Source organism: Pituophis catenifer, unplaced genomic scaffold (assembly GCF_029215685.1).
Source record: "Pituophis catenifer annectens isolate HBS135680 unplaced genomic scaffold, rPitCat1.0.hap2 SCAF_2, whole genome shotgun sequence".
NCBI classification, from domain to species: Eukaryota; Metazoa; Chordata; class Lepidosauria; order Squamata; family Colubridae; genus Pituophis; species Pituophis catenifer.
Window position 1 is genome coordinate 182,921,138 of NW_027256882.1, and position 131,435 is coordinate 183,052,572.

The following is a 131,435-nucleotide window of genomic DNA, read 5'->3' on the forward strand; positions in this document are numbered from 1 at the left end:
ATGAACAGATAAAGAATACCATAGGGAATGCCACAAAAGGTTATCCACAATGATTTCATCAGCCATATGTACCTCAAGGTTTTATGGAAGTAACTCAATTGTTTTGTAGCAAATTGATATTTGCACTACATTATTTCCATGCTATTTGACAATGCTGAATGCACTTTTTGCTTTGTTTTTTGTCTCCCAGGTCTCAGTTGAACCGTGGAGTAGGAAAAAGTAATCAATGCAACTGATGATGTGCAAGAAAGCCACGGGAGAGGGCTTAAGAAGGATACATTCGAGGAAGCAATTTCACTGGATATTCTGTCCCTGTCCCTATGCAATAGTAGAAATGCCAGCATCAAATAAAGATGTATTAAGCTTTACTGATAAAAAACTCTATGAAACAAATAACATGAAAAGAAAGCCTGTTGAAAGCAGACATTTTAAGTGCTTACATCATAGAAATGGTGTCAAGCTTTAAAAGGCACTTTTACTGTTGCAACTATTATCACTTCTCAGCTTGTCAACAAACTATGGGGGGAGGAAAGGGGGTGATAGAATTTAAGCTCATCTTTGCTGATATGATGTACTCAATAAAATTTTGCATTAAGAGATTGGATCGTCTCAGCCATGTTTGCTTTGATTGGGTTCGTCAGTTGGAACATTGACATTAAACCAGATCTATTAAAATTAAAACTGACAAAGGAGTCCTGGGCTCCTGAAACCTGTTCTGTTCCTTCCAGAAGAACTGTGAAGATCCAGGAGAAGATGTCTGGAATGGAACGTAAAGGGGAGCAGATGGCCAAGCCTGGGACAGCCATGGTGAAAGAGGTCCTTGCTGCTGCAAAGGTGGATTTTGGCACCCAAATGGTGGTGACCCATTCAAATGGATGGCTGGAGAAATCTAAGTAGACAGCAGCGTGGGTAGAGATTGTGGCAATGAGGAGCTGTAGTGGAGTGTGGTGCCGAAGGCATCTGAAGCCAAGTTCCCTCTACTTCCCCATGGAGCGACATTTACCTGGTACCCGAGATGGAGAGAGAAAACAGCAGCAGAGTGGGAAGAACCAGTGGAGTGGAGGTACCTACCGTGTTTCCTCGAAAATAAGACCAGGTCTTATATGTTTTGGGCCACCAAAAAAGGCATCATGTCTTATTTTCCTGGAGGTCTTATTTTTTCCTCCCAATACTGGAAGGCAGGAAGGAGCTAGCTGCCCCTCACGCCTCCTTGCCTAATGGTCTTACCAGCAGTTTGGTCCGTGAAACAGCTGATCTGGTGAGCTGTTGCTGGCTCTAAGAAGTGCAGCCCCTTTTGCAGCCGATTGAGGCTGCAAAATCAGCAGGAGCCACCACGCGCCTCCATGAAACAGCTGATCTGCAGGTGCACTCCTGTCGCCAGCTCCAAGAAGTGCGGACAACTTCATGAGATTTTTTTTTCCTTGAAAAGTTGGTAGGTCTGAACTATTTTTTTTACCATAGTCCCATAGATTACTTTTTTGCCCTGCACGTGCAATGGAGAACAGAGCTGGAAAGCAGGTTAGTGAAGGCATGTGGCTTCCCGTGTGTGTGTGTGTGTGTCTTTTCACTTTTCACTAAGTGTAAGTGTGTGTGTGTGTGTGTGTGTGTGTGTGTGTGTGGTGGGTAGCGGAGCTCTTCCTGAGTTTTCTCGCAGCTCTGAAAATACGCCGTGATCGCCTTATCTTTCACTGGTTGTGTGTGTATTTGCTGACAACTTCAAATTGCACTCTTCTCCCTCGGAAAGAGCTTCACTACCCACCACATGCACACACACATGTTTACACTGAATGAAAAGTGAAAAGACATGGAAAAACACAGGAATCAAGAGGTTTTCTCTCTCTCTTCAGTATTAACGGTATTTGTGCTGTGCCAAGGGGTGGGCAGGCTGGGGATACAGCTAGACACCGTCAGCCCTGTGTATGCTTGCCATCTCTTGTGCTGGCCATGCCCATCTCCCTGGGTTTATTTTCAGGGTAGGACTTATATTAGGCCTATCCCCCAAAAAATCAGGCCAGGGCTTGTTTTTGGGTGGGTCTTATTTTCAGGGAAACATAGTAGCAGCCTGCCGCAGTCCATTGGTCAAGCAGCTGAGAGAGACTGTCATTGGAATGGAGTTGTGGGAAGCATGGCAGACAGCCCAAACTGCTGGAGCAAGATCCAGATTTGGTGACTCTCCTGCACCCGTTGCCTCAACCCTGGCCAAGGATGGGAAAAGCCTCAGCCCCCCTGGGCTTCTGTCCTCCAGCCAGGTTTGGCCCCAGGGTAAGGAGCCACGAGACCCCAATGAGTGGCAGCCCAACTCCATGGGATCACTGGCAGCCCCAAGCGCAGCTGGTGCACAGCCCTGGCCTTTTCTCTATGGGGTGGGATGGCCAGAGGGACACTGGAGTGCCCCAGGGCCTATCAAGCCCCCTTCAATCAAGGCCATGTTCAATGGGAGCCCAGGGAAGCTGGCATTCTTCCTGAACCAAGTATTGGTTCACCTGGATCTTTACAGCCTGGCCTATGTTGGCGATGTGACCTGCATGAATGCCATCATAGCAAACCTGGAAGGAGAGGTGGCAGAATGGGTGACAGGCTTCCACGATGAAGGAGCCCTCAAGCTGGAGGACCCTGATACATTCCTGTGGGAACTCAGAGGTCGATTTGGAGACATAACTCTATGTGCTTTTTTCAGGAGGCAACTGGACTTTCTTGTTTTTTTTCTTTTGAAGAGGTTTCACTTCTCATCCAAGAAGCTTCTTCAGCTCTTTGGGACAACCATGACCTGGATGACTGAGAATCTCTACAGACTTTTGGACAATGAAATCTCAAGCAGCCTTTGAGAAACTAAAGAGACTGCAGCCAAGCCGGTCCTAAAGCACCCCAGCCCAAGGAGCCATTTATGATCCAAGTGGATGCCAGTGATGTGGCAGTGGGAGCATTTCTCCTCCAAAACAACAAGGAAGGGAAATTGCAACCATCCACCTATACCTCCCAAAAGTTGAATGAGACAGAGAGACATTGGGCAATATAGGAAAAGGAAGCCTTCGTATGCAAAATCCCTTTCAAAGTATGGACTGACCACAAAAACCTAGAGGCATTAACACTCCCCCCCCCGGCAAATTTTCCCCAAAACAGATGCGGTGGGCTCAATACTTCAATCAGTTTGAATTCACATTGAAGTACATCCTGTTGGGGGTGGGGCGGGGGGAGAACTTTCTAGCCTATGTACTGTCCCGCATGCCCCACTATAAAAGTGCCCGAGAGGAAGTGCTGAACTCAATTATCCCTATGAACCACTTGGCCACACAAGTGACCACTTGGCAGCAAATGAGGAAGAAGACCCATAATCCCAGTGAGTCTTTAACTCAACAGATGAAAAGAGAGTTGCAAACAAATGCATGGTTCGGGGCCCATTGGGGAGAATTGACTTTGAGGGGGAACTTAGCCTGGAAAGGGAACAAAATGTACATTCCTGAAAAATTACAGCTGCAAGTTTTGCAACACACCCATGATGCTAAACCAGGTGGTCACTTTGGGTTCCTAGACTTTACATGTGACTAAATGGCAGTTCTAGTGGCTGTGCATGAAAAAAGACAGAGAGCTATGTAAAAAGCTGCACTATATGTGCTTCTATGAAATGGAGACTAGGGAACACCCCCATGGTTAAGTTCTGGCAGGAATTCATAAAACCAGGGGCTCAGTTCTCTGTTTCATCCAAGCACGAATGAAGCTGTGGAATGAGCTAATGCAATGGTGGAGCAGTACAGTACTTACATTGCTATGTCAACTATCAGCAATCGAACAGGGCAGAACTCCTGCTATTTGATGAAGTTGCATACAACAACATGGTGCATAGTAGCACTGGACTCATCCCGTTTAAAATAGCCACAGTTTGGAGTTTGTGTCCATGTCAGAATACCCAAGAGAGTGTCTGTCATCAGTGTCCCTAACTGAGTGTGTAGATTCCCTCCAAAATGCATGGGAAAATGTAAAGAAGCTCAGTGATGGCTAACCTTTTCGGGACTGAGTGCCCAAAGCATATGTGTGAATGCGCGCATATGCCTGAACCCCCAAAATGCAATGTGCACGCCCCCCCGCATGTGTGCACCCCCCTGCACGTGCATCCCCAGCATGCACGCATGGCCCCAGCACACGCCCCACCCAGTGCATGTGCACGCATGCCACGCCACCATGCATGCATGCACAGCTCCCCCATGCCCCCTGCCCTCATGCATGCGTGGCAGAGACCCGAAGACCAGCTGCCCGGTGGGAGGTGAGCATGCATGCATGACAGAGCTGAACTGAGGTGACGGCTCACGTGCCATTAGAGAGGGCACACTTCTGGCACACATGCCATAAGTTCGCCATCATGGCCCTAGCTAAAGCAATGGAGAGTCAGAAAAAACAAGCTGATAAAAGATGAACTCCCCAAGGCGAGTTCCACATAGGAGACAAGATGTATCTGTCCACTAAATACTTAAAGCTCAGGCTTTAAGTATTTAGGTTTAGGTTAGGTTTAGGTTTATTAAATTTGTATACCGCCCTTTTCCCGAAGGACTCAGGGTGGTGAACAGCCAAAATTAAAATACATACAGTATAAAAATTAAAATAAATTAAAACAGAATTAAATCAGTTTGGCTTCCCCAAATTTTAAAACCCTTTACCCATAAAATAGCCCATTAAAATTTTAAGCCAGCCTGGCTTGCTGAAATAAGAAGGTCTTCAACACTTGGCGGAAAGTACAGAGGTCCGGGATCAGTCGTATTCCTGGGGGTAGCTCGTTCCAGAGGGCGAGTGCCCCCACAGAGAAGGCTCTCCCCCTGGGGGTCGTCAGTCGACATTGCTTGACCGACGGCACCCTGAGGAGACCCTCTCTGTGTGAGTGGATTGTCCGGTGGGAGGTTATCGGTGGCAGAAGGTGGTCTTGTAAATACCCGGGCCCTAAGCTATGGAGTGCTTTAAAGATGAGAATCAATACCTTGAAGCGCACCCAGAAGACCACTTCCCTTCCCCCATTGTGAAAGTGATTAACCCAATCATGGTGGAATTAAAATTGCCCAAGATACTGGGTAAAGTGCACCCAGTATTTCATTGCAGTTTGTTGAAGCCAGTCCAGGGCTCAAACTTAAGGCCAGTTGGAAAAGATGCCCCAGGCCCAATCATAGTGGGGGGAGAAAAGCATTACGAGGTCAAATGAATTCTAGACCCTAAGCTCTACAAACAGAAACTGCAGTACTTGGTGCAATGGAAAGGTTACCCAATTTCGGAGGCATGTTGGATCAAAGCCTAAAACATCATCTAATAGGCAGATTCCATGCAAAGTACCCTCAGAAGCCAGGACCCCTCCAGGGGGCAGTGCAAAGTACATAATATTAATCATGTAACTATTGTTTTCCAGGTCTCTCCTATGTTTCAAGGGGGGGCACCTTTTTTTTTTTTAATTTGATTTATATGCCGCCCTTCTCCGGAGACTCAGGGCGGCTTACAATGCTTTAAGCAATAGCCTTCATTCTTTTGTATATTTTATACAAAGTCAGCTTATTGCCCCCACAAACTGGGTCCTCATTTCACCTACCTTAGAAAGGATGGAAGACTGAGTCAACCTTGAGCCTTGGAGAGATTCGAACCAGCAGAAATTGCAGGCAGCTGTGTTAATAACAGGGTGCACTAAACCCTTGTACTATCAAGGCTCTTTCAAGCTTCAAAAGGTGCTTTTGCTGTTGCAACTATTATCACTTCTCAGCATGCCAACAAACTATGGGGGGAGGGAAGGGGGAGATAGAACGTAAGGTGGAGGTGGAGTACTGGTATGGATTGGTATTATGAAAGATGAGCTAGTTGGACCTTTTCAAGTTGAAGATGGACTCAAAATCAGCTCCCAAACCTACTGCCAGTTTTTAGAAGACTCTTTCTTCAAAGCAGTGGTACAGGAAAAAGTCTGGATCTCTCAAGAAGACCATGATTTTTATGCAGGACAATGCTCCATTGCATGCATCAAAGTACTCCACTGCCTAGCTAGCCAGTAAAGGCCTTAAATATGAAAGAATATTGAGGGGATGGCCCCCTTCCTCACCTGACCTAAACCCTTTTGAGAACTTGTGGGGCCTTCTTAAATGGAAGATTTACAGTGAAGGAAAACAGTACATCTCTCTGAACAGAGTCTGGGAGGCTGTGGTTGCTGCTGCACAAAAAGTTGATCATCAACAGATCAAGAAACTGACAGACTGTTATTGAAAAGAAGCTATATTGGTCACTGATTTTTTTTTTGAACTGTCAGAAATGCTTATTTGTAAATTTTGAGTTGTTTATTATTCTCACTTTGACAGATGAAAATAAATGAGATGAGAAAAAAAATCATTTTTCACATAGTTGCATAATAATTCTGCACACTAATAGTTGTACAATGATTGTGCACACATACTCTCCTAAGAAAGCCATAACCTCACTTTTACTTTCTTAAATATTCAGGTTTGAGGTTTATTAACAGTTTGGATTGACCAAGAGCACTGTAGTTGTTCAATAGTAAAATTAATCCTCCTGTTGGAAGAAACATCCTTCTAGGTTCTGCTCCAAGTGGGGAAACAGACACTGGAAACATGGAGACTGCTTGGAAAGATGGTTTAATGGTGGACAGGATCACATGGCTTGAGTTCCTGAACAGAAAAGGGGGCAGATACAGTAAATCCTTGGGTTTTTATGCTCTCTTTGGCTCTGCATTTCTTGGGGCCCCAAAAGAGTATCCTGATTGGTTGTCAGACTCCCAGGGGGTGGGGGCCTTGCTGGCTGATGGTCACATGTGCCTCCCAGGTCACATGTGGTGAGTTTCTGCTGCTATTGCGTAGAGGGCTAATCCTATCTTTGTTGGATCTTTGGCAATTCCTACTATGGCTCTGCCTGAAGGAGGCAGATCTTTGTTCTGTAGAATAGACTGGCCCAGGCCTTAATGGTCCATTGACAAAGGGTGGGGGCAGGAAGATGGGAGCTGCTTCAAAATATGCTTATCCATTTCTCATCCAGGGAAATATAATATTCTGCCTTTTTCATATTTCCTAAACTATTTCACTCTTCCAGGAAAGGGGTGGGTGCTAACTTCCTACACTCCAAAATACAGCTTGCATAATAATTGTGCACACATGGGTTATGGGTGCACAATCATGGGTTTGCGCAGGAAATTGTTAGATCTGGTTTTGCCCTCATCTTTGCCAATATGATGTATTCAATAAAGTTTTGCATTAAGTTTTGCATTAAGAGATTGGATCATCTCAGCCATGTTTGCTTTGGTTGGGTTCATCAGTCAGAACGTTGACAAATGGATTTTTAAAAACTCCATGGCAAGGAAATATATCTATGAAAGTACAGAAAGGACAAAGATAAAAATCAAAGATCTAAGATCAAAAATTTTATAAAACAATAGTTATTACTGTAACTTCTAACCCCCTTAAATCAATAAGTGGCTGATAAAGTCTAACAATATACTGTATTTTCTGGCGTATAAGACGACTGGGCATATAAGACGACCACAGAATTTTTACCACAGAATTTTTCTGTTAAAATATAGGGTTTGGGCTATACTCGCCGTATAAGACTACCCCTCTTCCAACACACACCAAATAAAAATTAAAAAAACATCAACTGGCTCATCCACAATGTAAAAGCAGCTGTGCTAGACCCAAAATGGCCCCTGAAACAAGCAGGAACCTCACAAAACCACAAAAAGTCCAAAAAAACAACTTTCACACTTTACACACACCCATCACAACACAACACAACTGGCTCATCCACAATGTAAAAGCAGCTGTGCTAGACCTAAAATGGCCCCTGCAACAAGCAGGAACCTCACACAGCCACAAAAAGCCCAAAAACCCAACTCTCACACAAAATTCCACATACAACTTTGTGAGATTTTGTGCGTTTGTGTAGTTAGAGTGAAACACTACAGAAACACACTAAATCTCAGAAAGCTGCACAAATATTATTTTATTTTATTTTATTTTATTTTTATTTTTATATGAAAGCTAAATTTAAAACTTCCTAAACTTTAAATGGCTAGGTCTAAAAAAGAACAACTAAAAAACCCCCCAATTAACTATTTTTTTTTAAAGATCCCAAAGGGGAAAAAAACTTACCCAATAGAACAGGGGTCTCCAACCTTGGCAACTTGAAGACTTGTAGACTTCAACTCCCAGAATTTCTCAGCCAGCTTTGTTTTGCTGGCTGAGGAATTCTGGGAGTTGAAGTCCACAACTCCCTGCCTGCTTGATTGCAGGCAGGGAGTTGCTTGCTGATGGAATGGATTCAGGCAAGCGAAGCAAGGCAAGCAGCTAAGGCAGTGGTTCTCAACCTTCCTAATGCCGCGACCCTTTAATACAGTTCCTCATGTTGTGGTGACCCCCAACGATAAAGTTATTCCTAAAACCATCAAAAATATGTGTTTTCCGATGGACTTAGGCCAGGGGTCCCCAACCTTTTGGACCTCAGGGACCACCAACTTTATAATTTTAAATTTCGCGGACCACTAATACGAATCCAGTGCGCTGCTTGCTGAAGCACCTGGACTCCCAGTACGGGATGGGGTCCTTCAGGCACTCTCCCTCCTCTCTGTCTCTCTGTCTCTCTCTGTCTCCCACTCTTTCTCTCTCATTCTCTCTTTCTCTCTCTCTCATTTTCGCTTTCTCTCTCTCTCTCCCTCTCTTTCTTTCTCTCCCACTCTTTCTCATTCTCTCTTTCTCTCTCCCCCCTCTCTCCCCCACTCTCTCATTCTCTTTCTCTCTCCCCCTCTTTCTCATTCTTTCCCCCACTCTTTCTTTTTCTCTCCCCCCTCTCTCATTCTCTTTCTCCCCCTCTTTCTCATTCTCTCTTTCTCTCTCTCTCCCACTCTTTCTCTCTCATTCTCTTTCTCCCCCCTCTTTCTCTCTCTCTTTCTCCCACTCTTTCTCTCTTTCTCTCTCCCCCTTTCTCTCCCCCACTCTCTCTCATTCTCTCTTTCTCTCTGTCCCCCTTTCTCTCTCTCCCCACTCTTTCTCTCTCATTCTCTCTTTCTCTCTCCCCCTCTTTCTCTCTCTCTCCCCACTCTCTCTCTCTCATTCTGATTCTCTCATTCTGATTCTGTTTCATTTTCTCTCTCTCTCTCATTCTCTCTCTCATTCTTTGATTCTCTTTGATTCTCTGTCTCTTTCTCTGTCTCTCATTCTCTCTCTCTCTCTCTCTCTCTCTGATTCTCTCTGTCTCTTTCTCTCATTCTCTTTCATTCTTTGTCTCTTTCTCTCTCTGTCTCATTCTGATTCTCTCTCTTTCTCTCTCATTCTCTCTCTCTCTCTCATCTCATGGGCCAGCCAGTGTCTTGGAGCTGAGAGGAAGTCAAGCATCTCCCTGAGAGACTGAGGGCCAGAAGAAGTGTGGGAGCGAAGCACTACTTGAACTTGTGCGGCATGAGCATTCGCCTTGGTATATTTGTGCCAGCCGATGGCCAAGGCAACCCTCATCTCTCTGCTAAAAGTGCAGCATCAGGATTCTGCCTTGGTATATTTGTGGCGCAAGACAGCCTTCGTTTCCTGCTGCTTGGGACTCAGAGTGGTAAATGGTGACTGGTCCGGGGAGCAGCTGGATTTTGCTCTCCATCGCGGATGCCAGATCGGCCCCCTGCAAGATCTCATCTTTCGAGGAGCGCTCCCTGAAGTGGCACTGGAAACTTTGGTCGGGCTCCTCGAGAGGCGAGAGCTTGCAGGGGGCCGATCTGGCATCCGCAATGGAGAGCAAAATCCGACTGCTCCCCGGACCAGTCACCATTTACCACTCCAAGTCCCAAGCAGCAGGAAATGAAGGCTGCCTTGCGCCGCAAATATACCAAGGCAGAATCCTGATGCCGCTCTTACAGCGGAGAGAAGAAGCCGGATTTTGCTCTCCATTGCAGACACCAGATCGCCCCCCTGCAAGCTCTCCTCTCTCAAGGAGCCCAACCAAAGTTTCCAGCCCACTTCAGGGAGCGCTCCTCGAGAGACGAGAGCTTGCAGGGGGCCGATCTGGCATCCGGATTAGAGAGCAAAATCCAGCTGCTCTTCGGATCAGATGCCATTTACCCCTCTGAGTCCCAGGCAGTAGGAGAGGAGGGCTGCCTTGCGCCACTGGCTGGCACAAATATACCAAGGTGGAGTCCTGATGCCGCTCTTACAGCGGAGAGAAGAAGCCAGATTTTGCTCTCCATTGCAGACACCAGATCGCCCCCCTGCAAGCTCTCCTCTCTCAAGGAGCCCAACCAAAGTTTCCAGCCCCGCTTCAGGGAGCGCTCCTCGAGAAATGAGAGCTTGCAGGGGGCCGATCTGGCATCCGGATTAGAGAGCAAAATCCAGCTGCTCTCTGGATCAGACGCCATTTACCACTCTGAGTCCCAGGCAGCAGGAGAGGATGGCTGCCTTGCGCTACTGGCTGGCACAAATATACCAAGGCGGAATGCTGTTGTCGTACAAATGAAAGTAGTGCTTCACTCCCACAGCTTCCAGCCATCGCAAACGCCGCTTCTTCCCGCTTCTGCCGCCCCCTCCCCCACCGCCACAACAGCACCATTCATTCCGGATGGTGAGGGCTGCGCTCGTTTTTCTGTATTGCACCACCTGCAAAAATGCAAAAATACAAAAATTTCTCCGCGGACCACCAAAGGACCACCGGTTGGTGACCACTGTCTTAGGCGACCCCTGTGAAAGGGTTGTTTGACCCCCAACCACTGAGCTAAGGTAAGCAAGCTGGAGGGGGAAAAGTTTTTCCCTTCTCCATGGCTCTGGTGATCCCAGCTGAGTTGCCTGATTAGCAGATCGTCAGAGCTTGGATCGCCAGAGCCATTTAAGGCTCGTCAGAGCCTTTCGGGCTGGTCTCCCTGGTTACAGGAGAACGACACCCGGCGTATAAGATGACCCCCGACTTTTGAGAAGATTTTCATGTGTTAAAAAGTCGTCTTATACGCCGGAAAATACGGTAATAAAAATAAACTTATTTATTTATTCAATGTCTATAACCATCCATTTCCATCTATGATTCTCGGCAGCTTACAGTTGAAGACACAATTCAAGACCAACAAAATTAAAGTTGCAATTCCATATTAGTGACCATGCTCTGTTCTCATTGGTGAAGGTTCCTGAAGGATCATTGGGGGCCACAAGGGTCATCCTTGTCTTGTACCTTTTTTGATGCTAACCTTCTCCATCATATCTCCATTTACCATCACCGTTGCAGTTTGCTTGTAATATATCGGCTTAATCATATTAATAAATCTCTCCCCAAAGTCCATATCTTTTAATTGTGCTAACATAAATTGCCAGTTCACGTTGTCAAATGCTTTTTGTGCATCTAGGAAGATCAATGCCATTTCCTTCTCTGGATGCGCTTCATAATACTCCAGTGTGTTTAAGATTATTCTCATATTGTCTTTAATTTGTCTCTTAGGTAAAAATCCATTTTGGTCTGAATGTATAAATTGATTTAAGAATAATCTTTTTAGTCTTTCTGCAATTATTGAGGCGTATATTATAATCAGCATTCAATAAAGATATCGGTCTATAGTTTTTTATCTGTTGTAAATCTGAGTCTTCGTTCGGTATGAGAGTAATATATGCTTCCATCCATGAATTTGGTACTTTTCCTTCTAGCAATAGTTCATTGAATACTTCCAATGTATACTTGAAATATTTTGAAAGTCTTTGTAGAGTTCTGCTGGTAGACCATCCGGACCCAGTGTTTTACCATTCTTTTGTCTCTTAATTGCTTCTGTTAGTTCCATCATTGTTATGCGTTCACCTAACATAGCTTTCACTGTTTCAGGTATTTTGGGTAGATTCACTTTTTCTAAATATTGTTTTATTTTATCTTCTGAAATTGTCTCTTGATCATATAACTTTTCATAGTACTTTTGAATTACTTTAATTTTATCATCATTTTGATAGTGAAAAGTTCCTTCATCATCCATTAATTGGTCCATTAATTGGTGTATCAGTTTCTCCTTTTTCAATTAAATGCCAGCCATCGTCCTGGTTTGTTTGCATTTTCAAAGAAATTTTGTTTAGCGCTTTTAATTTTTGTGCTAATTCTTTATCTATTAGGTTCAGCTTATGTTTTTTAAAATTCCATTTGGGTTTTTAAATTCTTCTCTTGTAGATCTTTTTGTAGTTCTGTCCCTAGTCTCTTATATTCTTCTTCTAATATCTTTTGATTTTGTCTCTTCTTTTTGTTTTTCTTTCCCATATATGTTATGGTTAATCCTCTAATATATGCCTTAGTTGTATCCCACACATTTTGTAGTGAAGTCTCTTCTTTTCTATTGTCTTTTTTTTTTTTAAAGTCCAATTCTCTTTCTGTGGATTGAATAAATTTCTTTTAATATTGATTGATTCAATGTCCATCTTAATTTCCATTTTTGTCCCTTCCATATTGGATTGTGATCTGCCCAATTGCTTATTTCTATATTTGTTTCTTGTACATTAGATTTTAGCTTTGCTGACATCCATATCATATCTTTTTTAAAAAAATAGTTTTTATTAAGCTTTTTACTTTTAAAAACAGAAAAAAAAAGGACAAGGAAAAAAACAGAGTAAAAAACATGACAAACATAACAATGTATTATATGCTATTTTTACAGCCTTCTGTATCGACATACATATTGTCTATTTTTGTTCAATTCTTCTACTGAATACATACATTTACATTATATTTATTTATACAATCAGTACTATAAGGTTAACCATAATTTGTAACATATAGTTCTTTATTTCAGCAATATTAACTTAAATTTCCCAATTCTTAGATTTCTTTTTTCTAACCATTTGTACAATTTGTTCCACACTCTAAAATAGTCCGAATCTTCTCTCTCCTTAATTTCCATTGTTATTTTATCCATTTCTGCACATTGTAAAATTTTCCTAATCACTATTTCCTCTGGTGGTATATTATTTTGTTTCCACCCTTGTGCAATGGTAATCCTTGCTGCCGTTAGTATGTGTAGTATTAGGTATTGTGAAGATTTCTCTATTTTTGGATCTATCATTCCTAATAGAAAGAGCTCCGGTTTGAATTCTATCTTTTGTAATGTGATTTCCTCCAACCATCTCTTAATCTTATACCAAAATACATACATGTGGTACTATGTTCCTAATTTATGGCCACATCTCCAACATTTGGATGATAGTTTTGAAAACATTTTGGCCAATCTTGCTGGTGCCAAATGCCATTTATAGAACATTTTGTACGAATTTTCTTTATAAGGTACCACCACTGTAAATTTATAATTTCTTTCCCATAATTTGTCCCACTTTTCTAATTCTATATTATGTCAGAGATTTTTTGCCCAACTAATCATTTCTTCTTCCATTCTTTAGCTTAATAAAAGATTGTAAATTTTTGGTCCTAATAATACTTTGTCTATGTCCAACTGTTCCTTATATATGCCATATTGTTCCTGATCTTTTTTAAATCTAATTTTTGTTTGTAAGTAAGGCCACCATTCCAAATTTAATCCTTGCTTTTTCAAGTCTTGAACTTATTTTAATTCTCCTTTTTCGTCAAGTAGTTCTGCATATCTTTCCATTTTGCTCAAATCTGTGGTATTTGGGTGTAGTATTGCTTCCATTGTAGATAACCAAATTGGGACTTTTGTATAGTAGTTCTTTTTGATTTTTTCCCAGACTTTTAGGAGAGTATTTCTTAATATGTGTCTTTGAAAATATGTGTGATATTTATTTTTCCCATCCCAGAGGAAACTATGCCAGCCTATCTGAAGATCATGGCCTTCTATCATTAGTATGCATTTGTTTTGTAACTGGATCCAATCTTTGAGCCATGTTAAGGCTGCAGCCTGATAGTAGAGCTCCCAATTTGGGAGACCAAAGCTGTCCCTATTTCTACTATCTTGCAATAATTTAAATTTGATGCGTGGTTTTTCCCCTGACCAAATGAATTTCGATGTGATTTTATTTAATTGTTCGGAAAAAAATCTCTAATTTAATCGGTACAGTTTGGAAAAGATATAATAGTTTGGGTAATATATTCATCTCAGGGTGCCATCAGCCAAACAATGTAGGCTGGTGACCCCCAGGGGGAGAGCCTTCTCTGTGGGGGCACCTACCCTCTGGAATCAGTTGCCCCCAGAGATAAGGAGAATCCAAGACCTCAGTGCCTTCCGCCGTGCCCTTAAAACCCACTTTTTCCAGCAAGCCGGGCTGGTTTAAGAAGAAATTTTTAAATTTTTTAAATGTTTTAATTGGTTTATGATTTTTAAATTTTTGGGCCAAATTTATATATATTTTAATTGTTCTTAATATTTGTAGTTCATGTTCTTAATTCTGGCTGTGCACCGCCCTGAGTCCTTAGGGAGAAGGGCGGTATATAAATTGAAAAATAAAATAAAATCAATAAATAAAATCTTTATAGTTGAGATTCTGCCAATTAATGATATTTGTAATTTAGACCAATTTTCCAAATCTTTTTGAATTTGTTGTAAGAGTGTATCATAGTTGTCTTTTTTAATCATGGTACACTTTACCAATAGCCATATTCCTAAATATTTAATTTTTTTAACTCTCAAGATCCCCAGTTTCTCCTCTATTTTTTCATTCTGTCTATTCGTTAAATTTTTGGTCAACATTTTAGTTTTATCTTTGTTTATTTTGAGCCCCGCCACTTTACCAAATTGGGTTATATCTTGAAATAATAGTTGTCCAGATTCTAAACGTTGCTCAATAATAAATACCAAATCATCAGCAAATGCCTGGACTTTATATTTGTCACTGCGTTAAGTATTTGTCAGACGAGCATCCATCCTAAGACTTACGGAAGCTTGCCAGAGAACTTATCTGTAGCAACTGAGATAAGACTGTCTTGTGATTTCTGAGCTACTGCGCATGTCTACATTCTTTCTTTTCTAACTTCCTGATCTTTTTCCTTTGTCCGGTAAAGATGTAGTTATCTAGATTTGTTTGTTTTTATAATAAAATGTTTCTTAGAATATATTTCGGGTTTTCTTTCTTTAAAGTATACAGCATGGGAAACAAGATCCATTCACCTCTAATTAATTACAGTTTCCCAGGGGGGGAACGAGGCTGATTCACGCTTCAACAATATTCCTGTGATTTAATTTTTAATCCCTTTATTTCTGAATTACCTCTAATTTGTAACATTAATATTTCTGTTGAGAGAATGAATAATAGAGGAGATAGTGGGCATCCCTGTCGTACTCCTTTCTCTATATTAAAACTTTCTGTTTGTTCCCCATTTAAGATTATTTTCGCTCTCTGGATGGAATAGATTGTTCTAATCATTTCAGTAAAGTTTTTTCCAAAATTCATTACTGTTAGTTGATTAATCTTAAAGTCCCAATTTAGGTTATCGAAAGCTTTCTGTGCATCCAGAAATATCAAAGCTGCCTGTTTCTCCAGGTGAGCCTCATAATATTCAAGTACATTCATAATGGTTCTTATGTTATTTTTTATATGTTGTTTGGGCAAAAATAATAATTTCGTTTAATTTTACTTCTTTCTGCTGTAATAGCCATAAATATCTTATAGTCAGCATTTAATAGCGAGATTGGCCTATAAATTTGGATCTTCTGTTTTTCAGTATTACTTTTGGGAATGAGTGTTATTAAGGGAATGAGTGTTATCCAGGGTTTCTCCATTCCTCCCTGCGCTGCCTAGGATGAGGAGGGGGTGGGCCTTGGTCTTCATCTGAACCCCCTCTCCCTTGTTCTACCTCTCCCCTGCTCTGCCCAACCTGACTTTGCACTTCCCCAGTTTCTTCCACAGACAACAGATATATTCTCTCACTCTCTGTCAGCTGTTCCTCTTCCCCTTTGGTTTCAAACTCCGACAGGGGCATGACAATCCTTCTCTTCTATTTTTTCTTGACTATACAGTGTTTGGAAGTAATTTATTGCTATAGTTTTTATTTTCTGTTTCTGGAAGTGTACTGTCCCTTCTTCATCCTCTAGATTCTGTATTAATTTCTTTTTCTTTTTTTAATTTATAAGCTAGCCATTTTCCCGGTTTATTAGCATTTTCAAAATAATTTTGTCTAACTAATCTGATTTTTTGAGCTACTTCTTCCTGTGTAATTAGGTTTAATTTGTGTTTAGTTATTTCTTTCACTTCTTTGATTTCCTGGTTTAGAGATTCTTTCTGAAATTTTAATTCTAATTTTTCCAATTTCCTCTGGAGTTCTATATGTTGTTTCCTTTTGTCTCTATTTCTTCGTATGATATATGCAATAGATATACTCCTCATGTAAGCTTTCAGTGCATTCCATAAGTTTTGAGTAGTTGTTTGTTCATTCTAGTTTTCTTTTAGGAAAAACTCTAATTCTTTTTTTACATATGGATATAATTCTTTTCTTTCACCACCCTCTGGTTCATGGTCCATCTCCCTTTCTTTCTTATATCTCCTTTCCATTTAATTATTATCGGGTTGTGGTCAGGGGTGAAATGCTCCCGGTTCGGACTGGATCGCCTGATCCGGTAGCGATTGGCAGTGGGTGGTTCAGAGAACCAGTAGCAAAAATCCCTGCCCTCCCCCATTCCCAGCTGAGCCGCATGATCATCAGAGGCTTTTTTTTTCTTTTAAAAGTATTTTTTTTTTTGGCCGAAAAAATGCTTTTAAAAGTTAATAAAAAGCCTCTGATGATCGCGCGGCTCAGCTGGGATCATCAGAGTCTTTTAAAAGCATATAAAAATGCTTTTAAAAGGCTCTGACAATCCCAGCTGAGTTGCCTGATCATCAGAGTCTTTTAAAAGCATTTTTTAACAACCTCTTCAGCCAAAGAGGTTGTAGAAAAAATGTTTTTAAAAGTAAAAAAAAAAAAAGTTGGCCACACCTACCCAGTCACATTACCCCTCCACCAAGCCACGCCCACAGAACCGGTAGTAACAAATTTTACATTTCACACTGGTTGTGGACTGCCCAAGTATTCGTTGTAATTTCTTCTTTTTTAAAAAAAAATAATTTTTATAGAGTATTTTACATTTTTAAAACCAAACACACATTAGCAAAAGAAAACAAGAGAAAAAATACAAAAACACTTACATCAAATGTTAAAATACAATACTAACAACAGATATATATAATTTTACGACTTTCTGCATTGACTTTTGTCTTTATTCTTAACTTCCATGATGGCCATGGACCTGTCCCAGTTAGTTCAAGGCCCTACTCACATTGGGGGACACACTCTGCATCTGATTTTTGTCTCTGGTCAGTGGCTGAATGATCTAGAAACAGGGGATATAGTCATCAAGCCTTTGTTATGGTCAGATCATTCACTCCTTCAACTAGACTTTCGAGCCGCTACCCTCCGCCGCAGGGAGACGGAACTGATCAGTTGGTTCCGTCCCACGTGCCTGATGGATCCGGATAGGTTCCTGACGGAGCTTGGGCCATTTCCTGAGGCTCTGGCTCATGACTCGACTGAAGAACTGGTGGCCGCCTGGGATAGGGCAGCTGCTGGAGCTTTGGACCACGTTGTGCCTTTGCAGCCTCTGATCCGGTGCCGATCCCAATTGGCTCTCTGGTTTTCTGAGGAGCTGAGGGAGATGAAGCACTGGAAAAGACGCCTGGAGAGCGATTGGAGGGCCAGCTGTTCCAAATCTGACCGAACACTGGTGATGTCTCATATTAAGATCTACCTAGTGGCGATAAAAGTGGCAAAATTTAATTATTTTTCCGCTTTTATTGCATCTGCTCAGCCACCCTGTTTAGGGTGACCCACTCCCTACTTCATTTGGGAGCACGGGAAGATCCCTTGCAGGGTAAGGCTGAGGATTTTGTGCAATACCTGCACGACAAAATCGCTAAGATTCGGGAAGGCTTGGACTCCGACTGGGTAGGTTCAGGGGGGGTGATGGAGGTGGGTCTTGAGAGTGTTATCTGGGAGGAGTTTGACCTTGTGACTCCCGAGGACGTGGACAGGATTCTGGGTAGGCTTAGCGCTGCCACATGTTTACTGGACCTGTGTCCCTCCTGGTTGGTACTGGCCTCCCGGGTGGTCACACGAGGCTGGCTCCAGGTGATTATTAACACTTCTTTGAGTGAGGGCTGCTTCCCCTCCGCCTTGAAAGAGGTGGTGTTGAGGCCCCTCCTCAAGAAGCCTTCCCTGGACCCGGCTGTATTAGTGAACTACCGTCCAGTCTCCAATCTTCACTTTGTGGTGAAGGTTGTTGAGAATGTGGCTGCGCGACAACTTCCCCAGTACCTGGATGAAGCTGTCTATCTAGACCTGTACCAGTCGGGCTTCAGGACAGGGTACAGCACGGAAACGGCATTGGTCTCATTGGTGGATGATCACTGGAGAGCTCGCGACAGGGGTTGTTCCTCTGTCCTGGTCCTATTAGACCTTGCAGCGGCTTTTGATACCATCGACCACGGTGTCATGCTGTGCCGGTTAGAGGGGTTAGGAGTGGGGGGCACTGTGTTGCTGTGGTTCTCCTCCTTCCTCTCTGACCGCATGCAGTTTGTGTTGACAGGGGGACAGAGGTCGACCTCGAGGTGCCTTGTTTGTGGGGTGCCGCAAGGATCGGTCCTCTCGCCCCTCCTGTTCAACATTTATGTGAAGCCACTGGGTGAGATCATCCATGGTTTGGGATGAAGTTCCATCAGTACACTGATGATACTCAGCTGTACATCTCCACCCCGGACCACCCCAATGATGCCCTTGACGTGATGTCCCAGTGCCTGGAGGCCATGCGGATCTGGATGGGGAGAAACAAGCTCAGACTCAACCCCTCCAAGACTGAGTGGCTGTGGTTTCTGACGTCCCAGTATAGCCAGCTGGTTCCATTGCTGACTGTTGGGGGTGAGATTTTGGCCCCCTCAGAGAGGGCTCGCAACTGTGGACAGATAGTGCCTGGCCCCTGCCCCAATTCCACAACAATGACCAGCCACCGCTGCACAAGGCAGGAGGGCTCCAAGGAAAGCCCCAGACACCAGCCGATTTGCCACACAAGCCGTGGAGATTCCCCTCTCCACTGAAGAGAGCAAAGACCCTCTGGCAAAAGGAGCCCCTCCCAACGTGGCTAGCGGAGATGAAGACTCGATGGTGAGTGCACCCATCTCCCCCTTCTCAATTAAAGTAAAACTAGTGCTGCTGGAAACAGGGAAACAAGCAGAACTCCCAGCAATGGTAGAACAGCTGGGGATCAGAACAACACCCTTATTTCATTTTATATATAATATTTCATCACCATGCTTTATTATCTATCCATTGATAAAATGAAATTTGGATAAAATGTTTAAATATTTGTTTTTTGTTAGAGGAAAGAACATTTGTCATATAATGAGATTTTGAAAATTTTTGAGAGCACAAAATGATTCTAATCGATTGAAACACAGTCTGTAATTGTTTGGAAGGATGATGTTTTTATGTTGTTTTTATCTAAAAAATAAAAAAACTTTTTGCAAAAGAACAACACTCTTAAAGCACCCAATTAAATTTCACCAGGTGGATGGGACATTGATTGAGGGAGTCCTTGCCACCCATATTACTGAACTGATCAAATTAAAGATGGGGAAACATCATGAACTTATACGATTTATAGTAACCCCAAAAATGTCAGAATCTATCATACTGGGCCTGGCTTGGCTGGACAAATGGGGCCCCACCACCACACAGGAAGATGGATACCGAAAAATCAGAATAGGGGCTGGCCCAACACCCCCTGTCCCTCCCCCCAAACACCAACCTACCCAGAATGGCCAGCAGCCAGAAACAGCAGCAGCTTGTTCAGATGGTCCTCCAGGCGAACACCAAATCCTTAAAGTGTATGCAGACTTAGCCAAAGCCTTCAGTGAGGAGGAATGTAACCTCCTCCCCCCTCACCGGCCCACAGACTGTGCCATCGAATTACAACAGGGGGTTAAATTGCCAAAACCTAGAATGTACTCCACGACACCTGCTGAAATGACTGAATTGAGGAAGTACATTGACACCAACCTAGCCAGAGGGTTCATCGAGCCTGCGAAATCCAGCATGGCCACCCCAGTATTGTTTAAAGAGAAAAAGGATGGTACTTTAAGATTATGTATTGATTTTTGTTCTGTCATTTGCATACAAAATACCTACCCCCTCCCACTGATGAAGGACTTACTGAACCGCCTATCGAAAGGAAAAATTTTCACCAAGCTAGATCTAAGAGAAGCCTACTACCGAGTTCGCATAAAGGAGGGAGACGAATGGAAGACTGCTTTTAACTCCCCCTTGGGCAGCTTCCAATTCCGGGTCATGCTTTTTGGACTCCAGGGGGCCCCAGAGGTCTTAATGCAACTGATCAACGAAATTTTGCATGAGCATTTATATCAGGGGGTTCTTGTTTATCTCGATGACATTCTTATATTCTGCGAAAATATGGAAGACCATGTCAAATTGGTCAGACAAGTGCTGAAAAAACTCCTAGCAGCCAAACTTTATGCAAAATTGTCATTGGGCTCAATATTTCAAACACTTTAACTTTAACCTGAAATATATCCCGGGGGGTAAGAACCTTCTGGCTGATGCTCTCTCCCGCAAACCCCAATTTAACAGCCGACGGGAAGAGATAGTTCACGCCATGATCTCAGAGACTCAGTCAGCTGCCCAAGCCCGCACCAGAGCGCAAATGCGCTAGGGTTCTACTCTCCCTGAAGACAAGTTGACAGCGGAGCTAAAAGCGGCGCTCTCTAATAATAAATAAATAAATAATTTTATTTCTATACCGCCCTTCTCTCGAAGGACTCAGGGCAGTGTACAGCCAATTTAAAAACACAAGACACAACAATAATTAAAAATTAAAATAATTAAATAGATTTGGCCAATTTAAAACCCTAAAAATTAAAATACCCCAATTTAAAATTATTATATTGACAGCCCTGCCTGGCGGAACAACAGGGTCTTCAGTGCGCAGCGGAACACCCAGAGGTCGGAGATCTTACGTATTTCCGGGGGCAGTTCATTCCACAGGGCTGGGGCTCCCACAGAGAAGGCCCTCCCCCTGGGTGTCACCAGCCGACATAACTTGGCTGATGGCACCCTGAGGAGACCCTCTCTGTGGGAATGGACTGGTCGGTGGGAGGCTATTGGTGGCAGAAGACGGTCTCGAAGGTACCCGGGTCCTATGCCATGGAGTGCTTTAAAGGTGGTAACCAACACCTTGAATCGCACCCGGAAGACCACTGGGAGCCAGTGCAGCTCGCGCAGGAGGGGTGTCACGTGGGCACAATGAGTTGCGCCCATAACTACCCGCGCGGCCGCACTCTGGACCAGTTGGAGCCTCTGAGTGCTCTTCAAGGGGAGCCCCATGTAGAGAGCATTACAATAGTCCAGCCGGGAGGTGACAAGGGCATGAGTGAGCGTGCACAAGGCATCCCGGTCCAGAAAGGGCTGCAACTGGCGGATCAGGCGAACCTGATAAAAGGCCCCCCTGGCCACGGCCGTCATATGCTCTTCTAAAGACAGCCGTGCGTCCAGGAGGACACCCAGATTGCGAGCCCTCTCTGTGGGGGGCAAAGATTCACCCCCAATAGTCAGCGATGGCACCTGCTGACTATATCGGGACGCCAGCAACCACAGCCACTCTGTCTTGGATGGGTTGAGTCTGAGCCTGTTCCTCCCCATCCAGACCCGCACGGCCTCCAGGCAGCGAGACATCACATCAAGGGCATCGTTGGGATGGTCTGGGGTGGAGATGTACAGCTGAGTATCATCAGCGTACAGATGACACTTCACCCCAAAACCACGGATGATCTCACCCAGCGGCTTCACATAAATGTTGAACAGAAGAGGTGAGAGGACCGACCCTTGTGGCACTCCCCATGCGAGATGCCTCGAGGTCGACCTCTGCCCCCCTGCCAACACGAACTGCGAGCGGCCGGAGAGGAAGAAGAGAACCACCGCAAAACGGTGCCCCCTACTCCTAACCCTCTCAACCGCTGCAGCATGATACCATGGTCGATGGTATCAAAAGCCGCTGAGAGATCTAATAGGACTAGGACAGAGGAGCAACCCCTGTCCCGGGCCCTCCAGAGATCATCCACCAACGTGACCAATGCCGTTTCTGTGCTGTGCCCCTGCCTGAAGCCCGACTGGTACGGGTCTAGATAGATAGCTTCATCCAGGTGCCTGGGCAGTTGTCATGCCACCACACTCTCAACAACCTTCGCCACAAAACAAAGATTGGAGACCGGACGGTAGTTAACTAATTCAGCCAGGTCCAGGGAAGGCTTCTTGAGGAGGGGCCTCACCACCGCCTCTTTCAAGGCGGCGGGAAAGGCACCCTCACTCAGAGAAGCCTGGTTCAAAGAAAACCAGGCGGACCTAACCCTAAGGGACGGGTTGGCATGGAAGGGGAGTAAACTTTACATGTCCCGCAGCCTGCGGCTCCTGGTACTGAAGAGAAGTCATGATTCTCGACTAGGGGGCCACTTTGGGTTTTTAAAAACCCTCCATTTGAATAGGAGGCAATTCTGAAAGGAGGCCAAAGATGAAAACTGATATGGAAGACTATGTGAGGAGCTGTGCCACCTGCGCCACCATGAAATACCAACCAGGGAATTGAAAATTGAACTCAATGGTGGAACAGTACATTAGGTGTTATGTGAATTATCAACAGGAGAACTGGGCGGACTTGCTACCGTTTGCAGAAGTCGCTTATAATAATGCAGTACACAGCAAAACTGGGTTGACTCCTTTTCAAATAACTATGGGCATGGATTTTGTGCCGATGCCTGAGTTGCCTAGAGAGCCGCCCACTTCCATGTTCGAAACGGACTGGATGACCTTGTTGAAAAAGGGTTGGGAGAATACTAAAAAGGCTTTAGCGGAGTCAGTGGAAAAATATAAGGCCCAGGCCGACAAACACCGGGGTCTCCAACCACCTTTCCGAATAAGTGATCAGGTGCATTTGTCAACCAAGTACCTAAGATTGACGGTGCCCAGCAAGAAGTTTGGACCCAAATTCATAGGTCCCTTTCCTATAGTGAAAGTGATTAACCCAGTGACTGTCCAACTTAGACTCCCTCGCATATTAGGGAAAATACACTCCGTTTTCCACAGTAGCTTATTGAAACCGGTCAGAGAATCTACCCTCAGACCTTTGCCAGCTGCTCCGCCCCCTCCTTTAGTAATACAAGAGGAGACTCATTATGAGGTGAAAAAAATCCTGGACTCTAGACTCTACAGAAGTCGATTACAATATTTGGTGCACTGGAAAGGCTACCCTTTGGCTGAAGCTACTTGGGTAAAGAGTTGGGATGTTAAGGCTGATGCGCTCGTGAAACAGTTTCATGACAAATTTCCAGACAAACTGAAAGGTCCTCCTGGGAGGGGAGGGGGGGTTAAAGGGATTGGTGCTAAGCGAAAACCCCTTCTTTTGTATTTTGTCTGTTTTATTTTTCAGGATGTGGTTCTTTCTGCAGGGGGGGGGGAATGCCTGTCAGCCTTGGAAGCCATATTAGGCCGGAAGCTTCAATGCTGCCACCTCCTCATGTGTGGGAAAGTAGGAGGGGGATTTAGGAGAGGGGAATTAGTAGACATAATAGCATTCTTCCTATCGGTCAAGGTCAGGGCGATCCAGCATCTGGAGGAGAAGTGATCAGGGGCTTGGTCGAGGTGGAACGGACATTGATTGGAGCATATGATTGACTGGGGAGAAGGGGGGTGGTTTTGGGAGTTTTGAATTACTGAAGGAAAGCCCGGGCTTTTCAGATTCGGGATTTCCCAGATGTGCCAGTTTACCTATTCTAGTAAAGAGAACTTTGGAAAATGCCTGCTTCCGCATCTTTACTGGGAGTTGGGGGTTTTCTGGAACGCTGACATGTCCCTCTTTATGTAGTACACCTTTCTGATAGCCAAATTCCTAAATATTTAATTTTCTTTGTTCTTGAAATTCCCAGCTCCTCCTCTAGTTGTTCACTCTGTCTGTTGTTTAAATTCTTAGTCAATATTTTAGTTTTGTCTTTATTCATTTTAAATCCTGCTACCACGCCAATTTGGTTTATGTCTTGCAATAAAATAGGTCCAGATTCTAAAAGTTCCTCAATAATAAATGCCAGATCATCTGTGAATGCTTGGACCTTGTATTCTTGTGACTTAATTTTTAATCCCTTTATTTCCGAATTATCTCTAATTTGGGACATTAATGTCTCCACAGACAGAATGAATAACAGAGGAGACAGCGGGCAGCCCTGTCTTACACCTTTAGTTATTTCAAAACTTTGTTTGTTCCCCATTAATTATTATTTTTGTCCTCTGTGTAGTGTATATGACTCTAATAGTATCTATAAATTTTTCTCCAAAATTCATTCTTATTAATTGGTTTATCATAAAGTCCCAGTTTAAGTTGTCAAAAGCTTTTTGTACATCCAAAAAAACCATGGCTACCTGTTTTTTGGGATGAGCTTTGTAATATTCCAATGCATAAAATATAAATTATTTTTTATATATCTGTTGGGTAGGAATCCATTTTGGTCCAAATGTATAATTTCATTCAATATATTTTTAATTCTATCTGCTATTATGGCCATAAATATTTTATAGTCAGCATTTAGCAACAAGATTGGCTGGTAGTTCTGAATCTTCTGTTGTTCACTATTGTTTTTGGGGATGAGAGTTATTAATGATTCCCTCCAGGATTCTGGTATCCTGGCCTTTTTCAGTACTTCATTTAATGTTTCTAAAAGCAGTTGTTCTAACAACTCTTGAAATGTTTTATAAAATTCAGTGGGGATTCCATCTGGGCCTGGAGTCTTATTATTTTTTTGCTTTTGAATTGCTCTTTGTATCTCCTGTTTCATTATTTCCTCATTTAATACTTCTTTTGTTATATCTGGTCTTCTGGTAAGATTCCTTTTTTGGAGATATCTTTGAATATTCTCCTCTTCAATTTTTTTCTGAACTGTATAGTTTTTGAAAATAGTTTACTGCTATAGTTTTCTTTTTTTTCTTCCTGTAGATGCACCATTCCATCCTCATCCTCTAATCCTCTGGTGTGACTTACCTGTAGGCAGGAGGAGGCAGCTCAGTTGGCCCATAGGGCAGGCACTATGTGGGAAGGCAGTTTAGGCAGGCAAGGCTGCCCGGGTGGTGAAGAGGAAAAGGAAGTGACTGGGCGGAGTGTGGCCAGCCAGACATTACTACGGTTCTGTGACCCTCACCAATTTACCGCTACCGGTTCTCCCGAACCGGTGTGAACCGGTAGCAACCCACCACTGCTTATAAGGCCTTGGTAAGACCACACTTGGAATACTGCATCCAGTTTTGGTCACAATATAAAAAAGATGTTGAGACTCTGGAAAGCATGCAGAGAAGAGCAACAAAGATGATTAGGGAGCTAGAGGCTAAAACATATGAAGAATGGTTACAGGAATTGGGTATGTCTAGTCTAGTGAAAAGAAGGATTAGATCAGGCGTGAAATCCAGTAGGTTCTGGAGAACCAGTAGCAGAAATTTTGAGTAGTTCAGAGAACCAGCAAATACCATCTATGGCTGGCCCCAGAGTGGGGTGGGAATGGAGATTTGCACAATATCCTTTCCCCAGGAATGGGGAGGGAATGGGGATTTTGCAGTATTCTTCCCCTGGAGTGCGGTGGGAATGGAGATTTTGCAGTATCCTTCCCCTGCCACGCCCACCAAGCCACACCACGCCCACAGAACCGGTAGTAAAAAAAATTGGATTTCACCACTGGACTAGATGTGATAAATAGTGTTCCAATATTTGAGGGATTGTCACAAAGAAAGGGTGGGTTCATCCTATTTTTCAAAGCACCTGAAGGCAAGTCAGAAAACAATGGTTGGAAATTAACCAAGAAAGAAGCAACATAGAACTAAGGAGAAATTTCCTGACAGTAAGAACAATAAACCAGTGGAACAGCTTGCCTTCAGAAGTTGTGGGGGCTCCATTACTGGAGGGTTTTAAAAAGAGACTGGACAGCCATTTGTCTAAAATGATATAGGATCTCCTGCTTGAGCAGGGGTTGGACTAGAAGATTTCCAAGGTCCCTTCCAACTCATTTATTCTGTTCTGTAATATCCACATTTCTCTGATCAACTAATTTAGTTACTTTATCAAAGAAGACAATAAGTCTTGTCTGATCTGTTTTTAACAAACCCATGCTGACTTCTAGTAATTGCTTTGTTCATTTTTACTACTGACAAATCCACTGCTTAACTTTTCCAGAATTTTCCCAGGTATTGATATAAGATGATTGGTCTGTAGTTTCCTGGATCCACGTTTCACCCTTTTTGGAATTACATCAGCTCTTTTCCAGTCTTCTGGCAGTTCCCTCTTCCTTGGTAAACTTTGAAAGATTTTGTTCGGCACTTCCGAGATCACCTCTGCCAACCCCTTCATAATCCTGGTGCATGCAATCCATCTGTTCCTGGAGATTTGAACTCATCTAGAGTGGATAGGTATTCTCTTATACATTTCTTGCCTATTTGGCCTGTATTCCTGTTTTGTCTCCAACTGTGCTGCTTTTGATAGGCTGGACTATTTTTTTTTTTTTTTCATTTTATGTGAAGATAGATGCAAAGAAGGAATTAAATTGTTCCACTTTCTCCCTGCTGCCCAGCACTTTCTTGCCATCTTCTACTAGTGGACTGAACATTTCCTTGATCGGAAGGAAATGTTCTTGTTCCTTACATATTGAAATAAACTTTTTTGTTATTGTTGGCATTTATAAGTTTTCCTCATAGCATTCCACCAAATGTTATCTTCCATTCTAATTTTTTGTTGCCCTGATTGTTGAACCTCTACCCTGCCAGAGTACAGCAACGAGGCTGGTGAACAGTGCTGTCCCTACAGATTGAATGTGGGACAAATTAAGGAAAATGATTTGTAGATTTTTGTGACTTTGTTTCCCCTCCTACACATGGTAGGAGAAAATCTTTCACCAATACTTCTTTTTTTTTTGCTTTAATTTATATGCCGCCCTTCTCTGGAGACTCAGGGCGGCTTACAATGCGTTAAGCAATAGCCTTCATACTTTTGTATATTTATACAAAGTCAGCTTATTGCCCCCACAATCTGGGTCCTCATTTCACCTACCTTTGAAAGGATGGAAGGCTGAGTCAACCTTGAGCTGGTGAGATCTGAACTTGCAGTAACTGCAAGCAGCAGATGTTAATAACAGTGCTTTAGTCCACCGTACTACAGGCTCTTCTTAACTTTGGTGGGGTGAGTTTGGTGGGATGAAGGTACTGTAGCTGGCTACCTGGAATAGAGGAATTTGCCACCTTTCTTGTTGCTTAAAGGAGTTGGTCTATTTTTGGAAATAGATCTAGCAATTTTTAAAGAATACTAAATTTGTATTCAAAACAGCCTAGCTGACAGGTCACAGATGCAGAGGATGGCCACAGGATGAAATGAGAGGGGAAGATTTATAAGATAGCAGTGAATGGCAGTAGCTGGCAACATCTGAAAATACTCCACAAAGTAGGCAAAATGGTATTGCCCACTCCCCAAGGCAATCCAAACAGTCTGTAGTATGGACATGCAAAATCTCTTGTTGAAAAACTGTAATGCACTAATATGTGACAGAACCGGTTTCCGGCAAGTAGAACTCGGCTCTTGTGTTTCAAATCAGCAGCACAGGACTAGTAGGCCCTTCAGAGTGCTTATCTTGTTTCTTAAATATGGATCTAGCACTCTCTCCACACAGCACTAAACTTGCTTGAAATAAAAAAAGGGCTGGCAGTTTTTTTAAAAGAGTCTAGCCCAGGATATACAAAGATCCCATATAATGCCCAACAGATGCATCACTATTTAGCGAGCAATGTGATGATATAACACAGTGGTGTCAAACTCACGTCATGTCGGCATCATGTGATGTATAGGGACTTTTTCCCCCTTTGCTAAACTGGGCAGGGGCAGGGCCAGCACATAACGCATCCGGCCCATGGGCTGCGAGTTTGACACCTCTGATATAACAGTATCATGAGTCAGTCACACTATGAGCCAGTACCATGAGCCAGTCACGGATGACAATGTAATTTATAATAAAGAAGCCACTGCCTTGCCTAATTTTAAACTGCTGTGGGAAAGAAAGAGATATTATTCTTCTGATGACCAGCTAGAGAAATATCTATCCAAACACCTTGCCCAGAGCTATGTCCATTATTCCCTGCATAGAAAATCTGGAAAAGTTAGAAATTTGATAAAGGCTTGGCTTTTAATTTTTTGAAAGAGAACTGAGTGAGGAATCATCTCTGGCAGGATGATTCAGTTCTGAAGAGGTCTCCTGAACAATGCCGCTGTGGCCCCTTCAAGTGTGATGCCTACAGGTTGGCTAGTAGAGTAAAAGGTGGGAACACTAGAGCTACCACTGGGGAAGGGTGACTCAGAGATAGCTCAGCCAAAGGAGCAGGTTCGCCTCCTTCTTTTCCTGGCCAGACTTAGTTTCCAAATACCATCCAAATGCCAAATGCCTATTTCTTGGGAGTCTATTTTAAAAAAAAAAAAGTGAATGTACCGGTAGATAAAACTTTCCCCATCTTGATTGAAGGCGGAAGGGACCTTTTAAGCTGCTTTGAGAGGCGTGGTGGTCAGTGGCTTAATGACACTGAAGATGGTCTCTGATTCAAGTTCGAGTTCTGTGTGGCAGGATGACCTATCACTCGCCTCAGCTTCTGTCCACCTAACAGTTCAAAAGCATATTCTATGCAAGTAAATAGATAGGTACCATTTTTGTGGGGAGATGAGCTGGTGCTTTGTGCAAGCAGTCAGATTCCTGATGGCTCTGTATCTTTCTGGTTGCAATGTCTGTTGGTGAGGTAGCTTCAGAAAGGGAGAGGTGGGTGATGCTGCAGAAAGGGCACTTATCTTTTTCCTGTCACAAATTCGCCATCCTGTGGCCTACCTTGGGTCGTGCACAAGCGTGTGCTATAATAGGACTGGTAAGGCAAACTGCTACTCTGCAATTACATTGTGGTCTCCTAGCTACTGTAACAACACCATATGCTAATAATATTAAGTCACTTTTTCCCCCATCCTTTCTTTCCTTATTTTTAAAGCTTTTTAAAGTTTTTAAAATTGAAACTTTAACTTTTTTAAAAAATGCAATGACATAGCTATAAAAAAAAGAGCACTCCCAGCATTTAATGAAAAGCCAGGGAGGTAGGGGCTTGGATAAGCAGTGCCTTGCTTGAAGATGAAACTCTAATGTACCATGTGATCTTCTCTCCCCACATGAACAATTCTATTATAACAGGGAACATTGTGCAATTTTGAATATTTTGTGAAACCATTTATAATTTTAATTCCAATTGCAGCTCAGCACAGCAGAACAAAGACTCAGCTGAGAGCTAGTTGGGTCTAGTGGTTAAGGCACCAGGCTAGAAACTAGGAAAGTGTGAGTTCTAGTCCCACTTTAGCCATGAAGAATTAGCTGGGTACCTTTTGGCCAGTCACTTTCCCAACCAAACTCCTTCACCTCACACAATGGTTGTTGTGGGGAAAATAGAAGGAAAATAAAAAAGGTGTATTAAGTATGTTTACTGCCTTGAGTTATTTCTAAAAATAATAAAGATAGGATAAAACTAATAAATAAATAAAATAAAATGTAACAAAAGGATTATGGTTCAATAACAAGTTGAATCCTATTTCAGTTCATATTTTGCTGTAAACTTTCTGTCCCATCTCTCTGAAGCTATAAGAACCAAGTCAATTTTTTCATAATGTTCTATGCCTATACCATTTGTACAGTAGACAAACTCAGGGCTTTTCTGCACTGTATCCTTGAGCTGCTTGTTTCCCACGTGTAAGCCAGCTGGAACCAAAGGTGGCTTAGGAAATCCCTTTCTGGGGATTTCAGATACCTTCCTCCATTTTGGTCATGGCCATCTGATATTAGGGTGGGGACACATTTCCCACAGCCTGACTGGAGAAATCAAATGTGGGAAAATTTTTAAGGAAAAGAAAAAGCTGTTGGGCTTGGAGGGGAAAGGGCAGAAAGACGGTCAATTTCAGCTGATTAAAAACAAATAAACAAAAAAGCAGGCATTTTATTTTTTCATCAATGTAAAAAAAAAAAAAAGGAACCAAATTTTTCTCCATACCAATGACACAGTTATGACAGCACTGTCATGGAGGACAGTGACCAGGGGACGAGGTGTTCTTGCTCTGTGCCTGGGAGTTAAATGGGCAGGAGGCTTTGACAAGAATGAAATGAAGCACAGCAGGTAGCATCTCTTGAACTAGCACAAGTGAGAAAAGGCTACTTTGTGACACATAGCAGAAAAAGAACAGGTGGAGGTGGCCTTCCTAGGGGGAAGTGAGCAGATGGAAGACAACACTGCATTGTTGCTCTCAGAAATGGTTATACTTGCTCTGGGGCCAGCTGGCCATGTGCATCAGCCAAGTCAGCAGCCTCCTTGGGACAGGGATGAAGACCCTTTTTCTTCAGGGCATGGTGCAGCAGGATGGTGGCAGACTATAACGGCAGGTACTGGGTTAATGACATTTCATTAAGCCCCACCCCTCACATCACCTGGCTCAGATGAGCTTCAAAGGCAGAGTAAAGAAATTATCAAAATGTTCTGGTGGAAGAAAGCAGCTCTTGGCAGCTTTTATAGGTAAAGCAAGAAACAAATAGCTCACAGGACACTCTCATGTTTGCTTGAGATTTTTCTGGGCATAGAAGCAATTATTGCCCAAAATTTGCAAGACTGACCTTTGTTCTGCGGGCTATATATGCCCTTAGGCAACAGAAACAGGGATGCAACCTCAGAGCTCCTCTGCACAGCCACACTTGATGTGCTTCCTCCCCACTGGAGGAATGTATGTTGATAGAAGAGCCACTGCACCAGAGTCTGCCTTTCACCAAACCTCTGGATGGAGGCTGGTAGTGTTGCTTTTCAGACAGTTCTTTGGAATATTTGGAGAGGGGGAACCCATTAACAGCAGAACAGAGCTCTAGACTGCAAGCTGGTAATATATTTTGTCCAACTATCCATGCAAGAGAAAAGCATGTGAGGAGTGGGGCTTGGTAAAAGATGGTGAACTTGACAAGACCCAGGGAAGGTATCTCTTCATCCAATTATTGCTGAAGTCAGGAAAAATTGCACAGGCTACTACAGGTTTTCTGTTCTTACCCTCGTAGTGTGTCTCTTTTATCACCCCTGCTTGATACAGAGCACAACAATGGAAAGTGCATCCTTTACAGCACACACTTGCCTTCTCTTGCAGCACCCTGCATAGCAAGAGAAGTGGTGTAGCGGGATTGCATCTCTTTCTTTAGTTCCAAGCAGTTGAGAGGGAAGTAGCATGGAAAAGAACATAAGTCTATATCAGTGATGGCTAACCTTTTTGTTGTCATGTGCCAAAAGTGTGCGCGTGCACGCTCAACAGCGCACACACGTGCCGTCACCCATAATGCAATGTGTGCCCCCTGTGCATGCGTTCATTACATGACCCCCGCACATGTGCCCCTGTGCATGCGCCCCACCCCCATGCACTAGAAAGAGTTCAGAGAAGAGCAACCAAGATGATTAGAGGACTGGAGGCTAAAATATACGATGAATGGTTGCAAGTACTCGGCATGGATAGTCTAATGAAGAGAAGGACCAGGGGAGACATGATAGCAGTGTTCCAATATTTGAGGGGCTGCCACAGAGAGGAGGGGGTCAACCTGTTTTCCAAAGCACCTGAAGGCCAGACAAGGATTAATGGATGGAAACTGACCAAGGAGAGATTCAACCTGGAAATAAGGAAAAGTTTTCTGACAGTGAGAGCAATCAACCAATAGAACAGAAGTTGCCTTCGGAAGTTGTGGGAGCTTCATCACTTGAGACTTTCAAGAAGAGACTGGACTGCCATTTGTCAGAAATGGTGTAGATTCTCCTGCTTGGGCAGGGGGTTGGACTAGATGACTTACAAGGTCCCTTCAAACTCTGTTAATCTTTTGAGTCCCCCTCAGTGCCTGAAACCATCTGACTGTACAGAAAGGAAAGTCCTACTGCCCCACCTCACTCTCAACTGTAAATCACTCACACTTTGGGATTGGAGTATTCACTGTCACAAAAGAGCATGCTGGGGGAGAAGGAAGGGGGGAAAGAAAGGAAAGAGCAAAGTTACATTAAAGAAAACCTCCTGCTTAGCAACAGAATTATCAACTCACTGAAGGACCTCATTTGTCTATTAGAGGTAAGAGAAAACTATTTCCCTGACCAAGCCACAAGCACAGAAAAGAAGTGCAGAATAAAGTGTCTGGCCTTTTTGGCAGCCATAGTACCAACAACTATGGAGATATAGCCAACTGGAAGAGCCACGTATTTTCAAGCTCTGGAGACTCTTCGCCCATAGGTTGGAATGATCTGGAACTGAGATATTCTTCCATTTTCTCAGGGAAAACATTTTCAAGCCAAGGCAGCTCTGCAGTGTGGATATGTACCCAGAAAATGGTAAATGGGGTATCTTTAAACCGGAGGATGGAATGTGTGTGAATTCAGGAAGGGATGGATTGGAAACTGAAGCAATGGCTGAATACCTTTGAGAACTCTTAATATGATGCTGTACTTGTTAGTGGAAGGCACATTTTTCCATCCTCTTGACTTCTCTGGATTCCATACTAGAGCTGTGTGGGAAATATGGCTTTCCCATTCTCAGTCTTCTTATCCACACAAGCCTTGAGAGTTGTTGCCATAATGTGGTTGGTTATCTTGATACCCCAGCATCTGGCTAACAGCATGGAAAAGCTGGTCATGGTCCTTTTCCATTCTGGAGAACTGCAGATCCTACAAGACACATGCTGGAGAGAGTCAGTCATGCCACACCAATTCTTAATCTACAGCAAATTATTCTCCAGGAAATAGGGTTGCCACCTCTGTGAGCATAAGAGGCTTAGTAGTGCATGATATGAAGAAATCAAGTACAAACTCAGGCACAGAAGCTTGAGTTTGTCCTATTGAAATTCTCCCTGGATTGCATAATGACATCTGTCAGCGGAGGTTCAAATGAAGCAACATGGTGGATGCCACAGTGCAAACCCCACTCCTTTTGTATCTGCATTCAGTGTCAATGCACGTACAAAAGGGGTGGGGTTTGCATTGTTTGCCCTAACTGCCATCTTCTCTTTTTTTGACATCTCCGCTTCCACAACACTGCCACCTAGGTGGGATGTTAGCTAGCTCTGTGCTGGTTTTTCAGCCTATTGTTCATAATTCAGAACCGTCTTTCTGTTATTTATACAACACTTTCAACAGTCTTTGCATAGGTTAGATCCCATTTACTACACATTGCCTCTGGAGGGCTCTTACCAGCTGTTTGGCCTTCTCCTCACTCAGTTGTAGCTTTTCATGATCCTTTTTCCAGCTGGCCTCTATGCAGGACACCCTAGAGAAACATAGCAGTCAAGTCTCCTTCAGATATCACCTCAGATGGGTTGTGGTTCCAACCCTTCTCCACATTCCCTGCTAGTTAGTCACTGACCCTCAAGATTCCCCTGGCAACAGTTTGAGGGATGATAAAAGACAGAATTAAAAAAGGCAAACTGATAGCAAATCAAAGTTAGAATAACAAAGAGAAGTTCACATTAGCCTTTTCACTTTCTGTGTAAATGATTCCTTTTCCACAATCTGAAACCTTCCAGATGTTCAGTCTGGAGACTGAATTATAATAATAATTATGAGAATTATTCTCAGTGGCATAGCCAATGAGATACTTCATGAAACTGTGTTTTCCACTACAAGGATTGTACTGCCATGTTTGTTTGTTTTTCAGCCCAGCGTAAGACTTCAGCTACTGATTGTAGCTCAGACCTGCTGGTCTTGCTATGGGAAAGATCAGGCCATGGATGCTTACTTCACTATCAGCCCCAAGAGCTTTTTTACTTCCTGCTAGGCTCCTTGGTGTTGTAGGAAGTTAGCACCCACCCCTTTCCTAGAAGAATGAAATATTTTAGGAAATATTAAAAAGGCAGAATATTATATTTCCCTGGTTGAGAAATGGAGAAGCATGTTTTAAAGACAAAGCAGCTCCCACCTTCCTGCCTCCCCACCCTTTGTCAATGGACCATCATCTGCAACACAATAGGACCCATCTAGCAACAGAAACTCACCACATGGCACCTGGGAAGATTACATCAGCCAGCAAGGCTAGCTAAGACCCCCACCCCCTGGGAGTCTGACAACCAATCAGGATACTCTTTCGGGGCCCCAGGAAGTTCAAAGCCAGAGAGGGCATAAAACCCGGGGGACTCACAGCATCTCTACCCTTTTCTGTCTGGGAACTCAAACCATGTGATCCTGTCCACCATTAAACCATCTTTCCAAGCAGTCTCCATGTTTCCAGTGTCTTTTTCCCCACTTGGAGCTGAACCAAGAAGGATATTTCTTTGAACAATTTGGCCCCCACAGATGGGACTCCAAGCTAACCTAACCAATGGACCTGGCCCAGGTAAGCCTCCCTTGCTAGCAGCAGACCTATTGAGTCTGTGGGTAAGTTTTCCTGGACCTTGGCCATTTGGAACCAGGTTTTAAAGGGGTTTTGAGTATTGAGCTCAACAGCTTTCTAAGAAGCCGGTTAGAGGTGAGTACCTCTAAATTTTAATTTTAAAGCATGGAAAAGCATGGGAAATGTGTGTATGCCTGCGTGTGTGAGAGGGCCCTTCCCCCAATCACAGCTGGATCTTGCTTCCTTTGTGCATTTCCTAACCGCAGAAAGACCAACAGTCTGGAGAGCATGGGGGTTTTGCCAGAGCAGAGGACCTTCTGTTAGGGAAGGAGGAAGTGTGTGTGTGGGATTCCATCCAGACAACAGTCTGATTCCACCTCTTTGAGTGACTTCTAGCCGCACTTCTGCCTACCGCTAGCTCCACCGAGCCGTGACCGGTAGGATAGAGAAAGCAAGGAGTTTTTTTTGCCAAACGTGGAACTTTGTGTTTAAAAGGAACGGAAGCCGAGTGAATGCCAAGCGAAAGTGAAAGGGGTGGGTGCTAATTTCCTACAATCCCTCCTCTTGGATATTTCTTTGAACAGTGTAAATGGATTGGGTCCCAACTATGCCCTGCAGGATTCCCAGAACAGGAAACTTGGACTGTTCTCTTCCTTATCCCCTGCCATGGGATTTGCATTGTCTAATAAACTGGAACTTAGACATTGAATGGAATGAAAATTCCTATCAGGGCTAGCAGTCCCTCCCCCTCCCCCTCCCCCACCCCCCATTTGACATTGTGCCTCTGCCTCCTGTTGCTGGCTTCTCTTACCTGCTGCTGAGCTGTACCAGGCAAAGTTCCGTCTCCTCTAGCCTCTTGCTAAGAATTGCTTCTTGTTCTTGAAATCTGGCTTGCTCCTGCAGCAGTGCTTGATTCTGGCCAGACAGTGACTTCACCTGCTCCTCCAGGAGCTGCTGCTTGTCTCTGGCTGAACTCAGCTTCATTTGCAGCACTTCCATCTGTCTTGCATACTAGGGAGGGGGGCAGAGGGGGCAGTAATGAAGCTTAGAGCACCCCTGGGCTCAAGACCACCAAGGGCTCAAGATTAAGAGAATGAGGGAAAGCTATGCAGGAACAGAGAAAAGCTAGATGGGGATGTTTTAGTCTCTTCTCATCATAATTGGGGAAGACTCCAATTATGTCTTAAGAAATCTTAAGAAAGTTCTGGATTCAGTTGACAAGATAATTTCAGTAATACCCTTTGCTGGAGCTACATATTTAGACTGTGCTGACCCAGTATAAAATTGCAGCTTTGAGGATTTTCTTTCTTAGACTCATCTTCCTCCAATTAGGGGAAAGATTTGCAGGGTTACATTCTAGACATTGCTTTTGTGTGAAATTTTCCTAGTAAATTAGAATGGCTCTCTCTAGCTATGCTTTGAACATAAGTTTGTTATTGCTATGATTCCTAACAACAGAAAAATATGTGTTTCACTTCTTCCTCCATTACAAAACTACAGGGAAAGGACTGGGAAATGTAAACAGCTAAAAGTGTGATCCCCAAAGCAGGAGAAGTGTGTCTGAGGTTGTTTTTGGTATTGGCCAGTGCAACATGTCAACTGCCCATTGCACAGGGGTCTCAATTACTCTCCTATGAAAGCATAGTTCAGTTTCTGATGCAGTCTCTTTCAGGAAAATTAACATGCAACAGATTTCTATTTCGCCAACTTCTTTTCTAACATATGGCTATTGACCTATCAAATCTAAGGCTCATTGACCAAGCATCCCCAATTAAGATAAGTCACCCAGAGTAATTATAGGTGAGATGGGTGGCTATATCAACTGCATAAATAAAACAAACAAACAAACAAACAAACAAATAATAGTCATTCATTATATTTCTGGAATGATATCATCACTTTTTAAAAAGTTACTTTTGCTAGATGCATGTATGCAATTTTCAACGACACACATTTTTTTCCATCATTTTTTTGGGCGGCTCTTTAATTAGGAATAGATGAACAGAAAACTAATCCTCCTATACCTGTTCCAGGGGTTGCATGGAGTATAGGCAATTTTGCATTGCTGATGCATCCTCTGAATGTCGTAACCAAGGGACCGATGGTTTCTGGGGCAGCGATACAGATGGGTGGAGCTTTGAGCATCCCTAAAGCAGAAGAACATTATTTGGTGAGTTTGAAGAGAACAAGAATAAGAGAACAATTACAGAGACATGGAAATACTTTAATCCACTTGCAATACAAAATGTCCTTTAAATGGAGCCTCCACGCTGGAAAACGAGGAGGAAATATACCATATTTTTTGGACTATAAGACGCACCAGAGTATAAGATGCACCAAGATTTTAAAGAGGAAAACAAGAAAAAAAAATAGTTTGTGGCCTCTGCGCGTCCGGTTTTTGCCTTCCCCGCATTCTGCAGGCCTTCCAAACCCTCTGCGCATCCCGTTTTTGCGAAAAATGGGCTTGTTTTGGGCAAAAACAGGACATGCAGGGCAGGGCTTCGGGAGGCCAAAAATGGCTGCATTCGGTATATAAGACACACCAACATTTCCACCCACTTTTTTTGAGGGGGGAAAGTGCATCTTATATTCCAAAAAGTACATTAGTAGTTGAGCAAACCACTCTAAAACTCTGCTTACCTGGGATGCCTTGTGGCTGCCACCATTGCATAGAGAGGAGTCATAAGGCTGAGGGTTGCTGTCCTGACTGTCAACCACTCGCTCTATGCTACTTTGCTTGTGGATACGCCGAGATGCCTTGGTCTGGGTTGGGACACTCTGAGTACGCTGCACTTTGCTCCTGGTTTTGGTTTGATGTAAAGGAGTCAGGGCGTCTTCCTTGCCTCTGTTCTTTTGGATGCTGGTCATGGACTGGCTCTTGATCAGAGGACTATACTTGTCCAGATCCCGTGGGGGCACAAACCCTAGTTTCTTTTTATCAGTGTGTCTGAAACACAAAGAATGAGGAGTCAGCTGTGCAAAAGACATAGTAATTCAGAGCAATGCTGACAATCTCAATTCCAGATTAAGTCTTCAGACTTCAAACTTGGGCCACATCTACACAACCTAATCAGTGGTGGGTTCCTCCCGGTTCGGCCCGGTTCGGCTGAGCCGGTAGCGGTGACAATATGATGTCACCGAACCGGGTCTCTTTGTTCGGGAGCTGGGCCCTGCCGCCCCCCTGCCTTCCGCATTATTCTTACCTTTTATTTGGCCCCACCCCCAATCTATTGCTGCCTCCCGAGTCCCAGCTGATCGGCTAGAAGGAAAAAAACTGTTTAAACTCTTGCCGTGGGGGGTCAAAGGGCCACCTTACAGCTGATCAGTGTTAAAAGGCAGTGTGGTGATAGACCGATGCCTCCAAAAACGAATGAGTAGACCGGTGCCTCCAAAAACAAATGAGTAGACTGGTGCCTCCAAAAACAAATAGGTAGACCGGTGTCTCCAAAAACCAGTGAGTAGACCGATACAGTTCTGCAAGCAGTTAAAAGCCTGGTAGACCAGTACCTCTGCTAAATCCTAAAGAATTGTCACATGATCATCAAGCCATGCCCACAGAACGGGTAGTAAAAAATTTTAGAATCTACCCCTGAACCTAATGTTTTGATGCATAACTTTCTCACATTCTGCATGATGGCTTCTCCATCCCACTTTCTTAATCCAGAGAACTTTTAGGGCAATTTCTGTGTGCTATCAAATTAAGGACACAAGCAGCTGGCCACAGTAAAGTGCAACCCACTAGTCCTTTAGCTGGCAGAAAAATGTGAGAGCATAAAATCTATTATCCTGCCAGCAAAGCCCCATTATGCCATAGTAATCAGGTTCCAAGAGTGGTCTTATCTTTATACTTTCTTACAATTAAGGAAAGGAAATGATGGCTCCCCCAGCTTTGTTTGCCCTCTCTCCACATGTTTCCTGCCAGCAGGAGGAAGAACTAACCCATCAGTCTCCTTCATACGTGATGGGGTAGGAACAGATGTTGTCACATTCATCACCTTTGGCTTGGTGCCTTGCTAGTATTCTATCATCAATTGGGGAAGGGAGGAGGGAACAAATGGGCAATAAAGCTGTATACCTTTATGATGGAAAATTGGGAGAGGAGATTGACAGGGAAGAGCAGAGCAGTTTGGAATCTGGTTCATGCTGGTGGGCTGGCATCTTCAAGACCATTTATCCAGAGTGAAATTTCACCAGCCAAAACACCTCAGTGTTTCCTAAAACATCTTGGTGGTGCCAGATTGGCTACATACAAACAGACCATGGGGAGAGGGCTAGATGGGACCAAGGGGTAGTTCTGTATTGGTGTATGGAACCACCCTCCCCATCACCAACTTGATAAAGAGAAAAGGGGAGGAGAAAAACCAAACCTAGCCAGCCATTGAAGTGGACAATGGCTGCCAGACAGCATTTGAAAAACTCAGATGGTTGTTTCCTGCTGAACCAGTGTGAAAGCACCCAGATTCTAATGCCCCATTTATTATTCAGTGGACACTAGTGATGTGGCAGTGTGGGTGGTTCTTTTACAAAGGAACAGCCAGACTGCCCTATAACCTGCAGTAAATTATCTCACACTGAGCAGCAATGGGTGGTTTGGGAGGAGGCTTATGTGCACTGGGCTTTCTTAACATGGAAGCGTTTTCACTTTCTGCTGCCTCCCAGAGGAAAAAAATTATTAGCCGATGCACTATCTAGGATGCTCAATGCAACAGCTCCAAGCAGGAAATAGTCAGACCGATTATTCCATCCCACCAGCTTGCAACACCAGTCATCAACTGAGCGCTGGATAAAGCGAAGCCTCAGATTGGGGAAGGCATAGCAGGGACCTAAAGGCAGTATTAGAGGGGGATAAGTGGTTCCAAGCTCACATAAATGAATGTACAATGCAAGAGGGTTTAGCCTGGGTGGGGGCCAAGCCAGAGGTGAGCTGCTACTGGTTTGCATTGGTTCTCCCGAATCAGATGTTAATTTTCTGAGCAGTTCGGAGAACCGGTTGTTGCAAGAAATCTTTTCCCACTTTATGGGGCTAATCTTGCAAGGGCGGCAGGAAGGAAACATTCTGGTATGCCTGTATTTCTAGCCTAATCCTTATCTTAATTGTCCTGCTGCTTTAAGTGTTTTCAGAAACTGCCTCTGGGTTAAGCGTGTTACATTGTAAGCCTTACACCCAGACTTTCTGTCTGTAGACTGAGCTTCTCCGGAGTCCCGTTCCCCCCCCCCCCCCGCCAGTTTTTTGTGGTACTTTTATTCCTGGGGCTTGACTTTCTTAAAGATTGTTAAAGGGTTGTTTTAAGCTTTTTGAGTATACTTCCAACACAGCTGGAATAGCTATTTACAGAAGGGTTGGCATAGCCATAGAAGAAATGAGCCAAGGTGGCGCAGTGGTTAGAGTGCAGTACTGCAGCTATTTCAGCTGACTGCTAGTTCAGCAGATCAGTGGATCAAATCTCACCAGCTCAAGGTTGACTCAGCCTTCCATCCTTCCGAGGTGGGTAAAAAAAGAACATAGATTGTTTTTTTTTCATTTTTTCATTTTATTAGATTTATATACCACCCTACTCCAGAAGGACTCAGGGCGGTGAACAGCCAAAAAGATAAAACATACAGACTACAAAATTTAAAAGACAATATAAAAACCCAATTAAATAGTTTGGCCCGGAACAGATTAAAACACCCCTAAAGTTTTAAAACAGATTTAAAATTTACAATTAAAAAGGGAAGTTAGGCCAGGCCAGCCTGTTGAAATAAAAAGGTCTTGAGGGCACGGTGGAAGGTGCGTAAATCTGGGATCCTCCGTATCTCCGGGGGGAGCTCATTCCAGATAGCAGGTGCCCCCACAGAAAAGGCTCTCCCCCTGAGGGCCTCCAGTCGACACTGTTTGGCCGACGGCACCCTGAGGAGCCCCTCTCTATGAGAGCGTACTAGTCGGTGAGAGGCTACTGGTGGCAGCAGGCGGTCCCGTAAGTACCCGGGTCCTAAGCCATGGAGCACTCTAAAGGTGGTAACCAAGACCTTGAAGTGCACCCGGAAGACCATCGGGAGCCAGTGCAGCTCGCGCAGGAGAGGTGTAACATGGGAGCGCCACATCGCTCCCATAACCACCCACGCAGCCGCACTCTGCACCAGTTGGAGCCTCTGGGTGCTCCTCAAGGGGAGCCCCATGTAGAGAGCATTGCAGTAGTCCAGGCAATGGAGGCAATATGCTATTTAGTATACTGTCTTTAGGGCAAGCCGCCCAGAGTCCTCGGAGAGTGGGCGGCATAGAAATATGACAAACAAACAAACAAACAAACAAATAAATAAATGTCTGAGAGGCAGGATGCAAGCTTGGCATTCTGTCTGATTTTTTTACTGCCTTTCTGGGGCATGTGATCTTTCTTTAAATCTGGATGATTACCTAAGGATATCTTGTGAGGTGAGTGTTGAATAGTGGGCGCAGTAAGGACACAGGACACACACTGCAGTTACATGAGTTTATTCAGCTCCAGTACAGCAATGGATCGCCTAGCCGCGGCAGCCTCTTTTAAAAGGAGCTATCCACGGCTTCAGCCACTGACGTGCTTCTAAATCTCCTGCTCTATTTGCTCGCTTCTAATTGGTCCATTTGAATTGTCATTCAATACTTAACACCCCTCCCCTCTAGATCAGCATTGACCAATCCTGGAGTCTCTCAAGCCACGTAGTCGCACAAGTAGGTGGGTCTTTTCAGGGCACGACTTGACTTGCGCAGTTCAGTTGTTCCAGCAATCTTGGAGCGAGAGGTCGAGTTCTGTGTTTCTCCTGGAGGCACTTCCGGAACTCTCTCGAACTCCGCCAATGGTGTGGGCCTGTTTTGTTGGATGTTTATTTCTTCCTCCCCCAGCTGGAATGGTGGACTGTTGCTGCTATCGAGAACTCCCTCCTGGACCCCAGATAAGTGTTCGTTGTCTCTAGTCGGGTTTGAGTGTTGTCCCTGTTGTTCGTTGGTGGTGTTTAATGTACGGCCTGGTCTGTTTCTGTGTGAATTTCCTTTTCTCGCCCCTGGGTTCCCTCTTGTGATCTGTGTTCTCTTCTGACTAATCGGCCACTGAGCTGATCTATGTGTCTTTTCCAACTCCAGCCGTCCTCCATCTCTATCCTGTAGGATAGAGGGCCTGTGACTTGAATTATTTCTGCTGGGACCCATAAGGGGTTTCCACTAAAATTCTTTGCGTACACTTTATCCCCCACTTGGAACTGTCTAGTCTTGCTGGTGGAATTCTCTGTGCTGTAATGTGGTGTAGTCTGTCTAAAGTAGACCTTAGTTTCCTTCCCATTAACAGTTCAGCGGGACTTCTATGTGTGTTGGCACTGGGTGTGATGTGCTGTATGCTCAGTAGTTTATCTATTTTCGCCTGTATGTCCCCTGGGCCCAGTCTTGCTAAGGTTTCTTTTTTCGTCCTCACCATCCTTTCAGCCAATCCATTAGTGGACCGTTTTCCTGGCGTGGATAGTACGTGCCGGATCCCTTGGCTGGCTAGAGATATTTCGAATTGATTAGCTGTGAACTGGGGCCCGTTATCGGAGACTACCAGATCGGGTAAACCATGTGTTGCTAACAGTCTCCGGAGGACTCGGATGACTGCTTCTGTCATCGTTGATGGCATTAAATTTACCTCTAACCATTTAGAGTAGGCATCAACGATGATCAGAAATGTGTTTCCCAAACAACGAGGCAAAGTGTAGAAATGAAACCAGAATTCTTTCTATTTGGAATGACTACACCACAGTGTACCAAGGAGATAAAATATCTTACCATCCACATATTGACAGCGGCACGTATAGTGTACGCTCAGAATTGGAAATCCGAGATAATACCAACAGAAGAAAAAATAATAACAAAAATAAATGAATGCGCAGAGATGGATAGGCTCACAAAAGAGCTCCAAGATAAAGAGAACACTGACTTTTATTTACTTTGGCAAAAATGGTACACATGGTTAGAAAGAAGGATAGGGCCAACAACATAGGACATTAGGAGAACATAACTCAAGAATTGTAGAAATAGATACATGAGATGAGCCGTAGGATTGTATAAATAAATGGTTAATATGTTTATAGAAAGATACTGCTGAACTTCAATGAATATATTAAGGTATAAGCAAGTAAATTTGTAAATAGTATGATTAAGGAAAATTGGTTAAATGGACATTAATCACCGATGCGAAGGTTTTCTAGAAGTTAGTCGATTGACTCTTTGTTAATGTATAAGTGTTTACATGTATTTGTGTTTTACATTTGTTTATGTTAATAAAATTAAAAAAAAAAGAAAGAAAGAAATGTGTTTCCCTGGCACGGCCCTGCAAAATCTATGTGTATGCAGGACCAAGAGGCCCCGGGATTCTCCCAGTTGTGTATGGGTGCTGTGTGTGGTGCTGGGCGAGACTCCTGGCAAGGTGTGCAAGTCGTTACCCATGTCTCTATTTCTTTGTCCATCCCTGGCCACCATACGTAGCTTCTTGCCACCGCCTTCATTTTCATTATCCCCGGGTGTCTCTCGTTTAACAAATCTAATATGTTATTCCTTAACGATTTCGGAATTATTACTCTATCCCCCACAACAAACATCCCCTTCAATCCTGATAGTTCCGTTTGTCTTGTTTTGAATGGTTGGAATTCAGTGTCTATGCCCGTCTCAGGCCATCCTTTCCAAACCCAATTCAAAACCTGCGCCAAAGTCCCCTGTCTTGCTGTTGCTCTCGCGATGTCTGTAGCCAAGATTTGAGTGTTCTCCATGGTTTTTATTAGCAAGGTAGTTGTGGCTGGTGCTGGGTCTTCCACTGGATCCAGTAATGGGCATCTGCTGAGTGTGTCAGTGTGGTCGATGGTTTTTCCTGGTCTGTATTTTAGTTGGTAGTCGTAGGCTGTGAGGAATTCCGTCCACCTCAACATTCTTGGTGATAGGATGGGGAGCCTAGGTCTGTCTCCCGCAATGATTCCTAGGAGCAGCTTGTGGTCCATTATTAGCTCAAATCTTCTTCCATATAAGTACTCATGGAATCTTTTGATGCCAGCCACGGTGGCCAATGCTTCTTTATCCAATTGGCTGTAGTTTCTTTCTGGTTTGGATAGTGTTCGTGAGTAGAAGGCGATGGGGGCTTCTCTGCCGTTCGGCATGCAGTGGCTTAATATGGCTCCGATGCCAAATGGGGATGCATCGCATGTCAGTCTTAATGGTAACGTTCCACTGTACTGCACTAATATGCTGTCCAAGGTTAATAGTCTTTTTATCTGTTCAAACGCATGCTTCTCCTTCTTCCCCCACATCCATTCCATTCTCCTATCCAGTAACCGGTGTAGTGGCTCAGCAATTGTGGCTTTCTGTGGCAGGAAAATATTGTAAAAGTTCAATAACCCCAGAAATGCCTGCAGCTCTGTTTTATTTGTGGGGATTGGTGCCTCTCTGATCGCCTTTAGCTTGCCCAGGGTGGGGTGTATTCCTGAACCATCGATTAGGTATCCCAGGAATTCCACTTGTTTTTTGGCTAGCTGGCACTTGTCCCTTTTTACCTTTAACCCCACCTCTTGGAATCTGGTCAGCACTGCCCTTAAACGTTGTTGCAGTTGTTTCTGATTTATGGCTGAAATCAACAATCTTCAAAATAGGGAACGACTCCTTCTATTCCCTGTAACAGGCGTTCCATAAGACTTTGGAATAGTCCCAGGACTACGCTTACCCCAAACTGCAGACGTTTGCACTTGAATGCTCCCCTGTGCATGACTATTGTTTGCGCTTCACCTGTGGCATCATCTACAGGTAGCTGTTGGTATGCCTGGGTCAGATCGAGCTTCGCAAATATCTTCCCTTGCCCCAGGGAGTGTAAAAGGTGTTGCACGACGGGTACTGGGTAGGCGCTCTGTTGTAACGCTTTATTCAGGGTGCTCTTAATAGTCCCCACAGAGGCGCACTGACCCATCTGGCTTCGTGGGGGTTACTATCAGTGTCTCCCACATAGCATGGTCTGTCGGCTCCAATACCCCTTGGGCAACGAGTTTATCCAGTTGCTCATCTATTTTGGGCCGTAGAGCAAAAGGAACCCTCCTAGGTTTAATTCTGACAGGGGCAACTTGGGGATCTAGGTTAAATTATATTGGGAACCCCATGTACTTGCCCAATTTGCTGTCAAAAACGTCTGCGAAGTCCCTCATCAGTTCCTCTTCCCAGCCGTCGTCTTCAACTTGATTGATTCCAGTTACTGCCAGCCCCAAAGGTTCGAACCACTCCAGACCCAATAGGCTAGGTCTGTCCCCGTCCACTATGGTGAGGGGCAGTTTCCCCTGAAAGTCCTTGAATTTTACATTGAACTTTCCAATGCCTAATACCGGAATCCGGTTCCCTTGATAGTCTTTCAGAGTGAATCTTTGCTGCTTGAGTGCGCTGGTTGTGAGGCTGGGGATTATCTGCTTGATGGTCGTCCGGAAGACCATGGATAGGCATGACCCTGAGTCCACCTCCATTTTGCATGGTCTCCCCTCGATGTAAACGGTCACCGCCATCTTCTTTGTTCTTCCCATGCTCGCATGGCCCATGATAATTGTATGATGGGTTCCACCCCTATCTGACCCGTTGTCCTCATTTCTACAGCTTCTTCCAAACTGTTGCTTCCTGTTTGTTTGGAATTGTCTGGTTCTTGGTGGTGGTGGGCTCATTTGCCTGTTTCTATGGAATGCTGGTTGGGATGCCCTGCAGGCTCTTGCGATGTGTCTCTTCTGGTCGCACCACTGGCAGATAGCGTCTCGGAACCTGCACTCCATCCTTGGGTGGTTTCCCTCGCATCCTGCACACTAGAATTCTTTCTTCCCTTTGTCCTGGGGTCTTCCCTTCCATTCCGAACAGAGGTGATGTACTTTGTCCCCCTCTTCTTCTTCCGATTTGGTTTCCACATCCTCGTAGTGAATTGATGATTCTTCCTTCCCTTGTGGCCCCTTATTCATTTTCTTTATTGTGGCTGTGGATTTCTGGGACGCCTTGGTCACCGTTACCTCTTCCATAGCCTCTTGAAACGTTATTCTGGGCTTTGTGAGTAATCGGCTTTGTAAAGTGTGGTCCCTCAGCCCCAAAACCAAACAGTCTCTCATGGCCTCATCCAGATTTGAGAACTCGCAAGCGGTGGCTATTTTGTGCAGTGTTGCTACAAATTCACTTATCGATTCTCCTTCCCTCTGGTCCCTCTGGTAGAATTCGTGCCGTCTTACCAGGGGTGAGGCTTGGGGTGCGTAGTGCGCTTTCAGGATGCCTTGTAGTGTTGGCCAGGTCATTGTTCTCAATTCTGCCGGTGAGGCTAAGGCTTTTGCCATTTTGAAAACGGCGGCTCCGGAGTGTGTGAGGAAGAGTGCCCTCTTTCTTTGTTCCGATAGGCTTAGCAGATCATTTGGTTCCAGGAACATGTGGAATCTTTCTATGTATGATTTCCAGTCTTCTCCAGATGGGTTGAATGGTTCGGGTGGAATGATCGAAGACATCTTGCTTGGCTGTTGAGTTCGATGGCCACTGATTACCACGTGGAGGTTTAGTAACCTGGTGTCCGGTTGTCCTTCTGAGATCCCACCTTCGTCACCAGGACACAGGACACACGCTGCAGTTACATGAATTATTCAGTCCAGTACAGCAATGGATTGCCTAGCCGCGGCAGCCTCTTTTAAAAGGAGCTGTCCGTGGCTTCAGCCACTGAAATGCTTCTAAATCTCCCGCTCTATTTGCTTGCTTTGGTCCGTTTGAATTGTCATTCAATACTTAATAGTGAGTGAGACCAGATGGTATCTTTAAGTGGTGTAAATGGATCTGAGGATTGCTTCTCCTGGGTGCTTTGTCAGTTCACGGAGCACAGCAGTCTCTTGTCTATGGGGATTCTTCAGTCATCCAGGTCATGGTTGTTCCAAAGGTGCTTTTTTCAAGAGGCAACTGGACTTTCCTGGTTTCCAGAAAGTCCAGTTGTGTCAGAGTATATTCATCAACTGGAATAGGACATAGTAACAAAGTCAGCCAATTGGGAGTTGAGACAGACTAGAGCCAGGATGTGTCTTAGTCTGCAGCTTCTGAGACTGTGCAGAGCTAAAGTGAAATTAGTTGCTCTGCTGTACTCTGTGTGTAAACATGTCTGCTGATCTGAGCTGAAGAACCACTGTTGGTATTGTAAATATACTTTATGTGTTATTATGAATATAAAGAAGTTAATGATTCGGCTATCTGTGTGTTCTTCTGCATTTGTTTTTTGCAAGAAACTCTGACAAGTTGCCTCTTGAAAAAGCACCTTTGGGGCAGGAGTTTCTTGCATTGCTTTGGAGTGGGCAAGGCACATGATTGCTCAATGATAATAAGTGGATCCTCCTTCCAATTTGTTTTAGTTTTCTCTCATGATAATATGACATAGTAACATGGAACCAGTTGTAGAAAGTTAGCACCCACCCCTCTCCTAGAAGAATGAAATATTTTGAGAAATATTAAAAATGAAGAATATATTTCCCTGAATGAGAAATGGAGAAACATATTTTCTTAGAGGGAGAAAGCAGCCCCCATGTTCCTTAATAGCCCACCGAAGATGTCAGCACTTAAGAGATAAAGAGATAGTTATATTCATAGGCAAAAATTTCCTGCAGCAAGGTCTGAACAAAGGCAGAATGGGATTAGCCTTCACTCAAGAGGTTAATTTGTAATTTGTCTCTTTAGCTTGGCATTTGTAGCCCAAATATGCCCACCCACTTTCTGGAGAGCTTAAATGACCTCTCTGCTAAAGGGTTTCACTTTATGAGCAAGAGTAGTGCTGATAGTTATCCTTGTATTTTAACTATTTTAATTCCTCAATGTGCTCTGGCAACCTGTCTGATTTATAACTCCGGGTTGCAGGTATTGCTGAGAAAAAGGAATGTATTCAGACAGAATGGTTTAGGTTTCCATGACAGCCATGACTCATTGATCTTCAGTGTGTATTCCCCCATTTCTAGTCTAATGACTGGTATTTAGGGCAGCTTTTTGCAAGCAAATAAGCTTTTTATATTTTTGTACAGGTAATCCTTGATTTACAACAGTTCATGTAGTGACCATTCAAAGTTACAAAGGCACTGAAAAAAGTGACTTATGACCATTTTTCACACTTACGACTATTGAAGAATCCCTATGGTCATGAGAGGGCGGGTGAGGCGAAGCACCCCTCAGCATAAGTGACATCGAGTTGACCACAATCACCCAGCCAGTCATTAGGGCAGAGAATCAGTTGTTAAAAAATTTGCAGCCCACCACTGGGCCAAGCTGTACGTTCCTGAAAGCCAAAGATGACTAATCCTGGAGAAGAGCCATGACTTAAAAACTGCAGGACATTTTGGCTTTGTAAAAATGTTACACTTAATTAAGCGCCAGTTTTGGTGGCTGTCCCTTTAAAAAGACATTCAAAGTTATGTGGCCAGCTGCCCACTTTGCAATTCAGCTATACTATGGCAGGAGCAAACACCAGAACTCCTCCAGTAAGTGGCAGAGCCTAATAGCCCTGGAAGGAAATTTCTATAGTTTTCAAAATAGAACTACCAGAAAGCTAGAGAAATACTGTAATCTGGGTTAGGGTTAGGGTTTTCCTTAGAGAACACCGATTTGTTCTCTAAACAAGTGCAATTTGTGCCCTGCCAAAAAATTCCTTCCGCCCACACCTTAGCTAACTTCTTCATTCACCACATCAATAGGCTGCACGGCGCTCTTCAACAAATAATTTGTGACTGCGGAGTGCAATTAACTTCCAAATTCTGGCAAGAGTTTTTAAAACTTCTTGGGCCATCCCAAGGACTTAGTTCCAGTCATCATCTGGCAATGAATGGAGGGTATGAATGTACAAATTGGGTTCTAGAATAATACCTGAGTTGTTATATAAATTACTAGCAGGACAATCAGACAGACTTCATCCCATTCTCTGAAGTGACCTATAATAATTCTGTATATAGCAGCACCAGGTTTACCCCATTCAAGGTGGCTATGGGACAGGACTTTGTGCCAATGCCTGAGCTGCCCCGGTCACACACACACACACACACACACACACACACACACACACACACACACACACACCGCATTACTTTGTTAAAGGACTGGGCTGCCCAGCTGAAGAATTCCTGGCCAGTGCTCAGAAAACCATTGGAAGAGGCATGAGAAACTCATAAAAAATATGCCTAACCCTAACCCAAAGGCCAAAGACTTTAAAATAGGGAACCAGATCTACCTTGCCACAAAATACCTGCAGTCCAGGCAAACTTCCAAAAAACTGGGACCAGTTAAAATTACCACCCTTGCTCGGAAAAATCCATCCGGTATTCCATTCGAGTTTACTAAAACCAGTTAGCAAACCTCATGCTCCACAAGCAACCCCAGGGCCAGTAGTGGGATCATATTATGAAATCAGGGATATTATTGATTCTAGATATCGTAGAGGCCAATTACAATATCTGGTTAGGTGGACAGGGTATCCCGACACAGAAGCTTCTTGGGTTCCAGTAGATGATATAAGCGCTCTGCATTTCATTAGACCACCTGACGGGACCCCGCCTCTGTTGGATTTGGCTCACACCCCGGGGTCTGAATTCCCGTAGACCTACATCCAAAGCAGCGGCTGCCTTGTACCATTCCGACAGGCGGGGTCCTAAACCCCGATACACACAAGCCTGCCATATTTCTCTATCTAGTCCTGATTGAAACTGATGTATAAGGAGGCGTTCCGGCCATGACCGCAGTTTCCCGGCCAGGTTGCGGAATTCCTTGACATAATCCTTAGCTGGGCGGCCACGCTGTCTCAGGCCTACTAGTTCCCCCTTGATCACTTGGGTTCAGGTCTCATCTTCGAACCGGGCTCTTAACGCCTCCAGGAATAATCCGAGGTCTGTCAATTCATGGGCATGCTCACTGTGTAGGTCAGCGACCCAGTCTGCAACCTCGCCTGTGAGCACTGCTGTCACAGCAACCACCATGGACCATTGTGAGGGATATAACCTGCCATACAGGTCCATATGGCTGATTACTTGGCTAAGGAATAATGCCACCTTTTCTGATGTTCCATCAAACGTAGCCTGCACTGGGGGTAAGCCCCAAAGGTTTTGCAGGGTCCATACCCCGGGGCCCCATGGTGGTAACGGGTCCAATTGGCGGGGCTGCGGTGGCCTAACCCCCCCCCCCACACCCTGGGGTCGCTGGCCATCGGACCCGTGATCCACTCCTCTTTCCCTACTGGGTCGAGCAGCCACTCTTGTTGGTGTGCGAGCGCCATCCCCACCATATGACAGACTAGTACCGGTGTTCACTGGGAGATGCTCCCCGCTCACTCGGCTCGTTCATCGTTCGGGTTTAAACTTAGGGCTAGCGATACGTAGTCTGCCTTCAGAACATTCCCCATCAAAAAGATCATCAATCCAGTCACAGTTGAACTTGAACTGCTCAAATCCCTTAGGCACATTCACCCAATTTTTCATTGTAGTGTATTAAAATTGAAAAATCTGTTCCCTCTGTGCCCGACGCCGCCTCTGCCACCTGAGCCACTCATGATTGAGGTGGAACAACATTTTGAAATTAAGGACATTTTAGATTTTCATAAATACCGAGGAAAACTCCAGTATTTAGTTATGTGGAAAGATTTTCCTCCCTCTGAAACTGAATGGGTTAAACAAGTTAAAGCAGTCAAACTCCTCAAATGCTTCCATAATCAATATCCTAATAAACCAAAAGAGCTCACTTATCTAACCGTACACCTACCTTGTTTCTCTATCTATCTGTTGTGTCTTTTTGTTTGTTTTACAGGACTAATGTACTTGTCAAGGGGGGGGAGCATGTCAGATCCATCACTTCAGCTTGGTGCCTTGTTGGCATTCTGCCATCAATCGAGGAAGGGAGGTGGGAACAAATGGGCAAAAAAGCTGTATACCTTTATGATGGGAAATTGGGAGGGAGAATTGACAGTTGAGGAAGAACAGAGCATTTTGGAATCTGGTTCGTGCTGGCATTTTTAAGGCTGTTTACCCTGAGGGTGGAATTTCAGACACCCCAAACACCTCAGTGTTTCCCAAAACATCTTGGCAGTGCTAGATTGGTTATACATGGATGGACCATGGGGGGAGAGCTAGGGAGGAGCAAAGAATTAGTTCTATATTGGTGCGTGGGAACTTCAGATTCCACTTGACTCTACTACAATCAGCATCTCTTAATAATAGTGTCTTTTCATGTCAACCAAATGGAGTCAAAAGTTTTACTTCCCTAGGAGATCAGACTGGGGCAGGTCTGACAGATGTTAGACAAGTACTTTGAGCAGTGAATTTGCCTTCTTTCAAATTGCCAAACATGTCACAGATACTACATGGCTACACAACATTTCTGATTTAAAAAAAAACAGGCTACCTTCGAATACAACTCTAGTGAATTTTGTGTGTGTGTGTGTATGTGTGTGTGTGTATGTGTGTGAGGGTGTTTGAAAGGTTGGGCTAACAAGCACAGAGGAGTGCACAGGGGAACAGTTCAGAATAAGTGATAAGTGAGATCTATCCTCCATTAGTGCTACAAGGTGGCCATAACCATAGTACCAAAAAGTAAGCAGTTTAAGTAGGCTAAAGTGCACCCCTTCCTCAAAGGGATAAAAAGAGGCAATAAAACATTCCTTGTCAACCCCCAAGGACCACACATCACGATTGACGCTGCCATTCATTACCTTTCCTCCATGTGAGGCCCAAGAAGAATGGAGACAGGCACAGGGGTTCCCTCTTGGATAGCCTGGAGGATTGCTGGCAGGGGCTGCAGTTTCTCCTGGGTTTGCTTGTAAGTAGAAGAGCAGAAAGGGTCTACATAAAGAACTTGGCCAGACTGATGGTAGAAATTGCTTTCAGTCTGGCTAAAGTCTGATCTATTTTCTATCCGTTGCATTTATACATTTACATCTATTTCTTATACTGTATATTTAAATTCACACATACAAACTTGAGCATAGTTTAAAAAATATGTCATGTCTTGGACAATTTGCCTGCAGAATGGCTTCTCTCCCTCTCTCCCTTGCAAATCTTATTGCAGAGCCCCTCTTCTCACAGTTGATTTCAACAGCAAATGGATCCATTTCCTACTTAGATGAAGAAGAACCATATTTGGCAGTCTACCAGCTGCTATAAAGTGGCTGGAAGACTGTCAATTATTCATTTAAAAAAAATATTTGAAAAAAATCTTAGAGGGCCTAACAGAGTCAGCATCACTGAAGAGGGCAATTGAGGAGAGTTATCCACATCTACCCATTTTCCATTCTTCAAGAACCATATTCAGGTAGGAGAGAAATGGAATTCCTAGAACAGTCCCAAGGCTACGGAGAAGACTTCTTGTAGGGGCTCATTTTCAGTTTATTCTCAGTTTGCGTGACATGGCTGGCTGGCTGGAAAAGGTTAGTTTAGGTCCCAGGGCTGTTGTATGAATCCCCTGTAACCAGGGCTGGATTTAGATGAAAAGAGGCCCTAGGCTATTCCACTTATGAGGCCCTTTCACCTCCCATTTTTAAGTTTGTAAATTACATGAGAGATAATAAAATACATCATTACTGTGATATATATCAATATGTTAAATGAAACATGTTGTGATTGGTACTAACCTTTATAAAAAATGTGGCATGGATAATAAATAAAAAAAAGTCGAGAACACTTATTTGGACATTTATTCTCAGCATCATATATAGTACTTGTAACAATAACTAATCAAACATAACACACAACATTTACAAAGAAACAAAATTCAAATAATGAAAATCTTTGACAACAAAAATAAAATACGCAATAAAAATTATCATATTTTCTATCAAATTAAATTAAATATATTCAATACATTGAAGATTAAACCAAATTAAATTCAGATAAATTTATTTCATAATAATTCGCATTTAAAGTTTAAGTATGAATTATTATGAATTTTAAGTCTTAAACTAAACCAAAAGTGGAACTTTATTCAAACAAAATCCAGATCACAAAAAAGAAAATATCAAATTGTATATCATATTAAATTTTATGTTAATAGTTATTTTATTTAAGAACTGATTCAATCCAAGTATACATTTAAAACGAAATACTAGATTAGAAGAATTTCTCTCTAAACTTTTTCACACAGAATTCTTCTATAAATTCATATAAATTCTATAAGCTCTTTCTCTCCCTCCCTCCCTCCCTCCCTCCCCTTCCTCCTGAAATGCCAGCAAAACCCACCACTTTGCTCCTAAAATGGTCTAGGGCAGCGGTCACCAACCTTTGCAGCTTTTAGTCTTGTGGACTTCAACTCCCAGAGTTCCTCAGCCAGCCTTTAACGTGTCCCGCTTCCCTCCCCAAAGCCCTCGAGGTGGCTGCAGGAGGGGGGGGGGAAGAAAAGAAAAGGCTTTGAAGGGGTGTGTGTGTTTGGCAGCGCTGAAGTGAGCCATGCGATCCTGCCACCTCTGCCTCTTCCTTCTCTCTGCCTCCATAGAAGTCGGAGGGGAAAAAGCAGTTGCTTTGCTGAGCGCTTCTCCGTGTTTCCAGTGAGGGCGGCTGACTTGGGATGAAATGCGGAGAAACGCTCCTTTTTCCTCTCTGACTTCTGTTGGCAGAGAGAGGCAGAGGTGGAGGCAGCAGCGATCACAGCCGGCATTGTTACCCAGCGGGCTCCCTTCACGTGGCTCACTTCAGTGCAGTCAAAAACACACACACACACACACACACACACACACACCTTCGAAGGCTTCAGAAGCCAAGGGTTTTTTTTTTCTTTTCCCCTCCTGCAGCTGCTTGGAGGGCTTTGCGGCATGGAGGACGCCGCCTCCCAAGGTTTGGGGAGAGAAGCGGGGCGCGTTAAAGAAAGCTAAAAGGGAAGCAGGGTGGGGGTGGATGGCAAGCTGGGGACGCCTGGAAGGCAGCCTGGAAGGCAGGCAAGCATGGCAGAGCTTCGGGGAAGGAAGGAAGCTGCTAGCTCTCTTCCCCACAGCCGGGTGGCCCTGCCATGCTTGCCTGCCTTCCCGGTGGTCCCGGGAGCCAAGCCCGCTTCCCTGCCTTCGCAAGCTGGTCTCGGGGACACTGGGAAGGCCACATGGAAGGCAGGGAACCATGGCAGGGCTGCGGGGAAGGGAGTAGGGGAGGCAGGTTGGGATGGTGGGGGCAGAGGGGGGCCAGGGGCAGCTAGGTAGGCCGCGACTCACAGGCTTACCTGGCAGGCACAGTACTTCAGGCAGGCAAGCTGCAAGCGAGGACCCACACAGGATCAGTGAAGAGTGACTGGGTGGAGGGGGCGGGGCGAGCAAGCGTCGGGCGGCTGGGGTGAGCGAGTGGGACCGGTTCGGGGGCATGGCCAGCCAGCAGCAACCCACCACTGCTGCGAGGCCAATAAATTAAAAAAACACCGAACCGTTTGTTAAATTACTGGCTCGCCCCGCCCCGCCCCTGCTATTTATTGGCAAGGGGCGGGGCGAGCCAGCAATTTAAGAACTGGCAGAATCCCACCACTGTGTAGGCCCCTCTTGATCTTGAGGCCCTAGGCTGAAGCCTAGTTAGCCTATAGGAAAATCCGGCCCTGCCTGTAACGTGATGCTGACCTGGTGTATTCCCAATATACTGTTGGGCCTTCTGTTTTCCCTTCCTTTGATCTCATTTGCAATTGCAATTAGTGTATGGAGTAAAGTTCTTGGTGTGCAACATGCAGACAACAAGGGCTCAGACCAATCCCAGAAGACTTTGATTTGAGACAATAGTTGGTGGCTTGAGCCCTAAACTTTAACATCTGTTTCTGTCTTTTTATTTTATAGATTTTATTAACTTTCACTATGAGATAAAAAATACAGAAAAAAACCAAAAGTTAGAGAGCTGTGAAAAAAAGAGAAATGCAAAGAAAGAGAAAAATTGCTAGTGATTTCTGACTTTTCTCAATGCAGTAAAATACAAATAAATTGCAACCTCAACCCTTTGCTTTGCATTTCACAATATTTTAAACAATTTCTATAATAACAAAAATCATCAAAACTTAAAATCAAAGTTTCATTTTTTCAATTTCAAGTAAAAAGTCCACAAAAGTACCTGTTTCTGTGTTGTTTCCACATATGAACAGGTCCAACCATTGTGGATGTGATGCAAAAAAGCTTGTGTGGCCTTTTGCCACTAGAGGGCAGGTTTGTTTATAATAAAAATTCCCTCCCACCCACCCATCCACTCCTACCCCCCCCCCCCCCAAGAGTAGCTGATACCTGTTCCAGAGTGGAGAAGATGCTGCAGAGCAAGGAGTGAAGGATGGACAATTCCAGGGCCAGGTCAATTGAGTCATTATAGGCACTCAATGCTATGGTACTACCAGGGCTTGAAACGCTGCTGAGAAATGATTTCATGGTATGCCAGTTGTGCTCAAGAAACTCATTCATGAAACTCATATAGGCCTCCTTTTCCCCAAACCTATGGGAAATGAAATACCATATCACTGTAATGGAGAGAAGAATGTCTGAACCCTGTAGATCCATCCCTTTTGCCACTGGTACTGTTGCCCAGATGGAGGATTTATAATTCCTCCTGAGACAATCCATTTAATCTTATGAATTGGGGAAGTCAGTGGATTCCTCTGTCCCTCAGGCTGCCAATGCAGTGCAACTGGCTAATATAAAGCTGCTCAGCTCTTGCCTTCTGGTCCAATAATTGCACCATGAGATATTCCCTGCTCTTTCAGCTTGATTCCTGTCTTTTATTGAGCAGATAGTTCCTTACAGCATAGATGCCAATGGAAAATATCCTATATACTTAGGTTTGAGAGCCCAGAGCCAGCCTTAAATACAGAAAGGCTCATAGGCATCTAGATTTTCTGTCATTTTCCAAGGCATTATGATGGTCTTGGAACTGGGCTGAGTTTGGTTCCCAGCCCTGCCATAGAGTCATTGTCTAAACAACTTATCTCTGTGTACTTAATCAGCAAAGTAAGTTTAAACAATAACCCAGTTCAGGGTTTTTGAAGCTGTATTTTGCAGAATTCGGGTTCCATGGAGGTGGGGTGGGGAATTCCATTCAAACGCAGCCAGGGCATCCATAGAACATCTGTCTGATCATAATGAATATAAATCACCAGGACCTGATGGATTACATCCCAGAGTTCTGAAGGAGCTGGCAGATGTCATCTCAGAACCACTGTACCATATCTTTCAAATATCCTGTAGCACTGGGGAACTATCAGAGGACTGGAAAAGAGCTGATGTGGTTCTCATCTTCAAAAAAAAAAAAAAAAGGGGGGGGGGGGAGAAACCAGACCCAAGAAACTACAGACCAATCAGCCTAACATCAATACCTAGAAGGGGAATTTACCAAATTTGTGGATGATACTAAGCTGGCAGGAATAGTCAACACTCTAGATCAGTGACAGCTAACCTTTTTGCCATTGCGTGCCAGGAGGGGTGGAGTGGGGGAGGTTCGTGCATCCATAATTCTCTGCGCCCAGCCCTGCACATCCGTGCACAATCCCCCCTTCCCCCGCCCGCTCCTGGCACGCAATGGCCCGGTAGGACCGTTTTTCTTTCTCACCTGGCTCCAGATCCTCTGTATGCATCTGGGGAGGGCAAAAACAGCCTTTCCCACCCCCTCGGAGGCCCTCTGGAGGCCTCAAAACAGCCCATTTCCTAACACCTGATGGGACAGGAAGTGATATTTTTTGCTGTCCCCAGCCTCCAGAGCCTCTCTAGGACTGGACTGCCAGTTGTCAGAAATGGTATAGGGTCTCCTGCTTGAGCAGGGGATTGAACTAGATGACTTACAAGATTCATTCCAACTCTGTTCTGTTCTGTTCTGTTCTGTTCTGTTCTGTTCTGTACCGTCCCCTCCCCTCCCCTCCCCTCCCCTCCCCTCCCCTCCCCTTCCCTTCCCTTCCATTGGAAACACAGGACTCGTTCTCACTCTCTCTCTCACACACAAATACACACAAACCACAGGCACTATTTTCTGGATGAGGAGTTCTAGGATTTTTTTTTTTAAAAAAAGTTTCTGTGACTGAAAACATTTGAACCCCTCTCCCCGACCTAGTTCCCCATAAGGCCACTATAAGCCTAAGAAGAACACAGCTAGATTAAACAAATATCCCAGCTATTCAGCACATCCTTAATGTTGTCCTGTGCCAACCAGAGGTTGATGGGAAACACCCAAAGCAAGGCACAAATGTAATAGGTCTGTTTTCTACCCTACAATTGTAGATGTAACAGGTGCTGTACGACTGTATAGATTTAAAAGACAGCAGTGAAACTCATGGACAATGGAGACCAATAATGGCTATCTATTTGAATCACCTGGAAGAAAAAATATCATTATGACTGCAATTCCAACTCAGTCATATGGAGCTAGGTACACTTTAGCATACAGTTGTGTAGTTGTGCAAATATTCAGGTAATCAGATTTAGATTACTGTACATTATATCATTATTAACATGTCGGAGACCTCAAAATCCTGATTGCCAATTCATTGAAAGGAGAAAAAAAAATAGAGGAGTATAATTCTTGTAATTATTTTCCCTACATCCCCACTATAGCAATATAGCAATAGCACTTAGACTTATATACCGCTTCATAGTGCTTTTACAGCCGTCTCTAAGCGGTTTACAGAGTGAGCATATTGCCCCCAACAATCTGGGTCCTCATTTTACCCACCTCAGAAGGATGGAAGGCTGAGTCAACCTTGAGCCTGGTGAGATTTGAATTGCTGAACTGCTGAACTTCAGCAATCAGCTGAAGTAGCCTGCAGTACTGCACTCTAACCACTGCGCCACCTCAGCTCTTAAAAGTGTTTTTTTTTTTTTTGTGACATCTTGGACTGATATTAGTTATTAGGTTTTTTTAAAAAAAATACTTTGTTATGTTATGCATTAAGTTAAACAATAATTGTATATTTTGCTTTTGCATAGTTCCATAATTGGAAAGTCTGTTGCCTCCAGCTGCCTTTTCAAAATCTGTTCTGTCTTCTGCACCTTCTGCATGTGCTCACAGAAGCACATAATGTCATTGCTCTGATGATCAATGCTAGAATCATAGAATCAAAAAGCTGGAAGGGACTCGAAGATCTTTTAGTCCAATCCCATGCCCAGGGCAGAAGACATTTTTCCTATCCTGGACAAATGGCTGTCCAATCTTTTTTTGATGCTGTAGTTTGTACCTGAGGTCACGTTTCTAGAATTCTGAACCAGGGACGTGGTTACTTACGTGGTGAAATTTGCCAGGTTCTGAATAACCTTGGCCACCAGGGTGAGGGTGCGGGAGGTGGTGTCATCGGGGTATTTCTGGGTAAGGCCAAAAAGGCTGGGGGACATAATGGCTGGACAAAGGAAGCGTAAGAATAGAGAAGCAGAGACAAGCCGCTGGCCAATGTCCACCTTGCCCCGCAACTGGCATTCCTCCTGCCAGGCTGTGAAGATCTCACTAAGCTCAGCTGGAAAGGAGCTGCAGAGAGAAAGGAGATGACAGGCTGAAAGAAAGCCTAAAGGCATACTGATGACCACTGATCCAGACAGTTGTTACAGCCATGTCTTCTGGCTAAACAACCTTGCCTGGATATATTGAACTTTGTTTCAGAGTATACTTGGGTCTGGATGGAGTGATCAACCACAACAATTTGCCTATAGCCAGCCCAGGGACTTTGCTCAAAAACATCTGAGGATCTCACTTGTAGCCAATTCAACTTATTACTGCAAAGTCATTTTCGTATACTCTCACGTGAAGGTGAGCTGCTTACATTAAGATAAGGGTAAATTGCAAATGTATACTCATTATACTTAACTTTATATGCTAAACCTATTCTAGCAGAACAGCCATTTTTCTATTCATTTGGGCCTATAGGCTGTGTGCTAGATGAGCCACCAAAGGTCCTGTCAGCTTTGGAAGCCATATTAGCCCTAGAAGCTTCCACGCTGCCACTTTCTCCTGTGTGGGAAAGTAGGAGGGGGGATTTAGTAGAGAGAATGTATTTAGACAAAATAGCATTCTTCCTTTTGGTCAAGGTCAGGATAATCCTGCATCTGGAGAAGGAGTGGTTGGTGTGATGTCTCGAGATGGGACGGATGCTGTTTGGGGCATGTGATCGACTGATGAGTGAGGGGATGGTTTTGGCGGTTTTGATTTACTGAGGGAAAACCCGGAACTCTCAGATTTGGGTTTTCCCAGATGTGCCAGTATACCTACTTCAATAAATGGTACTTTGAGAAAATGCTTGCTTCTGAGTCTTTAATTGGAGTTGGAGTTTTCTGGAATGCTGACAGGTCCTAGATCAGGCCCTTTTGGTTCAGCCATTTGGGAAATCAGCAATCTAGAAATTCCTCTACAAAGCAGATCTGGCTTCCCCTCAGTGATGGCAAGAGAGAAAACTCCCTGGCCACCCTGGTTGATACTCAAGTACGCACTTGCTGGACATAGCAATCCTTAGGAAGACTTCTTCGCAGAGTTGCTGCAGATGGTTACGATTGTCAGCCAGGTCACGGGGAGGGCATTTGCTTGGGTCCACTTCACAGCAATCCTCCAAAAAGTTTGGCTGGGTTATAATATCACCTGTGAGACATTCCCCCATAGGTTACTGTTAGGTGACTGGGATGGCATAGATGCTTGCAGAGCCACTGTTCTGGGCCATAACCCACAATGGTATTTCTAACTTAGTTTCTTGCCTCCAATTAGAAACACTGACAGACTTTTTGATGAGCCTATCATTGCTTATTAAAGACATAATGATAGTCATATTCTAGCAATGCTAATGATGAATTTAGCTAGTTTTCAGGGTCCCTTTGAACTGTACAGAACCAAAGCAGTGGGAGACAGTTACTATCAGACATAGATTTCTCTTACCATGTTGACTCACAATTCACCTTATTACTATGTAATGATTATAGGCATTACCCCTCAGTGCATTTTTGTTAGTATTATAAAGCAGAGTTTCTAAGTTAACTTACTTAATGTGGCCAGCAGGTATGGGCTTCCCACCAGCTTCATGTATTCATCAATGGCCTTGGTGGCTAGTGTGTTTTCACGAAAGATCAAAGCTTCCCGGTCATCAAAACGGTCCAGCTCAGCTACGCCTAAGTCAATGAGAAAATCCTGCAATGAAGATGGGAAGGGAATCAATATAATAAATCCCATTCTGTTTTGCGTTCACATTTAAAACCCACTTTCATCCAAGCTCAGGATGTTAGGGAAAGGGTAAAATGATACCAGGTTTTTCTCCTGTGGACCTGAGAGCCACCTTGGCAGCTAAAAGAATAATCCTACTTCACCAGGTGATCTAGCAATAAAACAGCCCATGAGGGAAAAATCAGCATGACAGCATGAAGAAAATAATCATGATGAATCTAGATATCAGGTTGTTTCTCAGGATCTTAATACCAGTCTGCCTATTAGTAAAATAAATGATACCTTGGCTTTGCCTGTGCTTTGCAAGACTCGCACTAGGACACTCATCAGCTCTTCCTTGTCTCTGGCACTGAGGCTGGACTCCAATGAAGCACATAACTCCCGATAATGGAAAGTGAGATATTCAGCAAATTCTTTGTACTGTACAATGGGCAACACTTTGAAATTGCAGTATCGTCCTCGGAGTCGAAGGGTGGGCATGTTTGGCTTCTCTTTGCCCAGTGGGTACCATCTCTCCAAAGGCTGGTGCATAGCAGCCAACTCCTTTAGGGGAACAGACATACTGACAATGGGGCTTTCCTTTGGCCACAGCCCTTCTTCTTCCTGTACCAGGCAGACCTGTAGTTCCACAGCTGGTGGAAGAGTCTTGAGGTCAAAGTGCTCGCCCCAGAAGAGAGTTCCTATGGGGCTGGCTTGCTTGGCTGTTGTGCGGGCATACAGGACCCCATCCAATTGGATTTCACAGTGGTAGTGCTTCCTGGGAGACAAGTCTCGGGCTTCATATACCCAAAGACTTAACCTATGTTCCATCCGTTGGCAGTTGTCCTGGAAAATGGATGCATGAGACAATATTAAGAGGTGGGATTGGATGCAAAACAAGACGTGCTACAACTTGCATAATGTGGCACCTTTATTGATGTGTTGGACTGCAATTCCTATGAAAGCCACACTTCTTCTATAAGTACTGAAGACAACTGTTGTCAAGTGCAAGAAATTAGGAGTCCAGGCAGTTCAAATGAATATATATAAGCTTATTGAATACTAAAGCTCTCCAAGAATCTGAACTACTAACGGTCAAAATAAATTGGTGGTAGATCAGAGTCAATGGAATTCAAGATGCGATGGACTTTAACTCTCTTATGGGCATGAAGGGACTCGAGACTGATGATGTGTTTGACTCTCCCTTGAGCTCAACCAGCTACAACTATGTGGTAATACACAAAACTTTTAGATATGAAGGTGAAGTCACAAAGAGAAGGCAAGAAACAAACAGGATTAGGTCCAAGCAGATGAAAAATTAAGGATTTGCTTAATTGTGGGAGTAGTGGGTAGATCAGTAGTGGGTTTCAATTTCGTTCGCTACCGGTTTGCTTGTGGACGCGTGCGCACACATGCGTGATGCTTTTGTGCATGTGCAGAGACATCCGGGCGGGTGGGCGGAGCCTCCTGCAGCTGCTGCTACCAGTTCACCCTATCTGGGGTGAATCAGTAGCAACTCATCACTGGGGTAGACACACAAGTGGGAGAGGCTGGAGGGGCCTGTCAGTGCTTACAAGCACTGCCAGCTCTTTATGACTTCTTGGTCATAAAGACTAGAATTTCTGCTTTAGATGAAAGACTGAGACAAGAACAGAAACCATGGCAGAAGACAAGTAAGGAATATTTTTATAAGGAAAAGATACAGTGAGAAAGAAGGTGGTGTGGGTGAAAGGAGTTTCCTATGGAAAAGTATGTTCATTTTACGAACAGTACAAGTCAAAACTACTTTACCATACTGGGCTGGACAGCTTGACGCAAGTTCTCCATCCAATGGGTTCTCTCAGCAGCAGATGAACAGTTAAAGCAGTAGCGTTTCCCAGCCCTCAGGATCTAAGAGAGGAGAACTCTAGTTAAGACATGCCCTGGGCCAGGCTGGTCTCTTTTATCATTCAGGGGGTAACAGTCCCTTTGTCAGGATTAACAAAGTGAGGGAGCAGTAAGCAGCTGAAATACTGCTTACTGAATGATTCATGACCGCATGATTCATGATTGCCAAAAGAGCAGGGGTTCATATTTATCTTGAGATACCAGACTGAGCTGGTTTGCCATGACTATCAGAGAGCAGAGAACACTTATGTTTATGCAGCTTAGGCAGCAAGATGTTTTGGGCTGCAGCTGCCCTGTGACAAAGGGTATACTGTACAAGTTAAGCCTTTTATAGGCTTTTATAGATCCTGGCAGCCAAGAACTTCCTGAAGTTCTTCATTTAGCCAGAACAACTTTATGGATGAATGGAGTATTAACAGCAGATTAAGTTTCAATCTGAAGGTAGGTGAATTTCCAGAAGCACTTGCAGAATGTAGAAATATTTCATTACTGAATCAAGTGATGAAATAATATGTAATTATTCTATACCTCAAAGCAGTGCTGCTCTCCCACAAGGCTGCTATGAAGTGGTCGGATCAAGACATCTTTTTCATTGCTCAGGTCCAGGGTGAGAGCTGGGCCAGGCAAGGCCTCCCTGTAGGAAGCAACAGAAAGGCCAGGACAGAATAAGAAATAGAATGTGTCCATGAACTCCAGGGCATTTGCAAAGATCAATCATTATCTGGACCTGGACCTGTTGCTATTCAGAAATTATTTTCAGATCATCAGTTAACTGCCAAAGCCATTGTAGGCCTGCTCTTCCTGCTAGGATTAGACTAGAACTGAGTGAGACACCAGAAGAGGAGGAGTCCTGTCCAAAGACTCAAAAGATTCAACTATAGTCAACCTCCAACCTTCTCAAACCATATCTTGGAAAAGAGGCTTTGCTTCAGAATTCAGGGAGTCAGTGACTCATCTTGTAGACCTGACAAGATCATTTTTAGAAGCAGAGGTGTAGGCATACTTGAGCAAAGGCCAAAGATCACACTTTGAACCCAGAAGTCTATTTGGGATGAGGAAATGGGAAATGTATTCCAGAACAAGGCCCTGATGATAAGTCACAAATGAAGCAAACTGTGAAAATGATTGATTGGGCTCAAGCCAGAGCTGAAGTAACAGATAAACTTGCTGTACTCCATGTGTTCATCTTTTTAACAGTGCACCTGCTTTTCTGGACTCCCCTACGAGACAGTTCCTGAGTAAGTGGAGACATTTAACTAACTTCTTAGAACTAAGCAGGTTTGGCCCAAGTTAGAAATGACTTGGAAGACCATCTGGAATGTGAGAGCTATTATCTAGACTGGAAAGTTGAAAAAACATCCTGGAGGATTGGATGGTGAAGTGCTTCCGTAATGCTGCTCCAAAAACTGCACGGATGGAGTCAGCTTGATTCAAAGGCATCTTTACCTTTACCAGCTAGTTCTTCAGCCTTTTCATCTAGCTGAAATTTGGGCCAAATGTCAGGTAGGGATGAGAAACGCAGGCAAAAAAATCACGATAAAACGAGTTATACAATGTGTCCAGTCAATTAAATATGCTTTAGAAACCATGAGTTACTGCAGGATAATTTTTTTAAAAAAAAATTCAACCATTCAGGAATAGAGACAGCAGGAGTACCTGCAATTTATCAGTCTTTGAGAGGTAACACTGATTCTCAATGTTTCTCAATCATATTTTGAATCTTCCTAACAATCTTCTGACAGCAGCATTTTTATTATGTCTGGATAGTGCTCAGTTTGTTTGCTAGATATGAGAAGCCCTTTGTTCCACTGCTGGAATATTAGGAGTTCTGGGGACAGCTATGACTGCTACTGCCACATGCTGCCTTAAGGCAGCAGTAAATTAGTAATAATAAAAGAGTAAACATAGCATTCTTTCATGGATAAACTATCAGGAAGACACTGATCTAGCAACCTTTTATATGCCATAATAGTTACAGTACTTTATAAAGATGCTTTCAGTCTTAAAATTTTATTTTCTCTTGCACAATTCTCCAATATTTTTCTGTTATAAAACATTCAGATCTTTTGTTTTGGGTTGGACTATCAGTCTCCCCCATTTCACATGAACCCCTGCCCCCCACCAAGTATGGCCCATCTAGAAAGCACTGAATTGGGGAAATCTGGATTTAATGAATGGAAGCTCAGACAATAGACAAATAACATTCTGGGGCCATATCTCAAACTCATTGTCAGGATACCAGCTGAAACATAAAAAATAGGATGACGCTATCACACCTAAACCAATATGTTCAGTAAAACAAAGTGAATCAAGAAAGAGGCGCACAAGATAAGGCACAAGATGAGAATTCCTGTTGGAGCCTACCTATTGTCATTCACAACAGATTCACCTGAGGAATCAGTGTTAGGATGGACCCGTCCCTTCCGATCTCTGAACCGTCTCCAAAGCATCCCCTGGAAATAGGATGAGAAAAAGGAATAATTATGAGGATTTTCCTACCCTTGAAGTAAAGGAGCATAGCTGAAAGAAAGCTAGAATTTTTTTGGCCCAGTGTTCTTCCAGCCTTTCACAAGCCAATCCAGGCAATGTCTCTCACAGCAGAGAGCAAGAATAAATGGGCTATGCCTTAGCAAAATACTTGTGGAGCAGTTAAGACCAATTGATCCAAGCCACATATCATATCCAAAGACAGCACCTCCCAAATGAATGTCCCTCAAGGCCTCAAATGTTGATTTTTGACTTTAATGTGGGAAATTTGGAAATAATGCAGCTAGACACAAATGACTGAGCAATTGGTGGAGGAGAGATGAAGCAGAAGGGTACAATGATCTGCGTTGACTGAGGGAGGACAAGAATAATGTAGCAAGCTGCTATAACTGTGAAGTAATATTCCTAGAACAGGATTTTTATTCCAGATTCTGGAACACCTGGGGAACACTAAACTAGGGAAAGCAGGACCACAGAGAAACCCTGAGAAGCTAGAAGCTAAGAGAGTGTCTTTACTTGACTTTCTTGCCCTGCCTACCCCTCTCCCCCATGTCTCTTGTACCTTCACATTGCCAAGCTGTGTGCCCGAAGAAGCATCCTGGAAAGCCTTTTTCTCAGGAGCATGTCCTCCTATGAAAAACTCTGCTGGAACAAAGTAAGTTAAATAGAAGTCAAACACAGTGAAACAGCTGGGGGACGAAGGAGTTATAGAATCAAAGCATTGGAAGGAACTTTTGAAGCTTTTCTAATCCTGCTTAATTCTGGTATCATCTCAGAGAAGTTTTCTAAGCTTTTCTTGAAAACTTCATTGATAAAACACCTATAACTACAGGAAAGAGGCCTTTTCTTAATAGCTCTCATACTCAGGAAATTCTTCCTTATTTCAGATTTGAACTTCCCTCTTTAAAGGTTCTACCCATTGCCCTTTTTCTATCTTGGGTATTACAGAGAATAAATCCACATCTTATTTCTTGTAATAGTTCTTATATTATTGGAAGACTGCTGTCATGTCTTCCCTTAGCCTTCTCTTTCTTAGGCTGAAGAGTTCTTATAACCATTCTTCATAGGATTTAACTTCAAAGTCTTTGTCACTCTTCTCTGCATTCTTTCCAATTCCTCAGTATCCTTCTTGTACTGTAGAAATTCAAACTGGCCATAGTATTCCAGATATGCTATGCCCAGTACAGCACAGGGCAAAACTATCACATCCCATGATCCTAACAGTATATAAGAATGCAGTGGTTCTTTTCATAGCTGCAATACATTGCTATCTTGTGCTTAATCTGTGGTCTATTAGGGTACTCAAATCCTTCATGTAAGTACAACTGTTGAGGCAGATACAACCTGTTTTGCTACCCAAATGCAAAGACTTAATATTCTTGCCACTGAACTTCAATTACCAAAAGGCAAAAAGATATGATGCTGGAAGATGAGCCCCTCAGGTCAGAAGGTGTCCAATATGCTACTGGGGAAGAGCAGAGGGCTAGTACTAGTAGTGCCAGAAAGAGTGAAGTGACTGGGCCAAAGCCAAAAAGACACTCAGCTGTGGAAGCGGTAAGAGGCGCGCCGGCTGGGAAGCGGTCATGCTCCCTTGGAAGAAGTGGCTGGAGAGGGTTGCACCAACCTTTGCCAGCATGAATGGCCATGCTGGATGCTGGATGCTGCTTGAAGCTTGAGGCTGGTGGGAGGAGGAGGAGCAGTGGTGGCAGACTGTTCGTGCTGGCAAAGTTTGGTGCATGGCTGGGTGAGCGGAAGAAGGCGAAGCCAGTAGAAGTGGCTGCTGAGTGCAGGGTGTGCGTGTGTGTCCTTGGGACATGGAGAAGCCAGTTGGGTTTGGATTGCGGGATGGGGGGGTGCTGAAAAGTTAACCCTCGACTCTCTGCAGATCCCCCCTACCCACCTACCAGCGCCTGGATACGGTTGCTGAAAGTATAGGCGCTTGTAAATTAATGTCTGGCTGCAGTGTGGGTTCAGTTCATGTCTGAAACCACTGAAGAGAGATCGTTGGCTCAGCTGGCGGTGCAGCGGCAATGTGGTGCGTGTGGCTTTCTTGGGTTTGGGCTTGGTCTTGATCTTTGAACATTTACATACAGAGCACTCTAGATAGTTTTTACAGCTCTTTATTTTTAAACCGTTTAAACACTCAAGCATTTTTTGGATAACTGGGAAATTGGCGTGACCTAGCTTCCGGTGTAGTAAGTGGGCACAATCATCGTGCATGGGCTTGCCAATGCACAATTTCCCTTTGTGTGTTGCCTCATGCATTTGTTTACTCCCTGTATTGTCCTCTGCCTTATCCCCCTCTATTTCCTCGTTGTCATCTACTTCATCTTCGATGCTTTCTGTGTGTATGTTTTGGCATGACTGTGGTTCCCTTTCGGGTTGGAGGTATGTTAGCCCTCCCTCGATAATTATCTTACCTATGTCCTTATTGTCCCTAGTCATGTAGGCTCTTCCCCCTTCAAAAGTGGTTTTGATGCCTGTGTCCTTGCTCAGCCTGAGGGTCGCTAGTATGTTGCGTGGTATTCCGGGTACGAGTAATACCCCCTCTAATTTCCCTACTCCGTTTATGTAGGTGTTGCCCCTGCCCGTTACTAGGACCCTGTCCTGGTTTGCTACCTTTATGTAGTAATTCTCTTTTGTGAATGCTGTAAGTATTTCCCTATTGTTAGTCGTGTGATTGGTAGCCCCTGAATCTATAAGCCATGCATCTCTCAATTGGGTGTGTGTGTTTTCCTGGTCTCCAAGTCCATACATAGAACCTGTCTGGCTTTCCCTCTTCTGTCCCTCGGGTTGGGGGAGTCTCTACGCCTATACCTGTTGTCAGATGGGTGTCTGTCAGGGAAGCCTGGCCTCCGTCCTTGCCTTTCCCTATCCTTGGGGCAGTCCCTCTTATAGTGGTTCCTAGAACCACAAGTGTAGCACTCTGGAGTGTTGTGTTCCCTGACCTGAAAGTCGACCCTTTTGGTTGTCCTGCCTTCCCTGCGACTTGTGTAACGGTCTCTCCTTAGGCTGTCCTCCACTATTAATTTATTTGTGAGTGTCTCTAGTGTGAGGTGCTCTAGACTGAGGCTATCCAGTTGCGTTATGAACCCGTCCCAGCTAGAGTCAAGTGAATTAATTATAATACTTTTCATGCTCTCATCTGATATTGCCCTCCCCTCTCTGTATGAGCTCTAATCTAGTAACGTTTAGGTTCAGTATGTGTTCCCCCATTGGTGTGCCAGCCTTGTGTCTAGCAGAATAAAATTCCCTAGAGATCTTGGTTGTTGTGGCTACACTCCTGCTGTAAAATAGGTTGTGTATTTTTTGTAATATTTCTGGTACTGTTAGGTGGTGGTTAAGGCTAGGAGAAATACTTGTGATAAATATATAAAAAGCCCTATGGTGTAGGTAGTCCACCTCAAAGGTCCAGGGTTTTCTAGGGGGGGTCACTGATTAAAAATAACATATCCTCTCTTAGAAAAATAATTTGGAGCTGCTGATTCCAATCAAAAAGATTTGTCCCATCTGGTTTAAGTTTCTGGAAGTCAGCAGGCAATGTCACAGCACTATGTGTGGAGTTACTCACGTTCTGTCGCTGTCCATGGTTCTTTATGTGAGGGAACTCACAATATGGCACAGGGACGCTTGGTATTGCTCTGTATAGACTTGTATCTATGTTCCTTTCTTCTCTTATTGTAGGCGGCTCCTGTGCATGCTCTGGGATCATTCTCATCCAGCAGTCGCTGTAGAAGGTGCTTGTGTTCATGGCTCCTGGTAGAAGGCCCCAAACTGCAGGATGGCTCCATGGCTCAGCCCTGGGCAGTCTCAGTCGGTCGTGGTCCTGCCAGAAGGTCCGCTGGGTCGCTGGGTCATCCATCAGGTGCATCGTGGTGGTCGTCGGCCTCATGAAGCTCGGTCGGGCGTCTGGATGACTCGGCCCGGTGCGGAAGGCTTGAATCAGGTCCAGGTTGCAGCTCTCGCGGCTGGTGGTCCTGGGTGGCTCGGAGTAGGCCTTCGGATCGGTAAGTGGTGGGCGATTCCCCAGGGATCGGAGGGGTACCCCGGACGTAGCCTATAGGGGTCCCCGGTGGGTGGCGGTGGACGTTGTGCCCAGTTTGCGAGGGCGACGTGGTCTGGGTAGGTCTCCTCTGGGGCCCTTAGGTTGCCGGTTGTTCTTTCAGGGCCCACGGGTGTCCTTTGGTGCGGGCCCGGCAACTTGATTTTGTCGCCAAAGGCCGCGGTCAGCACCCGCATGGCCTTGTCAATTTCTAGCTTGGTAGGCAAGCTAGCTGGTTCCTCTCCCCACCACTTTTGATTGATCGTGGGGTTCTCTTTGGTGGCTCGAGGGTAGGCCTCGGTTCCCGCCAGAAAATTCAAATCTTGAGCCCCCATTGGTCGTTGGTCGGCCATCTTGGGTGATGTCATTTTCCAAGATGGCCGCCATGGGGAAAATGTCTTTTTGTCCCCTGTTTCTTCAGCGGGAAAATGTTTTGGGGGTTTTGTTTGCCTACCGTGTCCTCTTCTCCGTGGTCGGGTCCGGTCTCTTCCTCCCTCGTCGCTGCTCCACAGTCCTCGATCAGGGCCCGGAGTTTCGCGGTGAGTTTTGGGTTGTTTGGTGCCGCCTCGATGAGGTCTAGCAACTTGGATTTCAAATCGCTTTCCTCTTTTTCTTCGATTGCATCGTCGTCGTCTCTCTCGTATCTTGCTGGGGTGCTAGGGGTGGAGCTCTGCTCGTTCTCGTCTGCCATCTCCTTCTGCAAGGCCTCTGCAGTGGATGCTTGTGCTGCCATGCTCTTCAGGTATGCTCGGGTGTTCGGTCTCCTCTCCTTTTCAGTCAGTTTGGAGATTCCTTGCATACCTTGTTTCGATTGGGTTATAAACCATCCTCTGCTACCATATTTGTTACAGGTTTCCAAGGATCTAACCCAATGATTCCAACACGAGGTAAGCTTGATTCAAGGTATCTTTATTTATATCATGTTTCTATTACAGGTAATCGTCTGGAATGAACCTGGGACCCCTGGACTGTACCTTTTATACCTGGGAGGCGGAGCTAAGGTAAGGAGGGGTCAAGGGAAGGGTCCGGTAGGTAGATGTTAACCCCTGCTATGCCATAGACAAGGCGTGTTAGGCATTTATATCTAACAGGCAAACATGGTGGAGGTCGGGCAAGGGGCCCAACCGCCACCCAACCCCCACAATGCCGGAGAAGGACCAGAAGGGCGGCTGGAGTTTCTCCTTTTCCATGTCCTGAAATCTTTTGAGACTAAACTAAAACTGATACCTGAAGAATCTGAATCTGAATCTCTCTCTCTCTCCCCTCTCCCTCCCTCCCTCCCTCCCTTCCTCCCTCCCTTACCCCCTCCACCCCCCTTTCTCTTTTCCTTCCAAAAAATCGATTCGGCAAATAAGCCCCAGTCCTGATCTCTCCTGAGTAGCCTTCAGACATGAACGCATGTTAATTTACAGGCACCTCTACTTTCAGCAACCCTATCCAGGTACTGGGGGGGGGAATCTGCAGAGAGTCGAGGGTTACAGGTGACAGGCCCAACCACAGGCAGTGTAGTGGTGAGTGTCGGGTGGGGGTGCCACGCCAAGCCAGGGAACGGTGGTTCCCATGGGGAAGGAGCCCAGGCAAGCTGTGCATTCAGAGCTCACTGGCTGCTGCCAAAGCCCCACCAGCCACACTGCTCAGACTGCAGCTCCCAGTAGGGAGGAGCCCAGGCAAGACGAGGAGCTGATTGTGGCTCAGATCATGAGCTTCTCGTTGCAATATTTAGATATAATTGAAGAAAGTAGGGAAAAGCACTAGGCCACTCAGATATGAACTAAATCATATCCCTCATGAATATACAGTAGAGGTGACAAATACAGTAGATTTAAAGAATTAGATCTGATAGACAGAGTGTCTGAAGAACTATGGACGGAGGTTCATAACATTGTACAAGAGGTAGCAACTAAAACCATCCCAAAGAAAAAGAAAGGCAAGAAAGCAAAATGGTTGTCTGAGGAAGCTTTGCAAATAGCTGAGGAAAGAAGGGACACAAAAGGCAAGGGAGAAAGAGAAAGATACACCCAGTTGAATACAGAATTCCAGAGAATAGCTAGAAGAGATAAAAATGCATTCTTAAATGAACAGTGCAAAGAAATAGAAGAAAACAATAGAAGGACCAGACATCTCTTCAAGAAAATTGGAGATATGAAGGGAACATTTCATGCAAAGATGGACATGATAAAGGACCAAAATGGCAGGGACCTAACAGAGGCAGAAGAGATTAAGAAGAGGTGGCAAAATTACACAGAAGAACTATACAAGAGGGAGCTTAACATCCCTGATAACCTCAATGGGGTAGCCATTGACCTCAAGCCAGACATCTTGGAATGTGAAGTCAAATGGGCCTTAAGAAGTCTGAGCAACAACAAAGTTAGTGGAGGTGACAGTATTTCAGCTGAGCTATTCAAAATCTTAAAAGACGCTGCAGTAAAAGTGCTACACTCAATTTGCCAGCAAATTTGGAAAACTCAACAGTGGCCACAGGATTGGAAAAGGTCCGTTTACATTCCAATTCCAAAGAAAGGCAATGCCAAAGAATGTTCAAACTATTGCACCATTGCACTCATTTCACATGCTAGTAAGGTTATGCTTAAAATCCTATAAGCTAGGCTCCAGCAGTATGTGGATTGAGAACTACCAGAAGTACAGGCAGGATTTCAAAGAGGCAGAGGAACTAGAGATCAAATTGCCAACATACGCCTGGATCATGGAGAAAGCTAGGGAGTTCCAGAAAAACATCTACTTCTGCTTCATTGACTATGCTAAAGCATTTGATTGTGTGGATCACAACAAATTGTGGCAAGTTCTTAAAGAGATGGGAGTACCAGACCATCTTATTTGTCTCTTGAGAAACCTATATGGGGGTCAAAAGCAACAGTGAGAACTGGACACGGAACCATTGTTTGGTTCAAAATTGGGAAAGGAGTCCGGCAAGGCTGCATACTGTCACCCTGCCTATTTAACTTATATGCAGAGCACATCATGAGAAAAGCGGGGCTAGATGAACCAAAAGCTGGAATTAAGATTACCAGGAGAAATATCAACAACTTCAGATATGCAGATGATACCACTTTAATGGCAGAAAGTGAAGGGGAACTAAAGAGCCTCTTGATGCGGGTCAAGAAGGAGAGTGCAAAACGTGGCTTGAAACTCAACATTAAGAAAACTAAGATCATGGCATCTCGCCCTCTCAATTCCTGGCAAATAGATGGGGAAGAAATGAAGGTAGTGCCAGATTTTATTTTCCTGGGCTCCAAGATCACCACAGATGGGGACTGCAGCCAAGAAATTTAAAGATGTTTGCTCCTGGGGAGGAAAGCTATGGCAAATCTAGACAGCATACTAAAAAGCAGAGACAACATCCTGCCAACAAAAGTGCGTATAGTCAAGGCTATGATTTTCCCAGTTGCAATGTATGGCTATGAAAGTTGGGCCATAAGAAAGGCTGAGCGCCAAAGAATTGAGGCCTTTGAACTATGGTGCTGGAGAAGACTCCTGCGAGTCCCTTGGACTGCAAGGCGATCAAACCGGTCAGTCCTAGAGGAGATCAACCCTGACTGCTCTTTAGAAGGCAAGATCCTGAAGATGAAACTCAAATACTTTGGCCATCTAATGAGAAGGAAGGACTTACTGGAGTCCTTCCTTCTCATTAGAGAAAAATGGGATGACAGAGAATAGGGTGGCTGGATGGAGTCACTGAAGCAGTAGGTGTGAGCTTAAATGGACTCCAGAGGATGGTAGAGGACAGGAAGGCCTGGAGGAACATTGTCCATGGGGTCGCAATGGGTCAAACACAACTTTACAACTAACAACAACAACAGCAAATTTAAGCTCCATGAAACCCAAACTTAAGCACCTTAGGAGTAAGTATCCCATCAAACCCCATAGTGTTGGCTTCAATGCTACTGGGTGAGTGGTGAGAGATGTAAGAGAGGGATGGTCAAATATCAGGGTTTCTTACTTTCTAAAAGTTCAACCCAAGGGAATATCAATCTCTCAATCCTCTAAAACAGGGGTGTCAAACTCGCGGCCTGCGGACTGGATGCATCACGTGCTGGCCACGCCTACACCTGCTTTAGTGAAGGGGAAAAAGTTGTGATACATCACGTGACACCCCCATGACGACGCACGTTTGACACCCTGCTCTAGAAGATATGGAAATCCCCATGCATTAAACTCTTTTGCAATTTCTCGCCTCTTTGGGTTTTAACTGGTGCAAGTTCCTAACATCCAAGCCTTGAATGGAAATTTTGGCTTTTGCCATCCCAACCACAAGAAACCCCTGTCTGAAGAACCAGTAAACTATTTACATATGATGATCTACCAGAAGACCAATGGGTCTATCTCCTGGTAATATCTCAAAAGAAAGGGAAAAATGAGGCATTTACTAAGGGTCTAAAATGGCTAGCTGTGTAGATTAAAGTGCTAATCCCAGTTAAATGTCTGGTCATTCTTGCAGACAAGACAAAATGACAAGAGCATCACAGTGCCAAGCAGTCCTGCTGCTCACTATTCAACTCCAAGGAAACAGTTAATATGCTTAAGAAATACTTGATATCAATAATAGAGTGAATGAGAGAGAACAAGTTGAAATTAACACTCACTATTCTCCTTATCTGGTCGGAATATTGAGTTATTCTCTGAAACAGAACTGCTGGTTCGTTTCTGCTTTTCAAGCAGATTCTAAAACAGAAAAGAGAACTCTGTAGGTAGATTCACTATTTTGATATATTATTTTATCATACTGATTTGCATATAGGTGTAATAGATCAACTGATGATGCTATGTCTATTGTTGTCTATACTGTATTGAATCATTTGGAACAACAGGGAACATATGTAAGATTGTTATTTATGGATTATAGCTCTGCCTTTCACATCATTCTACCCAACAGGTTGTTTCTTAAAATGTCCAATTTGGGTATAAATCAGAGGATTTGTTTGTGGATAAAGGATTTTCTGACAGATAGGCCACAGTCAGTAAGGATGGGATCTCACCATTCTTATTCTCTGATACTAAACACAGGAGCCCCCCAGCTTTGTGTGCTAAGCCCCTTCCTTTATTCCTTGTATACACATGACTGCACCCCATTGTATAAACACCAACGCAATTAGTAAATTTGCGGATGACATGACAGTGGTGGGGCTCATTAATAAGAACAATGAGTCTGCTTATAGAAAGGAAGTACAAGGGCTGACATTGTGGTGTAAAGAAAATAACCTTATACTTAACACCAAAAAAACTAAAGAACTTATAATTGACTTCAGGAGGAAGAGAGATGTACATTTGCCATTGTACATAAATGGTGAGGAGGTGGGTAGTTTTAAATTTCTGGGCACTTATATCTTGGAGGACCTCTGATAGACTATGAATGCTAACATGCTTGTGAAGAAGGCACAGAAGAGGCTGTACTTCCTGAGAATGCTCAGGAAGATAAATCTATCTCAGCATCTACTTCTGTCCTACTATTGCAGCACCATTGAGATTGTCATGATATATGGCATTCTTGCATGATATGGGAGCAGCTCTGCAGCAGACATAAAAGCTCTACAAAGAATTATTAAAACTGCCCAGAATATCATCGGGCTCCAGCTACCAGCCCTGGATGACATCTTCGCATCTCGCTGTTTGAGGAAGTTGCACAACATTCTCAGAGACTCTTCCCATCCTGCTTACAATCTTTTTGGACTGTTGCCTTCTGGCAGAAGATACAGAACAATTAAAACTCGGACCATACGTCTTCTGAATAGTTTTTATCCCAGAGCTATAATTGCACTCAACAATGAACTAAAGGGCCACCATCAGTGAGCTGTTGGACAGCATTACTTGGTCTGCAGTATGGATGCTTGGGTGGTTGAGGGGTGGGGAATTTTTAGTGGGTGGGGATGTGTCTGGGGATTGTCATGTGTGTTGGGCTTGGTCTCTGGGTGTTATGTGAATTTTGTTGTATGGGTATACTGTGTATATACATACAATGACAATAAACTATTAAATTAAATTAAATTAAATTAAATTAAATTATTAATCTACCCTCAACCCCATAACCTCTGAGAATGCTTAGATTCTGCTCCTGCTCTTTCTTGAATTACAAAAGCCAAAGATGCTCCCACCTCCTCATCTCTGCCCCATAACATCAGCCGTCCGTCCTGCAGAGATACATTAGCCACATCCCAAGGAGGAACACCGATGCTTGGAATCAACTGGACAACTGAATCATCACCTGTAGGAAGGAATATGGATATAATGTGTGAATGAGCTGGAATTATGACTCTAAGCTTATCAGACCTCCAATATATGATACAGAAAAGTGAACACATCTCAAATTTTTCTTCCCACCATCATGGAGCCGTTTCCAAAGATACAAATACAGGTTAGATGAAGCCTGGCTCAAAAACAGAAACTGTGGGAAGGACCTTGGAGTCCTAGTGGATGACCACTTAAACATGAGCCAGCAGTGGGTGGAAGCAGCCAAAAAAGCTAATACAATCCTTGGTTGTATAAAAAAGGCCATAGAATCAAACTCACATGAAGGATTAGTATCACTTTATAAAGTAAGATCACACCTGGAATACTGCATCCAGTTTTGGTCACCACATCACAAAAAAGATGTTGAGCCTTTGAAAAAGTGCAAAGAAGAGCGACTAAAATGATTAAAGGCCTGGAGATTAAAACATATGAAGAATGGTTGCAGGATTTGGGTTTGTCTAGTCTAGAGAAAAGAAGGACTCTCAACTCCATGTGGTCGGATGCCCAGAATCGCACATGCTTGGTGATTCTGCTTCATCAATAAATGGACCCTCTTTCCAATCAGTCTCCAGCCTCCATTTTGTCTCCAGAGCCTTTCTCCCAGATTGGAACTGAACCAGATGGATATTTCTTCCAACAATTTGCCACCCCAGATTGGACTCCAAACTAACCTGACCAACAGACCTGGCCCAGGTAGGCCTCCACCTTGCCAGCAGTAGACCTCTTGTGTCTGTGGGTGAGCCCCCAGATCTTGGCCATTTGGCGCAAGGGTCTTAAAGGGAGTTTTGAATTTTGAGCTTAATGGCTGCTTGGGAAGAAGGTGAGTACCTCTAAATTTTAACTTTTAAAACTCAGAAAAGTGAGGGAAATGTGTCTATGCCTCTGTGTGACTGAGAGGATCCTTCTCCCAATCACTGCTGAATGCTGCTCCCTCTGTGCCTTTCCTAACCACAAAAAGATCTGTTCTACCAACAGAGCCTGGGAAGTATAGGGGGTCAGGCCAGAGCACAGGACCTTCTGTTAGGGAAAAGGGAGAGATTGTGTTAAAATGGAATGGAAAAGTGAATGAGAGAGTTGAACATGGGCAACTGACTAAACATCACTGAGCAGACCCCATTGTGGAAAGGAGATACCCAAACTCTGATTAATCTCGGCAGACAGAGTCCTCCCAGGCTATTTGCCTAAAAACTGAGGGGATTACCCTAGGCTAAAAGGTACCTTCACCATGTAGTACCATGGATTGTGAAAGACCCATGGAAAGAGAGAGGGCCTTGGAGTCTCAACGCAGATGGTGGGAAACGAGCATAGGGAGCTCAGGATTTGGATCTACTGAGGTCTCCTCTAGGGAGACCAATGGATGCCTGGGACGGGGATAAATTGCCCGTCCAGGCAAGAATGAGGAAGGAATGAGGAAGAAGTGTGTGTGCAAGCTATGTGAGAAATGGACTCTGCTCAGGGATAAAACAAGAAAAACCAATTTGGTTAAATAAAGGTACTTAAAAGAAAAGGGAAATATATATATATAGGAACATTGATTATTTTTTCTCCTCTGTCTTCTATGCAACCACATGGTATGTTTGTTAAGATTTGTGCCTTCCTTCATCTGAGCTAACTGAGATTTATGGTGGGGATGACCAGGGTGTGTGAACCTGAGAGTTCTGCTGTCTTTTTCTTTCTATTTCTATTCTCTCTCTGTGTGTGTCTTTGTGTGTTAGATAAATGTAACTGTTAAATGTCTCTGATCCAAAAAGACAAGAATTTTACATTGTTGGGGGGGGGGAGATTAAAGCAATAAAAAGAAAAATATATATTCACCCTAGGTTATCTGGCCAGCAAAACAGAGTGAAGAGTGTTCACTTTTTTCCTTCCCTCTTTGTACCTTTAAGAAGTGCCCAAGGTTATGAGGGAATGTTTTAAATTCATGTACATTCTTGCATTTACTGTATGTGTTTAAGTGGCTTTATCTCTCCATCCTTTTCCTGAAGCATGTGAATCCAGCTTCTTTTTTCTCATCTGTGGTGTCCCCATTTTGTTATGACTGGTTTATCTGTTTAATAACTGCGGTACTGATGTTCCCATATCCTCAAACTCTGCCTGCAAGCTATCTATCCACCCCCACACCACCTCTCTATCTTTTATCCTCCAACAATGCCTTTCCTGGGAGGATCACCCACAAAGGGGGGAGGGACCTGTTCTCATGTCTTTCAGCCCTGCACAGACAACTCTGCAATCTGTGGAAGCAGATCACACTGACCCAGATGCTGTCTCCAGAGGAGACCTTCCATTTGAGCCAAGGAATTGGGTTTGGATCCAGCCATCCACTAGAAAGTCGTCACCGCAACCAGAGTGGACTAGACCTTCCCAAGCCTGACTGACCAGCCTTAACACCACCCAGCAGACATGAAAGAAAGGACCCTGAGATGGACATGTAAAAGACTAAAGACTCTTTCAATCCCCAGAAGACAGCTGGAAAGACTATGGCAAAAGAGTGGAAATTCATTGTAAGATTTTCTTTCTTTGCTTCATTCACGTTGTAATTGATTAGTTAAATGGATTCATGGAGGGATGGCATTTGGGAGTCGTTGACACAGCAAGTTCTGAACACCTTAGATTTCTGTCTGGTGGGAGGGAAATTTGTCCAGGATATTTGTATTGGCTGTCTTGTAGAAGTAGCTACACACACACACACACACACACACACACACACACACACACCCTCCATTCAGAATCAGACTGAATGGAATCCCCTTCACCCACTTCCACACAAAGGTTCTCCTAGACTGGCTCTTGCTCTGTGGCACTAAGGCCCAAGCAGTCATACCTCTCTGTCAATTCCAGGGGGGGGACATGCCTCCTCAGGCAATTCCCTCACTGAAGATGTAGCAGAAAAGAGATCTCCAAACCCTAAGCTCTGATTGTGACTCACAAATGATGCTGCACAGTTGCCCAGTAAAGCAGGGTAGGTTGCACTGGTGGTCTCATGAGTAGGAGTCCCAGGGCTCATTGTGTGTAATTTCCAAAATATTAATAGCCTGGATTGCACACTGGCTAACCTCAATTTGGCCTCAAAAACCCTAGATGCACTAAACTAAGAGCTAAGGCTGGTTTAGGAAGCAACCCTTGGAAATGGGCAGTCTGTAGTTATTTAAAGCAAAATCATGGCTGTGAAAAATTTTGGGGCTTGTGCTTGCTTCAAATCTGACTGGAAGATCACAGAAAGTGACATCATTGGTTAGATTAGGAAATTAGTAAGAAAAGACTATTAACGAACTAGAAAATAGTAATAAGTATAACCCCTTCATGGGTGACTGCCTTGTCATGGTGAAGGGGCTTGCATAGCTCAATGAGGCTATGAGCTATGCCGTGCAGGGACACCCAAGATGGACAGGTCATAGCAGAGAGTTCTGACAAAACGTGATCCATTGGAGAAGGAAATGACAACCCACTCCAGCATCTTTGCCATGAAAACCCCATGGACAGTACCAAAAGGCAAAAAAATATGATGCTGGAAGATGAGCCCCTCAGGTCAGAAGGTGTCCAATATGCTACTGGGGAAGAGCAGAGGGCTAGTACTAGTAGCACCAGAAAGAGTGAAGCGACTGGGCCAAAGCTGAAAAGACGCTCAGCTGTGGATGCATCTGGTGGTGAAAGGAAAGTCCGATGCTGTAAAGATCTATTCTCTATAGGAACCTGGAATGTAAGATCCATGAATCAAGGCAAGCTGGACGTGGTCAAACAAGAGATGAAAAGACTGAACATTGAACATTCCAATTTCAAAGAAAGGCAATACCAAAGAATGTTCAAACTATCGCACCATTGCATTCATTTCACATGCTAGTAAAGTTATGCTTAAAATCCTATAAGCTAGGCTCCAGCAGTACGTGAATCAAGAACTACCAGAAGTACAGGCAGGATTTTGAAGAGGCAGAGGAACTAGAGATCAAATTGCCAACATACCCTGGAGAAAGGTAGGGAGTTCCAGAAAAACACCTACTTCTGCTTCATTGACTATGATTGTGTGGATCACAACAAATTGTGGCAAGTTCTTAAAGAGATTTTATTTTCCTGGGCTCCAAGATCACCGCAAATGGGGACTGCAGCCAAGAAATTTAAAGACACTTGCTCTTGGGGAGGAAAGCTATGGCAAATCTAGACAGCATACTAAAAACAGAGATAACAAAAGTGCGTATAGCGGACTTCCGGTTTGGCGCCGCGGCAATTCAGTCGGGGAAATGGCGGGGCTCTGATGAGCCCCGCGAAAACCCCGATTGTCAAACTGCCATCGACAGGTCTGTGGACCGAACCTGTCCTGTAGGGACAGGGAAAGAGAGGGACACCTTGGACAGCCAAGAGGAACAGGCAAATTCCTAGGAGGCCGGAGGAAACTCTCTGAGCCGGCAGCGGGGGTGCAGCAGTTATGGCGGCTGCCTCGAAGCTGGGGCAAACCGGAAAAGCACTGTGCAGGAGGAAGAAGGAAGAAAAGAGTGAAGTGTTCGGAAGCCGGGTGAGTGACATCGACCCAGGCGGGAACAATGGTAGAACATGGATTTTTACAAGGAACCCCCTAGCCTTAAACAACGGCTATGGATTTGTGGGGTAAGAAGATCTAGTAAAATTAATGTGCAGGAGGAAAAGACCCGTTAAGGAGTTCAATGTATTATGGACTGATTTGGAACAATCTGCTTATTGAAATAAATTAGAAAACTGAGGAACTTTATTTTTTAAATTGGAATAGATTACCCTTGGAGAAAGAAAAAAGACAAAAGCGACAAATAGGAACCTGACAACTTTAAAAGCTAAAAGCTAAAAGAACAAAGACAAATGGATGATCATATAATTGACAAAAGGGAGAATTGCCGCGACTAAGTGAAAGTGTGAATTCTAGATTGCTTTCGGCTTGAAAGAGATACAATGTGTTTTACAACTTAAATTGGATTACTTTGAAAATAACCAAGGTTTTTTTACTTTGGGGATGAGAAGCGTTACTTCAGGATTTAACATCTTTGGGAAGTTAAAGAAGAGAGAAATGTAGGGTTACATAATAGCTATAAAATGGCAATTGCTGTGACTAAGCGGAATGTGGATTGTAGAAGTCTTCCTTCTGTTTGGAAAAGAAACATTCTGAATTGCTATCTACTTTGGATTACTTTGAAACCAATTATAGACTTTTGGATTTTGGATTTTGGAGATTCCTATTCTGTCTTTGGGTGATTTTACAAAGAAAGAAGAAATACACTTGATTTATTAAAATCGAAACTAACTGGCTTAGCAACAAAAGGTGTGGCGCAGAAATAAAAGACAGGAAGCTGATGGATTTTACATGGAGCAGATGATACAAAAGAATTAAAGTGACATATGGAGTTTCTAATATGGAAATATGAATCTCGAAGTGGAACATTTATGGACAGATAGGGAAATGAAGAAATAAAGCAGATAAAGTTAAAGTGTAATGTTTAAAAGCTAAATGTATAAATGATTTTTAGATAAAAACAGGAGAGATCCTGAAGTAACAAAGATGAGAAATAAAAGAACATATTTAAAATAGAGGATTGATATTCAGGTGGTTAAAAATGACATTTTTGTAAAAACATAAGAGTATATACCAATATGAGATAAATTTAAGAAAACTTATTGTTTGATGTAACATGTTTTAATTCTAAATTTGTAAACAAATTTGAGAAGGGTAAATATAACTGATTAATATATTATTGGATGAAAATATAAGATACACAGACTTAAGTAATGAATTGTGACTGATCAATGTATGCTGGAAATGATTAATATTATGAAATGTGTTGAGAATTAATCCGGAAGAGTATATTGGGAAATAGCTAAATAATAGACAAATATTCTGTAAGGAAAAAGTTAAAATAAGAGATGCTGGATATCAGTGAAATAAGAGTTGGAGTTCTGGAGGAGAAGATGCTGGAAATCAGCCAAAAAAAATGCTGGAAATCAGCCAAACAATAGTTGGAAGCTTGGAGGAGATTATGCTGGAAATCAGCCAAAATAAAAGATGCTGGAAATCAGCCAAATAATAGTTGGAGGTATGGAGGAGAATATGCTGAAAATCAGCTAAAATAAAATAAAAAAATATGCTGGAAATCAGTCAAATAATATGGAGTTATGGAGGAGGATATGAATTTTGGGATAAATCTGTGTAAAATGAAATGTGTAATAGATGACAAGTGTGAGAAAATTAAAGTTAAAGTGATAAAGTCCAAGATTTAAAGATTTGATGAAATGGGTCTAGAGATTAAGAAATATGGATAGAATTTTGTTTTACAAATTGAAATAAAAATAGAGTTGTATTTAATTTGAGAATAAGATTTGTGGTGATAAAATTGTAAGGTAAATAATTAGATTAAGAGGTTAGAATATTTTTTTAAGATTAATGTTTTGGTATTGAGGTTAAAAGATAAAAATGAGAAGTTTATTTGGAAATTAAATTCGTGATGTTATAATAGAATGGTTTAGATTAAGATGTTAGAATTTATGTGAAAAAAATTTATGTTATTGATTTTTAATTTTAAAAGATGTAATGGGAAATTGTGAATGGAGCTGGTTAAAGAAATGTAAGCGATTGTTCCTATCTATAACCGGATCGAGACTTCGTTCTTGAAAGATATATTTTATGTTTATGTTTGAAAAAATAAAAATCTTTTTTTTTTAAAAAAAGTGCATATAGTCAAGGCTATGATTTTCCCAGTTGCAATGTATGGCTGTGAAAGTTGGACCATAAGAAAGGCTGAGCGCCAAAGAATTGAGGCCTTTGAACTATGGTGCTGGAGAAGACTCCTGCGAGTCCCTTGGACTGCAAGGCGATCAAACCGATCAGTCCTAGAGGAGATCAACCCTGACTGCTCTTTAGAAGGCCAGATCTTGAAGATGAAACTCAAATACTTTGGCCACCTAATGAGAAGGAAGGATTTACTGGAGAAGAGCTTAAAGCTGGGAAAGATTGAGGACAAAAGAAGAAGGGGACGACAGAGAACAAGGTGGCTGGATGGAGTCACTGAAGCAGTAGGCATGAGATTAAATGGACTCCAGAGGATGGTAGAGGACAGGAAGGCTTGGAGGAACGTTGTCCATGGATTGTGATGGGTCAACAATAATAAGTATAAAGATAAAGATAGATGAAGAATGTATAGTATTATAAAATGTAGAATGTTAAAAAAATATACATAATAATAACTATGTATTGTATTCATAATAATATATATAATATCAATGTATACCAGTACAGGAGTGTTGTAAAGATGGATATTGTGATATAAAGTGAAGAAAATGGTTAAATAAAAAAATATTTTTTTAAAAAAGAAAGTGACATCAAAGATCTGAAAATAATTGACATAGAAAATTGGATACTGTAAATTTCTTTCCAGAACCTTTGCCCTGGTTGCTAGACCTTCATGGTTGAAAGCTCTCCTGTTGAGAGCCCCTGAAGAGATACTTCTCTGCTGCCTTTATCAATGCCTTCCCCTTTGCCTCAGAAAAAATTAAAAGCACCCTTCAAATCTCCCTGATCAGATCAATTTTTAATCTTTTGCCAGTAAAGTATGTTTGTCACCCACATACACAGACACACATAGTTTGTCATCCACACACCCACACATATATGGCAAAAAAGCAGCCGGTTCTATTCAGTTTGGCTGAACTGGTAGCACCAGCTGTGGGTGGCTCTGCCTACCCACTGGGATGTAATCACGTCCTGTTTTTGACACTCTGCGCATGTGCCGAAGACCCTGCGTGTTCACATTTGTGAACCGGTAATGAAGGTAAATGAATACCACCCCTGCAAAATAGGGGAATTGTGGGAAGCCACCCCAACTTCCTATAAGAATGAAATATTTTGAGGAATATTTAAGAAAGACAGGATAAAAGAGAAATTTAAAAAATCTTAAGGGAGACAGAAACTCAGAGCCCCAGCTCCCTGCTCCAAGCAGATATTGTGTACCCATCAAGGAAGACTGGGCTAACCTATCTACAAAACAAAAGACATTCAGCTCCAGGGTGAAGGGATTAAGACATGACCCTTCAGGATATAATAGGATTAACCCACTAAGACACAGAGCTCACTACATTGCACAATCTCCTAAGGACATTGCATCACCCTCAGAAACTTCAACCAAACTTCTCAGACAACCTACAGATCCAGCTATGACCCCTACAAAACCCCTACATGGCTCCATGGGAGTCTGACAACAGCCAATAGAATATATGTTCTTGCACAGGAACAGGAAGCTCAAGTGCAAAATCCAAGAGAAGGTATAACACCCCCCTCACTTTCAACTCCATGTGGTTAGCTGCCCAGAATCACACATGCTTGGTGGTTCTGCTTCATCAATAAATGGACCCTCTTTCCAATCAGTTTCCAGCCTCCATTTTGGAGTGCCTTTCTTCCAGACTGGAACTGAACCAGATGGATATTTCTTCCAACACTAGTGAAGCAGGAGGAGCTAGACAAAAGGGACATCTAGCCAACAACAAGGCCTCTCAATGGACTGGGCTGAAAGGATAATGATAGGTAGAACACTTATGATTTGCCTTTATAAAGTTGCCATGCTGGTCAGACATTGAAGATGGAGGAGCTAATTGTGGGGTTTGGAAGAGAAAATAAAGTAGGCTGGAGTGTTTTTAGCCTTTGTTGTGTGCTGCAGCCCTTCTGTGGATGGCAATTTCTTTCAACTTGGCACACAAATGCATTGGAACACAACTCCCATCACCCTTGGAACAACATAATTGTCAGGTATGCTTCCTTCAGTATCCAGGAAAGAAAACCCCAAACTCAAGCATTTTGAAGAATTTAGTACTTTTACTGAATATGAAATGATAGCAACCCAGGTAAAGCTGGAAGTGAGCAAAATGCGCAAAATGCATCTACTAAGCTTCTCCCCCCCTCGTGTTCATAAATCATCAGCCAATCCAAAGGTCTTCCAAAGGTCAGGTGGCAACACGTCTGGCAGCGTCATTCATCAGGAATGTAGGGCAGTTGGTCAGCCCTCCCCTTTTGAAGATCCACTTTCGTTTCTCATGAAGACACATCCTACAAGGAAAAAAAAAAAACACCTCCTGCTTCTTCCCCCACTTTGCTCCATAACTAATCCCTCCCCCGTTTCTTATGGCAGCTGAAGCAGGCAAAGCTGAGGCTGACATTCGGCCCCCCTTGCAGAAGAGACTTTAGTCCTAAATAAAAGGAAATAAAAGAGAGAGAAACAGAATATATACAATAATTATGGTTTATCTGGGTATTTGGTATAAAATTGTTGTACTTTCTTAGGAGCTCGGACATCTCGTTTATTCACCCATTCAGCCTGAGATAAAAGAAAATGTTTCCAGGCAATCAGATATTGGACTTTACCATGGTGTTTTCTAGAGTCCAAGATTTCCTTAACTTCAAAATGTTGCTCCCCATCTATGAGAATGGGAATTGGAGGGGTGCTTTGATCAGCCCTTAGGGGAGATGAGTGTTCAGGTTTCAATAAACTAACATGAAATACAGGATGTATTCGTCTCAAGGTTTTTGGCAATTCCAATTCAACTGTTACTGGATTAATCAATCTAACCACACGAAATGGTCCCACATACTTAGGCCCTAGCTTTTTGGACTTCTGGGTAGTCTGTAAATATTTAGTAGATAAATAGACTTTATCACCCACTTTATAATTGTGAGCTGGGGACCTTTTCTTATCAGCTTGCGCCTTATGGGCCCGGTGTGCCTCATCTAATGCCTTCCGAGTCACTGCCCATGTGCTCTTTAATTGCTCAATCCAATCCATCAAGGAGGGATTTTGAGGATCATCTTGTGGTAGCTCGGGAATGGGTACGAAGTCCTGGTCCGATGCGACCTTAAAAGGAGTGAATCCGGTGCTACTGTGTACGGAATTATTATATGCCACTTCTGCAAATGGCAACAAGTCTACCCAATTGTCTTGTTGGTAATTTACGTAACACCTCAGGTATTGTTCTAATACGCCATTAGTTCTTTCACAGGCTCCATTTGTCTGGGGGTGGTGACTGGAGCTTAACCCCTGGGCGGAGCCTATTAACTTTAAAAATTCTTTCCAGAAACTGGAAGTAAATTGTACACTCCTGTCAGAAATTATTCTTTTTGGAGATCCATGTAGTCGGTAAATCTGTCGAATAAACAGTTTTGCGAGAGTTCTTGCTGAAGGGATCTTTGAGCAAGGGATGAAATGTACTTGTTTGGAAAACAGATCAGTTACTACCCAAATGACAGTGCAGCCCTCACTGTCTGGTAAGTCCACAATGAAGTCCATGGATATTTCTTTCCATGGGGCATTCGGTCTAGCCACACCTTGCAGTAATCCAGGGGGTTTTCCTGGAGGTCTTTTAGCTGAGGCACATACTGGACAGCTAGCCACATATGTCTCTATGTCCTTTTTAAGTGCCGGCCACCAAAATTGTCTCTTAACAAGATGTAGAGTTTTGACAAATGCAAAGTGTCCTGCGGCCTTGGCATCATGAGCATATTTCAATACGGTTGTTCTTAATGTGGCTGGAACATACAATTTCGATCCAACCCAAGCTAGTCCATCGCGAAGTGTGCATTCATTCGAGTGGGCCTTAAACCACTCGTCAGTTTTTAGCGTTTCTCGTAATTTTTTGAGCAAATCCCCTGAGAGTTCTGGTTCAGTTTTACTCTGCGCTCTGGTAGTGACAGGTGTTGCCAATTGCGTTAAAGGGATCATTGGTTGAACCACTTCCTTCTTTATGCTGTTGTACTGTGGCAATCTGGAAAGTGCGTCCGCCATGAAATTTTTTCCACCAGGAAGGTAACGTAAAGTGAAATTGAAACGCTTGAAATGTTGGGCCCAACGCGCCTGTTTTGGTGATAGTTTGCATGGTGTTTTTAATGCTTCTAGATTCTTATGATCAGTCCACACCTCGAAAGGGTGTTTCGTCCCTTCTAAAAATTGTCTCCATGTTAACAGCACCCATCTAACTGCAAACGCTTCTTTCTCCCATATGGCCCATCTCCTTTCCGTGTCTGATAGTTTACGGGATGTGTAAGCACAGGGTTGTAATATCCCATTCTCATTCTTTTGCAAGAGTATTGCTCCTACAGCGACGTCGCTAGCATCAGCTTGTACTACAAAAGAGTGTTCCATGTCGGGGTGTTTGAGCACAGGTTCAGCTGCAAACAGTCATTTCAGTTTTTTGAAAGCAGCTTGACAGTCCATAGTCCATTCTAGTGGTTTCGAGGGTTTGGGTTTTACTTCCCCTTTGGTTTTTAGCAAGTCTGTAATTGGCAGTGCGATTTTCGCAAAAGAGGGGATAAATTGTCTATAAAAATTAGCAAACCCTAGGAAACTCTGTAACTGTTTACGGGTGCGTGGTGCGGCCCATTCCATCACTGCCCGGACCTTTTCCGGGTCCATCTCTATTCCCTCATGCGATATACGATATCCAAGATAGTCAATTTTGTCTTGGTGGAATTCACATTTAGAAAGTTTGGCATAGAGTTCAGCTGCTCTGAGTTTATTCAAGACCGCTCGAACCAGTCTTACATGGTCGGCCATGTTGTCAGAATAAATTAGAATATCGTCCAAATAGACCAACACCCCCTTATATAGGTGCTCATGCAACACTTCGTTGATCAACTTCATGAACACAGCCGGGGCTCCCTGTAGTCCAAAAGGGAGTACTCTAAACTGGAAACATCCCAGTGGGCAATTAAATGCTGTCTTCCATTCATCTCCCTCTTTTATTCTTACTCGGTAGTATGCCTCTTTTAAATCAAGTTTAGTAAAAAATTTTCCCTTCCCTAAGGGAAGTTTTATAGACTGAAACACCCAGAAGGCAGCAGATTAGAAGACATTGCTTGATATTCAGGCTCAAGCTCAGGGAAGAGCAGAGGGGGAAAAGGGTATGTCTGTCACACTCCTGACCCTGAGAAGACTCTTGCCTTCACTTGTATTTGCTGTGTAACAGTAGGGATCAGGAGCAAAATGGGCTGATGGTGTCCTTGTCAGGTGAAGAAAGCAATAAGTGGATGGAGAAAGCTTCTGTTACCACCTCCAGATATCTCCAGCTGCAACCAATGTTAAAAGCAGCTGAGTAGGGGACTTCCGGTGGCACCGCAGGCGCTGACAGATGCTCCTCTCGGCCCGTCAGCCCCGCGATTTCGTTAAAACCACCAAGACAGCGCAAATCAGCTGTCTGGCGGCTTGGAAACCTCCCCCTTGGAAGAAGAGAGAAAGGCGAGCAGCCGAACAAAGGTAGAGCTCCCAAAAGCCCTAGGAGTAATTCTGGGGCTTGGAGGGTGAGAGCTCCCTGGTAGTTCGATTGAGCTCCAAATTGAAGGCTTTTCTGCTTCAAGCAGAACAAGACGCCACGACCACCCCTGCAATCAACATTCAGATTCAAAATAAGCTCAAAGCAGGCAGAACAAAAACAGGAGTCCTAGCAACTGCAAGTACTGAACTTTAACTCTGTGTCTATACTTCCTTCTAAGACTTTTAAAATAAAAGCAAAAATGGCACCTGAACTGTAACAGGGCATGAAAGTGAAAGTTATAGTGAAAGTGATAGTTAACATCATTAGCGCTTCTAAGGCTGTTTAAGATTGCTGGATTCTGCACCAAATAAAGAAAGATTTAAAGTGAAAAGGCTACAGTTTGGACTTTAAACAAACTATAATATTTAAAAAAGATTTAAAAACATTTGGATTTATTGATTTATTGATCTCAGGAAATGAGGAGAAGAAAAGAAGAGCTGGCGATACAGGGACAGAAGGAAAGTAAACAGCCACAAGCTGCAGGAGAGACCTCGCTTATTGAAGAAGATTTATTGCAATTTTTTGGTACTGATCAACCTTTGGAAGTAGTAGAAAAAAGAGAAGAACCAAAAGATCAAAGACAGACTCACGCTGCAGCAAAGCGAAAGGAAGAAGATTTAAAGTTACAGCAATCCCAAATGAAAGCTCAAGAAGCTACAAAAACAGAAGCAGTGGGAGGAGCAAGGCCGAAGAGACAGGTGAAGGAGGATCTTCAGCTGGCACTCGTAAAGCTTCAAGGTGCCAAGAATGGTAACTAAATTTTTGACCTGGAATGTCAATGGTTTGAATTCACCACAAAAGAGAAAGAAAATATTTCATTATTTGAAACAGTTTAAAAATGATGTAATTTGTCTACAAGAAACACATATTAGAGTGACAGATCAAAAATACTTGCTAAATTCAAGATTGGGGACACATTTTGTTGCATCTGCACCAGAGAAGAAAAATGGTATAGTTATATACCTAAGGACAGATTTAACAGCTAAATTAATTGAGGCAGATGCTCAAGGAAGATATATTGCAATTGAATTCCTAATAGAAGGGAAGAAAACACTTTTAATTGGAGTATATGCTCCTAACCAACAGCAAGAAAAATTTTATAAGCTTTTGCATACCAAAATAATACAATGGGATTATAAATCATGTATATTAATGGGTGATTGGAATGGAGTATTGGATACCCAAAAGGACAAAAAAGGATTATTTCAAAATACCCCAAATCGTGCAAGATTGCCTAAATCTTTTTTTGATATAATGGATGATATGGAGTTGAGAGATATCTGGTGAGAACGAAATGTTGAAGAAAAGGATTTTACTTTTTTTTCTGATAGACATCAATCCTTTTCTAGGATTGATTTTATATTAATTACCAATGATTTCTTTTCTAGGGTAAAGAAGATGAAGATATGTTCAAGAATTTTATCTGATCATAGTCTGGTGTGGATGGAATTAGAGCAGGAAAAGGGAGCTAGAAGGTCTTGGAAGCTAAATGAAAAATTGTTTAGATATGAGGAAAATGTGAAAGAATGTAAAAAACAGTTAAAAGAATTTTTTGTTATGAATATGCATAAGGGTACGCCTATGGAAATGGTTTGGGATGCAAGTAAAGCATATATGAGAGGAACCTTAATATATTTGAATAATAAATATAGACGTAGACAAGAAAAGAAATGGAGGGACTTAGAAGAGGAAATAAAAAAGAAAGAGCAGGCACTTATATTAAATCCAACAGATAAGAAAATAAAGGAAACAATAAATTTGTTGCGAGGGCAGTTTAATATGTTGGTGGCAGACCAAGTGGCAACTAACTTACAATATGCTAAACGTAACACTTTTTGTAATGCAAATAAACCAGGTAGATGGTTAGCCTACTTGTTAAGGAAAAAACAAAGCTACGTACTATAGAAAAAAAAGAATACAAAGGTAAAGAGGTATATCAACAAAATATGATTAAAAAAGCCTTTTTAGAATTCTATACAAAGTTATATGCTAGTGATACAATTCAAGGCAAAGATATAGACAGATATTTACAGGAAGAGAATATCCCTGTAATTACACCAGAGCAAAGGGAAGGACTGAACCAACCAATAACTTCGGAAGAAATTATCTTAGCAATTAAACAGTTAAAGGGGGGTAAAGCTCCAGGCACAGATGGGCTGACAGCTTTTTATTATAAAAATTTGCAGTTAGAAATGGTAGAACCGCTTAAGGAACTATTTTGCAAGATTCAAGCCGGAGGAGATGTACCCCCTTCATGGAGAACAGCTTTTATTTCATTGATTCCAAAGGAGGATCAAGACCGTAGTCAACCTAAGAATTATAGGCCAATATTGCTTTTAAATACTGATTACAAGATTTTTGCTAAAATATTAGCAAATAGGTTAATGGTAATCATGCAACAAATGATTCATAATGACCAATCTGGATTTATAAGTGGGAGACGAAAGGTAATGTAAGACAAATTGTAAACTTATTGGAATACTTGGAAAGGAACAACCAAGTCCCTGCAGCGCTTATCTTTTTGGATGCGGAGAAGGCATTTGATCAATTGAATTGGCAATTTTTATTGAAAATAATAGAAAAGATGCAGTTTGGAGAATACTTTACACAATCTATTAGAGCAATATATCAGAGACAAACAGCACAAATAATAATTAATGGTGGTTTAACAGAAACTTTTAAAATTGAAAAAGGAACAAGACAGGGATGCCCTTTATCACCGTTATTGTTTATTTTAACTTTCGAACCTTTATTGAATAAAATACGAGGGTCAAATAAAATAAAGGGAATTAAAATTAGACATCATGATTATAGATTAAGAGCATTTGCAGATGACTTGGTTGTTACTTTAACTCAACCAATACAATCAGCTACAGGTTTAATGGATATAATTAGCCAATATGGACAAATGTCTGGATTTAAAATAAATAAACAAAAAACAAAGATAATAACTAAAAACATGATGGCAAAGCAAAAAGAAGAACTAGAAAGACTAACAGGATTTGAAATAGTAAAAAAGGTTAAATATCTAGGGGTATATATCACAGCCTCAAATGTAAAATTATATAAAAATAATTATGAAGTGTTATGGCAAAAAATACAGAAAGAGATGGAGAATTGGGGGAAACTACAATTATCTCTGTTGGGAAGAATAGCAGCAATAAAAATGAATGTTCTACCTAGGTTTTTATTTTTGTTCCAAATGATACCAATACTAAGGTGACCAGATTTTAATATTGGTAAAGAGGGACATTGTGGGCGTGGCTTATTTTGTGGGCGTGGCTAGCTGATCATGTGACTGGGTGGGCGTGGCTAGCTGGTCATGTGACCGGGTGGCCATGGCTATGTGTATAGGGTAAGGTGAACAGATTTTAACATTGGTAAGAGGGACACCATTGTGGGCGTGGCTTATTGTGTGGGCGTGGCTTGGAGGCCATGTGACTGGGTGGGCGTGGCTAGCTGGTCATGTGACCGGGTGGCCATGGCTATGTGTATAGGGACTACTCAGAGGGCTGGAAAGTCATTTCTGACAGGTCCTCACACTTTTGACTGGTCCTCACACTTATGACCATCCTCACATTTATGCCCGGGCAGCATCCTTAACAACCATGTCACTCATTTCACAACTGCTTCTCTTCACCATGGTGATAAGATAGGGCAAAAATGTAAAATGTGAAGACAGTCGTAAGTTCGAGGCCTGGTCAAAAGTGTGAGGACCAGTCAAAAATAACTTTTTCAGCCCTCTGAGTAGTCCATATGCATAAAAGGATACAGTAATAGAGAGGGATGAAGGAAGGGAAGGGAAATTAGAGTAGGAGTGACGGTAAGAGAGGGAGGAAGAGAGGAGGAGAAGGAGAAAGGAAGAGGAAATAGGGAGGAGAAGAAGAGGGTGGGGGGAAGAGAAAGTAAGAAGGAAAGAAAAGAGAGGTGGTAGGTTTGAGGAGAAAGATTGCTGTACAATAAAAAAGATGAAAGGGAAGAAAGCCAACCCCAAACAAATATAAAGATATTAAGATAAAGAATGAATTGTTAAACTTTAAAGAATAAAAGAGAACAAATATGAATAAATAGCAATAATTAGAAACACACATACAAACATACAATGTATTTTCTTTGAACAGAATATTTGGCTGGTTCACAAATTTAAACAGTGTTTAGTCATTTCAATTAAATTTACAATTTCTATATTTCCTTTTTGCCATATTTATTCCTCATCTATTTTTTTAAAAAAAACAATATTACCCTTCATCCTCTTCTCTAATCTTAATCAAATTCAATTTTTCCCTTCTATTCTATATTATACCCCTTCCCATTGTCATCTATTTTTATATCCATCCTCACATTGGTTAATTATGTAATTATGTAATACAGTTGTTTAATACAAATTCAACATTTTAATATAAATCAATTAGTTATATAACTATCTTTTTTGTATATTAATCAATATGAACATGAATATTCCAATTATTTCCATGCAATCCAATTTCTTACAAATCAATTAATTATACTTACCAATAATAATAAACCAAATAATTTCCCCCATATATTCCTCCAAACCACAACTTAACCATTTCTGCTTTCAACACAGTATACAATTAATAGTATCTCAATTATTACAATTCCCTAGTTAAAAAGAGCTTTTTTTTCTTTTGTGTTTTAAAATCTTGAACTCTCCTCTTTTGCCCTAAATATTTTCCCATTGTTTGCACCTACCTTTTTTGGTGAGGAAAAGGAAAATAAATCTGCTGCCCAATTTTCCAACGTTGCAAGCAAACAGCAAAGCCAACAGCCTGTTTTACTTTCAGATTCGTTTTGAGCTTGGTTTGCACAAAGAGAAAAAAAAAACTGCTGAGCAATTTAGCAAGAGCAGAGCCCTGCGCAAATCAGCTGAGAGGGGGAAGCCGAGCTAATCAACGTAGGGCGGCCCTTTGAAGCCCCGCGGCAAGAGTTTAAACAGGTTTTTTCCCTCTAGCCATCAGCTGGGACTCAGGAGGCAGCCGGGACTCAGGAGGCAGAATGAAAAATCGGGACTTTTTTAAAACGCCGTGGGACGCGGGACAAATTGCTCAAAAGTGGGACTGTCCCGGCAAAAGCGGGACGTCTGGTCACCTTAACCAATACTCAAGAAAGATGAAAATCTGAGGGAATGGCAGAAGGGTATTAATAATTTTGTTTGGGCAGGGAAAAGACCGAGAATAAAGTTAAAAATAATGCAAGATATACGTGAAAGAGGAGGTCTTAAAATGCCTAATTTAAGATTATACTATGAAGCAGCTGTCCTAACAATAATTAGTGGTTGGATTAACTCAACAGAAGAAAGAATATTGAACAATGAAGGATATGATTTGTTATATGGCTGGCATGCTTATTTATTATATGATAAAAAGGTGGATAAGACCTTTAAAAGCCATATATTAAGGAATGCCTTGTTACGAGTTTGGAAAAAGTATCAATATAAGTTAAATTGTAAGATACCTATATGGGCAATACCCAGACATGCGATAGAGAATATAAATGTAGAACAAAAGCAAGAGGTGATTACTTATAAAGAGCTTCTTAAAATGGAAGGGGGGGGGGGTATTGCAGTTAAAATCTTTAAATGCATTAAAAGAAGAAAGAATAATTCAAACTTGGTTTCAGTATGGTCAGTTGCAAGCTAGATGGAAAGAAGATCAGAGAATTGGTATCATGCAGAACGAGGAAAATTTGGTAAAACAAATTAGAGACCAAGGTCAAATGCATATAAAAAGATTATACAATGTATTGTAGGAAGTTAGCACCCACCCCTTTCCTGGAAGAGTGAAATATTTTAGGAAATATGAAAAAGGCAGAATATTATATTTCCCTGGATGAGAAATGGAGAAGCATATTTTACAGACAAAGCAGCTCCCACCTTCCTGCCCCCCACCCTTTGTCAATGGGCATTTAAGGCCTGGGCCAGTCTATTCTACATAACAAAGATCTGCCTCCTTCAGGCAGAGCCATAGTAGGAATTGCCAAAGATCCAACAAAGATAGGATTAGCCCTCTACACAATAGCAGCAGAAACTCACCACATGTGACCTGGGAAGCACATGTGACCATCAGCCAGCAAGGCCCCCACCCCCTGGGAGTCTGACAACCAATCAGGATACTCTTTCGGGGCCCCAAGAAATGCAGAGCCAGAGAGAGCATAAAAACCCAAGGATTTACTGTATCTGCCCCTTTTCTGTTCAGGAACTCAAGCCATGTGATCCTGTCCACCATTAAACCATCTTTCCAAGCAGTCTCCATGTTTCCAGTGTCTGTTTCCCCACTTGGAGCAGAACCCAGAAGGAGATTTCTTCCAACAGTATTGATAGAAATAGATTCAGAAATGGAATTAGTTCAGGATTGTATGATAAAATGGGCACAAAATATTTAGGAACCAATAATGATTGAAACTTGGGAAAAAATATGGGTTAGAAATGTAAAATTTATGCAAGCACAAAATTTAAGAGAAAATTTTTATAAAATGTTCTATAGATGGCATTTAGATCCTAAAATGTTGGCTTGTATGTATCCGAAGTTACAATCTAAGTATTGGAGATGTGATTGTGATGATGCCACTGTTGCCATAATTCGAGGATCAGACTCAATAATATGCTCAGACTTATTTTATTCAATCAGAAGATATTTTATTTACAGATGTCATTCTTCATTCACAGAGTGATTGCAGGAAGAAGGCAGAAGGAGAGATTTACTCCACCTTTTATATCAAGGAGGCGGGACTAAAGGTAGGGAGTGGTTTGGGAATGATACATTCAGAAGAGGGGAAAGGATTAACCCTTGTCATCCCAAGACATACTTTCTCATTTGGTATGAGTGAGGCATTTATACATGACAAATCCCCCTCTAAATGCCAAGCTGATACACAACAATGATTACATTCAGAATTAGAATAGTATTGAACACATAATTTCGAAGCTAAATATTTATGTTGCTTAGATTGTAGAGGTTTGGTCAATATGTCAGCTATTTGTTCCGTAGTGTCACAGTGAATGGCTTTGATGAATCCCTCTTCAGATAATTGTCTTACGTGTTTGTATTTGATATCTATATGCCTAGATCGTTGACCAAGGGCATCTGCTCTAGAAATCTCTATTGCAGCTTTATTATCTTCATATATTATAATGGGATGTGATGGGTTCTTCCAAACATTAGTTAGTAAATCATTAAACCATATAAGATTGTTAGCTGCTTTAGATAGACAAATGTACTCTGCTTCAGTAGTTGAAGTGGCTACTAAATTCCAGTATGCCAGTAGACTGGGCAATTGTTAAGAAAAAATACATAGCCGGAAGTACTCTTCCTACTTTTAGTGTCACCTGCCCAATCAGCGTCAGCGTAACAAGTGAGAATAGGTTCTTTAGTGTTGTCTGGTTCCAATAATAAGCAGAAATCTAAACTGTGTTTCAAATATCTCAATACTCTTTTAACTGCCTCCCAATGATATATTAAGGGTTTGCTGACATACCTAGATAACAAGTTAAGGGGTAGAGCAATATCAGGTCTGGTCCAATTAGCAATATACAAAAGGGAACCGATAACTGATCTATAGAGCGTATTGTCATTAAATTCTGGAGATGATTCATTCATATTTTTTATAAAATCAATCTGCATGGGAGTGTCACAAGGCTTTGCATTAATCATATTACATTTGTTTAAGAGTTCAATTATTTTATCCTTTTGTGATAGGCTAAACCCCTTTTTAGTTTTATTGATGTGTACTCCAAGATATTTGTTTACTTTCCCCAGTGACTTCAATGAAAAATGTTCCCCTAGTTGTCACAAAAATGTCTCTTTTATCTTTATGTTTACCAATATACAGAATGTCGTCCACATATATTAATACAAATTCTAATGATTCACCTTCTCTTCTAAGAAAAAAACAGTTATCTGCTGTTGTTGCATTAAAGTTCATGGCTTTAAGTACGTTGACCAGACATTCGTACCAACGTTTGCCGGATTGTTTTAATCCATATAGACTTTTGTTCAATAACCATGTGTCATTTCTGTTTGTGTCTTTGCTGTGTGGAGCTCTTACATAAATTTCTTTATCAAGTTTGACATGTAGATATGCAGTTTGTATATCATACTGAAAAACTTCAAGATTAAGTGCTGAAGCTATCACTAAAGCTGTCTTAACGCTCTCTGTTCTCACTGTAGGAGAGTATGTGTCGATATAATCCTCAGGATATCTTTGGGCAAAACCCTGTGCTACTAATCGTGCTTTATATAGTGTGTTACCCTCTTCCAAATTTTTAATCTTAAATATCCATCTAGTGCCTATGATTGTTTTATCCTTTGGAACTGGGGCTGGAGTGAATACGTTAAGTTCCCGTAAGCTGTCCATTTCTTTAGTCATGGCTAGTTCCCATTTGTTTCTTTCTTCTAAAGGGAGTTTTAATACATCTTCATAAGTGTTTGGAGTTGTTGGTTCATTGTGTATGTGCATTATATAGTCTTTGAAACGTTCAGGTACTTGATTTCTGTTACATCTAATTGTCCTCTCTGGTCTATCATTATTATCATGTAAGTATCTTGCCTCTTTTTGTGTTAGAGAATCTATTTTGACTTTGGGACAATTTCCTATCCATATTTTAGTATTGTTTTCCTGTGTATTGTATGTTTGTTCCTTTTTCTTAGTTTTATTTTGTTGATTAACGTTGGGCCTTGTTATTGGAAGTATTTCATTGAGATGTATTTTGGACCAATTTGTTTGTTCGTGAAATACAGCAGTCCTAGAAACTATGAATTTGTTGTTACTGTCAATAAACCTATATCCTTTTGTACCCGTTTCATAACCCATGAATCTAAGCCTTCTGGATACCTTGTCTCCCTTACGTCGTAATTGTTTTGGTATATGTACATCTGCTGTAACTCCAAACACATGCAGATGAGCTATCTGAGGTTTTTTGTTATACATCAATTCGTATGGCGTTTTGTTTATGACGCTAGACCAAAGTCGGTTGAGTGTATAATTGGAATATACCAGGGCTTCTGACCAGAAATGCTTACCTAATTCTGCATCTTCTAATGTACATCTAATCATGGTTTGTAATGTCGAGTTCCGTTGTTCTACTACTCCATTTTGAAAAGCTGAGAAAGGACTAGAGCTGAAGTGCAGCATTTCCTTTGATTTAAGCCAATGAGAGAATTCTTTTGACATGAATTCAGACCCTCTGTCTGTCATGATTTGTTTGATTTGTATGTGATGTTGTGTCTCTACACGCTTATGAAATTCTTTAAATTTCTGGAATGCTTCATCTTTATGTCTTAGAGTGTAGACAAAACCATAACGACTGAAGTCATCTACAATAGTAAGAAAATATCGTTTTTTGTATGTAATTGATGGGGTTAAGGACCAACTAGATCCATATGTACTAGATTGAAAACATGATTGGTTGACCTTGCTGCCTTTTTGGGCCTGGGCTTGGTTTTCAATTTTGAACATTTACATACTGAACATTCCAAGTAATTTTTACAGTCTTTTATTTTAATACCTTCAGCATGTTCATTCATTTTTTGTATTACAGGAAAACTGGCATGTCCTAACTTTCTATGTAGTATGTGCGCACACTCATCATGAATTGGCTTTCCAATTATGGGTTTCCTGTATGTGTATGTGTTGTTATCTGGTACAGTTTCATCATCATGTTCTGTTTCACGTTCTTCACTGTCACTATCTATACCATCTTCTATTTCTGTGTTGGTGTTTGATTCTATGTTTGAATTTATGTTGTGTAGCCATTTTTCTTCTGTAATTAAATATGGTAGATTTCCCTTGATAATTATGTTACTTATGTTTATTTTGTTTCTTTCTAATGTTACTTTTCCCTTTGAAAATGTTATATCTATGTTAGACTCCCTGCTTAATTTTATTGCACTGAGAGTGTTATGGGGTATTTTAGGTACTAATAGTACCCCCTCTATTTTCCGTAGGCTGGGTAATTCTACATTTCCTTTTCCGACAACTTGAACTTCGTCTTGGTTTGCTACTTTAATTAAAAATTTATCTTCAATGAAAGAAGTTAATATTTTCTTATCATGTGTTGTATGATTTGTTGCTCCAGAATCAATGAGCCAAGCACTGTCTTTTGTGTCTTGATTTTTGATTTTAGTGTGTTTATCTATTCCATACAATGACCCAGACTTCCTGTCCCTTGAGCTGTCTCTGCCCCCTCTATGTTCTCTAAAGTTTGGTGAATTTCTGTGTCTATATCTGTCAATGGATGATTGTCTATCATGATATCTGTTTCTTGTGTCATGTCTTTGTCTCTCTCTAGGAGGTTTTGGGCAGTCTCTTCTGTAATGTTCTTTGGACCCACAGTTATAACACTCTATTGTGTCCTGGTGCCTGTCTTGGAATGCTACCCTTTTGACCTGTCTATGCTCTTTATGTATATTGTAGCGGCTTTTTCTCAAATTATCCTCAGCAATTAGTCTGTTTGATAAACTCTCTATAGATAGATAGCCTAAGTTAATTGTATCTAGATGTGATATGAAGTTGTCCCATGATGAGTCTAATGAATTAATAATGACGCTTTTCATTGTCTGGTCAGATATTATTTCTCCTCTTAAATGTAGTTCTGCTCTAGTGGTGTTTAGTGATAATAGATGTTCACTTATAGTAGTTCCAGGCTTTATCCTGGCTGAGAAAAAGTTTTTAGACATTCTAGTTGTGGTTGCCACACTCTCACTATGAAACAGTTTAAACATACAATGAATTATTTCTGAAATAGTTAAGTTATGCTTAATACTATGATAAATAGCAGGTGAGATACTGGAGATTAGTAAATAAAATGCTCTGTGATGTAGGCAGTCCAATTTTAGTGTCCATGGTTTTTTAGGAGGGTTAGTTATGAAAAATAATAAATTTTCTTTTAAAAAAACAACCTGGAGTTGCTGACTCGATTCCTGTAAATTAACACCGTCTATCCTCAATTTGGGAAAATCACTAGGCAAATTTCCAATGTTATTTGTTGCATTACTTACAGCTGGTGGCTGTCCATGGTCCTGTATATGCTGATAATTGCAGAATGGTGTAGGAATACTCGCGGCTAATCTGAACAGTTCTTTCTGCTCTTTACTGCTTCTGTGTTCGTCTGGATGTATTTGTGCATGCGCGTAGATCATTTTGTTTCTGAAGCTGTCGGGGAAGGGCCTCGCCACTGTAGCTCCCTCGTAGTGGTCTTCCTCTGAAGATTCGCTTTCTGGTTCGGCTTTGGGTGTCCAGATGTGAAGCGGGGCTTGTCCTTTTTCCTTGTAGTCATCCTGGCTGAGGTCTCTGGCTCCCGGAAGTGTCTGCGGTGTGGGTAAGTACTTGCAAGATCCCCTGGGTTCAGGTATTAGTGGCCTCGTCGGTCGGATCGGAGTTGATTTTAATCGACGCTGGGACGTTTGTTTGTTTGCTTCTGTATCTTCTTCTTTAGAGCGTACAGTTTGTCTTTTCTTTGTTATTTGATCGGCTGTCTTTGGTGTTTTCGGTGGTTCTTTTGAGATCTTTAAATTCGGACCGAAGGCTGCGAAAAGTGTTTTCATAGCTGTTTCGATTTGTAGTTCAGTTGGTGTCTCTTCGGTGTCTGTATCTGATTCTTCTGACCAGTAGAATTTTTCTTTTTTATTTTTCTTGCTGTGTAGAGTTTTTCGCGCCGGCCATTTTGAACTCTGCTTTCTGATTGGTTCTGGGTCAGTCATTTTGGCGGGCTGACAAATCAAAGTTGGCTGCCATTCGAAATTTTGCGCGGGATCACTAGCCTTTGCCTTAGTCATATTTTCGTCTATGTGTAAGTCGCTTACCAGTTCGTGGTCTTTTGGCTCTGATGTGTTGATGTAGTTTTCTCTCGCTGCTCTGCTATCCTTTATGATGTCTTGGAGGTTTGCGATGAGATTTTTGTCGTCTTTTTGGCTCTTTAGTAGTCTTAGTATTTCTAATCTAAGTGTGTTGCTTTCTGTCTCGTTTGCTTGTTGGTCCTGGATTCATCGATTACCTCTTCGTCATCTGTAGTGAGGTTTTCGGATTCTTTTGTCATTTTCATTGTAATTTCGCTGATCATTTCTTGATCTGTTTCCATTTCTTTGGTGTGTGTCCTGGTGTTGGGTCTTTCCTTTTTGTTTCTGGAGTTTTCTTTCTTTGGCATGTCTGCTTTTTATGGGGTAATCAAACCATCCTCTGCTACCATATTGTTGCCATAATTCGAGGATCAGACTCAATAATATGCTCAGACTTATTTTATTCAATCAGAAGATATTTTATTTACAGATGTCATTCTTCATTCACAGAGTGATTGCAGGAAGAAGGCAGAAGGAGAGATTTACTCCACCTTTTATATCAAGGAGGCGGGACTAAAGGTAGGGAGTGGTTTGGGAATGATACATTCAGAAGAGGGGAAAGGATTAACCCTTGTCATCCCAAGACATACTTTCTCATTTGGTATGAGTGAGACATTTATACATGACAGCCACTTATTATCATATATGGTGGACTTGTAAAAAAAGTTAAAGCATTTTGGATTAAAATATGGTGGATTATCCAAAATATTCTTAAAAAGAAGATAAAGTTTACTCCACAATTGTTTTTGTTGGGTATAATTACAGATTGTACAGTTATAGAGACTAAATTGATTTTAAATTTAATAACTGCAGCTAGACTTTTGGGTGGTGCAATATTGGAAGAAGGAAGATTTGCCTACTATTGAAGAATGGACATTAAAAGTAGCGAATCTGGCAGAAATGGCGAAGATTTCAGCATATTTGAAAGATCACTCTCAAGAAAGATATATATTGGAATGGAGAAGATGGATTGATTATATTCAAAACAAATATCGGACTAAAAAGTATCAAATAGCTTATGAATGAATAGAAAAATTAAGAGTATTTATGTTTAGTTAGTAAAAGGGGAGTTAAAGTGTGAAGGGGGGGATAGGAATCCTTAGTTTATTAGCTTAGTTTAGCATATGATTGTTAATAACCCTGTATTTTGTTCTGGGAAGTTCGGGGTGGGTGGGTGGGGGGATAAGGAAGGGAGGGGGGGATGGGCTAAATACTTGTAAAAGAATTTTTTTTTCTCTTTCTGTAAAACTCTTTAATAATAAAAAAAAAAGCAGCTGAGTAGGGCTGTATCCCACTTTATTTCTATGCACTTATACATACACACACAGAGGCACACCTTTCCAACCAATTAATGTTGATTCAAATATTGAGGGATTCAATTTTTGTAGGAAAAAGGGCTAGCAGCTAGTTACTGAATAAAGACACTGCATAATATCTTTAGTCACATCTGTGTTTGCTTTCCGTTTTAGTAAAGAGTTTGGGCTATTGTGATAGCAAGAGTTGACTCATTCATGCAAGTCTGAACCACTTCTTAAATTTTGACATAAATGAATATTTAGGATGTCTGTGTTTCAAGATCAAATTGAAGAAACCTAATCTTACTTTTTTTGCTATTTATATTGAAAATGTATATGCATAATTCATTAATCGGGGAATCCGTCTTTTATAATTTAAATCATTAAGATGAGTTTCGACAATAAAGTTTGGGGGTAGTGGTTAAGGCACCCAGCTAGAAATTGGGAGACTTTGAATTCTGCTCCTATTTTACGCGTAAGACCAGTAGGTGATCTTGGGTCAGATATTCTCTCAGCCCTAGAGACAACAGCAAACTGCTTCTGATAAACTTGCAAAGAAATGTAGACACACACAAAAATGCAAATTTTTTTTAAAAAATTCTAGCTAAATAATTGATATCAGAAATGGAGGATATGGCAACAGTCTTTATTAAAAGGTTGTAGTACAAACGTTTTCCCATGCAGGAGGAAATTGCCCATGGAAGTTTGGGTAATCTGGGAAAGAAATATAATCTATGGATTGAATATTACAAACTGCTGATTGGGGGATAAGTAATCTAGAGCAGTGGTCCCCAACCCCCGGTCCGCGGACCGGTGCCGGGCCGTGGAGTACCTGGCACCGGACCGCGCAGCGGCCGGGGGACATGAACGCTGCAGCGCAAAGGCTCCTGGGCCGTGCGCAAAAGCTCCTGGGCCGTGCGCAAAAGCTCCTGGGCCGTGCGCAAAGGCTCCAGGGAAGAGAGCCCCGCGCAGGTACGCACGTGTGGCCCAAAGCCCCCACCCCTGCGCGCGCTCAGCGGGCCACGGTAAAATTATCAAAGGCTGATTGGTCCGCGGCAATAAAAAGACTGGGGACCACTGATCTAGAGCATGTACATCAGGGGTGGGTTCTAAATTTTTTTACTACCGGTTCTGTGGGCGTGGCTTATTTTATGGGCATGGCTTGGAGGTCATGTGACTGGGTGAGTGTGGCTAGCTGGTCATGTGACCGGGTGGCCATGGCTATGTGTATAGGGACTACTCAGAGGGCTGAAAAAAGTCATTTCTGACAGGTCCTCGCACTTTTGACTGGTCCTCACACTTATGACCATCCTCACATTTATGCCCGGGCAGCATTCTTAACAACCATGTCACTCATTTCACAACTGCTTCTCTTCACCATGGTGACAAGATAGGGCAGAAACATAAAATGTGAGGACAGTCGTAAGTTCGAGGCCTGGTCAAAAGTGCGAGGACCAGTCAGAAATAACTTTTTCAGCCCTCTGAGTAGTCCATATGCATAAAAGGATACAGCAATAGAGAGGGATGAAGGAAGGGAAGGGAAATTAGAGTAGGAGTGAGGGTAAGAGAGGGAGGAAGAGAGGAGGAGAAGGAGAAAGGAAGAGGAAGTAGGGAGGAGAAGAAGAGGGGGAGGAAGAGAAAGTAAGAAGGAAAGAAAAGAGAGAGGCGGTAGGTTTGAGGAGAAAGATTGCTGTACAATAAAAAAAGATGAAAGGGAAGAAAGCCAACCCCAAACAAATATAAAGATATTAAGATAAAGAATGAATTGTTAAACTTTAAAGAATAAAAGAGAACAAATATGAATAAATAACAATAATTAGAAACACACATACAAACATACAATGTATTTTCTTTGAACAGAGTATTTGGCCGGTTCACAAATTTAAACAGTGTTTAGTCATTTCAATTAAATTTACAATTTCTATATTTCCTTTTTGCCATATTTATTCCTCATCTATTTTTATAAAAAACCAATATTACCCTTCATCCTCATCTCTAATCTTAATCAAATTCAATTTTTCCCTTCTATTCTATATTATACCCCTTCCCGTTGTCATCTATTTTTATATCCATCCTCACATTGGTTAATTATGTAATATTAGTTGTTTAATATAAATTCAACATTTTAATATAAATCAATTAGTTCTATAACTACCTTTTTTGTATATTAATCAATATAAACATGAATATTCCAATTATTTCCATGCAATCCAATTTCTTACAAATCAATTAATTATATTTACCAATAATAATAAACCAAATAATTTCCCCCATATATTCCTCCAAACCACAACTTAACCATTTCTGCTTTCAACACAATATACAATTAATAGTATCTCAATTATTACAATTCCCTAGTTAAATAGAGCTTTTTTTCTTTTGTGTTTTAAAATCTTGAACTCTCCTCTTTTTCCCTAAATTTCCCATTGTTTGCACCTACCTTTTTTGGTGAGGAAAAAGAAAAGAAATCTTCCTGCCTAATTTTCCAACGTTGCAGCAACAGCAAAGCCAACAGCCTGCTTTACTTTCAGTTTCGTTTTTCAGCATAGCTAGGGGGGAAAAAAATTGCTCCAGCACTCTTTGCAAGCAAGCAGCAGAGCCCTCCGCAAAACAGCTGAGAGCAAATCAGCTGAGAGTCGGGAGCCGGTCTAATCAAGGGCTAATTAGCCTATGCTGAAGCTCCGCAGGCCAATAAAATTACAAAAAAAACACCGAACCATTTGTTAAATTGCTGGCTCGCCCGCCCCTCATCCACCACTATTTATTGGCAATAAATAGTGGTGCAGAGGGGCGGGGCAAGCCAGCAATTTAACAAACGGTTGGGCTGAACCCCCTAGAACTGGCAGTACCCCACCACTGGCTATAGGGCGGCCCTTTGAAGCCCCGGCAAGAATTTAAACAGTTTTTTTTCCTCTAGCCATCAGCTGGGACTCAGGAGGCAGCAATAGATTGGGGGTGGGACCAAATAAAAGGTAAGAATAATGTGGGTGGGTGGGGGGATGGGAGGGCAGGGGGGAGAACCGGTTCGGTGACATCATATCGTCACCGCTACAGGCTCGGCCGAACCAGACTGAACCGGGAGGAACCCACCACTGATGTACATGTATGCATGTGTTTATTTTGTGGTACACCATGCAAATTAATCAGAATAAGGGGACTTCCAATGATTTCATCATAAAAACAGTAATATCTTTTTAGGGTAGTGTTAGAAAAAATATCCATCTGGTTCAGTTCCAAGCTGGGAGAAAGACATTGGAAACATGGAGGCTGATTGGAAAGATTGTTTATTGATGAAGCAGAACCACATGTGATTCTGGGCAGTTGAAAAAATGGAGTTGAGAGTGGGTGGGTTTTTATACCTTCTTTTCGGCTTTGTATTTGAGCTTCCTGTTCCTGTACAAGAACATGTCCTTTAATATTCTATTGGCTGTTGTCAGATTCCTATGGGGTCATGTAGGGTTATGTAGGGGTCATAGCTAACTCTATAGGCAAAAGAGGAAATGCAAATTCTAGTTGTTTGTCTGAGCTATTCTGGTCAACCTCTGGTTTATTGTTTATCTGAGCTCCCAGGTTTCTGTGACTTTGAAGTTTGGACTGCAGTGAAGGAGCTTGTGTTCTGAAAGGGTGTTGAGTAATTCTTTCAATAAACCCTTTATCTCTTAAGTGCTGACATCTGCTGTGGGCTATTAAGAAAAGTGGGGGCTGCTTTCTGCCTGTAAAAAAATATGTTTCTCCATTTCTCCCTTTGGGGACTTATAATACTCTGCCTTTTTAATATTCCTCAAAATATTTCATTCTTCTAGGAGGGGGGTTTCCCACAGTATTTGAAGAATCTTTGCAGCTGAATTTCTATTGCAATTTATTGGCTTGAGGGCTATACCACAGTTGGCAGGATATTTTTTTCTGTTTTTTAATTTATTTTTATGGGCATGTTTTTATAATAGCAAAATTGTGATCTCCCAAAAGCTGGTTTTTAAATCAGTAGTGAGCATATATCACTACTTTTTTTCAGTGTTATAATTCCAATATTAATAAACAAAAAATACTGCAGCCTTTTCTCTCTTTAACAAATAGAAGAACAAATAAAAGAATGAAATTATTGAAGTAGGTGAAGGCCAAAGCTCTCTTTTCTTTTCCATTTCTAGGCCTTTGCAGTGTTTTAAGAAGAAATAGAAATAGAATAACAGAGTTGGAAGAGACCTTGGAGGTCTTCTAGTCCAACCCCCTGCCTAGGCAGGAAAACCTACACCACTTCAGACAAATGGTTATCCAACATCTTCTTAAAAACTTCCAGTGTTGGAGCATTTACAACTTCTGGAGGCAAGTTGTTCCACTGATTAATTGTTCTAACAGTCAGGAAATTTATCCCTAGTTCTAAGTTGCTTCTCTCCTTGATTAGTTTCCACCCATTGCTTCTTGTCCTGCCCCCAGATGCTTGGGAAAATAAGTTGACCCCCTCTTCTTTGTGGCAGCCCCTGAGATATTGGAACACTGCTATCATGTCTCCCCTAATCCTTCTTTTCATTAAACTAGACATACCCAGTTCCTGCAACTGTTCTTCATATGTTTTAGCCTCTAAATCATCTTTGTTGCTCTTCTCTGCACTCTTTCTAGAGTCTCCACATCTTTTTTACATAGTGGCGACCAAAACTGAATGCAGTATTCCAAGTGTGGCCTTATCAAGGCATTATAAAGTGGTATTAATGTTTCACATGATCTTGATTCTATCCCTCTGTTTAGAACCTAGAACTGTGTTGGCTTTTTTGGCAGCTGCTACACATTGCTGGCTCATATTTAAATGGTTGTCCACTAGGACTCCAAGATCCCTCTCACAGTTACTACTATTGAGCAAGGTACCACATATATTGTACCTGTGTATTTTGTTTTTCTTGCCTAAATGTAGAACCTTACTTTTTTCACCATTGAATTTCATTTTGTTAGATAGCTCCCGATGTCCAAGAAATAAAGTACCTTGAGATTGTGCAAAGGTTAAATAATACACTTTGCTCTTTGAATTCCATTTTCTGACAAAAAAAAGGAACCAAAAAATTTTGGTTCTATCATTCTTGTTGATAGTTGCAAGCAGAGAACAATGGTAGGACACTTGTGACCTAACATACACCAAGGCAGGACATTTTCAAGTAAGTACCAGTTCAGTGGTTTTAATTCACTTGTTTAGAAATGACTTACTATATTTAAAACTTAAAATACATATGTAAATATGCACTGTTATCTCCAAATGATAGCTGTGGGCATTGACAACTCATAACACAAAAGCACATATTATCTACAAAATGGGGCCCAGGAGTGGGAAGTTGGAAGGACAATGCTGAGGCCCGATAAATTCCCCTGAGCAAAAAGAATACTTCTAGATGGACAAATCTTGAAACTTCCAGAATATAGGTTACCCCATTAATCTACTTAATGGATTTATTTTTAATTAGGGGGAAAATACAGAATTCATGGAAGCCAGCAATTAAAAGAATAGCATCCTCTCCATTCTATGTCTACTAGATACATTTAAATTAAGGTGACCAGACGTCCCGCTTTTGGCGGGACAGTCCCGATTTTTAGCAATTTGTCCCGTGTCCCGCAGCGTTTCAAAAAAGTCCCGATTTTTCATTCTGCCTCTTGAGCCCCAGCTGATGGCTAGAAGAAAAAAAAACTGTTTAAACTCTTGCCCGGGGCTTCAAAGGGCCGCCCTACAGGCAATCAGTGTAAAGAGTTCCTGAAGCAGTTTTTTTTCCCCCTAGCTAAGCTGCAAAACCGAAACCGAAACCAGGATCTTTGGTGCAACGTGACAAAATGAGGCAGAGAGAGATTTATTTTTATTTTTCCTCCCCAAAAAAGGTAGGTGAAAAACTGCAAACAATGGGAAATTTAGGAGGAGAGTTCAAGATTTTAAAACACAAAAGAAAAAAAAGCTGTATTTAACTAGGGAATTGTAATAATTGAGATACTATTAATTGTATATTGTGTTGAAAGCAGAAATGGTTAAGTTGTGGTTCAGAGGAATATATGGGGGAAATTATTTGGTTTATTATTATTGGTAAATATAATTAATTGATTTGTAAGAAATTGGATTGCATGGAAATAATTGGAATATTCATGTTCATATTGATTAATATACAAAAAAGATAGTTTTATAACTAATTGATTTATATTAAAATGTTGAATTTGTATTAAACAACTGTATTACATAATTACATAATTAACCAATGTGAGGATGGATATAAAAATAGATGACAATGGGAAGGGGTATAATATAGAATAGAAGGGAAAAATTGAATTTGATTAAGATTAGAGATGAGGATGAAGGGTAATATTGGTTTTTTTAAAAAAATAGATGAGGAATAAATATGGCAAAAAGGAAATATAGAAATTGTAAATTTAATTGAAGTGACTAAACACTGTTTAAATTTGTGAACCGGCCAAATACTCTGTTCAAAGAAAATAAATTGTATGTTTGTATGTGTGTTTCTAATTACTGCTATTTATTCTATTACTGCTATTTATTATTTATTTGTTCTCTTTTATTCTTTAAAGTTTAACCATTCATTCTTTATCTTAATATCTTTATATTTGTTTGGGGTTGGCTTTCTTCCCTTTCATCTTTTTTATTGTACAGCAATCTTTCTCCTCAAACCTACCACCTCTCTCTTTTCTTTCCTTCTTACTTTCTCTTCCCCCCCCTCTTCTTCTTCTCCCTACTTCCTCTTCCTTTCTCCTTCTCCTCCTTTCTTCCTCCCCCTCTTACCCTCACTCCTACTCTAATTTCTCTTCCCTTCCTTCATCCCTCTCTATTGCTGTATCCTTTTATGCATATGGACTACTCAGAGGGCTGAAAAAGTTATTTTTGACTGGTCCTCGCACTTTTGACCAGTCCTTGAACTTACGACTGTCTTCACATTTTACATTTTTTGCCCTATCTTATCACCATGGTGAAGAGAAGCAGTTGTGAAATGAGTGACATGGTTGTTAAGGATGCTGCATGGGCATAAATGTGAGGATGGTCATAAGTGTGAGGACCAGTCAAAAGTGCGAGGACCTGTCAGAAATGACTTTTTTCAGCCCTCTGGTTAGTCCTTTTGTGCATATGGACTACTCAGAGGGCTGAAAAAGTTATTTTTGATTGGTCCTCGCACTTTTGTCCAGTCCTCAAACTTACGACTGTCCTCACATTTTACATTTTTTGCCCAGTCTTATCACCATGGTGAAGAGAAGCAGTTGTGAAATGAGTGACATGGTTGTTAAGAATGCTGCATGGGCATAAATGTGAGGATGGTCATAAGTGAGGACCAGTCAAAAGTGCGAGGACCTGTCAGAAATGACTTTTTTCAGCCCTCTGAGTAGTCCCTATACACATAGCCATGGCCACCCGGTCACATGACCAGCTAGCCATGCCCACCCAGTCACATGGCCTCCAAGCCACGCCCACACAATAAGCCACGCCCACAATGGTGTCCTTCTTACTAATGTTAAAATCTGTTCACCTTACCCTATACACATAGCCATGGCCACCCGGTCACATGACCAGCTAGCCATGCCCACCCAGTCACATGACCAGCTAGCCACGCCCACAAAATAAGCCACGCCCACAATGTCCCTCTTTACCAATGTTAAAATCTGGTCACCTTAATTTAAATATAAATGCATTAGATACATTTTCAACATCTTTTATAATTGCAAAAAGTACAAAAGTATTTACAGTATTTTATCTTTCACAACAAAATACCTATCATCATTATCACCACCATGATTTCCATTTATTGCCCTTCTGAACATAGTATAATTTATTTTCTTATTAGGCTAGAAATGATCAAAGTAAAAAAAAATGTTTTTTTTTAAACCAGCACATTTACAGGACAGTCTTAAACATGTTTACTTTAAATACATCCTACTACTATGGAAAGTCATTTTGGTGTAGCGGTTAAGCCATCACGGTAGAAACTGGGGAGACTGTGAATTCCAATCCTGCCTTAGGCATTCTCTCTCAGCCCTAGGAAGGAAGCAAGAGCAAATCACTTCTGAAACAATAAACTGCAGGAACTATGTGAGGAGGTCACCACAACAGTTTTCTGTGGCCAACTTACTGCGGCCAACTCACCATGGCCAATTTGCCACAGCCGACTTGCTGCAGCCAACTCACTGTGGGACAACTTGCTACAGCCAGCTCGCTGCAGGACAACTCACTGTGGGACAAGAGTTACACTAATATCAAAGAAATGGTGGAATAGAATAATTAAAGAAAGGATGCAAAAGGAGGGACAGATGAAATGTGAATTGCAAAAATTAAAATATTTTTAATTTATTTTAAATAATTAAATAGAATTGTTAAATTGTCCCATAGTGAGTTGTCCCATAAAGAGTTGGCCGTGGCAAGTTGTTCCGTGGCTAGTTGGCCATGGTGAGTTGGTCGCTGAGTTGGCTGTGCTGAGTTGGCCGCGGCAATGTTGGCTACAGCAAGTTGGCTGTGGGATGTTGTCCCATTCTGTGTGTAAGTAGCCAGCACAGCAGAGGGACTGGGGAGATTGTGCAATTGGAGGAAGAACTGAACACAACAGAAAAGAAAAGAATAGAATAACTGAGTTGGAATGGACCTTGGAGGTCTTCTAGTCCAACTTCCTGCTCAAGCAAGAGACTCTATACCATTCTGAAAAAAATGGCTGTCCAATCTTTTCTTAAAAACCTCCAGGGATGGAGTACCTACAGCTTCTAAATGCAAGCTGTTCCACTGATTGATTGTTCTCATTGTCACGAAATTTCTTCTTAGTTCTAGGTTGGATCTCTCCTTGACTAGTTTTCATTCTGTGACCTTTCCTGCCAGCTTTTCCACTGACTTGTGAGAAGCTGTCAGGGGCTTTTGGAAATGAAAATCACATGATCACAGTTCACCGCAGCAGCGTAGCAGTGCTGAAGTAGCAGCAGTGTGGTAGCACTAAACCAGTCACAACTTTCCCAGATTTCATTCCTCTGGGAGTAGTAGGTCCTGCCATGAGGTAAACTAGCCCATTTGAGGAACCTTGGTATAATAATTGTTTCCCTATGATGCACCATTTCCTCTAATTGAAGGTTACAAATGAACAGACACAAAAATTTTGATACAATACAGATTCTTACAATCCTGGCTTATTGTGATGTGTGAATATTAGCTTCAAGTCTAAGACCCAACTATTATGTCTGGGGGAAAAACACAGAAATGATTATAGTTTTTTTCAAAATAGAGCCAATTAAAGTGTCTGTTAAATAATAATGCTCACTATTAGACTGCAAAAAGTTAAGAAAAACCAAATTAAGAAAAGCCTGTGGATGGGATATGATTAGGACAAACAAGTCCTTCCGTGTTCAGCTCAGCTGTTAAGTGGATTGCAAAGGGAGGGGGTGGCAGGCTGAGGCTTTGAAAAGAAATGGACAGGGAGAAAGTTTTAGGGAATGATTTCTAGACAGGTATTTTTTAAAAAAGAAAAGAAAAGAAAAGAAAAGAAAAGAAAAGAAAAGAAAAGAAAAGAAAAGAAAAGAAAAGAAAAGAAAAGAAAAGAAAAGAAAAGAAAAGAAAAGAAAAGAAAAGAAAGAAGCTTAGTTTTCTTAGAAATAGCTGCCAACCATTATTACCACTTTGTTCAATTTGTACCCACAATGTAACATAAGCACCCCAAGATTTAAAAAGAAAGTCCTAGAGATCAGCAATGTACTCTAAAGCACACTGTAATGAAACCTGGCTTCATCTTAACAATACACAGAGTCTGATCCATGTTCATACCCCATTGTCATACCCAGCTCTCATGCTTTCACAAAAAGGTTGCTGCCTTGGAAGCAGGCAAGCAAGGCAGCCCATCACAAGCAGGTTCACAGAAAAATGCCTTTTGAAAAGAGAGAGGGAGGGGGGGAGGGAGGGAGAGAGAGGGAGAGAGAGAGAAAGAAAGAAAGAAAGAAAGAAAGAAAGAAAGAAAGAAAGAAAGAAAGAAAGAAAGAAAGAAAGAAAGAAAGAAAGAAATGGCTCTTCTACTGATCATTTAACTAGGACACATTTTATCGTGGCTCTTGTTAAGCTCAAGCAGAAATCAAAACTGAGTCATATCAATGAGATCTCCTGACACTTGATTTTCATGAAACCCAAAAGGCAGTATGAACGGATGTGTAGACAAAGTACAAGTGTGGTTTCTCTCCACTTGCAGAGAACTTTGCTACGGTACCTACTTAGTAACAACACTTCCTTTTGCACAGAAGCTTGAAAAATAATTGGCTGTTTTGTTGCACAATATTTTCCAAATTGTGGCTAAAGGCAAGCATTATTATTCCCTAAAATGGTCAAGGAGAGGCAAATTCCTGGACAGAAGAGAAATAGTAGTAGTAGTAGTAATCATCATCATCATCATCATCATCATCATCATCTCCTAAGAATTGGATGGAGGATTATGAAAGAAGGAGATCTCGCATATAGGAACAAAGTCTTGAAATCTGTTGTATAATAACTAACTCAGGTTTTAACAGGCCAGGACTGTGCCAACTTAGCTCAAGCAATCCAAATCCTGTGGCATGAATGAAGCATACCAATTCAGGAGCACGAGCTCCTTGCTCTGTTTGTAACCCGCCATCACCACTACTTTTTTTCTGATGTAGAAATTGCATTAGGCATACCTGCATGAATTTTGGATAAAAACACAGAATGAGCCCTATTGATACAGATAAAGGGGCAGCGGCACCAGATATTATGGAACATATGTGGGGGAAATGTAGGGTAATTCCAAATGGCAGGTACTTGTACTCTGGGCTGCTTCAGGGGTTCTGCAATTGGCTGAACAAATTTCTGTCCAGATCACAGTATTGCTGTGCAGTCCAGACCATGGCTGCCACAACACCTGGCTGGGGAGTGGCGGGGCTGCTGCCGCTGGCAGAGCATGTTTGTAGTAGCTCTTCTTGGTTCTATTTTATTTTATCAATTTTTAGTATACCCATTGGAGCCTTTTTATTTAAATAATATTTTTCGGAGATGATAACAGAGTAGAACACAACGCAGACAAAGTTTTGGCTGATAAGGACTAATAAGGCATGGGGAAAAGAAAGAAGCACCATGGCACCAGCCCGGGATCTCTCTCACCAATGAAGAATGCAAAACAACCAAAAATTGACGAGCACTTTGCTGACAAGAGATTTGTAAGTAAAAATATCCCCCCCTTCATTTCCAACAATCTGGAGAGGTTAGAATGGGCAAAGAGATTTGACAAAACAGCAGATACTAGACTTTCCTGATCTGGGGGGAGGGGAGCAAAATGACAGCCAGCTGTTTTCACAAACGAGTCCAGCTACAGCCTATTTGGAGACCGAGATAAAATCTAAAAAGTTTAACAACAAACTAATCCAGAGTGTGGAGAGCTTACCGTGGGAGAATACAACAGAGTTCATGGCAAAGCAATGCCTTCTTACAGCACAAACGGTTGTTTCAATATTTGAGCAACTAATAACCATTCAACATGACACTGAAAAAAGATATAGCTGTTTTTCTGCAAGAACAACATCAAGCTACAGGCACCCCCACTAAAGTCCGTACAGCAGACTTGGGTAAATCCCATACTCAGGATAAGGAAGAGGAAAAAGAGCAAAGACCCAGGGAAACAATTAAAGAGCCTGCTAAAAAGTGTCAGCCTACTCGGAAAAGCAGTCCTTCTCCACATAAGGCATCAAGAGAAGGAGGCATTAATAGAGGAATTAATAGAGAAGTTTCATTGGAAGACAGTAAAGCATCTCCCCTACAATTACAGCAATCACATCGCTCACTACAAACACATCAGGTTGTGCTTAGAATCCATATGAACAGAATTAATCATGGACGCTGGATTACCAAGAGTGCTATACTAAATTCCCTAAGCCAGCTTCTTCACTCTCACTGGGGGCAGATTGTTCTCCGTGCTGTGGAGTGGCTTCCTGAGGACCTAAATTGGAAGAGGATACTTCTATCTTTCAAACAGCTGACTATACCATGATGCTATTCAAGATGAAGGCGCATCTAGCCTCCTTTCAAATCTTTCCCGTCAGAGTTTTCTGTGAGGAAAGGGTTAAACCCTTAATTGCTAACATGTGAGCTCCCAAAATTGCTGTCTCTTCTGCATTCTCAACCTTGGAAAAGAGAGAGGAAGAAAGCGGGAGTAAGCCAGCCTTGTCCAGCGAAGATATACTTAACAGCACAGAAACTGGTCTCATTAATGCTTTTGGCGCTCTCCCAGGGAAAGAACAAGATAACATTCTATTCAAACTAGAAAATTTAAAGAAATCCTTATTGGACATAATCGACACAGCTGAACCGCTTATTGATCTGGTTTCCCCTATAATTGAACCTCTTACTTTTCCCCCAGGGGGCAAGGATTTGCATGAATATGGGAGCATGGAAAACAGAAGCCAAGACACACAGGGGCCATTAGAGGCCCCAGTAGAGAAGGAGATGTTAGCATCCTTATGTGATTATCCTATGATATCTTTAGCACCACATCAAGAAATCGAGAGAGGACCTGCGTCAGTGTCATCAGCTCAAAGCCGAATGGAGCACAACTGAATAACCCCCTGCTCTACACCTAGAGAAGAAGCATAGGAATGGCAAGCCTTGTTAGTTGGTGCTAAATCCTCTTACCCTGAACAATTTTACCAGGAGTTGACACAGAATTTAGATGGGTCACCCCTTCTTTTAGAGAAGGCCAATTTCATGCATGATGACATCTCAAGCCATTGCAACAACCATACAGCTTCCCTTTGTATAAATCAAATTTCCTGATGAGCTGCAAAAGAGGATCCCCTCTCCATCATAACTTGGAATATAGCGGGTTGGACTGTTCCATCAAAAGGCCAACTTTTTTTTGACTATATATCACAATTTGACATTCTCTTCTTACAGGAAACCTGGGCCTCCACAGAGATACAATTAGATGGTTATTGGGTTAACTCTATCCCAGCTGTTCCAAGTAAGCTGAGGGGGAGAGCTAAAGGGGGTATTGTAACATTAGTGAATACATCCTTGCAATTTAAATGTGTATCACTGCCATCTTTGCAGCCATGGGTTTTGACTACCTTACTGTCAAGTGTCAGAAATTCCCTCGACACATGATCCTGGGGACTGTGACTTACTGTGACTTACCTGAACATGAGCACCTGTTTAAAGAACAACAAGCCAGTCAAGCCAGAAGAACAAAGACACGGTGAAGGGGGGTGTTGTAGCGTTTAGCAGGGCACGGTGATATCAGGTGGTGGACGGTATAGGGAACCGGGGAAGGGGGTCAATAAACATAACGCTGCTAGTTTAAGCAAAAACCACTCAATACGAGGAACGGCGAGATCCGGAAGTAGATGGCGATCCGCGGCAAACCCGAATGAATAGATAGCGCGGTTACTTTAAATTCATAATTGAGCAAGGGCGGGACGCTTGGAAGGCGTTCTATAAAACCGGATAAGCGGAGGAATCGGCCGTCTCCGACTTTGTTTTTCATCAAAGAACTTCAGCGCTTACTGTATGACCACCGTGTACGCTACGATTAAATCGGATAGCCTCACTTTTGATCATGTGTGTGTGGTGTTTGTCCGGCAAAGCACAGGTGGTTCCAGAGGAAGCTGACACTTACTCTTATTTAAATAGGTGGAGATTTTGCTTTTTAATATCTACATTCCCCACTCAATAAAAATAAGATTTGGGACGGCATAGAAGATTTTATCCTGGGCTGCTTAGATAAATACCCTACAGCAGCAATAATTATTGGGGGGGGGGGACTTAAATGCTAGGATGGGCCCAAACAATCAAGCATTATTTAATCAATTTAAGATTCATTATGATGAGAATGTACTAGGAGAACCCCTGCATCCCAGACAATTTAAAGACACTAAGGCAAATCAGGCAGGACTGTGTGTAAAACAGATGACTGAACGCTTGGACCTTTGTATCCTGAATGGTTCCACTTGGGGTGACTACCCAGAAAACTATACTTATCGGGGAGCAGGAAGAAAATCCACAGTTGATTACTGGATAATATCATACGACCTCCTGAAGTTCTTGCAGAAGATGGAGGTAGACTCGTGTCTGGAAAGCAATCACGATTCACTTATCCTTACTCTTACATTACACCAGAAATTACTAAGGGTTGACTCAATCTACCTACCCAGATTAGAGAGCCAAAATACCCAGATAAAAATTAAATGGACCGAGAAAAATGCAAAGGAAGTTACTAAATGGATGTTAGCTCCAGAAATCATAGAATTACATACATCTCTACTAAGAAATAAGTTTGAAGGACCATGCTTAGAGGAGTTTGAAACTTTAATTTCAAATTTGAAATTGGTTCTCACTAACAGAATACTAGCTCACTCCAAAAAGCCGGTTTTAAAGAACAAAAAATTGTTTGATAGAGATTGCATGCAATTAAAAAGGATATATAATAAGGAGTACAGAAGAAGTAAAAATGACCCTTCTGAGGATCACACTCACTTCTTAAAACAATTGAAGGCCCTCCTAAAAGAAAAGAAAAGTGCGGCTTTGAAAGAGTCTTGGCAGTGATTAATTACATCAGTCAGGACAAAAAATACATCCCTTTTTTGGTACATCACCAGAGGATTGGGGAAATCCCCCCTACCGCCAATTAATTAGGTACCGACTCAGGCCTGGGAAGAATATTTTAGAGAGTTATATACAGACCCCGACTATGTAACTAAGGAGAGCCAAATTAGTTTGGACCAAACTGCTTACTGGCCCCCTGTTACACCAGAAGAGATATCTCAGTTGATCGGAGCCCTCAAGGCTAATAAGGCACCTGGTGCTGAAAATGTCCTCCCAGACATCAGCCTGGCTGATCATTCCCCTGCTTCTTGTTCTTCAGTGCAGGAAAGATAAGCCTCAGGTTATCTTATAACCTTCTCACTAGTCCTTGTTCTTTTCCATTGCTTTCCCAGAAGTTTGCACACATGATGCCAGGCCAAAAATCTAAGAATGACATGTGGTGATGTTCCCAGGCTGAGTTATTTATTGTTTCCACACCTATACACAGAACCTTGTCAGGTTGAGCATTCTACTACTGCATCTACCACATATTATGAAGGGACTGCCTTCACCCTTTTTCTCTCACTCAACAGCTTCTTTACAGGCCATTGGAGGAGGCGGGGAAGGAAGTTCTGACGAGCTGAGAATATGGCAGCCCAGCAGATCAGCAAGAAATAACCATATAGAGGAGCAACCAGCCATTGCAGTAGGGAGATATGCCAGGCACTATAGCTAATTGGAGTTGGGGATGTCACTAGATTGCAATGAAGCATGGGGAACCAACTGTTTAAGATGCTTAGGACAAAACAGAACTTTCAAAGCTGAGCTTCAAAGAACAGATGAGGAGTGCATTTAAGAGGGTTGGCAATGAACAGAGGGTATTGCTGTCTTTTTCTGCAGTCAGAAAATGGTGGCTGGCAGGTATTGGTAATGAGGAAAGCAGAAAGTGTATACCTGGCCTTGGACCATGGCCTAATTTTATTAACTATTCCTCTACACTGGCTGGATCATAATTGGCAGGATAATGTCGCCTCCCTTACCTTTGCTTGTTTCCTTGGTCTCCCTCACTGTTTGGGAGGGGCCTTCTTGGTTCTTCCAATGAGACATGGAGCGCAAGTACTTCCTCACACTGAGCTTACTGCTCCTCTCTTGGGCCTTGTTCATCCTGCCTGGCAGAGAGAAAGCCCTCTGGAAGATAGATCTCTTGGTGGCCGCTCTGCTGTCTTGGGAAACCAATGATGGGAGATCGTTATGTCCAGGCTCAGGGACTTCACTCTCAGGCTGGCTTTGTACTCGCTTCCATTTCTGTATCTTGTGCTTGCACCTGCTGCTTTCTGATCCATAGTGAATAGGTCCCAATTCTGGCACTTTCTCCCCAATTGGCAATACTGTCTGCCATAGGTAGGCCTTAAGTAAAGTTGAACCCTCTTTTTCAGGCTGAGCTGCCATCTGTCAAATAGAAAAAAAAGAAGGAAAGAAGAGCCATTTCATAAAAGCAACAGCACTAGAGCCTCCATTGCCAAGCATACCATAGTCAAGGTAGCCCTACATTCATACTTCTAAACCAAAATTATCTCTTCTGTCTTGGCCATTTCTTCAAGGACACATAGTCTGGATCCCCCACCCCCACCCCAAGCAGTCAGAAGCAAACTGATACCAATCTGTGTAGACAATGGAAAGATTCAGTTACTTTCAACTTCAAGCCCTTAGAAGAATGGGATTTCTGTCAATGAATAATCCTCGCTAAGGGCATGTGAGCACAGTGCCACTCTACCCTTCTCACTCTGAGGTGCAGGTTTGCTACTGCTCACTTTTTGCAAAGAAGACTTTTGTGCTGCCATGGCAGGAAATAAAAATACACTGGCAGCTTCACCGCATCCTGCGTTGCTGTTTGCAGACTCAGACACTTCCTGTGATGAAAGAGCTTGCACTGAAGAACTGCCAATTATGCCTTGCAGGTCAGTCTTGCAGACCCTTGATGTGAGACAGCCTTGGAGTCCACCTACTTGTGATCATCCCAAGAAAACTCAGCCTGCCCGTGTTGGCAATCCTGTGGAGTCCATGAACTAACTCTAAAAATGATGGGCAAAGTATGGCACGCTTGCATCGTGATCAACTGGCTCTTCCCCAACCCATAGAACCTGTCTGAACATGTCCCTTGCACACATGGCCCAACCTCCTTAAAAAGTGCAAGCTGCTCAGAAAGGATGTTGCTGAGGGGAATGCTGAGGAGGGAGAAATTGTGGGTTGCAACATTTCATTTCCTGCTCTTCTGACTAAGGAAGTGATGGTTTTCTGCTATATAGCTCATTTCACATTTCTAGGGTGTGTGTGTGTGTGTGTGTGTGTGTGTGTGTGTGTGTGTGTGTGTGTGTGCGCGCGCGCGCGCTGCAGAGTAATCCAGCCTTGGTAGAGCTAAATTTTAGAGGAGAAAGAGAATGAAAGCATGTTTTCTCTGGAAGGGGTTCTTTTGAACAAAGAAAAAGATTGGGATTAAGTATGCCTGCAGAGCAGATTTATCTAGAGCATCTTTATGTAGGGATTCTTAGACTGATCTTGTGCTGCTTGATAAATCAGGGAGTCACTGGACCTTGCTAAATAGAGAGGAATGGAAAGTATCTTGCAGCCCCAGCAGTAGATTACGTGCAAAAATGAATATAGACTCTAATAACAAAAGATAGACAAGAGGCATGACAGCAATGAAGCTAAGAATTTCCCCCTTGGGCTCATGCTTAACCCCACCACTCCCTTTGTACCCACATGCTCTTATTTCCCAACTCCACCATCACCGCCACCACTACCACCATTGCCATGCCCTGTGTAATTATCAGAAGGAGTATGGAAATATTCTTTGTTTTTAGTATTTCAGTGCTTAGCTTTTACCCAGGACCCAGATTCATCTCCACAACCCCCTTTCCCTAATTACCTTGGCTTCTAGCTGCCCTTCGTCTTCAACCTAGCCTTCCTTCATCATCTGTCTGACTGACTGGCTTCCTCTCCTGCTCCCTCAGCTCTGCAAATCCCCATGTGATCTTCTGTGACATGATAACAATCTCACTTCATCCTGTTTGAATTACCCTGAGGCTGCCTTGTGCTGTGTGGGTGGCTGAAGCTTGGTTGCACTTAATCCAGACCGCTCACCTAGTTGAGCTCTGCTACCACCCAAAAGCAGATGACACATTTCCCATCCATCCTCCCTTCCATGACAATTCCCTTAATAGCCCCATTCAGAGTAGATTTACTGTGCCAAAATTAGTTGGGCCAATCTTGCCATATTGCACTTAAGAATTCCACACAAGGGTTTGGCCTGGTCCTGGATCAGCTCTATAGCTGGGTCCCATCCTGTCTTCTTTAGGGCAGTTCAGCAGTTGTGCAAGAAGAACTCCCTGAGGCTGGTTTTCAAAGGGAATTGGGGGTGGTGTCATTTCTCCATCAAAAGGAATTGTAACCTCACCCTCCTTGCAAGTTTTCAGCTTCAGCTACTTTGACAGAGAATGGAAGGGGAAGACTGGTTTGACAGCCTCACATAATTTCATCTGTCATTCAAACAACCCAGAAAGACCAAAATCTTCTCTTCTACAGAGGGCCAGGACAACATGGCAATCCATTCAGATGTCTTATTTCTTTTCTTTTATTTCTCTTTTGTATATGATTATTGAAGGGGAGAATTTTTGTGTTTGTGAAATCAATTACCTCTTTTATTCTCAGCATTTTGAAGGTAGCAGAAGTGAAGATGATAGCAGGTCACTTTCAAATCATGTATGAGTACCTTGGGGGCAAAAGGTATCAAGAGCAGGAGATTCATAAACTGGCCTCAGTCAGTAATCCTATCAGTGGTGTTGCTAGGAAGGGCTTCTGGGATAATGCCTAAGGTCCCACAATCCTGAAGCCCAGAGAACCATGGGAGATGTCAGCAATAGAAAACAGCCTTGCAAGAGGTGGATGCCATAGTATCCTTTCTTATTTCCAAATAACATTTTATGTGTTCTATGGCGAGGAAGCAACCAACTGGGATTTTATTATTTTGACTTTAAAACTCTTCAACAACAACTACAACAACAAAAATATGCTCATTCCTAAAATCAAAGGTCCCAAGCATCCTGGTAACAGAAGCAACTTCCTTTTAATTGCTGAACTGGTATACTTGAAATAAGCTTAAAATTTAAAAAAATCTGAGCAAAGAGTTAATAAGACATGTTGTGCTGGTTGCTCTACATGAGGGAGCGAGGAGGGAAAAATATAAAATAGAATAGAATCAGCTGGAAGGGACCTTGGAAATATTCTAGTCCAACCCACTGCTCAAACAGGAGAACCTATACCATTTCAGATAAGCGACTGTCTAGATCAGAGCAGTCAAACTCGCGGCCCACAGGCTGGATGCATCACGCGTTGGCCCCGCCCATGCCTGGTTTAGCAAAGGGGAAAAAAGTCCCAATATGTTATGTGACGTCACTGTGACAATGCGAGTTTGACACCCCTGGTCTAGACTCTTCTTAAAAACATCCAGTAATGGAGTGCCCACGATTTCTGCAGGCAAGCCGTTCCACTGGTAAATTGTCCTCACCAGTGGTGAGATTCAAATAATTTAACAACTGGTTCTCTGCTCTAATGACCAGCTGGGTAGGCGTGGCTGGGTGGTCATGTGACTGGGTGGGCGTGACTGGGGTGAAATGCTACCGGTTTGGGCCAGTTCGTCTGAACCGGTAGTAAAAAATTGCTACTGGTTCACTGAACCGGTAGTAAAAAATGTAAAAAACAATTTCCGACGATCACCTGAGCGATGCGTGATCATTGGAACTTTTTTAAAAAAAAAAAATTTTAGGCATTTTTTTACTACCTATTCACCCATGCCAGTAGTAAAAATATGCTTTTAAAAAGTAAAAAAAAGATTCCGATGATCGTACAGTACATCTGTGATCATCGGAGCCTTTTAAAAAACTTTTTAAAAGCACTTTTTACTACCTATTCGCCCGAGCTGGTAGTAAAAAAATGCTTTTAAAAGGTAAAAAAAAGGTTCCCATGTGCGCCACAGCTGATCACCCCCCCCCCCCGTGCTGTTCTACTTACCTTCCTAAGCCTTTTGGCACGCACTGTGCATGCGCACACACAGCTTGCATTTGGTGTGCATGGTGCATATGCAGGCACAGTTCATGTTTGGTGCCCACTGCACATGTGTGCGCAGTGCACGTTTAGCGCATGGCACACATGTGCGGCCAGTGAACCAGTAGTAAACCAGTTCAGATTTCACCACTGGGCGTGACCAACTCATCACTCACATCGAGAGCACCTCGCCTTGCCTGGCCTCTCCTCACCACACTCGATCCTGCCTCACCCCTCCCCTCCCAGCCATTCCTTGTCATGCATGGCCTCGCCTCGCATGGCCCCTCGCCTTGCCTCCTAGCCATTCACCATCTCGCCTTCTGGCTGATCAAAGAAGCTAATCACTGTTAGTATGCTCAGAACAAGTGCTACTTACTTTATGTACTTTATGCCATATTAGATCATTGCTTTTTTGGCCCCTAAGAATCTCCTTCATATTCAATTCTTGGGAGTATCAAATGTGGGTTTTCTTTCCTAGCCTGCAATTTAATATCCTCAAGTTGAGGCAGGAGGTAGGAAGAGAAGAAGCAGGGGTTAAAGTTGGAAACAATTACAGTGTCCTCTCATTCAAAACTGTCCCAAAGATAAATGAAAATGTATTAACCAGACTAGTTCTGAAGAGGCTTGCCACAATTTAATCAGCTAATCTATTTTAAACAAATAACAATCTCAGCAAGATATTCATTTTTATAGTGGCTACTCTTCCTGTCAACGACAGGTGCAGGTTTTTCCACTTCTCCAAATCTAATTTAATTTGTTGCATCAGCTTACAATAATTATCTTCTTTGATGGTTGCACATCTTGCTGTTAGTTGTACTTGAAATCTTAATTTCTCCAGAGGGGCTCAAATAGTGGAAAAGAGAGAGAGTCAGAGGGAGAGGGAGAGGGGAGAAGGGAGAGGAGAGAGTGGGGGGGGAAGGGAGAGAGAGGAGAGCTGAGATTCTCCTCGACCTCACAGAGCACCCCTCTTTGATTTTTTAAAAGTTTTTTTATTTTTATTTTCAATACACAAATTACATTTTTTTGGAACAGAGCCCTGATCCGGTCATCAATTTATACAGTTTTTTCCCCCATCTTTAACAAAATTTTCTATATTCTATTTTGCCATAACACTTATTTCTTAATCTTAAACCAGCTATCTCAACTAATACCATCTTTTAAAAATTACTCAAATTTACTTAATCAAAACATTTACTCTTCTATTAACCCCTCTTAAATCTTAATTCAATTAATACCTCATAGTACATTTCACAATTCTTACCCTAAATCCTCACTTTTACAATACTTAATCTTAAATCATCTATTTCCCCTATTACTATCTTATAAAAAATTTACTCTTATTTATTTAATCAAAACAATTACTCTTCTATTAACCCACTTTAAATCTCAAATCAATTAATAACTCATAATACATTTCACAATTCTTAACCTAAATCCTCACAATTAACAATACAAATCAAACATATTTATATTTCAAGATCTTATTTCCCTTTCTAAAACTTCCTCACATTTATTATTACTTCATAAAATGGTCATTAAATCTTTATTTCCTTATTGCTTCACCAAATTTAGATCCTATCTCTAATCCCAAAAATATAGCAATTTAACATTGAAACATAGTTCTTAATTCAAATAAAACTACATTACAATTTCCAATTATTTCCCACAATTCTGTCTCTTTAACCTTATCATTTATATAAAAACCAGTTTAAGTAATTCTTATTCATAATTCATAGTCCTATATTATTTCAATCTTCTTTTCTTTTTTGCTTAGACAGATATATTTATCAAAAATATTAAAATATTATTGAAATTATTGAAATTATTGCAATTCTTATAGATATTTGAACAATATCTCAGTTTTTATAGTCATCAATTATTCTCAAGTAGTACCATGTAACATCTTAATAAACATTGATTCATTATGTCCATTGATATATTGTCTTTTAACATAGTCTATTTCTCATATAGCTTCCATCCATATTTCAATGCCCACTGAGCTCAGGACAGCCCCCGACCTTCTTTCCTTCCGTCGTGAGCTGAAGACGTGGCTCTTCCGCCAATTAAACTGATCCATTTGGGGGTACACTGGTATAATTTTAAATCGTTTTTTAATTGGGTTACTGATTTTAATTTGGTATTGTATTGTGATTTGTATTGAAGTTGTCATTTTGTAAGCCGCCTTGAGTCCCTAGGGAGAAAGGCGGCATATAAATCGCAATAAATAAATAAATAAATAAATAAATTTTAAGTCTCTGTAACATATTCTTCTCATATTTCTGTACCATTATTAATCTCAATATAGTTATTTTGTAAATCAAAGTCCTGGACTTTTCTATCTTACCCCATATTCCCCAATTCTTTCACTGTTAATCCCAGTGTAATCATTTTATTGTAATCACAATATCGTCTCTAAAAACCTCCTTTTTATTATTACTATCCACCTGTACATTACTTGTTCATATTTAATCACATTGTCTTTGTCTTCTTTATTTCCAACTGTTATGTCTTGTTTCTTCATTTTCTTGTCTACTTATGTATACTTCATTTCAGCTTCAATGTCCTCCATGTATCATTTTAGTTATTTTTCTTATTTCCATTCCAAGTCAAATACATCAATTTGTTCCTTCTCTAATTCCTGTGCCATTTTATTCTTTTTAAATTAATGTTATCCCAATTATAAAAATTCCATTGTAGTTCTCCTTTTCTTTTTTTCCCCCGAAGTCAAGCCGCCTGCAGACAAAGAAATCATCCTCCATAAATTCTCATGGTTGTTATCTGTAAAGTTCATGATTTTCCAAAACAAAAACCAAGTTGCAATGTTCCTTTTTACTCCAGAAGGTGTCTCTCTGCAATCCACAATTTCCAATTGTTTAACAAGTATCGATTTTGTTTCAGTTACATAGCAGTCTTACAGGCTTCTTATTTTCTTTTTGGTTTTAAAAGTATCAAATCTTTTTTAAAGTCCAGTCCAAATTTAAACTCTCTCTAATCCTTTGACCATGTCTCAATATTTAACGTTTCCAATTAGTTTTATTCAAAAGTCAATTTTCTATCGGGTCTTTGTCTCTTTAAAATTACGTTTCAAAATCTTCTTTGCCCCCATGCTCCTTAGACACTATTTTATCTCTAGGGGTCTTGTAGTTAAAAGATGTTTCCCTTGATGTTATTACAAGCCTGGGTTGGCTGTCACTCACCTGGCTTTGAAAAACTTGTCACTCACCTGGTGGGATGGGGGGAAGGGGGAGGGGGTGGGGGGAGGGAAAAAGGGTGAGGGGAATATTGGGGGAAATTTTTTTTTTGTAAAATTTTGTAAAACTTTTCAATTAAAAAAAAAAGAAAAAAGAAAAACTCCGTTCCATTCCACTTTCCTCCTGCTCATTACTTGATCCGGTTGTCCCAGCTTTGTGGCAGCCGCCATGGCTGCCACCCCCTGCCGCCGAGTCACAGAGAGTTCCTTCCGACCTTCGAGGAACTTGCCTGTTCCTCTTGGTTGTCTGAGGTGCCTCTCTTTCTTCCCCATCCCTACAGGATGGTTCTGGTCTGAAGACCCATCGGCAGCGGTTCATCAGCCGGGGTTTTCGCGGGGCTCATCGGAGCCCGTTAATTCCCCAACTGTCTCGCCGCAACATCAAACCGGAAGTCCTCCCAGAGCACCCTTTTTTGCTTCACTGCCCCTACAGGGCGGCTTTGGCTCCTCTCGGAGCCCACAAACAGGGAGAAGTCAGCACAGGGAACATGGTTGCTGTGACATCAACCAGAAGTCCTCTGGATCTTCTAAGATAATCTAAGAGGGATCTTTTAAGGCTCCCTCTCTCTGGAACATCATTCCCCCAGAGATTAGAATGGCCCCCATTCTAGTACTCTTTTGGAAGGCGCTGAAGACCTGGTTCTGCCAGTGGGCCTGGGGAACCAAGAGTGGGATGGAACCCATTAAATGGCTTGTGTGATCTGCTGCCGCTGGGGTGGGAGTTGGGGGTGATTTTTATTATATTATACTACCATGTTTCCCCAAAAATAATACAGGGTCTTATATTTTTTTGACCCCCGAAATAAGCATTTGGCCTTATTTTAGGGGGTATCTTACTTCCCCCCTCATGTACCGGTAGGAGAGGGCGTGCCAACCAGCCCTTCACGCCTCCATGCCTAACAATGTTACCAGCAGCTTGGTTCATGAAACAGCTGATCTGTGGGTGCATTCCTGCTGTCGGCTCCAAGAAGCACATCGATTGTGGGCGGGAAAGGATGGGCTGTGTGAGCACTAAGTTGGTAGTCAGTCATTGCTCCTCTCTTGCTTTTTGCCAAACCTTGCCCGCCTTCTCCCCGACCCCAAACACCTTTCATTGTGGCTGCCTGGAGGGGGGGAAGAGACCTGTGTGTGTGAGAGAGAGAGTGAAAGAGAGAGAGAGAGAGAGAGAGAGAGAGAGAGAGAGAGAGAGAGAGAGAGAGAGACGCATGTGGCTCTTTCACCACTCTGCTGTGGCTCCCTGTCACCCTATTGTGGCAGACGGATGAAAGAGCTGTCGCCCTGTTGCAGCAGTGGTGATGGCTGGAGCCTTAGTGCGGGAGCAAAAAGCCCCTGTACTTGCCTTTGCGTGGCAAAAGGATTCTGCATTTGTCATGGCACATTTGCTGTTGCCACCAGCAAAGAGGGCTGGGAGAGAACAGTGGGGGCAGATCTTGTGGGCTGGGGGCCTTCCCCCAAGCCTGGCCTTCCTCCTCCCTCATTGGCAGGGTCAAGAGAAAGAAGGGGGTGGCATAGGGAAATGCTCCCCTCCCCTGGCTGAGTGCTGAGCACAAAAGCCCAGTGGGAGGGGGGCAGCTGGCCTGGCAGAAATGCCCCCATTGGCAAGTCAGACGGTGGAGAGACCTGACCCGGCTCTCACAGCAGGACACTGTTCGGTACCTCCTGATGCGAGCTGCTGCCTTTGAAATGCACTCCACCTTTGAGGAAGCTGGGCAACAATGGCTGGGGACATGGAGGGGGGAAGCAGAGGCATCAGGGCTACTTCCCCCCCTCCTCAGCAAGCCAGGCCTGGAGGATAGCAGAGAGTTGCAGGCTGAGCACCAGAGGGTCAGAAGGCATGCTCCGACATCACCCCAATACATGCTTCCTGTGCTTGCTCCTCTGTCCCGAAGTGGGATTGAGTTGGAGGTAGGGGGAAGGGAGCAGGGAGTAGGGGGGAGGGGAGGGGGACTTCTAGGAGGAGAAGCCCAGCTGGCTTTCCCTTTGGCCGGGGTGGGGGAAAGACCCAATAAAAATCCAATTTCCCCCAATAAATGGGGAAAATAAAGGCCCGGCAGTCCAGAATCCAAAAAGGAGGGTGCGGTCTGTTCATCTGAGGATTGGAGAGAAAATCAGTCAAAATTTGGGCAGGAGGCTATTCAGAGAGGGCTCTGCCTGGGTCTCTTCTTCCCTACCCCTTAGAAGTGGGATAAAAATAGGTAGAGGTGTATGTGTGTGTGTAAATAACAACCTGGGATAGCTTCAGCCACAAACAACAGCTGCTGTTATTTTTGCTGAGAGCCTCTAAGTTACACAGCATTCTTTAATAAATACTAATAATAATGAACCATAATATACAGGATTAAAGGAAGGAAGGTGAAATCAGAGAAGGGGGAAGGAAGGAAAGAAGGAAAGAAGGAAGGTGAAATCAGAGGAGAGAGGAAGGAAGGAAGGAAGGAAGGAAGGAAGGAAGGAAGGAAGGAAGGAAGGAAGGAAGGAAGGAAGGAAGGAAGAAGAAGAAAGGGGTTGGAATTATAGCTTGTATCAAATCCTCCCGTTTGCTATTGTATTGCGGTTTATGAGAGAGGGCGTCTGCTAGGAAATTCTTTCCCCCCGGGATGTACTTCAACATAAAGTTGAATCTCCTAAAATCCAATGCCCACCTCACCTGTTTTGGTGATAGCCGGGGATTGAAGTTTTTATGGTCTGTCCAGACCTCAAACAACAACCCACCCCCTTCTAATATCTAATGCTTCTGCTAATATCACCACAATTTTTTCAGGTAGATTCTCTCCTTTTTCTTCTTCAATATTTTGGAATCTTAGATAAAAATCAGCCTTGTTCATTTCCAACAATATAATTGTCTTTTCCTGATTTTTGTCTGTTGTGGTAAGTCTATAATCCATCTCTTCCACTTTTTTCTCTGTTGATTCTGCTTTCTCTTCCACTATCTTCAGACATTGTTCATTTTTCCCCATCATTTGTTTGACTTTTTTTACTTCTTCTTCTACTTTGTTTATTCGTTCCTTAAGATCTTTATGCATTGCCTGTGACATATTTTTTAATTCCATATTAACTTTCTCTTGTTGTATTGTAGTATCTACTACCTTTTGTGCCATGGAGTTGGACGCTGTTGTTATTGATGGTGATGATAAATGTGCTGTTATTTCCTTCATCTTGTTCTTTGTTTTCAAACCACAAAATTTATAATCCAAATATCGAATTTAATTGTAATCCACTTTTGTTATCTTGAAATTGATCCACTTCCACTCTGTTTCATCCCCAAGCAATCAAATTCCGCTTCCAACTTAAATCCAAATTTAAGATCAAAGTCAAAATCAAAATTAAAATTCAATCCAAAATCTTCAGGTTCTTGTCCCCTTAATCCACATATGTTTGAAGGAAATAGAAAAGGAGCAAAAAAAAAAAAGGTATCCCACAAAAACAAAAGGAGAAAGAATGTCTGCCCAAGGTAAAAAAGGAAAAGCAAAAAACAAAAATTAAAAAAGGAGAAAGGAAAAAAAGGGAATAAAAAAAAATATCCAAAAATTTAATTCCAAAATTTCCAAATGTCAAAAGAAATCCAAAAATCCAAAATTTTAGATCCAGAAAATAGAGGAAAAGCAATTGGATATTTAGTCTATTATTCAGCTGGTTCTTTTTCTTTCCCCCACCAAGTCACAAGACAATTATTATCAAAACTCTGTTGCCAGGTTTAAAAACATTGTCAAACGTCATTCCATTTCATATCTTTTTTATTCTTCTCTCAGTTAATTTTCCAATAGTTCCTCTTACGCCACTAGATGGCACTGCAATTTACTCCCCCTAATCATAATTATAATTAATCCAATTCAGATCTTTCCAATATAAATCTCAAGATTTTAAAGTTCATACGTATTTTAGTTTTGGCAAAAAGCCACTCTGCCCACTCTGCTTTCTATTTTTCTATTTTTCAAATTCTTTAAAATTGTCTTTATTTTATGGCCACCGCTTTTTCGCCACTGTTGCCGGAAGTGAGGAGGCAGCCTTACATCCACTCCCTCCCCTTTCTACTTTTGCCATTCTCCTTCAGTTATAACTTTTAAAAACTAGGGAGTAAAGTAAAAATAGGAATCTTGTTTTCAAGATAATAACTTCTATCTCACCCAGACAATCCACCTCACTTTTTTCTTCTCTCTTTCTGTGTGGCCGCCCCAGCTTTGAGACAGCTCCCAATGGCTGTCTTTCCAGTCACTGTTCGCCGGCCCTAAAAGACAGCTACGATCCTCTGTGGACCCCCAAAACGGATGGAATTTTTTTTTTTGAAAAAAGTTTTTTTTTATTTTTTAAAACGCAAACATAAAACACATCTTTTCCAAAACAAAGCATTGATCTGGTCACAAATTAATACAAATCACTAACAATTCTTAACTTCCAATTAACACAACTTAATATTTTACACAGTTATTTCTCTAAATTCTATCAATTATGCCATTATCCCAAAAACCCGTTACTTAAATCTTAGATCCTAACCAAATGTCATTCCATTTTTCTCTTCCTTTTTGCTTAAATGGATATATTTTAACAATATAAATCATTACAATTATTGTAAACATTTAAAAATTATTTTAACTATTACTCCCATTTTAATCATCTTCATTACTTTACAACATAATCATTTTTATTTTTTGGCTGTTAATTCCAACATAATCATTTTATTTTACTGTTAAATTCATCATTATCGTCTTTATTTCTGTTGTTAAATCCAACTTATACATTTCATTTTTACTGTTATTCTCAACATATTCCTCCCTATTTTTGCTGTCCTACCCAGCGTAATAATTTTTATTTTTGGCTGTTAATCCCAGCATAGTCGTTTTATTTTTACTATTAAACATAACATCTTTATCTTTAGCTTTGTTGTTAAAACCAACATAATCATTACATTTTTGCTGTTACTCCCAGCAAAATTGTCTTTGTTTTGTTGTCCTACCCAACATAATCATTTTTGTTTTTTGGCTGTTAAACACAGCAGAATCATTTTTGTTTTTTGGCTGTTAAATACAGCATAATCATTTTTGGTTTTTGGCTGTTAAACACAGCATAGCTTTTTTATTTTTATTTTTTGCTGTTAAACACAGCATATTCTTTTTTGTTTTTTGGCTGTTGATCACAGCATAATCATAGTTAGCTTTACTATTAATCCCAGCATCCTTTGTTGTTTCTATCCATCTATCCATTGCTTATTTCAGTTAATCATATTTATCGTTATCCTTTTTTATGACCATTTAACATTGAGACAAGGTTCTTGCTTAAAACATAACTTTGTATATATTTAAAAATCTCTTTTAACATGCTTAATTTCTCTTATATTCTAATTTCCATCAATATTTCAATTTTATATATCTATGTCATATTCTTCTCATATTCTTATACATCCATAATTATCTTATAAGAACCTCCTTTTTATTATTACCACCACCTATACATTTTTCATTTTTAATCACATTGTTTTAATTCTTCTTTTTTCTTTTTCCAGCCATGTCTACCTCATTTCTTCACTTTTTCGCCTGCTTGTATATTTATTTTTATTTTTATTTTATTTTATTTCAAATTTATATACTGCACCTTTGCCCAAGGGACTCAGGGTGGTGTACAGCCAGATAAAAAACATACAATACAAACATTAAAAACAATTAAAAAGATATATATTAATTTGGCCCCAATTTAAAATAACAAACCAATTAAAAATATTTAAAAATATATATTTAAAAAATATATTAACCCAGCCCGGTTTGCTGGAAAAAAAAAGTTTTAAGGGCACGGCGGAAGGCACCGAGGTCTTGGATTCTCCTTATCTCAGGGGGCAGCTGGTTCCAGAGGGTAGGTGCCCCCACAGAGAAGGCCCTCCTCCTGGGGGTCACCAGCTTACATTGTTTGGCTGATGGCACCCCGAGGAGGCCCTCTCTGTGGGAGCGCACAGGTCAGTGAGAGGTCATTGGTAGCAGCAGGCGGTCTTGAAGATAACTAGGTCCTATGCCATGGAGCGCTTTAAAGATGGTAACCAACACCTTGAAGCGCACCCGGAAGACCACTGGGAGCCAGTGCAGCTCATGCAGGAGCGGTGTTATGTGGGAGTGCCAGGCGGCTCCTGTGATTACCCGCGCGGCTGCATTCTGGACCAGTTGGAGCCTCTGGGTGCTCCTCAAGGGGAGCCCCATAGAGAGCATTGCAGTAGTCCAAGCGCGAGGTGACGAGGGTGTGAGTGACTGTGCACAGGGAATCCCGATCAAGAAAGGGCCACAACTGGCGAATCAGGCGGACCTGACAGAAGGTCCCCCTGGCTACAGCTGTCAGATGGTCCTCCAAGGACAGCTGCGTATCCAGGAGGACTCCCAGATTGCGCGCCCTCTCTGCGGGGGCCAAAGACTCGCCCCCGATAGTCAGTGATGGAGTCAACTGACTATATCGGGATGCCAGGAACCACAGCCACTCAGTCTTGGAAGGGTTGAGCTTGAGCCTGTTCCTCCCCATCCATATATTTCCTTCCTTCAAATTTTGTCCTCCATATATCATATTAAGTCTTTTTCTTATTTTTAATCCAGATAAAATACATCAAGTTCCCTTCTCTTGAGCCTGCGCTAAATCCTTCTTTTGTTCCTGCGCCAATTTTTTAAATTGTTATTAATCCAATTATAGGAGTTCCATTGTAGTTTCCTTTTCTTTTCATCAAAGTCTAGCTGCCTACAGATGAGAAAAAAAAACCTCCTACACAAAATCCCACGACTGTTATCTGTAAAGTTCAAAATTTTCCATAAAAAAACGAGTTACAATGTTCCTTTTTAAACCAGAAGGTGTCCCTCTACAATCCACATATTCCATTAGTCATGCAAGTATCCATTTTGTTACAATTATATAACAGTCCAATTGGTTACTTTTCTTCCGTTGATTTTAAAAGTATCAAATCTTCTTCTTTTTTTTTTAAAAAAATCCAATTCCAGTTTTAAAATATCCAGTCTTTTCACCATGTCTCGATATTTAATTCCATTAGTTCTGTTCTAGAGTTAGTTGATTATCGGGTCTTTGTCTCTTTAAAATTACATTTTAAACTTTCCATAGCCCCTTTGTTGTTCAGCCGCTGTTTTAAGGCTAGGGGTCTTATAGTTAATAATATTGCTCTAAGCGTTGTTGCAAGCCTGGGTTGGTTGTCACTCACCCAGCTTCAGAATGCCACTTTCAATCCACTCTCCTCCTGCACATCTCTTAGCCTGGTTGTTCCAGCTTCGTGGCAGCCGCCATGGCTACTGCCCCCCGCCGCCGACTCACAGAGGATTCCCTCTGACCTCCAAGGAACTTACCTGTTCCTCTTGGTCATTCGAGATACCCCTCCTTTTCCCCCGTCCCTGCAGGACGGTTCCAGTCCAAAGATCCATTGGCGGTGGTTCGGCAGCCGGAGTTTTCGCAGCGCTCATCAGAGCCTGCTATTTCCCCGATTGTCTCGCCACAACGCCAAACTGGAAGTCCAAAACAGCTGGAATATTGACACTTCTCCGGAGCCCCAAAGTTCATTGTGTCGCCATGATGCTGGCCATGCCCCTCTCTCAATATCTTTGATTTCAAAATGTTGCTCACCCTCAATCATTATGGGTGTGGGTGGTGCAGGGGTTTGAGGTCTAAGTGAGTATGTGACTTCTCTTTTTAACAAGCTAATGTGAAAGACTAGGTGTACTTGTCTGAGTATTTTGGGGAGTACTAATTCTACTATCACTGGGTTGATGATCCTAGTGATTGGAAATGGTCCCATGAATTTTGGCCCTAATTTCTTTGAGGGTTGTAGTGTTTGCAAAAGTGTTGTGGATAAATATACTCTGTCACCTATTTGGAAAGGTTTTGGTTGTGTTCTCTTCTTGTCTGCTTGGTGTTTAAATGTTTTTCTAGCATCCTTTAGTGCTAATTTGACTACAGGCCAAGTGTTTTGTAGGGTTTCCATCCATTCCTTCAGGGTGGGTGGTGGGTGTTTCCATTGGTAGTTCTGGCATGGGGATGAAGTCTTGGCTTGTAGTTACTCTAAAAGAGGTGTAGCCTGTGCTAGAGTGTACAGAATTGTTGAATGCCACCTCTGCAAAAGGTAATAGTTCAGTCCAGTTATCTTGTTGATAATTAATAAAACACCTTAAATATTGCTCTAACACCTGATTCATTTTCTCACAGCTCCCATTGGTCATTGGATGATGGGAGGAGCTTAAGCATTGGACGGTGCCACCCTCCAAAATTTTGATGTGAATTGGACCCCTCTATCAGAAATGATTCTCTGTGGAGCTCCATGTAAACAATAAATGTGTATCAGGAATAATTTTGCTAAGGCTTTGGCTGTTGGGATCTTTTGGCAAGGAATAAAATGATTTTCTATTTGTTTAGAAAATAGGTCTGTTATGACCCAAATAACAGTGTTCCCTGTGCTCTCTGGCAATTCTATTATAAAGTCCATAGATCTCTCTCCAGGGTGCTGAAGGTTCAGCTACTGTTTGTAACAGTCCTGGGGTTTTTCCTTGCCGTCTCTTTGCTGCAGTGCAAACAGGCCAGCTAGTTTTCAATGTCCTTTTTCAGTGATGGCCACCAGAATTGTCTTTTGGTGTGGTGCAATGTTTTGACAAATCCAAAGTGACCAGCCAGTTTAGAGTCTTGGCAGCATTTCATAAGGTCCAATCTTTGGCTGGCTGGCATGTATAACTTTCCTCCCATCCATGCTAAGTCCTCTTTGATGAGACAGAGGTTTTTGTGGTTTAGGAACCACTAGTTGTTGCTTAAGGCTTGCTTAAATACTTGGGTGGTTGCATTATCTGTGGTCCCTTCTTGTTTGGTTTGTGATCTAGTGATTACTTTAGCTCAGGGGTGGGCAACTGTGGCCCTTTTACAACCTGTGGACTTCAACTCCCAGAATTCCCAAGACAGCCAAGCTGGCTCAGGAACTCTGGGAGTTGAAGTCTACAGGTTGTAATAGGGCCACAGTTGCCCACCCCTGCTTTAGCTGCTACTTAATTATCATGAAGGATTGGTCTGATTACTTCAGGCTTTGTGCTGTTGTAT

The 131,435-nt window shown here is 42.2% G+C and overlaps 1 protein-coding gene across 1 annotated transcript; it reads right to left on the reverse strand.

Moving 5' to 3' along the window:
• Positions 1–32,583: 32,583 nt before the first annotated feature.
• LOC139310976 (RAS protein activator like-3-like) lies at positions 32,584–115,884 on the reverse strand. The gene is made up of 19 exons (XM_070935278.1): positions 115,855–115,884; positions 115,084–115,492; positions 73,952–74,061; positions 72,446–72,524; positions 64,365–64,447; positions 63,680–63,768; positions 61,844–61,949; positions 61,220–61,318; positions 59,732–60,274; positions 59,272–59,416; positions 58,732–58,876; positions 57,539–57,775; positions 54,565–54,766; positions 51,046–51,149; positions 37,004–37,310; positions 36,388–36,510; positions 35,175–35,374; positions 33,229–33,304; positions 32,584–32,706 (listed from the first exon to the last, which is right to left on the reverse strand). Exons 1-19 carry the CDS (start codon positions 115,882–115,884, stop codon positions 32,584–32,586), a joined length of 3,210 nt encoding a protein of 1,069 aa, XP_070791379.1.
• Positions 115,885–131,435: the final 15,551 nt, after the last annotated feature.

Coding starts and splice junctions, on each gene's coding strand:
- LOC139310976 (XM_070935278.1), bottom strand. CDS start 115,884: ATGGCAGCACAAAAGTCTTCTTTGCAAAAA. Junction 115,493..115,854: donor AAAAGTCTTCTTTGCAAAAA/GTGAGCAGTAGC, acceptor TCTATTTGACAG/ATGGCAGCTCAGCCTGAAAA. Junction 59,417..59,731: donor AAAGCACAGGCAAAGCCAAG/GTATCATTTATT, acceptor TCTTCATTGCAG/GATTTTCTCATTGACTTAGG.